This window comes from Engystomops pustulosus, chromosome 1 (assembly GCF_040894005.1).
Source record: "Engystomops pustulosus chromosome 1, aEngPut4.maternal, whole genome shotgun sequence".
Classification (NCBI taxonomy): Eukaryota; Metazoa; Chordata; class Amphibia; order Anura; family Leptodactylidae; genus Engystomops; species Engystomops pustulosus.
In genome coordinates this window covers 191,845,337-191,986,423 of record NC_092411.1, presented here as the reverse complement: position 1 = coordinate 191,986,423, position 141,087 = coordinate 191,845,337, and the positions used below count along the sequence as shown (strand labels likewise).

The 141,087-nt window shown below is 41.7% G+C and overlaps 2 protein-coding genes across 6 annotated transcripts; both read left to right on the top strand.

Annotated features, from left to right (window-relative positions):
* The first annotated feature begins 45,068 nt into the window (after positions 1–45,068).
* AFF1 (ALF transcription elongation factor 1) lies at positions 45,069–131,031 on the top strand. Of its 4 annotated transcripts, none has more exons than XM_072116534.1 (21): positions 45,069–45,373; positions 60,283–60,403; positions 61,908–62,720; positions 94,983–95,024; positions 97,435–97,521; positions 103,704–103,740; positions 104,694–104,745; positions 107,761–107,833; positions 108,505–108,539; positions 111,275–111,428; positions 112,835–113,725; positions 116,860–116,954; positions 117,617–117,854; positions 120,216–120,310; positions 120,402–120,465; positions 123,086–123,222; positions 123,564–123,635; positions 123,756–123,849; positions 123,934–123,977; positions 125,342–125,568; positions 126,375–131,031. In XM_072116534.1, the coding sequence occupies exons 1-21, from the start codon at positions 45,357–45,359 to the stop codon at positions 126,494–126,496; spliced, it is 3,510 nt and encodes a 1,169-aa protein (XP_071972635.1). In that variant the 5' UTR covers positions 45,069–45,356; the 3' UTR covers positions 126,497–131,031. The 4 variants fall into 4 exon arrangements, with proteins under 4 accessions (XP_071972635.1, XP_071972632.1, XP_071972625.1 ...); XM_072116531.1 differs by having other exon boundaries at positions 60,280–60,403; positions 125,345–125,568; XM_072116524.1 differs by having other exon boundaries at positions 60,280–60,403.
* LOC140070194 (uncharacterized) lies at positions 70,869–73,143 on the top strand. 2 transcript variants are annotated; one of them, XM_072116544.1, is made up of 2 exons: positions 70,869–72,497; positions 72,570–73,143. In XM_072116544.1, the coding sequence occupies exons 1-2, from the start codon at positions 70,869–70,871 to the stop codon at positions 72,870–72,872; spliced, it is 1,932 nt and encodes a 643-aa protein (XP_071972645.1). In that variant the 3' UTR covers positions 72,873–73,143. The 2 variants fall into 2 exon arrangements, with proteins under 2 accessions (XP_071972645.1, XP_071972649.1); XM_072116548.1 differs by having other exon boundaries at positions 70,869–72,115; positions 72,365–73,140.
* Positions 131,032–141,087: the final 10,056 nt, after the last annotated feature.

Below are 141,087 nucleotides of genomic sequence, written 5' to 3'. Positions count from 1 at the left end.
GTTTGAGCACCGCCTGCTGTCGCTTAGCGACGGCACTGCTGCTGTGCCTAGAGCTACCGACTGATGGCGCCATGCCCACGGATGGTCGTTCGGAGGAGGAGGTGGAGGAGGGGTGGGAGGAGGAGGAGGCATAGTAGGCCTGAAAGACCTGGACCGAGGTAGGCCCCGCAATCCTCGGCTTCGGCAGTATATGACCAGCCGCAGGGTCAGACTCGGTCCCAGCCTCCACCAAGTTAACCCAATGTGCCGTCAGCGATATATAGTGGCCCTGCCCGGCAGCACTTGTCCACGTGTCCGTGGTCAGGTGGACCTTGTCAGAAACGGCGTTGGTCAGGGCACGGATTATGTTGTCTGACACGTGCTGGTGCAGGGCTGGGACGGCACATCGGGAAAAGTAGTGGCGGCTGGGGACCGAATACCGAGGGGCGGCCGCCGCCATGAGGCTGCGAAAGGCCTCGGTCTCTACTAGCCTATAGGGCAGCATCTCCAGGCTTAGCAATCTGGAGATGTGCACATTAAGGGCTTGGGCGTGCGGGTGGGTTGCACTATATTTGCGTTTCCGCTCCAGCGTCTGGGGTATGGAGAGCTGAACGCTGGTGGATGCTGTGGAGGATCGTGGAGGCGACAATGGGGTTTTTGTGGCAGGGTCCTGGGCAGGGGGCTGACTATCAGCTGACACAGGGGAAGGAGCAGTGGTGTGCACGGCCGGAGGTGAACGCGCTTGTTGCCACTGAGTGGGGTGTTTAGCATTCATATGCCTGCGCATACTGGTGGTAGTTAAGCTATTAGTGGTGGAACCCCTGCTGATCCTGGTTTGGCAAATGTGGCACACCACAGTCCGTCGGTCATCCGGTGTTTCCTTAAAGAACCTCCAGACTTCTGAAAATCTAGCCCTCGCCGCAGGAGCCCTCGCCACGGGAGCTTCACTAGTTGACACATTTGGCGCTGATGCACCAGCTCTGGCCCTGCCTCTCCGTCTGGCCCCACCACTGCCTCTTCCAACCTGTTCTGGTCGAGGACTCTCCTCCGTCTCAGAAGCACTGTGTTCACCCGGCCTCTCAACCCAGCTTGGGTCTGTCACCTCATCATCCTCCGATCCCTCAGTCTGCTCCCCCCTCGGACTTCCTGCCCTGACAACAACTTCCCCACTGTCTGACAACCGTGTCTCCTCATCGTCGGACACCTCTTTACACACTTCTTCCAGTACGTCAACAAGGTCATCATCACCCACAGACTGCGACTGGTGGAAAACCTGGGCATCGGAAAATTGCTCATCAGCAACCGGACAAGTGGTTTGTGACTGTGGGAAGGGTCCAGAAAACAGTTCCTCAGAGTATGCCGGTTCAAATGGCAAATTTTGCTGGGAGGGGGCAGACTGGGGGGGAGGAGGCTGAGGTGCAGGAGCTGGAGGAGTGCCGATTTCGGTGACATGGGTGGACTGCGTGGAAGACTGACTGGTGGACAAATTGCTCGAAGCATTGTCGGCAATCCACGACATCACCTGTTCGCACTGTTCTGGCCTCAACAGTGCTCTACCACGAGTCCCAGTAACTTCAGACATGAACCTAGGGAGTGTAGCTCTGCAGCGTTCCCCTGCTCCCTCATAAGCAGGTGGTGTCTCACCCCGCCCAGGACCACGGCCTCTGACCCCTGCAGTAGTTGGACGCCCACGTCCCCGCCCTCGTCCTCTACCCCTAGCCCTCGGGTTAAACGTTTTGAAAATGAGAGTTATAACTTTAATTTTTTTTTTTACTTTTTTTTGTGTTTTTTTTTTTTTTGTGTGTTTTTTAGTTTTTAAAACCAAACGATGCTATCCTATTGCTATGGCTATTTTCTAGCCAAGTATGAAAGCACACTGCTATGCCAGATGAGATGACGCTGAGTTATTAAAAAAATAAACGTAAAATAAAAAAGGAAATGGCAGACTGTGCCTAATTGAAATCCAACCCCGGGCCCTAATAAATTTTCCCACTTCGGTCTTTGCGATGGATATGTGCGTCACTAAGCGCAAAACACAGTGGTCGCAAGTCTCACTCCAAATTGCTCACAATTTGCTAGTAGATGCACTGCAGCAACTACAGCCACCAGCAGATCAACCAGAAATCAAATATATATAACGCTACTGTAGGCGTAAGTAAGCCGTTTGGATTCTCCTATGGCTATTTTCTAGCCAAGTATTAAAGCACACTACTATGCCAGATGAGATGACGCTGAGTTATGAAAAAAATAAATGTAAAATAAAAAAGGAAATGGCAGACTGTGCCTAATTGAAATCCAACCCCGGGCCCTAATAAATTTTCCCACTTCGGTCTTTGCGATGGATATGTGCGTCACTAAGCGCAAAACACAGTGGTCGCAAGTCTCACTCCAAATTGCTCACAATTTGCTAGTAGATGCACTGCAGCAACTACAGCCACCAGCAGATCAACCAGAAATCAAATATATATAACGCTACTGTAGGCGTAAGTAAGCCGTTTGGATTCTCCTATGGCTATTTTCTAGCCAAGTATTAAAGCACACTACTATGCCAGATGAGATGACGCTGAGTTATGAAAAAAATAAACGTAAAATAAAAAAGGAAATGGCAGACTGTGCCTAATTGAAATCCAACCTCGGGCCCTAATAAATTTTCCCACTTCGGTCTTTGCGATGGATATGTGCGTCACTAAGCGCAAAACACAGTGGTCGCAAGTCTCACTCCAAATTGCTCACAATTTGCTAGTAGATGCACTGCAGCAACTACAGCCACCAGCAGATCAACCAGAAATCAAATATATATAACGCTACTGTAGGCGTAAGTAAGCCGTTTGGATTCTCCTATGGCTATTTTCTAGCCAAGTATTAAAGCACACTACTATGCAAGATGAGATGACGCTGAGTTATTAAAAAAATAAACGTAAAATAAAAAGAAACTGGCAGACTGTGCCTAATTGAAATCAAACCCCTAATAAATTTTCCCACTTTGGTGTTTGAGGTGGATATGTGTGTCACTAAGAGCTAAACACAACGGTAGCAAGTCCCCCTGCTAATTCCTCACAATATGGTACTAGCTGCACTACTAGTGCCAGCAAGCCCAGCCACAAGCAAATTAAAAAAAAAAGTATAACGTTATTGTAGCCCTAAGAAGGGCTGTTGGGTTGTTGTAGAATCACTCCTGCCTAACAGTAAGCTGATAGAACACCCTAACGCTTTCCCTGACCAGCAGCAGCTCTCTCCCTAGCGGCATCCAGACAGAGAATGATCCGAGCAGCGCGGGCAGCGGCTAGTCTATCCCAGGGTCACCTGATCTGGCCAGCCAACCACTGCTATCAACGTGTAAGGGTACCACGTCATGCTGGGTGGAGTGCAGAGTCTCCTGGCTTGTGATTGGCTCTGTTTCTGGCCGCCAAAAAGCAAAACGGCGGGAGCTGCCATTTTCTCGAGCGGGCGAAATACTCGTCCGAGCAACGAGCAGTTACGAGTACGCTAATGCTCGATCGAGCATCAAGCTCGGACGAGTATGTTCGCTCATCTCTAATTATGACCTTTTTTATTTTTTACAAACTTCATCAAAACTCACTACATTTCCACTTTTATATCCAGCCTTGTATTCTCCTTGGTCACCCGTTAAATGCTCTTCAGCATTTCCAGTTTTTAGATATAATAGCTATTTAATTGCTTGGAGCTCTTTATCTACAGCTGTTGTGTTCTAGCTTGCTGGGTATCTGGTTACTCTATCGTATTCTTTCCTTTGCCTCTCTCCATTTCTCTTATTTGTATACTATGATTAAAGTTAAAACCTGGCTACTGTTACATATCCTTAATGAAAGAGATATTGCCTTAGAGAGAGAGAGAGTCCCTAAGGTTTCACAATGACTTTAGTTGTGGCACCTGTATCATATCACAAGATTGCCGTGTCTTAGGTGTGTTCTGCAACATCTTGAAGCTTCTGTGCCACAAAGCAAAATCTGTGCTGAGTCTTTCACACTATAGTATTACATTAATAGTACTGGTCTCTTCAGAAGGGAACCTTTATAAACCCCTATGGCTTCTGCAACCTTTGTCCCTGGTGTCACTGTGCTACTGACACATGACATAAAATTTCTGACGAAAAGGTAAGATGATTATTTTTGTACACATGGAAGGGTTTTATCAAGGCTTGTACTGGCATACAAGTCTTGATAAAATTGCTATTTCTTCCTCCCCAAGTACAATACCTCCAGGTGGCAGTCTAAAACCATCAGCGCATAGGTGATGCCATATTGGCTTAGATCCTCGCTCCCTGTGACGTCATTGGGGAGTGACAATCTGTTTCCATGACAGCCTCGGGCCTTTAGAAGACCCGAGATTCTGTAATTTCATTAGATCTGTTACAATGTGCGGGTGCCACATTGTAACAGATGATGTATAAAATGCCTATATACTGCCATTCTGTAGTATGGCAGTATATGGTAGGATAAATCAGACAACCTAGAGTTAAAGTAGGTTTGAAAAACAGTAAAAATAAAGTTAAAAAATATTAAAAAAACACCCTAAAAGTTCAAATCGCCCCCTCTATCTAGAACTGATCTAAAAATAAACAAATTAAATCATAAACATGTTAGGTATCGCCATAAAATGTCCGTGGTCAAATATTGGTCAAATATTGGTCAAAAGTCCAAAACTACATTTTTTTGCAACGTACAAACAATTTGTTGAAAACTGATCGAAAGGTTGTATAGTTGCCAAAATGATGGCAAAGAAAATGTCAGCATGTTCCCCCCAAAATTATACCTTACATGGTTCCGTACACCAAAGTATGAAAAAGTTATTAGCACCATAAGGGTTTAATTTTATGGTGATCCTACCGTATATACTTGTATATACTCGTATTTAAAAATGTGCTGAAAAACTCCCCCTCGGCTTATACACAAGTCAATAATAAAATAAACTGAAATACTCACCTTCCGTCGCTTCCGATGCTCGGTGCGGCGCTCCGTGGCTCCTCCTCATTTTGCTGTATTAGCAAGCAGAGACGCATGCTGTTACAGCAGGGAGAAGAAAGAAGGGGAGCCACTGGAACGGGAGCATCGGGGACCGCCTGAAGGTGAGTATGTAAGTTTATTTTTTTATGTGCTTTGCAAACTGGCAGCTGGCTGGTTTTATACTACACGGGGCTGGCTATATACTACACGGAGGCTGTCTATATATTATATGGGGACTGGCTGGCTATATACTAAAGGGGGCTGGCTGTATACTAAAGGGGGCTGGCTGGCTGTATACTAAAGGGGGCTGGCTATATATTACAGGGGGCTGGCTATATACTAAAGGTGGTGGGCTATATACTACACAGGACTGACTGACTGGCTATATATTAGAGGGGGCTGGCTGGCTATATACTACAGGGGGCTGGCTATATACTACTGGGGGCTGGCTGGCCATATACTACTGGCTTATACTCGAGTCAATAGGTTTTCCCAGTTTTTGGTGGTAAAATTAGGGGCCTCGGCTTATACTCGAGTATATATGGTATATAAATTTGGTATCCTTGTGATTGTAACAACCCAAAGTATAAAGGAGGCATGTCATTTGGGATGCACAGTGAAAGGCGTAAAAACCGGGCCCACAAAAAAATGGAGCAAATGTGTTTTTTCACCAATTTCACTGCATTTAGAATTTTCCCAGTTCATGGCATGGAATATTAAATACCATCACTTTGACGTGCAATTTTTTTACGCACAAAACAAGCCCAAACACAACTCTGCATATTGAAAAATAAAATAAAGTTCTGGATTTTTGAAGATGGGGAGTGAAAAGTGGAAACACACACAAAAAAAGGGCCAACTCACTAAGGGGTTAATTGGAGTATTACTGCAGCTGTCCAGACTGACTCAACGGCCCATTGCATAGGGGAATATGGACTGACACATGGAGATGGGTGAGCTGTATGGAGCATTATTTTGTTTCAATTGTTTGATATTGATAGTATTGTGGTCTTACCAACTGCAGTTGGTGAGTTGCTACTTGACCATAGCCACTGTGAAGCACTACCATTATAGAAGACACCATTACCATCACATCCACTACTAACAATAAATGATGTCAGAACTCTCTTTACTGAGCAAGTCTTCCAACTCTACATAGACCTCAATGAGCTATTGTTGCCTATGACCATGAGGCTGCAGTAGGGCATATTACTAAATGCTGGTGGCAGGTAAATGGTAACTCCATACACATGGACAGAAAATAGTCGTTTTCCATATACAAACAAAAAACGCATTATAAAAAAGTGATTTTTTTTTCATTGTTTACATTTAAAAAGTAAAAAAATAATTTAGTGATACATTCCCTTAAAATCACATCATCCGGCTGCTTTGAAGTTCCTATGCATAATTTGCTTCTTTACTTGCATAACTGTTTGTCTAGAAGTAGCCTGAAGTGGTGAAACACCATCTTGGGAGTATATATCCTCCAGCATTTTAAGTTATTTATGATAGCACTTTTCCATTTTCTATATGCGACTATAATAAACACATTTAACCCCTTCCCGTCGTGCACCGTACTAGTACGGCACACACCGGGTCCCGTTGTATGGAGAGGGCTTGCGGGCCGAGCCCTCTCCATAGCTGGTAAGTCTTTGCTGCATATTGCAGCAAAGGCTTACCGGTAACACCCATGATCGGTGTTAGCAATGCTGCCGGCGGCTTCAAAAAGATGGCGGCGCATGGGCACCGCCATCTTGCCGCGGATCGCCGCTCCCCGTGTTCCGAATACCCGAGGCTACTTCGTTTTAACCCATGCATTACAATGTGCTAATATGGTATACAGTAGTATTGCAGTATATGATAGGATGAATCAGACTACCTAGGGTTAGTGTACCCTAGGGAGTCTGAAAAATAATAAAAGTAAAAATAAAAAAAAATTTAAAAAAAATTCTAAAAAAAATCCTAAAAATTCAAATCACCCCCGTTTCCCTAGAACTGATATAAATATAAATAAACAGTAAAAATCATAAACACATTAGGTATCACCGCGTCCGAAAATGTCTGATCTATCAAATTATAATAACGGTTTTTCACTTCGTTTAACCCCGTAACGGAAAATAGCGTCCAAAGTCGAAAATGGCATTTTTTGCCATTTTGAAAAGTATAAAAAAATTTATAAAAAGTGATTAAAAGGGCACACATTCCCAAAAATTATAGCAATGAAAACGCCATCAAAATTCACAAAAAAAATGACATGCTCTGTACACCAAAGTATGAAAAGTTATTGGCGCCAGAAGATGGCAAAATAAAAAAAAAAAAAATATTTTGTACAGGAGGTTTTAATTTTTTTAAATGTATGAAAACATTATAAAACCTATACAAATTTGGTATCCACGTGATCATACCGACCCAAAGGATAAAGTAGACATGTAATTTGGGACGCAGAGTGAAAGCTGTAAAATCCAAGCCCACAAGAAAACGTCCCAAATGTGGTTTTTCACCATTTTCACTGCATTTGGAATTTTTTTCCCGCTTCCCAGTACACGCCATGGAATATTAAATACCGTCACTATGAAGTGCAATTTGTTACGCAGAAAATAAGCCATCACACAGCTCTTTATGTGGAAAAACAAAAAGGTTATAGATTTTTGAAGTTGGTGAGTGAAAAACGGAAGTGAAAAAACTAAAAAAGGCCAAGTCGTTAAGGGGTTAAACCAATCTATCTGCTCCTATGATTTCCTCTATGGGTATGCTCTCATTTCATATTGGCTTGTATTTGTGGTCACTGGGAGGATCAACAAGATCAAAGATCTGCATGGTGTTGCCTCCTCCGACCCCCCTACTACTCACTGCGGCTACGCACAGCAGCAAGACGGGCACCGCAGAGGTGATTGGAAGGAGCAGCTGACGTGGTAGAAGTGCTGTGGGGGCATGATGGTAGGGCTCTGGTAACGCACTCCAGATCACTTCAGCTATATTTACATATATATAACTTTCTGGTGGTGCTTTGTAGATATTGAATTGAGGGTGTGATCACACATGGCGCTTGCATTGCATTTACAAACACAATGCAAGTTCCCAGGGGCAGAGTGCATATAGTTTTCCATGGAAACCCAAGCAGCTGTTAACCATCAATCTGAGTCTTGCATTTATACAATCCAAAACACTGGGTGCTGGTTACCAATCGATGGCATTTCCATGGAAACACATATGTTATCGGGATTTGTGTTGCATTACAAAAGTGACGTGTGGCTGAACCCTATGTGCTAGATTTCCTTTAATAATTGTTGTTTCTAGTGATCATTACTCACATGTTGCTGTAAGTATTACCATTATATTTCATATTGTAGTTAAAGCTTTCATGTTATTCAATACAAACTGCAAGCTGTAAGGCCCCGAATGATATAACTGGAGGTCTGCCAGGTTTCATTCTACATATGGAATTTCAAGCCAGAGGAAAGGAGTATCCTTTCCACTTCTGACATCTATGCTTGACTTGTGTTATAAATGATCACTTAGTATACATCATAGTGGTAATTAAAGCATGTCTCATCATGTGCTTTTAGTTATATGGGAGACAGCTTTTTACCATATCTGTCAGATTATTTGCCTCAAACATTCTGTTGACAGATGCTGTATGTATTCACATGAATACAGGGATGCAATGTCGTTATCTATATAAAGAACTATAGAAGTTGGGGTCAAAATATCTGCAAATATTAGTAAAATCCCATTTAAAGGGGTTGTCCAATGGAATAAAAGAGTTAGTGTCACCAATACAAATGATATTTTTCCCATCATTGTCGCAACACACAGGAGGAGTCACAAAATGCTCACTCCTCCAGCCACAGACTAAGGCACGTCAATGACAGAGAGGGCACATAATTTAGTTACATACAGTGGGTAGCAAAAGTATTTATACCCCTTGACTTTTCCTCATTTTTAAAGCAAACCTGTCACCAGGAATGTGATTATTAGCTGGTGACAGGTTCCAATAGCCTATGCTATGCTTATTTTAAAAATGCCTTTGTCAGCATTCTGATTAATTTCAGTAGTTTATAATAGTTTATTTTATGTTACCTGACTTTCTGTGGTAAGTACCGGGGAAGGGTGACAGCTGCAGCCTTTGTGTGCCTGTGTCAGTTTCTTCTCCTCCACACTCAAGCAGCTCTCTCAACCCTCCCCACTTCATGTCATGTACATTAGTGATGGGAAGTCCAGCTCTTCTTAGTGAGGTGGCTCATTAGGCTATGCTCACTAAGAAGAGCTGGCTATTCTGACTCCTGAACGGCTCCCTATTACATGTATAATAGGCAGTCTCAATCCAGCCAGTCAACCCATTCCACACCACTTTTTACCCGTGGTAAGCCATTTAGGGGCAGGGTTTAGTGATCCCTCAGCTCGATGCGGGGAGCCAACTCCCGTCATTCACATGAATGAGCTGGCTCTTTGTGCCGGGTCATCCCGAACAACCCATCATTAATGTGCAATGAGCACACCTGTGCCCCTCTCCGTGGTGCTGCGCCGGCACTCACCTCTCTACTTTCCTGCTCCTGTACCGGCTAGGGTGCACGCGCTTACCCGCTCCCTTTGGCGTGCTGGCACTCGAATATTTAAAGGGCCAGTGCACCGCTGATTGGCACTTCTGGGTTTCCCATAACGATCGGTGGCTCCCATCAATCCCCGCTGGATCTTTGAGCTCATTAGCCTAAGAGAAAGCTTCCTGTTCCCTGCGATTGTTCCCTGTTCCGTTCTGCCTTGAATTCCTGTTGTGACCTCGAACCTGACTTGTGACCTTGTATCTCTGCCGCCAGCCCTGACTACGTGACTGTCCTTGACCTCAAGCCTGGATCTTGATTCCGTACCTCGACCTTGGTTGCCACCGCGGGCTAGTCGCACCTGTGGTACGACATGGTGGTGCCCTTCTGCAGCAAGGCCATCCCGCTTTGTGGCGGGCTCTGGTGAAGCCAGGTGCCACTTAGATTCCGGTCCCAGGTGTCGGCCAGTACCATCTCCCACAGTGGTCCAGGGGATTCACTGACACGAGCCCTGACATAGGGGAAGTAGGGGGATGGTGTGGAGGAGAGAAAGCATGAGGAGACACAGGCACAACCAGACTACGGCTGCTTCCCTCTCCACAGTAACTCACCACATTTTGCTGGCAGGGAGCCAGGTAATGTAAGATAAACTATTATAAACTGCTGAAATCATCACAGCTACAAATTCAAATGTATTCTATTAATACATGCATATTTTTATCCCATGTACTTTGATACCCCTAAATAAAATGTAGTGTGTCCAATTGCATTTCGAAGTCACCTAATTAGTATTTAGAGTACATCTGTATACAAATTTATTCTCAATATAAATACAGCTGTTTGTAAAGGTCTCAAAGGCTTGTTAAAGAACATTAGTGAACAAACAGCAACTCGAAAACCAGGGAACACTCCAGATAGCTGAGGAATAAAGTTGTTGCAAAGTCCATTGCAGGGCTAGGTTTTTAAAAACAGCCAAAGCTCTGAGGATCTCAATGAGCACTTTCAATCTATCTATCTACAGCTAACCTAAGAAGACATGGCCATCCACCTTAACTGAAAGTGAGACACTGTGCTGCACTCTGAATCACTACGCAACTTCCCATTCCTTCAGTCCGTCCTAATGGCAGCCTCCAGTGTGTGTTTTTTTTCTCTCAGTCCCTCTCACTAAACGAAACATGGAGAGGGGAGGGGGAGCAGGATGAGTTATCATCTCCTGCTGGAGGCCTCTCCTATTTATCAGTGTAGGATCTTTGTTTACACATCTATGCAGAGTGCACAGAGAGTCTGCACATAGCACTAAAGGAAGCATCTGGGATGATGAATCTGGTGAACATTCAGGGAATATTATTAAGACAGTAAAGATCCATGGGCAATTTATGTTAGAGTGGCCAACCCCTTTAAATGTGCATGCCACAAATATGACCTTTATCAAAGAGTTGCAAGAAAAATAAGTTCTTTGGTGATGGCAGCATCATGCTGTGGGGATGCTTTGCTTCAGCAGGGACAGGACATCTGGTCACAATTGATGGATGGAGCAAAATACAGGGCAATCCTAAAGGACTAGGAACCCCAAGGACATGAATAACAGAGCTGATCTTATGTAACTCTATTTGAAATTACTGTATTATTGCTATTTTTAATATGTGAAAATATGTGTTTATCATTCTGAATATGTGCCATTTGCTCTCTCTTTCCTTTGCTTCCATGACATTATACTATATATGTGAACTACCATCAGAACATTAATCTATTTAAAATTGAACTATTGCACTAAAGTTCTTGTGTATTTTTATTCAGTATGTAGTTGCATATGCACCATTTTCCATCTTCTCTCCTAAATGCTTATCCTATCTATTGTGTGTATCACAATTTAGTTATTTAGGTTATATATTATCACATAACTATGGCATTGTCATCTATTATTTGTTGTGCTTATATTGTTTAGGTACCTTCTCTTTCATTCCCATTTACAGTGGGCATGAAAAGTATTCAGATCCCTTTAATTGTTTTACTCTTTGTTTCATTGCAACCAATTGGTAAGATCAAAAATGTTCTTTTTTTGAATTAAACAAATAGAACTGAAATATCACATGGTCATAAGTATTCCTTTTCTGTGACACTCATATTTGACTGGCCATTTCCTTCTGATGCTCCTTGACATGGGAGTCCAACTGTGTGTAATTAAAGGACACCTGTCATCAGGTCTGTGTCACTTGTCCTGTCACTACTACCTGTTGGAGCAGCTCACAAGGATCCCATCCCAGCCTTTATCTAGTTATTTCATACATTATTTATTGTAAAATCATCTATTCTTTATCATGTAAATGAGGCTGGTCACATGGTCAGAGGCAGTGATGTCACCCCTGCCCCCCCTCCCCTCTCCTCCCCCTGCTCATGTCTGTGTGTAATGTATAGTAAAGCATTGCTAGTGTGTGTGCTGCATCTGCTGACATGCTGCATCCTCCTAATATACAGGTGAGAGACACAGACATCAGCTACACATGAATCTGACATGTTCTGCTGTAACATGGCTGCCTGGAGCTGTTGTATCTCTCCTATATATATACACACACACATGCACACACAGGCTGCAGGGGGCGTGGCCACCAGCACCAGGAAGCACATCATTATACAGCCTCACTCCATTACACAGGCTGTCAGTCATGCACTGGGGGTGTGGCTGTGCCTCCCACTCATGAATAGAGTGGACAGCTTGAATATGCTAATGCTTCATTGGACATTTCACAGGTCATTTGCATACAGCTTTAGGACCTCATTGCTTAGGTTTACAGGCATGTAGAGGGACAATGAAGGGATAGAGGCAATGCTCTCTAATGGCAGTTTATGAAAATATATTTAGTTTAGGGGGGTTATTTTGCATGACGGGTTCTCTTTAAACTGATTGGACTTGATTAGAAAAGTAAAACACCTGTCTAAATAAGAAATTATACAAAATCATTTGATTACAGTGAAACAAAGAGTGAAAAATTTAAAGGGGTCTGAATACTTTCCATACCCACTGTATGTGCCCATTTATTAATTTATCTCTGTGTCCACTTTAACTCAATTGTGCATGTTTTGTTCCATCCATAGGGATAGGCAGAGCCTGCACGAAGCAACTCACTTGTAGTTTGCAAGTCTCCCTTAGCACTGATTTTACAGCAGGAAGTGCTCAGTGCAAAGTTGTGAAAAAGCAGAGGGGAGGATGAGACATTGTAACAGCCTGTAAAGCCAGATCACAGAGGGAATAGGGTCGCTGTGTGCCGAGTGCAGCGCTCCGCTATCTCCTTCAGTGCCACAGAGATGAATGGCGCAATCATTGCAGACTACAACGGTTCTCGTGATCCGTGGGGGTCTAACACTGAGACCCCACCAATCAGCAAGTTAGCCCTTATCCTGTGGATAGGTGCTAACTAGAGATGAGCGAACATGCTCGTCCGAGCTTGATGCTCGGTCGAGCATTAGGGTACTCGAAACTGCTCGTTGCTCGGACGAATACTTCGCCCGCTCGAGAAAATGGCAGCTCCCGCCGTTTTGCTTTTTGGCGGCCAGAAACAGAGCCAATCACAAGCCAGGAGACTCTGCACTCCACCCAGCATGACGTGGTACCCTTACACGTCGATAGCAGTGGTTGGCTGGCCAGATCAGGTGACCCTGGGATAGACTAGCCGCTGCCCGCGCTGCTCGGATCATTCTGTGTCTGGATGCCGCTAGGGAGAGAGCTGCTGCTGGTCAGGGAAAGCGTTAGGGTGTTCTATTAGCTTACTGTTAGGCAGGAGTGATTCTCAAAGAACCCAACAGCCCTTCTTAGGGCTACAATAACGTTCTACTTTTTTTATTTTAATTTGCATCTAGTACCATTTTGTGAGGAATTAGCAGGGGGACTTGCTACCGTTGTGTTTAGCTCTTAGTGGCACACATATCCATAGCAAAGACCGAAGTGGGAAAATTTAGTAGGGGTTGGATTTCAATTAGGCACTAACTCAGTGTCATCTCATCTGACAGTAGTGTGCTTTGATACTTGGCTAGAAAATAGCCATAGGAGAATACAAAGAGCTTACTTACGCATACAGTAGCGTTCTATATATTTGATTTCTGGTTGATCTGCTGGTGGCTGTACTTTCTGCAGTGCATGTACTAGCCAATTCTGAGCAATTTGTAGTGAGACTTGCGACCGCTGTGTTCTGCGCTTAGTGACGCACATATCCATAGCAAAGACCGAAGTGGGAAAATTTAGTAGGGGTTGGATTTCAATTAGGCACTAACTCAGTGTCATCTCATCTGACAGTAGTGTGCTTTGATACTTGGCTAGAAAATAGCCATAGGAGAATACAAAGAGCTTACTTACGCATACAGTAGCGTTCTATATATTTGATTTCTGGTTGATCTGCTGGTGGCTGTACTTTCTGCAGTGCATGTACTAGCCAATTCTGAGCAATTTGTAGTGAGACTTGCGACCGCTGTGTTCTGCGCTTAGTGACGCACATATCCATAGCAAAGACCGAAGTGGGAAAATTTAGTAGGGGTTGGATTTCAATTAGGCACTAACTCAGTGTCATCTGATCTGACAGTAGTGTGCTTTGATACTTGGCTAGAAAATAGCCATAGGAGAATACAAAGAGCTTACTTACGCATACAGTAGCGTTCTATATATTTGATTTCTGGTTGATCTGCTGGTGGCTGTACTTTCTGCAGTGCATGTACTAGCCAATTCTGAGCAATTTGTAGTGAGACTTGCGACCGCTGTGTTCTGCGCTTAGTGACGCACATATCCATAGCAAAGACCGAAGTGGGAAAATTTAGTAGGGGTTGGATTTCAATTAGGCACTAACTCAGTGTCATCTCATCTGACAGTAGTGTGCTTTGATACTTGGCTAGAAAATAGCCATAGGAGAATACAAAGAGCTTACTTACGCATACAGTAGCGTTCTATATATTTGATTTCTGGTTGATCTGCTGGTGGCTGTACTTTCTGCAGTGCATGTACTAGCCAATTCTGAGCAATTTGTAGTGAGACTTGCGACCGCTGTGTTCTGCGCTTAGTGACGCACATATCCATAGCAAAGACCGAAGTGGGAAAATTTAGTAGGGGTTGGATTTCAATTAGGCACTAACTCAGTGTCATCTCATCTGACAGTAGTGTGCTTTGATACTTGGCTAGAAAATAGCCATAGGAGAATACAAAGAGCTTACTTACGCATACAGTAGCGTTCTATATATTTGATTTCTGGTTGATCTGCTGGTGGCTGTACTTTCTGCAGTGCATGTACTAGCCAATTCTGAGCAATTTGTAGTGAGACTTGCGACCGCTGTGTTCTGCGCTTAGTGACGCACATATCCATAGCAAAGACCGAAGTGGGAAAATTTAGTAGGGGTTGGATTTCAATTAGGCACTAACTCAGTGTCATCTCATCTGACAGTAGTGTGCTTTGATACTTGGCTAGAAAATAGCCATAGGAGAATACAAAGAGCTTACTTACGCATACAGTAGCGTTCTATATATTTGATTTCTGGTTGATCTGCTGGTGGCTGTACTTTCTGCAGTGCATGTACTAGCCAATTCTGAGCAATTTGTAGTGAGACTTGCGACCGCTGTGTTCTGCGCTTAGTGACGCACATATCCATAGCAAAGACCGAAGTGGGAAAATTTAGTAGGGGTTGGATTTCAATTAGGCACTAACTCAGTGTCATCTCATCTGACAGTAGTGTGCTTTGATACTTGGCTAGAAAATAGCCATAGGAGAATACAAAGAGCTTACTTACGCATACAGTAGCGTTCTATATATTTGATTTCTGGTTGATCTGCTGGTGGCTGTACTTTCTGCAGTGCATGTACTAGCCAATTCTGAGCAATTTGTAGTGAGACTTGCGACCGCTGTGTTCTGCGCTTAGTGACGCACATATCCATAGCAAAGACCGAAGTGGGAAAATTTAGTAGGGGTTGGATTTCAATTAGGCACTAACTCAGTGTCATCTCATCTGACAGTAGTGTGCTTTGATACTTGGCTAGAAAATAGCCATAGGAGAATACAAAGAGCTTACTTACGCATACAGTAGCGTTCTATATATTTGATTTCTGGTTGATCTGCTGGTGGCTGTACTTTCTGCAGTGCATGTACTAGCCAATTCTGAGCAATTTGTAGTGAGACTTGCGACCGCTGTGTTCTGCGCTTAGTGACGCACATATCCATAGCAAAGACCGAAGTGGGAAAATTTAGTAGGGGTTGGATTTCAATTAGGCACTAACTCAGTGTCATCTCATCTGACAGTAGTGTGCTTTGATACTTGGCTAGAAAATAGCCATAGGAGAATACAAAGAGCTTACTTACGCATACAGTAGCGTTCTATATATTTGATTTCTGGTTGATCTGCTGGTGGCTGTACTTTCTGCAGTGCATGTACTAGCCAATTCTGAGCAATTTGTAGTGAGACTTGCGACCGCTGTGTTCTGCGCTTAGTGACGCACATATCCATAGCAAAGACCGAAGTGGGAAAATTTAGTAGGGGTTGGATTTCAATTAGGCACTAACTCAGTGTCATCTCATCTGGCATAGTAGTGTGCTTTGATACTTGGCTAGAAAATAGCCATAGCAATAGGATAGCATTGTTTGGTTTTAAAAACTCAAAAAAAAACAAAAAACACAAAAAAAAAAAAAACACACAAAAAAAAACAAAAAAAAGTAAAAAAAAAAAAAAAGTTATAACTCTCATTTTAAAAATGTTTAACCCGAGGGCTAGGGGTAGAGGACGAGGGCGGGGACGTGGGCGTCCAACTACTGCAGGGGTCAGAGGCCGTGGTCCTGGGCGGGGTGAGACACCACCTGCTGATGAGGGAGCAGGGGAACGCCGCAGAGCTACACTCCCTAGGTTCATGTCTGAAGTTACTGGGACTCGTGGTAGAGCACTGTTGAGGCCAGAACAGTGCGAACAGGTGATGTCGTGGATTGCTGACAATGCTTCGAGCAATTTGTCCACCACCAGTCAGTCTTCCACGCAGTCCACCCATGTCACCGAAATCGCCACTCCTCCAGCTCCTGCACCTCAGCCTCCTCCCCCCCAGTCTGCCCCCTCCCAGGAAAATTTGGCATTTGAACCGGCATACTCTGAGGAACTGTTTTCTGGACCCTTCCCACAGTCACAAACCACTTGTCCGGTTGCTGCTGAGCAATTTTCCGATGCCCAGGTTTTCCAACAGTCACAGTCTGTGGGTGATGATGACCTTCTTGACGTAGTGGAAGTGTGTAAAGAGGTGTCCGACGATGAGGAGACACGGTTGTCAGACAGTGGGGAAGTTGTTGTCAGGGCAGGAAGTCCGAGGGGGGAGCAGACTGAGGGATCGGAGGATGATGAGGTGACAGACCCAAGCTGGGTTGAGAGGCCGGGTGAACACAGTGCTTCTGAGACGGAGGAGAGTCCTCGACCAGAACAGGTTGGAAGAGGCAGTGGTGGGGCCAGACGGAGAGGCAGGGCCAGAGCTGGTGCATCAGCGCCAAATGTGTCAACTAGTGAAGCTCCCGTGGCGAGGGCTCCTGCGGCGAGGGCTAGATCTTCAGAAGTCTGGAGGTTCTTTAAGGAAACACCGGATGACCGACGGACTGTGGTGTGCAACATTTGCCAAACCAGGCTCAGCAGGGGTTCCACCACTACTAGCTTAACTACCACCAGTATGCGCAGGCATATGAATGCTAAACACCCCACTCAGTGGCAACAAGCCCGTTCACCTCCGGCCGTGCACACCACTGCTCCTTCCCCTGTGTCAGCTGCTAGTCAGCCCCCTGCCCAGGACCCTGCCACAAAAACCCCATCGTCGCCTCCACGATCCTCCACAGCATCCACCAGCGTTCAGCTCTCCATACCCCAGACGCTGGAGCGGAAACGCAAATATAGTGCAACCCACCCGCACGCCCAAGCCCTTAATGTGCACATCTCCAGATTGCTTAGCCTGGAGATGCTGCCCTATAGGCTAGTAGAGACCGAGGCCTTTCGCAACCTCATGGCGGCGGCCGCCCCTCGGTATTCGGTCCCCAGCCGCCACTACTTTTCCCGATGTGCCGTCCCAGCCCTGCACCAGCACGTGTCAGACAACATCATCCGTGCCCTGACCAACGCCGTTTCTGACAAGGTCCACCTGACCACGGACACGTGGACGAGTGCTGCCGGGCAGGGCCACTATATATCGCTGACGGCACATTGGGTTAACTTGGTGGAGGCTGGGACCGAGCCTGACACTGGGGCTGCTCATATACTGCCGACGCCGAGGATTGCGGGGCCTACCTCGGTCCAGGTGTTTCAGGCCTACTATGCCTCCTCCTCCTCCCACCCCTCCTCCACCTCCTCCTCCGAACTACCATCCGTGGGCACGGCGCCATCAGTCGGTAGCTCTAGGCACAGCAGCAGTGCCGTCGCTAAGCGACAGCAGGCGGTGCTCAAACTGCTGAGCCTAGGCGACAAAAGGCACACCGCCCAAGAGCTATTACAGGGCATCACGGCGCAGACTGATCTGTGGCTGGCACCGCTGAACCTCAAGCCGGGAATGGTTGTGTGTGACAACGGCCGTAACCTGGTGGCGGCTCTGCAACTCGGCAGACTGACACATGTGCCATGCCTGGCCCATGTGTTAAATCTGATAGTTCAGCGTTTCCTCAAGACATACCCCAATCTGTCTGATTTGCTCACGAAGGTGCGCCGCATCTGTGCGCATTTCAGGAAGTCCAGCCCAGATGCTGCCACTCTCAGGGCAGCGCAGCGCCGCCTCCAACTGCCCGCTCACCGACTGTTGTGCGACGTGCCCACGAGGTGGAATTCAACACTGACCATGTTATCCAGAGTTTACCAGCAGCGCAGAGCGATTGTAGACTGCCAGATGTCAACTTCCACCAGAACTGGTAGTCAGGTCAGTCAGCTTCCTCAAGTCTACAATGAGGAGTGGACGTGGATGTCTGATATCTGTCAGGTGCTGAGTAACTTTGAGGAGTCAACACAGATGGTCAGTGGCGATGCCGCCATCATCAGCCTCACCATCCCGCTGCTTGGCCTGTTGAAAAACTCTCTGGTCAGCATGAAGTCGGAAGCTTTGCGCTCGTCACAAGAGACAGGGGAAGAATATTCCCTTGTTGATAGCCAAAGCACCCTCAGGTCTGTTTCTCAGCGCATATCGGAGGAGGTGGAGGTGGAGGAGGATGAGGAGGAAGAGGAGGAGAATGTTGGTGAGACACAAGAGGGGACCATTGTTGAGTCCTTTACTGTTCAGCGTGTATGGGCAGAAGAAGAGGAGTTGGAGGAGTTGGAGGAGGAGGAAATGGACAGTCAGGCCAGTGAGGGGAGTGAATTCTTACGCGTTGGTACTCTGGCGCATATGGCAGATTTCATGCTAGGCTGCCTATCCCGTGACCCTCGCGTTCAAAGAATTTATTCCAGCACCGATTACTGGGTGTTCACTCTCCTGGACCCACGGTACAAGCAAAATCTTTCCACTCTCATCCCTGCAGAGGAAAGGAGTGTGAGAATGCATGAATACCAGCAGGCCCTGGTGCACAAGCTGAAACAGTATTTCCCTTCTGACAGCGCTAGCGGCAGAGTGCGTAGTTCTGCGGGACAAGTAGCGAGGGAGAGTAGGCGAGCAGGCAGCTTGTCCAGCACTGGCAAGGGTACGCTTTACAAGGCTTTTGCCAGCTTTATGTCACCCCAGCAAGACACTGTCACCTGTCCCCAGTCTCGGCAGAGTAGGGCTGATCTTTACAGAAAGATGGTGAGGGAGTACGTAGCTGACCATACCATCGTCCTAAATGATCACACAGCTCCCTACAACTACTGGGTTTCAAAGCTGGACATGTGGCACGAACTGGCGCTGTACGCCTTGGAGGTTCTTGCCTGCCCTGCCGCTAGCGTCTTGTCCGAGCGGGTTTTCAGTGCAGCTGGTGGCATCATCACCGATAAGCGTACACGCCTGTCGACTGACAGCGCTGACAGGCTGACGCTTATTAAAATGAATAAAGGCTGGATTTCTCAGAATTTCCAATCTCCACCAGGTGAAGGAAGCTCAACCTGAATAATTGATCCACTCCTCCTCCTCCTCATTTTCCTCCTTCTCCTCCTCTTTGTACAGTAAAGCAGAGGAAAATGGCTATTTTTTGACAGGGCCCACTGGCTCTTGCTATAGTACTTCATGCATTTAATTTTTCTGGAGGGCCACCTACCCGGTCCTCTGTTTGAAACAATTTTTGTGAGTGCCACATACAGGCACTCAATCTATTCCATTTTACTGCAGGGCCACCTACCTGCTCCTCTGGTTTGAAACATTTTTGGGACTGCCACATACAGGCACTCAATCTATTCCATTTTACTGGAGGGCCACCTACCTGCTCCTCTGGTTTGAAAAATTTTTGGGACTGCCACATACAGGCACTCAATCTATTCCATTTTACTGCAGGGCCACCTACCTGCTCCTCTGGTTTGAAACATTTTTGGGACTGCCACATACAGGCACTCAATCTATTCCATTTTACTGGAGGGCCACCTACCTGCTCCTCTGTTTGAAAAATTTTTGGGACTGCCACATACAGGCACTCAATCTATTCCATTTTACTGCAGGGCCACCTACCTGCTCCTCTGGTTTGAAACATTTTTGGGACTGCCACATACAGGCACTCAATCTATTCCATTTTACTGCAGGGCCACCTACCTGCTCCTCTGGTTTGAAACATTTTTGGGACTGCCACATACAGGCACTCAATCTATTCCATTTTACTGCAGGGCCACCTACCTGCTCCTCTGGTTTGAAACATTTTTGGGACTGCCACATACAGGCACTCAATCTATTCCATTTTACTGGAGGGCCACCTACCTGCTCCTCTGGTTTGAAAAATTTTTGGGACTGCCACATACAGGCACTCAATCTATTCCATTTTACTGCAGGGCCACCTACCTGCTCCTCTGGTTTGAAACATTTTTGGGACTGCCACATACAGGCACTCAATCTATTCCATTTTACTGGAGGGCCACCTACCTGCTCCTCTGGTTTGAAAAATGTTTGGGACTGCCACATACAGGCACTATCCAAATTAAATTGTCTCCATAGCAGCCTCCACACGTTGTCTCCATTGCTACCTCCAAAAGTCGTCCATATAGCTGCCTCCATACATCGTCCCTTTATCAAACGAGGTGTGTCAGGCAGAAATTTGGGTTGTTTTCATGGATTACACATCAAAGTTGTTAACTTTGTCGCCACCCTGCTGTGTTATCCACAAAATATACTGGCAAACTTTTACCATTTAGGGATATTATTTCAGCGCTTCTTGCGCATCTGTTTACATTCCCCTCACCCGCCATATCCTAAACTTATAAGAACGCTACTACACTTGATCTTATACAAAAGGTTCTTAGAAGTGCTGTTTGGGGAGTAGCCTAGAGACAGGGGCTTGAATTGGCGAAAGCTCGCCTGGCAGCGGAGCGCCAGCTCCATGCGCATCATGCGCTTCTTGCGCATCTGTTTACATTCCCCTCACCCGCCATATCCCAAACTTATAAGAACGCTACTACACTTAACTTGGTGCAGGCTGGGACCGAGTCTGACCCTGGGGCTGGTCATATACTGCCGACGCAGAGAATTGCGGGGCCTACCTCGGTCCAGGTCTCAAAGGCCTACTATACCTCCTCCCACCCCTCCTCCACCTCCTCCTCCTCCGAATTACCATCCGTGGGCATGGCGCCATCAGTCGGTAGCTCTAGGCACAGCAGCAGTGCCGTCGCTAAGCGACAGCAGGCGGTGCTGAAACTGCTGAGCCTAGGCGATAAAAGGCACACCGCCCAAGAGCTATTACAGGGCATTCCACATCAAAGTTGTTAACTTTGTCGCCACCCTGCTGTGTAATCCACAAAATATACTTGCAAACTTTTACCATTTAGGGATATTATTTCAGCGCTTCTTGCGCATCTGTTTACATTCCCCTCACCCGCCATATCCTAAACTTATAAGAACGCTACTACACTTGATCTTATACAAAAGGTTCTTAGAAGTGCTGTTTGGGGAGTAGCCTAGAGACAGGGGCTTGGATTGGCAAAAGCTCGCCTGGCTGCAGAGCGCCAGCTCCATCCCAAGATCCAACTAACATAGTTGCAGCACCTTTAATCTACTACTAGTTCACTGCCTCCATAATAATAATAATAATAATCTTTATTTATATAGCGCCATCATATTCCGTAGCGCTTTACAAATCATAGGAAACAAATACAAATGTATTGTAACAGAGCACAACATTTGTATGGAACAACAGGAGTGAGGTCCCTGCTCGCCAGAGCTTACGGTTTATGAAGATGATGGGGTAACACGAGGTAAAAGAATATTTAACGGTCAAGCCATTCTTCTTAGGGAATAGAACAAAATATAATAAATGGAATTGCTGTCGCTTGAACCACTCAGCCGTCATCTTATATACCAGGTCCAGGGTGAATGGGACTGCAGAGAAGTCTGGTGCCTGTTGGTTGCTGGATAACAGATGGGAGGACGACACAGGACGGGTTAGTAGAAGAGTTAAAACTTCATGCAGTTAATGAGTGTTATAGGCTTGCCTAAAGAAATGGGTTTTAAGAGCACGTTTGAAACTTTGGAGGTTAGGTATTAGTCTGATAGTCCAGGGCAGAGCATTCCATAGAATTGGTGCAGCTCTAGAGAAGTCTTGGAGACGCGAGTGGGAGGTCCGCACTAGGGTAGAGGTTAATCTAAGATCACTGGCGGATCTAAGAGCACGGGTTGGGCGATAGACTGAGATAAGAGAGGAGAGGTAGGGGGGTGCAGCATTATACAGAGCTTTATGGATGAGGGTTATTATTATTTTAAACTGTATTCGAAAGGAGACTGGCAGCCAGTGCAGCGACTGGCATGAACTGTAAGCATACATGGTCCCCTTATCAAACGAGCTGTGTCAGGCAGAATTTTGGGTTGTTTTCATGGCTTCCATGTTAACTTTGTCGCCACCCTGCTGTGTAATCCACAAAATATACTGGCAAACTTTTATCATGTACCGATATTATTTGAGCGCTTCTTGCTCACCTCCTTTGGTTCCTCTCTGACACCCATTGGTTTGAAGCCTGAGTCCAATTAGGGTATGTCGCCATGCCACTCTCTAGCCTGCTGCCGCTGCCTCTGCCTCTGCATGCCGTCCCCTATAGTGTCAGGGTCAATTATTGGATGTTTTACATGCTATCTAGCTTCATTCTGTCACTCTGTCATGGCCATGCTGTTGCCCATAATTTCGGCATAATGGTGCGATTAAGCAGCCTCAGAGGCATCCATGCATGCTGCCCCTGCTGTTTCCTGTCCATTTCCGTGGTGTTTCCATCCTTTTCTGAGGTTCCCAGGTGTTTGGCCAAGCTTCCCTGTGCAGAGCCTTGGTCCCCTTGAAAAATGCTCGAGTCTCCCATTGACTTCAATGGGGTTCGTTATTCGAGACGAGCACTCGAGCATCGGGAAAAGTTCGTCTCGAATAACGAGTACCCGAGCATTTTAGTGTTCGCTCATCTCTAGTGCTAACCTTTATGTCATTGGAGAACCTCTTTTAGTCCACTATAATCATGAGGATCATGATTATAAACTCATAATTCTATAGATTTAAAAATGTTTCATATATAAGTTTCAATATGACTGCTTCCCCATCTCCTCTCTCAGGATCCCTTCGTTTCTTAATCCCCATAAAGGTGAGCTATCATAATCCTCTCTTGTTTATCTTATTTTATATAACCACGTGTAAATAGGGTCATAGTCATTCAGACTAATATAAAATTCACATTGCTGACATAGGGTTAGCTGGCAGGGTTACATGTGGATTAATAGAAGCTTTGGGATAGTTAATCATCCGCTATATGCCAACAGGATATCTCATATTCTGGTCTAAAAGGATAAAGTGATCAGTCTGAAAAATCTGGACTGAAGCGAGTGCTTGCTTTGTAGATGGGTGCTGTACTGCCAGCTGAATGCCAGTAGCATGTGTTAATTTCAGGAAAAAAAGCTGACAGCCTGTGCTGCAGTATTTAGAGTTGCTGAGTTAGCTGATACACAAGTCCAAATTGGCAGCTAAAGAGAAAGGGAGGCGTTAGTATTGGATTTAAACATGCAGAGCTATTATTTCAAACTGGTTTTATTGTTCCAGAGACAAGAGCTGAACCTTCCCTCTCTCATCACCACTCACATCTGTCAGTTCTCCCAGTGCTTCTTATATGTACTAGAAAAGTTGCACTTTATTTTTTCCAAAGTATTAACACATAACAAATGCACAAACAAAAGAACATAGATACATAGGCCCACATTTATTAAAAGCCTTGCACCAGTTTTTTGTCTAACTTTGCACACTTTTTACAATGCAAACTGCTTGCACATGTATTTCACAAGTGTTCGCGACATATTTGTGTTGTGGCTGCGCAATACCTAATGCAACACAAAATTCTGCACTGAAAGGGGCATTATGTCCCCAATCGATTCCCTGCACCACATTTATCATGCAGTGTCCGACGGAAATGTGTTGCACGCCTTATGGTAAAGGTGCACCAAAAAAATTGGTGCACTCTGTCGAGACGCCAGATTCATGAAGAACGGGTACCACAATTCATGCATCTGGCGCACATTGCACACTACACTGTTGTTGTTAATGTGGGCCATAATCTTACCATGCACCAAAAACAAAGAGCTTTAAGAAAAATAATAATTGTACTTTATTAAGATATCAAAATTATACACATAAACAACTTCCAATAGGAGTTCCTGCAAGTATAAACATAAGGGGAATCAAGGTGTCCCTTATGGAAATGGGACTGACACAGAGTACCTGTGACCTCCCCCTCCTCCACATGCCCCAAAGTCCAGAATGTGCCAAAAAAATTTTTTCAAATGAGTATTATATCCAAAAGTAGGACTAATAAAGGGAAGATAGACCCAAATGCAATTAAATCGCCACAATCGACCGGAGGTACCATCCGGTAATAGTAAATGTCAGCAGTGCAGGTCACACTTACCCAAAGGCATTGTAAAGATAAGCAAGGAGGCGGTCAGAGGGAAGGCCAAAGAGTACACCATGTATTCTTACCATGTTATGGCTCTAGATGAGAATAGATTATATGCTGTTGCCATTTTATCCAGCAATGCTATGTCATTAATTATCTGTAGCTCATATCCCACCCATGATTTCTTTATGGGCTTGTGGGCTTTTTTCATTGCACAAGTTTGGGTGTTTTGTTCTACAGACATACAAGAAGCTGCCCTGCAGGTTTTGAACAGGAGAGTACATGTCTTATATGACTATCATCTTTACTGGCTTCATGATCTATTACTATATATGCTAAACATGACTAATAACAGCTACTTGATGTACCTCATACACTGCTGATTTTTTGTGACTAAAGACCTAAACATTCAACATGTAAAACTTTTAAAGGTCATTTTTATTTATGAAGTTTTTAGCGTCAGAACTGTTAAAAATAGATGGATATTCCAGTATTTTAGTTGGACTGGGAGCACTGCTGAAGTGTCCATATGCTGCTGTGCTGTGAGATTTCTGCAATAATCTGTCCAATAGCCCTTCCCCTCTGCTCTTAGTACAAGCTGTAGCTGTCTTCTGGTTGAATGCTATAGCAGTCACTCAGAGCAGAGGGCACGGTCTATGGAGCAGTATACTAAACCAATCTAATATAGTAGTACTTCAAGTACAGCTACATTCCTGAAATGTAAATGCATTTTTCCACGGCTGCTACACTCTTTGCATAATCAAAACTGCTGACAGATTCCCTTTAACCTTTATGCATACCACACTGGTATATGACATTGTGATGCAGTAAGAGCTGTATGGAGCCATACAGACTGATTTGACATGGTTTGTGCAGCGCTGCGTAATCTGTGTGCGCTATATAAATAAAGAATTATTATTATTATTATTATTATACAGAGCAGGTATCAGTTGTATTATACAGTTGACACCTGCTGCGATAAGTGCTGACATAGATCCTGTCATTTAAAGTGTTAAGTGCTATGATCGAACCCGACCAAACCACCTAAACATTGGCGGCAGCCTGTCATGTAACCTAATCTGTAATGGTCTGTACAAGCAATCAAACCCCCTCAAATAACATGATAAAAATAAATATAAAAATTTAAATCACCCCCTTTCCCTTTAAAGGGGGTTTCCCATGAACTCAAGTTAGGCTCTATTCATGGGATAGGGCCTAACTTGCTAATCAGTGGGGGTCTCAGTGCTCCATCAGACTAATGGAGCAGACGGCTGCGCATGACCATTCTGCTCCATTAATCTCGATGGAGCTGACAGAGATCGGTCTTGCACGGCCGTCTGCTCCATTTTTCACTATCGCGATCTGTGCAGGTCTCAGCAGTGAGACCCCCACTGTTCAGCAAGTTAGGCCTTATCCTATGAATAGGGTCTAACATTAGTTTGTGGGAAAAACCCTTTTACACAAAAATAAAAATCATGAACATGTTAGATATCACTGCGTTACAAAATGCAGAACTATCAAAATATATAAACAATTATCCGATGTTTTGAATGCCGTAATGAAAAAACATCCAAATGTTTGAATCAGGTTTGGCTCCAGGTTTCAGTAGGCCCCTGGGCGGCAGAGCCTCAGTAGGCCCCTTTAACATGAACTCACATGGCAGCATTTAAAATTCAGAAACTGAAATAGTCTCCTGTTCCCTAAAATATTCCCTAGTTTATCATACCAAACAGCCCCTCATGGTTATTTTATATAAAGCCCCCCCTACCCCCCATTGATTCATTAGATCCAGCCCCCTTCAGATTCCATATGTATAGCCTTATGTGGGCCCCCACAACAGCTTTGGGCCCCGGCACTTGCACAGGTATGTCCAGTACTGGCGCTGGCCCTAGTCCGAATTGCCACTTTTTCACTAATTTGCAACCCATAAATATTTGAATAAAAAGTGATCCAGAGGCTGTATAGGTCCCTCAATGGTATAAATGAAAATGTCATCTCATCCTGCAAAAAATAACACCTCGCCCAGTTCCATGCACCAAGTATGGCATTACAGGAAATTTTTGTTTTAGCAGGGTATTAATACATAAAAAAAATCTTCATATATTTGGTATCTTCATGATAGAAAGAATAAAGAGGACTGGTCACTTTGATCGCAAAAATAAACCCCATGGCCTCAACAAACAGGACTCCATTGCTGAATAAAAAGCATGTTCATGCACATCTAAAGCTTGCTCAACGACATTCTGACATGTCTATGAAATACTGGAACAGTATAGTCTGAAAAGATGAAATCAAAATTTTACTCTTTGGATGACATGACAAACACCATATTTGGAGGTCAAAAGCACCAGAAAGTTAGGACAAAATTCTGTTGGGTCAGGAGTATTTTTGGCGCATACACCTATTTGGCGCCAGGCCATGCCCCTTAGGCCACGTCCTTTTTTGGCTAGTTGTAGGAGAGCCAGAAAACTGTCTAAAAATTTATAAATGTGGCACAGACACTTTTTTGGTGCAAACTATGACAGAATTATGTCATATACAGATTAATAAATCTCCCCCATTGTTGATTTTTAAAACATTGCCACAATCTACTTTATTAGGATGATGAAGGTAAAACATGGGTGGACATTTCAGTATGAAAATGATCCCAAACACAGCCAAGGAAAGAAAGTAAAGGATATAAAGAGAGTTTAATTGGAGTTATAGACCAAAATCTCACCAACGCAATACATGCTCTCCATACCAGAGGCTTCTTGAAGCTATTGTGAGAGACATATTCCTCTACAGGCGCCATTTTGGACCAAGTGGACGCCATTTTCGTCTTAGCCGGGTGAAATGCTGACCACTGTCATGATTCAAACTTTATTTTGTGTGAACTGTTTAGAAATTACTGTGTCTTCGCTATTGCTACCTTATCTTTTCTGCAGCTCCTCTGCTTGAAGGCCATGTTGTGACGTATACACAGTTAACACAAGGACAATTAGTTTAAGCATTCTGTTTATATGAGAACAAGGCCTCTGGAAGAAATGATACATACTTCGACATTTTGGAAGAATGTCTTAGAGGGGATGTTCTGGTATATTCAGCTTGCCCATAGCATTGCAGTATTTGATCACCTTTGATCCAGTATTTGATCCCGGTACCAGTCTAAAAAGGTTTAATTCGAAAGTCATCTTACAACTGCAGGGCATTTTAAGCCCTAGATAAAGATCTTTTACATTGGGCGGGCTACTTTACTTACTGTTGGGTGCAGGGCACTTTTCAGGCTTAGTACTCACTGTTGAGACTACAGGACTCTGGGTTCCATCTGTGCAGCTGCCTTCGCCACCCTGTCAGCCACTTACTTGCGCTTGGCTTGTGGGGTTACCCAATTGTGTATGCCATTACTTTTATTATTCTCACCTCATGAGCTCTTTAATCAGCGTGCCATACTTGAAGGGGGTCCCTGCAGAGGTGAGGAAATCTCTAGCCTTCCATATGGGTTCATAGGTGTGTTTAGACCCCAGAACTATACCTTGAGTATAGATGTTTGCCCTTTTACCTTTCGACAGCTTTAGTGCTTCCTTGAGTGCCTTCAACTCCACCTCCTGCGCTGACCTGTGTGGAGGAAGTTGTTCTGCTTTTAATACCTCATGTGTGACACTGACAACTGCATATCCAGTGTAGAACCGTCTGTCTTCTCCTGCAGACCTGGAGCCATCTACGACAAAAAAAACTCAACTTAGAGGGGATGTTCTGCTATATTCAGCTTGCCTATAGCATTGCAGTATTTTATCACCTCTTCACGCCCTATACAGATGATTTTCTGTGTTTTATATATGTGGCTGCTTGTTAATAAAAGTTGGTTATTCTGCATTTTCTAAGAGACTGGTGTGTTTTGGTTTCTGCTGTCATCCCGGTACCGGTCTAAATAGGGTTCATGTAGAAGTCATCTTAGAACTGCAGGGCAGTTTAAGCCCTAGATAAAGATCTTTTACACTATCATCAACAACAAAAAGCTTTTGTATAAAGTATTTAATACATTTCAGTGTGTTCAATACATTTTCTGTGTCATTTCTAATTATAAAAATAATGTACAGTATGGACATTTATGGTTTGATTTCTTTGCCAGTGTGGATAGAATGGGTTGTTACCTACATCTGATGAGAATTTCAAGTCAATAGCACCTTTAGGAATATATTTACCTTAAAATTAGTGTTGTGTTCAATACCTATTTTACCCACTGTATAAAAGACAAGGGGGGCACTGTCTCCATCTGGAGAAAAAAAAGGTTTAAGCTCCAGAGGGGACAAGGCTTCTTTACTGTGAGAATTGTGAATCTGTGGAATAGCCTGCCTCAGGAGCTGATGCCTTTCTGATCAAAATAACATTGAAGGTTATGATAAAACACAGAATTTCCGTACATGCCTTACCTTACTTAGTTCCATAGAACTTGATGGACATATGTCTTTTTTCAACCGTACTATGTATATAGCTAAGATAAGAAAAACAGGATGTTTTCTGCATATTACAGCAAACACCCATGTCTAACAACTGCGATTGGTATACACACGCTGCCATCTTGGCAAGGGTGGAGGCATCATCTGTGTGTGTGGGGGGGGGGGGGGGGGCGGGGAGGGGGGTTTCAAGAGTCTCCAGGACCTTTCATTTCCTCAGAATGAGACAGATGATGAGCAAAGATAACATATACTGCAATTCTCCTGTTTTGCAGTATAAGCGATCAAACCCTAGGGGGGCCTTAAATTATAATTTTTTTTTAAATTATATAAAAGTTCAAATCACCCCTCTTTCCCTGTAGTGGAAAATAAAACTAAACAAGCATAATCATAAACATGACTCTCAAGCCCTGATCTATCAAAATAACTATGATTCAAATATAACAACGATTATGATTATTCCTGTTGGTAAACCCCATAATGGAAAATACCTCCCCAATCTACAAATAGACACTTTATTTGTTATAAAAACGTTATATTAAATTATGAAAAGATTGTACAGTCCTTAAAATGGTTGCACTGAAAACATCCGCTTGTCTCATAAAAATGACACCTTACGCGTCCGTACAGCATAGTATGAAAAAGTTATTGGCATCAGAATATAACAAAATGGTGAAATTATTATTATGCACAAAAGGTTATAATTTGTAAAAATCTTTTAATACATAATGAAACCTATATAAATTTGCCATGATGGACGCTCATCCTATATACTATTTTGTATTTATTTGTTTACTTTTTTAAATTGTTTGGTTTTAAATCTGGTTTGCAAAGTGAGGCTGTTGGGAACTGCTGCTGGGATAGTCGATGATTAGTTTAGTTAGTGAGTCAAGGTCTGCACATTTTTAGTTTTAGTGATTTAGTTTATATAGTTAGGTGTCTCTATTAACACCTTTGGGAACTTTTGCTTTTCTATTTGTTTTTGCTGCCATAATCTGTCTGATATTTGTGGTTGTGTGCTTGTATGCTTGTATTCCCCTCCACACTCTCTCTATGTCTTCAATCAACAATATTGCACCTATTAAGGTAATAAGTTGGAATGTATGGAGCCTTAATTCCAAGTTTAAGCTCGTTATGGCACTTAACTTTGCAAAAAGTTATGGTCCCCATATTATTTGTCTCCAAAAGACACATTTAACTGGTCAGAAGATTCTGGCCCTTAAGCGTACATAGATTGCTAGGGGACCTTGATTTGAGTAATGCAGCTACAGCACTGGCAGGTGCACTCATGGGTTCCTATGAAAGTCTTGCAAATATTCTGTATAGGTTTCAGCCCTCCTGTAATGCCCCTGTTTCTATATGTACGGTGGCCAGGGTTTGGAAGCTTGCACATCTGCTTCTCGCTCAGGGACAGGTTCCTGCATACGCTCTCCGAGCTCCTCTTTGGGCTAATCCCCAATTTACACACTTGCAATCCCTTTCTTGTGCTAATATGTGGGCAAGAGCTTGGGTTAAGTTTTTGGGACAGTTATGTGTAACTGTTTATGGTATGTTGTCCCTGTCTGATTTTGGTGAACAATTTGAGGTCCCAAGGAGGGTGCAGTTTTCCTATTTACAGTTGCGTCTTGCTGTACATGCTCAATTTAACTCCCTTCCCCACTGGAATTCTCCAAGATTAAGGGGCTCCTCTGGGCTCTGGAGCTTCCCAAGCCCCTAATGCAGGTCTATGACTTACTCCAGTCTTCTTCTTTCAGGCCATTTGATAGAACCTGCAGGTGGTGTACTTATATCCCAGACCTGTCGTGGGAGGACTGGAAAGAAGTGAAACATTCTTACTTTGATTCAGAATATGAAAGAGGTTGTTTTCAAACCCGCCGACAAGGGGAGCAACATGGTGGTGTGGCCAATTGAAATGTATGTAGCTGAGACTTTCAGACAATTGAAACAGCAGGAATGCTATAAACAACTGGCAGGTAACCCCATTTTAGTATGGAACTAGCACACATACTGGATGTTTCACTTGAAAATCATATTATACTAGCCAGAGTAAGAAAAGGCTTGGAGGTGGTATTCCCTATCATACTGACCCTATACCTTCTCCTGAAGGTACATAAGGACGCCAAAGTACCCCACGGTAATTCAATTGTATTGGGTTGTGGAAGCTTGTGTGAACCAACATGTCGGTTTGCAGACTTTTATTTACGTCCATGTGTAGAAGAATTACCTTCATACATTCGAGACTCTACTGATGTTTTGAAGCGTCTTGAGGATGTCGTGCTAGAGTCGATTATGTTCCTGGTTTCATGTGATGTCGAAGGGTTGTACACATGTATTGGACATGATCTGGGCATCACAGCAGCAAAATTCTTTTTGGGTGTCATAATCTAGATGAGGATCTGGTGGAATTTCTTCTGATACAGATGAGATCGTAATTTATATTAGATCATAATTATGATAACATCCACAGGACAATAAGGTAAGAAATTATTACACCGTAGAATTCCCAATGGAAGGAAATGAACAAAATATTTGAACGGTTTTGGACAATTCTCCTATCGGATCCTGAAATAAGGAAACATATTGCAAATGTTCCACAGATATTTCCAAGCGAGCCAACACCATTGGCAATACTCTTGTCAGGAGTCGCTGTGCACCTCCTAAACCCAAAAATGACATCTTTGGTTCAAAAGGTCCGTATTGGAAATCTTTTCCGTGTGGACATTGCTCCGTATACCCCCAGATTGTGAGAATTAAAACGTTTCAAGACTTCATTCTGATACCTGGGTATCCAAGTCTCTCCAAGTGTGAGTGACTTTGAGGAGCTTAATTTGTCCCCCTTACTTCAGAAACTAAAGACCAAATTGGTCGATTGAACCTAATTAAAATGAGGCTGATGCCGCAGTTGCTATATGCACTATACAATTCCCCTGTATGGCTCCCACTTGCCAGATTACATAAGATTAATGCCCTGTTCCAGGACCTGATCTTGGTAAAAGGGCACTTGGAGCCCCTGCAGCACCATAAAATAAACGGCGGCTTGGCATTACCAAACTGGTAGTTATACTACTTGGCAAAGTAAACAAGCCCTTATTCAGCTCCTTTCATGCAAAAAATGGAAATGAAAAATGAAAAAGGCCATTGTCGGGAAGGGATAGTCATATTTAAAATAAATGTATAATTCTAAACTGACCAGTAAATTCTAAAACAAGACTCTGTGACGTCATAGCTCCTCCCATTCTGTGACGAAGGGAAGTGATGTCATAGCCCCTCCCACTCTGTGACGTCATAGCTCATCCCATTCTGTGACGGATGGAAGTGACATCATAGGCTCCTCCCACTCCGTGACGTCATAGCCCCTCCCACTCATTGACGGAGGGAAGTCCTCAGCCTATCAGCTTTCTGATTGCATATGGGGGAGGGCAGCATCAATTTTAAAAGTGGGAGAGCACCAGATTGTGGCGCCCATGCCACTACATCTAGCCACCATACTAGTATACTTGTATTATACGTGCCACTGCTCATTTTTGATTCATTTTCACCCCTTGATGTGGAGCTTTTGCAGCCATACTTAGCATCAAGACTGCATAGTCCACTACATTACTTTATTCCCCTGATGAGTGCGTCACACGATGTATGAAACGCGTAGGGATTACATATTAGGGACTAACAGTGTCTGTAAGGGACAGTACTGGGACCGTCCTTATAAGGGTGGGAGCAATATTGCGGGGTCAAGATACAAACTGATTGTAGGGCTTAATAAGTCCTGTATCTCCGGTCCAGTACCGCTCGACCAGGAGAGGGCGCATCGGAGACTGGTGCGATCCACCCTATTATTCCTTACTGTCCGGATTAATTTTGGTCCATGGTGTTGAGATGATGCACCGTGTAATTTGCTATACAGGAATGCACTAAGGCACGGTGAGGTATTAATGGGAACCGTGTCAGACGAGACTTATTGGAGGTCTGAACGAGCTCCCTTTCTGATGTGTTTTTGCTGACTAGATGGTTGATGTGCATACTATTGTGGTTCACTGAGAACTTATTTTATCAGTAATTATTAAAAGTTACGTTTTACTTATGGTACTAGTACATTCTGCTGGATTTCTTAAACTGACCATTACATCAACTAAGCAGGTTAAATGAAGTCAAACACGACCATGGCACCTAACTTACCTTTACATGGGTGCCGCTATCATCAAATAGTAATCGGTTGCCATGGCAGCCTATAGTCAAATTGAAACCCGTAGGCTTACCATGCGTAATGATCTCTAATAGCCAGCAGATGAAACTGCTTGTTGCTTGGACCAATATTTTGCCAGCTCGAGAAAATGGCATCTCAGTCTGCCGAGTTGCAGAGCCGCCACCAGGTTACGGCCGTTGTCACACACAACCATGCCTGGCTTCAGGTTCAGTGGTGCCAGCCACAGATCGGTCTGCGCCGTGATGCCCTGTAATAGCTCTTGGGCGGTATGCCTTTTATCGCCTAGGCTCAGCAGTTCGAGCACCGCCTGCCGTTGCTAAGCAACGGCACTGCTGCTGCGCCAGGAGCTACCGACTGATGGCGCCATGCCCACGGATGGTAATTCGGAGGAGGTGGAGGAGGGGTGGGAGAAGGAGGAGGCATAGTAGGCCTGAGAGACAGTGACCGAGGTAGGCCCTGCAATCCTTGGCGTCGGCAGTATATGAGCAGTCCCAGGGTCAGACTCGGTCCCAGCCTCCACCAAGTTAACCCAAAGTGCCGTCAGCGACATATAGTGGCCCTGCCTGGCAGCACCCGTCCACGTGTCCATGGTCAGGTGGACCTTGTCAGAAACGGCATTGGTCAGGGAACAGATGATGTTGTCTGACACGTGCTGGTGCAGGGCTGGGACGGCACATCGGGAAAAGTAGTGGCGGCTGGGGACCAAATACCGAGGGGCGGCCGCCACCATGAGGTGCGAAAGGCCTCGGTCTCTACCAGCCTATAGAGCAGCATCTCAAGGCTCAGTAATTTGGAGATGTGGACGTTGAGGGCTTGGGCATGTGGGTGGTTGGGACTGTATTTCCTCTTGCGCTCGAGCGTCTGGGGTATAGACAGCTGAACGCTGCGCATGGAGACATTGGAGGATGCTGTGGAGGATCATAGAGGCGAAGTTGTGTTTTTTGAGCGAGAGGTGTTTGTGCCGGGGTCCTGGGCAGGGGGCTGACTAGCAGAGGCAGCAAATGACACAGGGGAAGGAGCAGTGATGTGCCCGGCTGGAGGTGAACGGCCTTGGTTCCATTGAGTGGGGTGTTTAGCACTCATATGCCTGCACATACTGGTGGTGGTTAAGCTAGTAGTGGTGGAACCCCTGCTGATCCTGGTGTGGCACAGGTTGCACACCACAGTCCGTCGGTCATCCGGTGTTTCTTTAAAGAACCTCCAGACTTGAGAAAATCTAGCCCTCGCCACGGGAGCTTCACTACGTGAAACATTTGGAGCTGATGCACCAGCTCTGGCCCTGCCTCTCCGTCTGGTCACATGCCTCCACACATCATCTCCATAGCTGCCTCCACACGTCGTCCCCTTAGCAAACAAGCTGTGTCCAGCAAAATTTTGGGTTGTTTTAACGGCTTCCACATCAAACTTTTTAACTTTGTCTCCACCATGCTATGTTATCCACAAAATATACCGCCAAACTTTTATCTATGAAAGATATTATTTCAGCGCTACTTGCACATCTCTTTACGTTCCGCTCTTCCGCCATAACCAGGCCAAATACTTATAAGAACAGCGTCACGGGTGCTCCCGCGATCCCTGTCTTGGATCGAAGTCGCACCCGTGTTCCTACTAGTGCTCCCGTGGCCCCCACTTCCCCGGACTCACCTATCCCGGCTCCTGGTCTCCGTTGGACTGCTGTGCGCGCGCTGCCCCGCCTCCTAGGGCTCGCGCACGCGCTGGTTGCAGCAAATTTAAAGGGCCAGCGCACCGCTGATTGGTGCGTTGGCTGAACACTTCCACTTTATAATCCGGCACCTCCCTTCCTGCCTTGCCGGATCTTTGAGCCTTACAGCCTGAGAGAAAGCTTCCCTGCAATTATTCCTGCGTTCCTGTATACTCCTGTGTGTTCCTGCTCCCAAGTTCTTCCGTGTTGCTGTGCTACCCACGTTCCTCTGTGTTGCTGACCTCGGATTTGGACTTGACCTTGCACCTCTGCCCTGACCTTGAGCCTGGACCTAACCTCGAGTCTTCTGCTAAGGTACCTCAACCTCGCGGGCTAGTCGCACCTGTGGAACGACCTGGTGGTATCCTGCCGCAGCAAGTCCAACCCGCTTTGCGGGAGGGTCTGGTGAAAACCAGGTTCCACTTAGATTCCGGTCCCAGGTGTCGGCTTGTACCATCTCCCGTGGTGGTCCAGAGGATCCACATATTCTGACAAACAGTGCTACACTTGATCGTACATAAAAGGTATTTAGAAATGCTGTTTGTAGCCGGAGTACACTCTGGTTATGTCGCCTGGACAATCGCCAGCCTGAGACGGCTGCTGCCTCCACATGTCGTCCACATAGCAGTCTCCATACATCGTCCCCTTAGCAAACAAGCTGTGTCAGGCAGAATTTTCGGGTGTTTCAACATCCGTCGCCACTATGCTGGAGACCTGAAGTTTCAATCATAGCAGCGCAATATGGATGCCCCATACCGTCGCTCTTAATCATGGAACCATTTCCAAAAAAAAAAATAGAACTGCAATGCTATTCCATTACTCGTAGATGTAGTATTCAAACGACCCCACCTGCTTTGAAAATGATAATTTTTTCAAAGTAAACGCTTCGGGCCCCCAGGTCCATTTTGGGTGAAAAGGATCTGAGAGGCAGGGCCTTGGACAGGCAAAAGCTCGCCTGGCAGCGGACCGCCAGCTCCATTCCAACTAACATCGTTTTAACTGCAGCAACTTTAATCTACTACTATAACCTTTTACCTCTAAAATCTATCTTTTCACTCCTCTTTTCTTACCTCCTTACGTTCACCTTGGGTGCCATAACCGTCCCCACTGCCTCTACACATCGTCTACATAGCAGCCTCCACACGTTGTCTCGATAGCTGCCATCACGCGTCGTCTGGATAGCTGCCTCCACACGTCATCCCCTTAGCAACGAGCTGTGTCAGGCTATATTTTCGGGTGTTTTACTGGCTGTGATTTTCTGGTGTTTTATATGGGTCACTCATTTTGACAATGGATGCAACGCTGTATGACTGAGTGCGCGCCCCCCCCCCCACATGCCTCCACACATCGTCTTCATAGCAGCCTCCACACGTCGTCTTAATAGCTGCCTCCACACGTCATCTCCATAGCAGCCTCCAGACGCCGTCTCCATAGCAGCCTCCACACGCCGTCTCCATAGCAGTCTCCACATGTCGTCTCCATAGCTGCCTCCACACGTTGTCTCCATAGCTGCCACCACACGTCTCCATAGCAGCCTTCACATGTCATCCCCTTAGCAAACGAGCTGTGTCAGGCAAATTTTTCAGGTGTTTCACCAGATACATTGTAGAACTTGGTCACTCTGTCGCCGCCACGCTGTGTTATCGACTAAATATACCGTCAACCTTTTGTTCACATAGGAAATAATTTCAGTGCTTCTTGCTCACCTCCTTTGGTTCCTCTCTGCCGCCAAAACCAGGCCAAATACTAATACGTACAGTGCTACACGTTATCCTCGCCAAAAGGAATTTTTTAAATTGGTTTGAAGCTTGAGTCCATTTGGGGTATGTCGCCATGCCACTCCCCAGCCTGCCGCTGCTGCCGCTGCCTCCGCATGCCATTGCCTATAGTGTCAGGGTCAATTATTGGGTGTTTTAGATGCTATCTCGTCTCACTCGGTCACTGTGTCATCGCCATGCTGTTGCCCATAATTTTGGCATAATGGTGCGATTAGGCAGCCTCAGAGACATCCATGCATGCTGCCCCTGCTGTTTCCTGTCCATTTACGTGGTGTTTCCATCATTTTCTGAGGTTTCCAGGTTTTTGGCCAAGCTTCCCTGTGCAGAGCCTTGGTCCCCTTGAAAAATGCTCGAATCTCCCATTGTCTGCAATGGGGTTCGTTATTCGAAACGAGCACTCGAGCATCGGGAAAAGTTTAACTTGAATAACGAGCACTCGAGCATTTTAGTGCTCGCTCATCTCTAATCATCAGCAACATTTCTATAAACTACTATACAGTAGTATTGCAGTATATAGTATTAGCAATCGGACCCTAAAGTGTTAAAGTACCCTGGAGGGTCTGAAATAATGATAACATTTAAAAAAAAAATGTAAGAAAAAGTTTTTTAAAAAATTTAAAAAATAGTAAAAAAAAGGTAAAAGTTTATGATTTTTTCCCCGGCGTTTAACCCCATAACGGAAAATAGCGCCTAAAGTCGAAAGTGAAATTTTTTTGCCATTTTGAAAAAAATAAAAAATTCTATAAAAAGTGATCAAAAGGCCATATAATCCTTAACATGGTAGCATTAAAAATGTCATAGAAAGTTGCAAAAAATGACATCACATACAGTACTGTACACTGAAATATGAAAAAGTTATTAGTGCCAGAACATGGCAAAATGAAATTTTTTTTGGACAGGTTTTAATTTTTGTAAATGTATGAAAACATTCTAAATTTGGTATCCCCGTGATCGTACCGACCCAAAGAATAAGCTAGTCATGTCCTTTGGGGCCCACAAGAATATGGCGCAAATGTGTTTTTTCATCATTTTCACTGCATTCAGAATTTTTTTCCCGCTTCCCAGTACACAGCATGAAATAATAAAAACCATCACTATGAAGTGCAATTTGTTACGCAGAAAACAAGTCCATACACAGGTCTTTACATGGAAAAAATAAAAAAGTTATAGATTTTTGAAGGTGGGGAGAGAAAAACAAAAGGTCGTTAAGGGGTTAAGAGTACAATGGCTTCCATTTTCATTAAATGGAGGAAGTTTGAAATGACCACAACTCTTTCTCAATCTCGTTGAGATAGGTAAAGAAGAACCCCAAGATCACTGCGGTTGAGCTACAGGAGACCACTCTGGGCTTTATGGCAGAGTCTGTCAATGGAGGCCTCTCCACAGTGAAAGACATATGAAAGCCTGCAGTGGCGTAACTACCGCCGTAGCAGCCGTAGCGGTTGCTACGGGGCCCGGGGATGCACGCTCTCTCTAGCAGTGCTTTGCCACGGCCTGGGGTAAGTGGTCCGGGGCTGCAATGCCGGGTGCCTGCCGGATCGTGCCCCCGGGGCCCTCCCTCTCTGTGCATCTACACATCTCTCCTGGCCCACCCACCTCTTTCCGGGATCGCCTGCCTGCTCATTACCTTGACCCGCCCCCCAGCCACCTCTCTGACCCGTCGCTCATCACCCTGGCCGTAAGAACGACCATGCGGGTCTATTCTCTATGGAGAGAGGAGGGGTGAGCCGCGCTCACCTCCCCTCCTCTCCAGCGCGCCCGACGTGTGCCCGCCATATATATTTTAAGGGAAAGGGGGGCCCAATGCAGAAATCTGCTATGGGGCCCAGTCTCTCCTAGTTACGCTCCTGAAAGCCTGCATACAGTGTGCAAAAAACACATGAAGGACTGCCAGACTATGAGCAATAACATTCTGGTCTGATGAGAAAAAGGTTATACTTTTGGTGTTAATTCTAAGCTGTATGTGTGGAGAAAACCAGGCACTGCTCTTCACCTGCCAAATACAATTCTAACAGTGAAACATGGGGGCGACAGCATCATGCTATGGGGGCAGGGACAACACAACTGGTTGCAATTGAAGGAAAGATAAATGTGGCCAAGTACAGAGATATCCTGGATGAAAACCTCTTCCAGAGTGCTCTGGACCTCAGCCTGGGCCGAAGGTTCACCTTCCAACGCGGCAATGACACTAAGCACACAACTAAAATAACAAAGGAGTGGCTTCAGAACAACTCTGTGACCATTGCTGATGCCAGAGCCCTGACCTAAACCCAATTGAGAATCTCTGGAAAGACTTTAAAATGGCTGCCTACCAAGCATTAATTTTTGAAAGTCAGATGAACACTGATCAGTTGATTGCTTCCATAGCAGTGGTATACATAAGCATGCAGATAACAGTAAAAATCGCAGCAGCGAGCGTACATATATCTGAATGGGAATCTCATTGCTGGAGAAGGATAAAGTAGTTCAAGGGGAAAACTAATATCCTGTTGAACTATATTCTGTATTGCTCTAATGTTGTTCATGTTGGAGGAAGCCTGCACAGACGGGCAGAACGTGTGGGGACTGCTTTCTGCCCCTACTATCCCCAAGCTGGATGTTTTAGATACTGAGGTAATTATGACTATCTTGGAGACTATACACTGATTACCCTCTCTAGCACTCTTTATAGTTATTTGTGATTATCCCTGATATAGTCTAAGTGATTTATGCTGCTATGCTATTTATATCTTCTTATTACACATCTAGCGGATTTACTCATTATCTGGATAGTGGGGCTTGTTTAGCACTCGGTTGTGCTTTTTAAATGTTTTTAAACAATTTTTGTGATTAAATAAAGATGTAATTCTCATTTTTGAAAATATAGTGGACATCTGTCTTCCTAAAATTTAGTTAGGGGATACGATCCATAGTTTGTAGCAGTGTCCCATGGCACTTTGATAACAATAAACATGGGCAGCCTACCATAAGAGTCATGTTGAGTTAAGTTGCAAAGGTTTATTATACCAAGAGTACCACAATCACTTTTACATCTATAAGAGAGGCATTAAGATACCATTATACCCTCTATAATCACCAACAGTTAAAGACAGTGGATTATGCATTTCTACACTCTGAAATGTCCCGCTGGACAGGTCATTACTAAAGGTAACTACAGTTAGTCTCCTGGTTGGCTGGAGGGAGTTTGGCCAGCTTCCCTATGCTACCTTTAGGCATCCTACCTTTTTAATTCTTTGCAACAGTTATCCTTTGCTGCCACCTACTGCCAGAATGTAGTAATGACAGCTAAAGTATAGTATGCCTAATTTTTAAGGGTTAACATGTAATGTTTTGCTATGTTTAAACATTTGTAATCTTTTCCTGCAGAATCCAAGCTAGTGATTGGTTGGCGTTTATAAATTCTCTGTCTGGATTTATGGTGGTCTTTCTGCTAGGTCTTTCTCTGAACTCCTCTTGTCTGGAGATAGGACTAAGGCCCTACACTACGGTTGTGGGGACGTGTATTCAGCTGTAAGCTTGCAGCCATGTATACGTCCCCATAGATAGCAATAGGTTACCGGCAGTGCCACGCGTGTGGCATGTTCTATCTTTCACCATCTTACACCATGAATCCCTATGGAGAGGGGAGGGAGAGGGGAGCAGTGCTCACCCCTCCTCCTCTCCAGCGCGCTTTACTGGCGAGCATACGGTAATGCAAATGACCTCCACGTTTACTTAAATCACCCAGCTAGCCCTGACCAACGTGGACAAGGCCACCCTATTCTGGGCCACAACTACAGCCATTCTGCTCCCTGAGAATCGAGCTGCCCCCCACTGAGGTCAGGCCCATGTGGGGTAACGTTGCACAGTCTCTGGTATGCAACCAGGTACAACAACACTCAATTAACCAACTTGAATGAGTCAGAGTGGGAATTATTAGGGCTATAGTCTTCATCTGTGTTTTGTGGCTATTTGCTACGTGGTAAGGACTAAAAGTTGAGAATAATAGTATCGCCTGTGACATTACTGTTGCCAAAAGCTTTGCTTGTTGTTCCATAATAATACAAGTAATATGTTCCATAGCATGCAGTACCAGGAGACATCCAGTGTGTTTATGTGCTACAAAATGTGTTGTCTGGATGTGAACTTCCCAAAGTAACCTCTCCTCATCTACAGAGCCATTATCAAAACTAAAGCATGTCATTTACAAAACCTCAGTGCTCAACATCAATTCAACAGCCTTGTTCTACAGTTTAAAAGGATGTGGCCAAAGATTGTAAATGCTTTTTTAAGCGCATATTGTGCCCTTCTATTTTATTTAGGAACATATTCCACAATACCTGCCCTTGTGAGTAGCATTGCACAAAATGAACAATTCATGTATCATGAAAACTGCCCCGCATATAATGCCCCTTTCATGTAGTTGCTCTGCTTATAATGCCCAATTCCCTCAGCCCCCCATAATGGCCCATTGTGACATCACAATACCCTATACCAGTGATGGCGAACCTATGGCACGCGTGCCAGAGAGGGCACGCAGAGCCCTCACTGCTGGCACGCGCCCGATCCTCCTAACCACTGCCAGGTGCGGACAACCACTGTCCACACCTGGTTGTCATGGCTGCTAGCAGTATCGGAGCTGCGCTCCGCTACTGCTAACAGCCATGACAGAGCAGGGTGCTGACACTTCCTGCTCTGTCACTCCGATCACAGCAGCGCACAGGACGGTAAGCGTCCCAGCGCTGGCAGCGAAATGATGTCATTACGCTGCCAGCGCTGGGCACCTTACTCTGTGTGCGCTGCAGTGATCAGCCGGAGGAACACCGAGTCTGAGGTGAGGTTTTTTTTTTTTTAACTCAGTGCTTCCACGGGGCATAGTAGATCAGCAGGAGGCTGATTTCCTGCCCGCTCCCGCCCCTCCCCTCCCCTAAGCAACCGGCCCGAAACTCACTGCCCCGCTACCACAAGCCCCCGCACCCGAACCCCAGCCCGCTATCGCAAAAAAAACTCCGCCCACTACTGCAATTTGCCTGCCCGAACTCCCGCTGCTCTCACTACCCCCCTCCCCCCAACTCCGGTCACTGCCCCGCATCACCCCCTCCCCTGGAACTCATGCCTCATAACCCCATTGCCCCGAACTCCAGATGCTGCATTACCCCCCCCCCCAAGCCCTAACTCTGGCCGCCCACCCCCTGCCCATCTACCCTACTGACCCCCCCGGAACAACAGACACCTAAACTTCTGCCCGCCAGCATGGCCGCCACCTTGGACAACTAAAGAGTAAGTAACATATGTATTTCTATGTATGTATTTATGTATATGCATATTATATTATATATTTATATGTGCATTTATATATACCTGCATGAGGGCTTATTTTTTGCGTAACATATTTTACTTATTTATTATTATTCCATGTCGTGTACTGGGAAGCTGTAGATTTTAATACTTTCGCTGTGCGCTCCAAATCATTTGTCTCCTTTATTCTTTGGTTTGTAGATTTGTAGGTTTTATTGTGTTTTAATACTTTTTCAATAATTAAAACAGTGTATGAAAAAGAAAATAGTTTCGCCATCTTGTGACGCTAATAACTTTAGTGCACGGAGCTGGGGAGGTGTGGTTTTTTTGCTTAATGAGCCGTTGTTTTCATTGCTATCATTTTGAGGACTGCGTGACCTTTTGATAACTTTTTATTACTCTTTTATGTGATGTAAAATGGTGTAAAAGTGGCGTTTCAGTGTGTATAGGACTGCTGGAATCCGAGCTCAGACAGTCCTGTGTAAATTGATTCTAAACTAAACCGTCAGTTTTATGGTTAAATTGCCGTACTGGCACTTTGCGATAAGTAATTAGGTTTTGGGTTGCAGTTTGGGTACTCGGTCTCTAAAAGGTTCGCCATCACTGCCCTATACCCTATTCTGGGGGCCAGATCTTAGGCGTTGGGTGATTCGGGCGGTTGCATGACCGCATGACCGCCCAAATCACCTACAATGTATTTGGGTCCAGGCTCCCTGCGCCGTGTCCTGAAGATTTGCTCCAACTTCAGTCTATGGCAGAGCGAGGGAACTATAAGTTCCCTGCTCTGTCATAGATGATCGGCAGAGGTATACAAAGATGGGTCGGCACCCTGCTGCTGGCGGCGCAGCATGTGACTTCACTGTTCCGCAAAGTCACGGCGCCACCTTTGCCAGGTCATCGCCATCTTGGTACAACTCCGATATCCACTACCCTGACACATCGAGGGAAGGGAAGGAGGTCGGTGTGCATCGGGGGAACGATGGAAGGTGAGTACAATTTTATTATTTTACCTAGGACTGTATATATTTATAATAGGAGTCTGTATATAGATAGTTATTAAAGGGGGTGTATAGTGGTTGCTACGGGGCTGTATATAGTGATATGCTAGGGGGCTGTATACAGTGATTGCGGGGGGTGACTGTATACAGTGATTGCTGGGGAGGTGTATATAATGATTAATGGGAGCTGTATACAGTGATTTCTGGGAAGCTGTATACAGTGATTTCTGGGGGGCTGTATACAGTGATTTCTGGGGGGCTGTATACAGTGATTTCTGGGGGAGCTGTATATAGTGATTTCTGGGGGGCTGTATACAGTGATTGCTGGGGGAGCTGTATACAGTGATTGCTGTGGGGCTGTATATAGTGATTACTGGCAGGTTGTATATAGCGATTGCTGGGGAACTGTATATTATTATTGCTGGGGGGGGGGCTGTATATAGTGATTGCTGGGGGAGCTGTATATAGTGATTCCTGGGGAGGCTGGATACAGCGATTGCTATACCCTGGCTGGACTACATTCAAAAGGGGCCCCCACTAGATTTTGCACCCAGGGGTGCAACCTTAAAAAAGAGGGGGACAATAAGAAGGGGAGTTGCTAAATGGGCAAAATTAGAGGGGGTCCTACAAAATAATAGGGGAATCTGCTTGGGGGCACAATAAGAGGAGGAGCTGCTGGAGGAAACAATAAGAGGGTGAGCTGCTGGGGGCAGTATAAGAGGGGGAGCTGCTGGGGTAGACACAAAAAGAGGGGGGACTGCTGGAGGAAATAATAAGAGGGGGAGCTGATGGGAGGTACAATTAAATGGGAAGCTGCTGGGGGGCACAATAAAAGGGGGAGCTAGTGGGGGGCACAATAAAAGCGAGAGCTAGTGAGGGGCACAAGTAAATGGGAGCTAGTGGGGGGAGCACAATGAGAGGAGGAACTAGTGGGGGCGCCAATAAGCGGCGGAGCTGATGGGTGCACAATAAAAGTGGGAGCTGATGGGTGCACAATAAGGGGAGCTGGTGGGGGCACAATAACGGGGAGCTGATGGGGGCACAATAGGAGGGGTGCTGCTGGGGTGGCACAATAAGAGAAGGAGCTGCTTTGGTGGGAGGGGGAACTGCTCGGGGCACATTAATATGAGTACCAGGGCGCACAATATCAGAGGAAGTATAATGTGTAACAGGGAGCTGGAGGGAGATAATGTGAGCGGGAGATGGCAGGCCCTATAGAGGAAATTATACTGTGTGGGGGTGGAGAAAGGGGCAGAGCAAAAGGCGTGGCTTAGGCCAAATAAAATGCCATATATCCCCTGAGGAAGCTGTGACGGAACAGCGATACACGTGGAGTCTCTACCTCCATCAACCACATGGACTTTAGTGATATGCATTTAAACTTTATTCATTTTTGATATATTATATCTTACAAGGGATTGTTTGCTGTTGCAATTTGTTTGATATTGTTTACATTCCCATGGGTTGTGTGTTTTTAAATATGTTTTAATTTTACTCTAAGAAATGATTACAGTGGTTTTCTTGACACCAGCCTGGTTATAATTGAAAGCATCTGATTTCTGTTGTTTACCCATGTATTTGGGGCCAATTGATGGTTAACATACCATATTAGTGATAAAATGCCATTGTTTAGTCCCTTTCTCTCTGAACGAAAGTTGGGAGCTATTCTTACAACATCGCTATAATATTTTATCAGAAGAAAATAGATTAAATAATATTTTAAAATATTTATTTTCAAATTTTAAACCCCAAAATATTTTGATCTAAAAGACTTGATTGACTCAACAGGTCACTGTATGGTGACACGAGACTCTCCCTGTCCTGCAGAGCACAGGCTCTGGGCCCCAGTGTGTAATCAGCAGCAGCTCAGAGCCGTACAATTAGCGGCACATAGTGGGCGCCTGGCAACCTCCCCGCTCAACTCTCCAGTGCATTCCCCTCCAGTGCAGCTACTCCCCAGTCACGCCCTCACCAGCTGAGAACTATGCTCCCCTGTCATTGGTTGGGATCGCATTCCGTGCCTGCCCCTCATCAACCATCCCGTCCAATCACCGCACGACTTCATTGACAAGTGTGCACTATACGGTACCGAACTCACTCTGTGAGAATATCACTGAAATACGCTATAACTTACGCTTCAACTTCCCGCTGCTATCTTTTCCAATTACCTATGAGAGACCCCGCGAAAAACCCCGCATGTGGTTCACTCAAAACAAGCGGACGGTCTCCGCCAGTCCCTCGTAGCCACGCCCCTTCGCGTGTGGGCGTGTCGGGACGCGTTTGGTGGGCGGAGTTGGAGGGGACGAGCGCTGCAGCAGGGAGAGACGTGCAAGTACTCGGAGGCTGGGGCAGCGCTGGACTCCTGTACAGATAGCAGAATGTGACTGACCGGAGGAGTGCTGCGAGCGGCCACCAGTTGTGGTAGCCATCGCTTGTGAGGGACATAGACGACACCTCATGGACACTGGACGCCTGGTGTGAGAAACTTCGCTATGGCTGCCCAGTCCAGGTATGGGGCTAGGGCTGTGTGCGGTGTCAGCTTGTCTGGGGTCAGGCTGCCTACGTCACAAGACGCCTGTAATAAGGGACCGTTCTCACTGCGTTATTTATACGGTCCGGGGTTGCGCATCTGATAACCGGGGGAGGTTGCGGCTGAAGAGGCGATTAACTCTTGTGTGGAAGAGTTGTCCTGACGTATGACAAGTGGTGGCCTCCCAGACAGGTGTGCCTGGGGGGCTATTATACATAAAGGGGGGCACTACGTAATACTCCCCGAGTGCTGGCCCTAGAGTTAGGAGGATATAGTTTAGCTCAGCTTGTATAGTGTATGGCCATGCTAAGTATCGCCTATGTGCTTGAATGCTAGTTACATATTAGTGATCTATATCTCACTATTTTCCATCTGGCCCATGTGAGAGCCATATTGCTCAGGATTGAGAACACCCTGACCATTTGTCCAGAGGTGGAGGATCACTCTCTGCCAGCCCATCCTGTATCCAAAAAAGTGTTACAAGCTAGAGACTAGAGAAACTTTAGACAGTTTGGGCTTAGGAGTATTAGATTTGTAAAACATATTGGAAATCAGCATAACCTATTGTATACCACTATACAGGCGGTCCCCTACTTAAGGACACCCGACTTACAGACAACCCATAGTTACAGACGGACCCCTCCGCCCACTGTGACCTCTGGTAAAGCTCTCTGGATGCTTTACTATAGTCCCAGACTGCAATGATCAGCTGTAAGGTGTCTGTAATGAAGCTTTATTGATAATCCTTGGTCCAATTACAGCAAAAATTTTGAAACTTCAATTGTCACTGGGACAAAAGAAAAAAATGTGTCTAGAACTTCAATTATAAAATATACAGTTTCGACTTACATACAAATTCAACTTAAGAACAAACCTCCAGACCCTATCTTGTACGTAACCCGGGGACTGCCTGTACATACAATATATATATATATCTGTAAGTTAAAGCCCCCATGACAGCTGGAGCGGTGGGCTCCTGACTTCATATTTCCAGGCTGTGGTGACTGAGAGCTTTGCTGAACCAGCAATTATCTATTTGCTGCCTTTTATAGTGCGAGCAGCTCTCGGCCTTTTCTAATGTCACTATTGACCTCCCCTCCCCCTTTTCAGTGACCTAGAAACTTTAATGGCCATTTGAGGTTACCAGAAAAGTTAGACAGATGGCACATTACCTTTGTCAGTCATGGGACTTGGGCCTATCAGTCAGTGACATAAAGTACTAGAAGGCCTAAGCAGACCGTGGTTATAGTTTGCTTTGCGATGCAATACCCATATATGTTGTTAGTTAAAATATTTATGTACAAGTTTAGGATCCTTTTCAGCTGATCAATCTGATTCTTAAATGAAATACCAAAACTTTAATCCCTATTGAGCATGTGGAATCTACACTGGTACATTTAAATTGGAGGGATGAGGGGGTCTGTAAAACATTTAGTGAAAATCTCTACAGTTTTTCAGTGGAAAGCTGTATCTGTTTGACTAGAACTTCTCAGAAGTAGCTGAAGTGGACCTGATTTCCGCTGTGCACTGCACTCCTCCTCCCTCTCCCAATAGTCCTTTCTAAATGATTATCAGGTCACACCTATATACTATTGACTCATTTACTCAGGGGTTTTGGGCACCCCTGTTTCTATAAGCAATGGGTGGCTTTGGCATTGTGCTCCAGTGATCAAACACTTATCCCTATTGATTATATTTAAATGTAGTTAGTGGAAAACATAGGACAAAAATCACACTTATTTGCATTGGCAGCATACTGGATGGAATTCAGGTAAATCCCATCCACACGCTGTGATGAATGAAACTCTCCGTATGATTAGAATCTGCAGTATGTTAATTCTAACTCTGTGTCCAGAATTCAACCTTTACAATGCAAAAGTTGAGCTCTACCCTCTTGCCGCAGCAAAATTGCTCTTTAAAAAAAACATCCAAAACTGTGATGTAAAGGGAGGAGAGGAAGCCACTATAGGTGTCTGGCAGCTGCTTATTGAAACAAGCATGTGTATGGGGATTGGGAGTATTCATTTATTGAATGGGCATCTTTTAACATCATATGAGGGTAATATTTATATATAGCAAATTTTTACAAATTATAGGGGACATACACAAATAAAATTCTAGATTAGAGTACAAAGAGCTATATGGGACAATAGGAGTAAGAGGCCCTGCTCATAAAAGCTTAGTCTATGAGGATGAGGGGGGTGACACAAGGTATAACAGCTTGTATAATGATCCAGCCATTCTTTATAAGGAAGCAAAAGAATATAATTTAATAAATAAAAATGCTGCAGCTTGAACCAGCCTTCAGCCGCCATCTTATATACAAAGTGCAATGCCAATGGGACTGCAGAGAAGCCTGGAGCTTGTCGGATATCAGATGGGAGGAGTACACATGATGGATTAGTAAAGAGAGTTGAAATTTCATGCAGTCAGCGATTGTGATAACACAAAGATAAATGATATCCGGCTCTATCACAAGGAACACTCGATTCCAGGAGCATGGACCCTCACTCCAGTCGGAGTCATTGATGACTAAGGACGCAGTTGAGTCCAAAACGCGTTGGATGTTAATGATGTCCATACTTTTAAAATGCTGAAAAAAATGAAGATTTTACTGAATATAACGCCTTGGTTGGATTAAGCTTGATCGTGTGATAGAATTGCATAAAGAAATCTGTTTTAAGAGCACGTTGGAAACTTTGGAGGTTGGGTAGTAGTCTGATAGTCTAGTAAAGGGCATTCGAGAGAATTGGTGAAGGAGAAGTCCTGGACAAGTCCTTGGCAGATGCTGTATGAATATAGAAAGTTGTATTTGCAACATTCACTTTCAAGAAGTGCTGCCGCTTAATTCTATTTGGTACTGTGTTAAGGAGATTGTATTCTATCCATAATCCATTAAATGCTTGCATTTGTGCCCCACTTGTGGAACCCACTTTCTTGTGTAAATATATTGAAATAAATTAGAAAAGAGCAGCCCCCTTATAGGCAATGCAATGTGTTAACCACCATACCTGGCACGACCAATCTGGCCTGGCAGTATTGTTCAAGCAATAGTTAGACTCGGGGGTCATACACGTGACTTCTGTATATTTGGCGCATACACAAGTAGCTCGCTCACTACTGAGTTGTAACTGCAAATGCACTTCAAATTAGAATATAATTTCTTACTGATAGGGTTCAGTTATTAAACTCTATGAAACCATTGGGCTACTTGTTGCACAAATATATATAGTAAGATTCTGTTTATAAATGCATTTTTTGTTAAACATAAGATGCAAGTATTTCCAATCAAAAAACACATTCAAAGGCACAAAAGAGATGACTTAGTCATGTTTCATGCATTAATCTTACCTAGCAATCTTATGGTTTATTTCAGCTCAGTATGTGGAGCTTCTTATAAGATTCCAGCTCCTCTATATAGGATGCAATCTCATAAATGTTGCCTAACCTACAAAATGTTGGCCTTCACCATATTAATCTATCTTGCAATCTAAATTTGCAAAAGCTTGATATTTGGCAGGTGATCCTGATACTGCTCCTGGTTAGGGTCCTTTGACAAGCTGATCACCCTTTCCTAACATATGATGCTAGAAAGATAGTAGGATAGTAGTAAAAGAAGTCTGACCTAAAGCACAAGCAGTTTTCCCACCTGGGAAATACAATTTTGGCTTGAAATTGGGCATCTTATTGTCAACTAAAACTTTTCTCGATCACAGTTTGTCACCTGTCATAAACAGGGAAAATTCCAGCCAAATATGTATATTACATAGAAGACTCCTGAGCACTGGCTTATAGTGGACACCTTATGTTTATATGCCCTGAAAGAAACTGCCTCAAGTTGCCTCAATAGAATAACTTTTTCTATAACGCAGACGTGGTACAGATGTTGGGCCTAGTGAACCTCCGTTCAATGCTGTTGTGCCAGATGTCGTTGATGGGAACACTCATTTGTCAGGATTGAAGAATATTAGTTTGTCTCGGTTTGGCCTGTGATGTTTAATAAACTTATACATAAACATGCATTAATTTAATACAAGCACTATAATAAATTCTATGTAAAGACTATTACTAGGTTTTTTTTTCCTTTAAAGGACATCCACCACCAGGATAAAAGACTGTATGCAAGTGAGACTGAGGGGCTCCAGGCTCCATTAACACCTATGGAGCCTGGAGACCTTCAGGCTTCTGTGCATACAGTCCTTCATCCTGGTAGTAGATGCCCTTTAAATGAAATCCAGAGTATCTGGTGAAAACCCACGCAAATGCTAGGAGAACATACAAGCTTAAGCAGCTGTTTCCCTTGGCTGGATTAGATCTCAGAATAGATGGTAAATCCACCTTTTAGTGTTAATTTATATAAATCACACTGACCTGTTTTCAAACATTGAACAGAAACAAAAGTATAGCAGAAAACAAGTAGGACTAAGTTTGTTTTTAGGAGAAGACTCCCTTACATTTTATTTCTGCCTGTGGTCAGAGATATGGTGGCCAAATCCGGCAATATTGTACCAAAACTACAAACCACATGAACTTCCTGTTGCAAGACCTTGGCAGACATCCTTGTATATACAACTATGATTAAAGTTTGTGGTTTAGCTTTATTAAAGGGCCTAATGTAAATCATTTTAGTAATCTATTGAAGAAGAGTCTTTCATAGATCCTGTGGGCCATGTTAAGTGTCCAGAAAAAGGTCTGGCTTATAGATTTTTGAGATTATCTTAAAACCTTTTATATTTTCATGGAGTGTTTTCTACACTGGCTTTGTGTTCTGCAAACTTGTGTTGAATAATACAAAGTTTAATAAGTTGACACAACAGACACTTTCCCCTTTTTTTCCTGTTTTCAAAATGTCAACAAAATCTAATGCTTAATGGCTCATTTGAAGAGGCGTGTGACAGTACAAAAAAATCTCTGGTGTGACAGCAGTGTGAGCGTGTTAGCAGTTCTGGAAGGGACGAAGGGCAGAGGATTGATATGTGATACAACCATAACTACTTCTAAGTTGAGCAAGTGAACAGTCAGTTCTTGATGTTTTTAAAGCAGGAAAAATAGGCAAGTATAAGGATCTAAACAACTTCAGTATAACAAAGGCCAAAGTGTAATGGTTAGATCACACATGTTGACACAAGGCCCTTGGGAAAAAATGTTGTCCACCAACTCATTTAATGTGGCCCATGAGGTCCACGCCTGGTAAAAACCTGATTTGGCTTTTAAATTGCCACAGCAGCTGAATGGCTGAATATTCTGCTCCTCCAGGGCCACAATTGACCCAAGCACATGAACTGATGTTTTGTCTTTAAAGGTCAGCTAGACACGACCACCCCTCCCTAGTTCTTGAGAATGTTATATTTTTATATATCAAGTATAATCGGCTCCTTAAATAAAACTATTGGGTTGATGTGGCCCTTAGAGTAAACGTGTTTGACGCCTTTGGGGTTGAACATTTTTCTTGTTTGAGAGATGTGACAATTGGTTCAAATGCAGACTTTCATTTCACAGACCCTAATCTAAGGGAACAACAGTGGGCTATGCTTGAAAAACAAGTTTGATCAATAGAGGCCCCACCTTGAAAGTTAAGGATCTGCTGCTAACGTCTTGGTGTCAAATACAACAGCAAAGCTTCATAGTTCTTGTTGAATCCACACAGATGGGACAGATCCTTTTAGTGATTTGGATGATATTTACTGTAGTAAGCAGGTGGAATTGATGTTGTGACCAATTTAATGTATGTGGTGGTGCATGTTGAATCCTATCTAATGCTAAAAGTAGACAGATGAAACAAATTACCCATCTACTATTTCTTCCCATTCCCTCGACCATGTGCACAATTGGCTCCGACCATAGATAATAGATGTATGGCTGAACTTGCCAGATTCAGCAGGTATTGAGTCATTTTCATCCAATGTCTTGAGGTTTGTTGTCTTTATATAAGGTTGTTTATCGCTTATTAACTCTTGCACACAGCCGTGTGCCCAACATGTCCACTGTAAAAGCTCATAGCTCTATAGAAACCTGAGAGATCCAGCAGACTATGTGAAGTTTTCTATATTTTGAGACCCATCCTCCAAGCTTGCTCATAGTGTCGTAGACCTCTATTGTGGCCGAAATTACAGTCTTGTGCATGGGGCCTTTAAAATATATATATTATGGGGGTGTGTGTGTGTATATGTATGTTATGAGCCATGGACTCCTGCACTCGTAACCTGTTTTTGGTGGCCACCATAAGCTCCGTATTTCACAGATCAAATACTCCTGGTTGTTTAGCTGTGTGTTTCTATGAACCATTGTTTGTTTGCTACAGTTGTTGATTTGATCACGTTGTGTTCTACTTTGTTGGCAGTTTAACCCCTTAAGGACGCAGCCATTTTACAGCTTAAAGGGGTATGTGAAGGAATATGAACTTCTGACACAAAAACCCAGAATGATATAAATAAGTGAATACAACAATACTCAGTGTCATTAGTCACAAAACAGTGCTTAAATAATTTGATTTTATGATTTACAAAATGTATGGCCTCTCTAAAGTAGGTGGAGTTATCACCAAGATGGCCACCACTGGAAACTACCAGATTCTTCCATGATCCTTTAGTTCTCTGTAACTCCTCCTCCCTCTTATGCTCTGTGCTGCCAGTGATGATATAACAGACTTTCTTGCTCTGTTACCATAGTAATGATGTGTTACTGCCATCCCTGCACATCACCGCAACACTGGTCATACTGGATGCACTGCAAGCAACCGACTACAGCCAAACGTAGTGGTGATCACATGACCTGCCCAGGCAGGTGCAGGACATGTGATGTGGACATGTGACCAGCGACCATCTTCTGTCCTATGTCTGCTCCGCAACGGACCGCACGGAGGAAATTAACGGACTGATTAAAGGGCCAGTAGCATTTTCATTCTCCATCACACTGTATGTGCACAGCATTTTCTGCTAAAGGGAGCAAAATGTTAAATAAGAACCAATTACACATTGGCTTATATTTTGAGTACCCATTTTTATATAAATTATGCTTATTCCTGGAATACCCCTTTAAGGCTCAGCCCCATTTTTTGTATTCTGACATGCGTCACTTTATATGGTTATAACTTTTGAACACTGTTACTTTGCCAAGGGATTCTGAGACTTGTACTTAATTTTAGTGGTAAATTTTGTCTAAGTTTTGCGTTTCTTTACAAAAAAAAAATGAATTTTTTGAAAAATTGGGCATTTTTGAAATTCAAAATCATTACGTTTTCAGGCAGATAGATTTACCACCTAAATAAGTTGCTGAATAACATTTCCCATATGTCTACTTTACATTTTCATAATTTTTGAAATGTCTGGATAATTTATTTTGATGTCACGCGGCTTACAAAAAGATTATCGATTTTTCATATTTTCAGAATGGACTATTTTGGGGATAATTATGGTTTTGAATGAAATTTTAAATATTTAGCATTAAAACCACCCTACATAGTCAACCTATTTTCAAATCTGCCTCCCCTTTTAGCTTTTAGGCTCCATTCACACGAACGTATGGACACATATATACGGCCGACGTATATACGGCCGATATACGTCCCCCATACACTTCTATGGGCGCACGGCACCCTACGGGAGCGGTACGGTGCAGCACACGTGCGGCACCGTACCGTTCCGTACCCGGGAAAAAGATAGGACCTGTCCTATCTTTTCCCGTAGTACGGCGCCGTGCCCCATGTATCCCTATGGAGAGGGGCGGGGGTGAGCTGCGCTCACCTCCTCCTCCTCTCCCCGTACACTGCCGTTGCCCGGTACGCTACGGTACGGGCGGGCAACGGCAGTGTGAATATAGCCTTAGGAAGATTGTTAAGCTAATAATTGAATCAAAATGGAGGTGAAATTTATAATGGTCAAATTTTGTCTGTTATACGTTCATTTAGCCCTGCAATTTATCCCGATTACAGAAACCCCCCACACGTGGCCATTACTTGATTTATGGGCGCACAGTGAGGCGCAGAAGGGAAGGAGCGCCCTGCAGCTGCCAGGATTTTACTTTCCTCATTGGCCCCTTTTGTAGGCTATAAAATTTTCGCTTTTTCATTATTGGGGTCATGTGACGGAATTTTTTTTTTTGCGGGACGAGATGCTTTTCCAGTGTTACCATTTTGGGGTTGGTATCCCCAATTGTTGAAAATTTAGGAACTTTCTTTTGAGGGTATGAGCAGAAAAGCATCAATTCCGTACTGGATTTTTTACTTCTGGAGTACAGAAGTTGATCTTTTTGTTGCATTTTTTTGTGGGATTAAATAGGTAAAAATCATAATTTTGGCAGGTTTTTTAAAGGTGCAACCCGGGGATGATAGTGGTAGATGACCTCTGACATCCCGCGACCCCGCACACTCAGTGCCGTACTGGTACTGCGCTAATCGCGGTGCAGAGCGCTATGGGGTTAAAGAAAGAGGTGTGACAGGTGCAGTTCTCTGTGTTAGTAGAAATGGGGAATTCATTTTTTTTTTTTTTTTTTTTTTAACTGTTACAGCTGTTTATTATAGCCTAGGGCTAAAATACAGTAAATTACCAACATCCAGAGGTCCGTTTGTAACTTGGGGTTGTCTGTAGGTCGGGTATTCTTAAGTAGAGGACCACCTGTATACAGTTCTCTGTATGCAGGCAATGGGGTTTTCTCGGGCTGGCATCAGTCATATTTCTGTAGTCTATTCATTGATCCAAATTCCTATCACTTCCAAGTTAACTTTTGATCCAGTATTCTCCAATATCCTTGATGTTTTGTTTTGTTTTTTTTTAAACTTTTTTTTAATTTTTTTCATAAACATACATATAATATTCCAACATAAAAATTTGTACATTGGGATTCTTGCCTTAGCCAAAGCAGGTTATTTTAATTTTATTTACAGTCTTGAGTCTTGTTGCTAGATTTCTCTCTGCTTTGGTACAGGTTTAGTTTGCATATATATGTTCTGTATGTTAAAGCTGGCATTAATAATACAATCTAATATTATACTGCTTATCATTCAAAGGCTTATTGGACATAGGTTAACATGTAAACCGTTGTAAACACAAAAACTGTAACCATAACAACAGTGACCTGAGAACTCAAAATTTACTCTTGGTGGTAAGGGTTCACTATCCATAAGTCCCAATCTTTTTTTTGGTATTTGTTTTCTTCGAGATGTATGTACAGGCGGTCCCCTACTTAAGAACACCTGACTTACATACGACCCGTAGTTACAAACGGACCTCTGGATTTTGGTAATTTACTGTACTTTAGTCCTAGGCTACAATAAACAGCTGTAACAGTTATCACAGGTGCCTGTAATTAAGATTTATAGTTCATCCTGGTTCTGATGACAATCCAACATTTTTAAAATCCAATTGCCACTTAGACCAAAAAGATTTTGACTGGGGTTACAATAATAAAGTATACGGTTCCGACTTACATACAAACTCAACTTAAGAACAAACCTACAGACCCTATCTTGTATGTAACCCGGGGACTGCCTGTATTTTTCATAAATGCAGCTGGTGTTTATTTGGTTCACTACTTCACATATGTTGGGGCGGGGAATTCATTTTGGACCGTAGACTGTATCTAAGCTGCATCTTATACTATTAAAAAGAAAAAGGTGTGAAATGTCCAATGCATTGGGGTAGAACATCTATCTTGCTTGAGGGACATGTGACATATGCTTCTTGTATATAATATATATATATATATATATATATATATATATATATATATATATATATATATATATATATATATATATATATATATATATATATATATCCCCCCTTTTTTATGATGAAACAAATTGTGTATTGATGTGTCATGAGGAATTTCTTAGTCCTACAAGTCTATTGCCATTTATCATGCAGTACATACAGTCTTCACGAGAAAAGCCTGACTGTAAACATATCTCTGCCATAAGACTGCATACTGAAAGTGCAGAAGTATCTAGCAATGGCATGGAAAATTACTATTCTTTCCAATAGAACACTGCTTAACTTGGCTAGCTCAGCTAAAGTAAAATACAGGGCATAAAAAGTGCTTGTACTGTGTGTGCTCGGTGGCATCACATGATTGCATGACAGGCTTGGGGACGTCATCGGTGGCTGGGCATCTTGTACCACGATGGCCTTTCAGGCATTGACATTATGCCTGGGTAATGTTAATCGAGTGACTGCCAGTTTATTGCTGGTTGTTTGCTCAGCAGATAACTCCTTGTTGGACTAAGAAAACTACATAACAGTGTATTGTGCATTGTAGGCTGAGGATTTCTATAGGAGATAAGGTGTAATCAAATATTTGAGTATTATGGAATAACAGCCCTCAAAGCCTTCATAATATATTGCCTTGTATAGACAGATGGTGGTCAAATGTGTAATAAAATCTTTGTTGAAGGTCTTGATCCATGCTATCTGCAAGACGTTAATTGACTAGTCTTGTCCTTTGAGATAAGGGCACAAGTAGTTAAGTATAGAGACCAATCCATACCCTTTCTTATTTAACCATTGATTCCCCTCACTAATATTTACAAAATGTTGCTGTTCAGAGATATTTGTTTCTGTGGTACAGAATCTGGGCAACATCTGCAAGGAGCTTGTGTTTTTGCCCAAGTTATTGTTTTCTCCTACACTCCAAAACTGGCAAGGTGATTTATCATTTAGATTGAGAGCCCCAGTGGAGAAAGGGACTGATATTTTTCTCAGTACAGCATTGTGTGCTGTGACACTATGTACATGAATACCTTTCCACAAAAAGTTGAAAACAACCATTTTGGAGCAGTTTTACAGATGTATATCAGACTTCAAAGGTTTATAAGTTTAGGGTTCCACACTTACAGCAGGTGTTTTTGCTTATATTTTTACATTATGTTGGTTTCCCAATTGCATTATGGTGTGTGTTTTTTAATTGCTGATTTTTTTCCCCACTCTTGGGAATGTGTTTTAGTAACATCTGTTGCTTACATAGCAGCACTGCTATATTAAGATCTGTCCTTGAGGGAAAGGAAACCTGTCCTTGTAAATGAAGCTTGTTTTCTATAAAAACCTGCAAAAGCTGTAGCTATGGGTTCATGTGGTGGTTTTTTTCAGGGGTTTGTGTATTTTTATAGATGTGGCTTCTTATAAGATACTACAGGAGAGGGCAGGGGCTGGGGAGCGATGTGAATGAATAGTTTGAATGCAATTTGAGGAGACTCCATCAGATCCTACAAGTCCAGCTACAATCCAGGAATATAAATGCACTTTATATTTATATTCCAGGATTATACCCAGTCCTGCTGGTATTAAAAACCCACACAAATGTACAAAGCCCCCCCCCCCCCCCCAAACACTGTCTACAGTTTTGTATGGTCCAAACTGCAGTTAGATTCCCTATCAAGGATATGTTCACATTGCTGTTGGTTTATAGATTTTTTTTATTAGAATTACAGAACAGTGAAAATAACAAGTGCCAGGTGTTGTTGTATGACCTATTACAAGTGTTGCTTGACAGGCCCTAGTGACTGTAATGGACTGAGGTCACACAAATTATTTTTCAAATGGAGAGAAGGAAATTGGTCACCATCGCTTTGAAATATTGAGAAATTGAAATCCAACACGCCCAGTCCCTATTTTCTTCAACATTTTCTGTTAGGATATAGAAGTAACCCACCCCCCACACATTTCATTGCAGCCCAATTTCACCACAATTGTTAGGATTTAACAACTACTGTATATACTGGCGTATAAGACTACTTTTTAACCCCTTAAAATAATGGCTACAGTGGGGGGTCGTCTTATACGCCGGATATACGGGGGCCGCACTGTGTGAGGTGGTTTTTTTCCCCGTCAGCGCGCAGAGAGCCGCTTCCAGTCCGCCTCTCACAGTCATTAGAAGAGGCTTAGTACGCGCTGACGGGGCGGCGCGCTGTATGCTAATGCAGCCGCCTTGTCACAGCGGTCGGCGTCACAGAGCTGGGGGTTACAGACGGCACTTACAGAAGCATGTCGGATCTTCATTATTATCGCAGCTTACAGTTATGATCACCAGGCACTTGCTCTCTTGTTTGTTTTGCAAAGTTTTAAGCAGACTTTTTTTCATTTGGGAGAGGGGTAGTCTTATACAGTGAGTATATACCAAATTCTATATTTTTAGGGCAGAAGTTGGGGGTCGTCTTATACGCCCAGTCGTCTTATACGCCGGCATATACGGTATTTTTTTCATATGTCGACAGCAGTTTTTAGGATCACAATCCTCCTATTGAAACTCTGAGCAACAATGTGTTGACATCCTGTAATTATTTTCCAAAAGCAAGTGACTAATCTCTGTACAAATAATCCAAAATATGTCACTAACCACTTACCAATTTACCTAACCTTTATATAGGTCTTGCGAAAGACCTGGTTAGACCTGCAGTTACTACTTGATGATATAGGAAAGGAATGAGAGCTGTACTATTTATGAATGCCACCTGAAACCTGTAAGGGAATCCGTCAGGTCATTTGTCCACTGATGGACAGTAGAATTTTGCAGGATAATATACATCGGAAATACATATTCATAGAATTGTGTTTTCCACAGTAATCTGGGTATTAAATAGACCTTAAACACATCTGGAATACTCTAAATACACATACATTTTAAAATGAGCTGAATGAAAAAGTTGCTCAGTCGACTTCACTATGTATCATCACAGAACTTCTGTTGGCATTTGTGTTGTGCAAGAATTCGGAGCTGTAAATCTGGTCATATTGGATGCACAGACTTGTCTTTTCTTTTGGCTGAGGGATTTTTTTTTTTACAAGCGCCTGTGACGTTTGACCAGTCCATGTGATTAATGACGAGTCAGCTGTACTCCATACAAGCCTCTCCAAGTGGTTGCCATGGCAGTATCAAGCCGCATGGAAGTCCAAGGCATGACTAACCAAAGACTGCTGCTGCTAACTCATATCTGACCGAAGAGCTAATTCAGCATGCATGAAAAGTTAGTGGTGGTAGAGAGTCCTATCATTGAGACCATTTAAGGCAAATTAGATCAAAGTATTGATATGACATATCACTGATGATCTTGTGGAAGTGTATGTAGAGCAGTGGGTCCTTTAGAGTCAATTGGAATGTTCCTGAAGCTTTAAATGTAACAAAAAGCAGCATTGGCAGCTATGGGCATTGGATAGCAATAAACATAAGAGAGACCCCTGTTGCTGTGGACCTGTAGATCTTTAAGGATGCCATATATGATGCTCTTCTTTGACAAGTCTAAACATTCTATGTAGCTTTAAACATACAGCTGCCTATGACTTGTACATATTGTAGCTACTCAGCTCTTATCTCGGCACAGCAGATTAACTGTACCCAGCACTTGTATTTTTGATAAGTCTCAGAAGCTGATGTTGCAAATTTTTAGGAAAAAAGAAGCTGGTGAAGCAGGTTACTGCCCTCATGTCCATTGCTGTAATTTGTGGATTTTGAATTTTATCACAAACTTCACTACGGTTTTTGGTTACTTTTATGTGACTTTAAACACAATTGGACACAATCTGCTGTAATTCACTTTGCCTAAAATAATCTCCCCTGCCTTTCAATCCAGTGTTAGTGGCCAGGTGCCTGCTACTGAAATTCTTGTTTTGCAAGAATTTCACACAATCTTTGGAGCAGATCCCTTTTACAGCCTCATCACTGACTGACCCATCTTAAAACTTGTTGTGCAAGTTCTCCTGAGTATGGAGACCCCCAACATGTGGACTGTTACTTGTTGTATGGGTGCGCAGCAAGGTGCAAAAGGGCAAGATGGTAATGCAACAGTTAGCTTTGCCCTGTAGGATTTAATGGTTTTTAGATGGTTCATGGGTGCACATTTGTGAGATGTAAATTATTTGTTTTTCTGTTAAAGGGGTTCTCCAGCAACATACAAGATGGCCCACATCCATAGCTCAAACTATGACAGGGGTACAACAGACCCCATTATCCTGATGCATGGGGGTCCCATCGCTGAGACCCGCAACGATAAGCAAGTTGACCCCTATCCTGTGGATAGGGGTTTACTTGTATGTTTCTTTAGAACCCCTTTAATGTTGCCAAGCAAGGGCTTATTTTTTGTGGAATGAAATGTATTTTTCATTGTTCCTATTATGGAGTGTTTTATGCCCTATTTCTATAGTTTATGGCAATTTATGCGGGACAAGATAGGTAAAAAATATTTTTGTGCCGTTCATTGTGCAGGTTTATTAATTTTTATTGAACAGGTCATTAAGGATGTGGCGACGCCATAGATGTGGGGTTCTTTTATAGGGAGTTTCACATTTCTGTTATATGTACATTTTATATGTATAGGGGCTTTTAAAAAAAACTTTTTTACATTTTTTTTACTTGAACAAGCAGTCATTCGTTTGCATAGGCTGACACTGCCTGTAAATTCCATTTACTATAGACAGCCCTGTTAAACTTTCCATTGCACTTTTTTCCCTCTTTACGATGAGTTCTAATTAAATTAACAATATTCTGAAATCTTTGTGTCCAAACCAGGATTTGTAGCTTGTATCCTTGGTTTTTAGTTTGCATTTCAATACTGGGATATTCTTAAGGCAAGCCTGTATTCGGCAAGGAATTCCCCAGTTTTCACACTTCCTCACATAACTGACCACGTTGACTGTAGACGTGCCTTTTCATGTATTAACAGATGGGGGGAAGCAGAAAATACCAGTGTGGTAACACTGACAGACACCATTTCTGTCCATGTTTCTTCAGCTGTGTTAGTGATGCTTTAGTATATAGATGGTGCATTTCATTTCAGTTTGTTATGGAAGGTGGAAATGTAAAATGAGCACATGGAACATGTACAGCACATTTTTATTAATTCTGTCTGCATAGACTTTGTGTGTTCTCGATAAATTTGCATTTTGTTATTATTTTCTTAGCAGCTTATACAATGAAGACAGAAATTTACTCCGCATTAGAGAACGGGAGAGACGGAATCAGGAAATTCTTCAAGAAAGAGATCCTTTCATTGACAATGCTCCACTTTTTCCACAACCTTATAAGGTATATTCATAAAGCATAATGGTCATTGTATATCTAAAGCAGGTCCATAACCACCTACAGAGGCATAAGTGATTTGATGATTAAGAGAAATGAACTAAACCATATTTACCTCCATAGTTGCTTAGCAGAGCAGCTGCAGTTAAGCTTGCTGTGAAGTGAAATAGATGGGTTTGTAAGTTCACTTGGGAAATAAGAGGCTCCAAGGGGTTGGCAAATAAGGGGAAGCTGCTATTGGAAAGATCACACCAAATCTTGAATTCACTTAGCAATTTCTTTCATGTGTCTGCTTCTCTGAAGAGGTATGTACAGGGCATACATTTTTTTTGTATCTTTTCTTATATGTTGACCATGCAATGGAAATGTTTGTTGGTTTATGCAGCCTTTTACTCTTTATTAATCTATTTGCATACATCTCGTGCCTTTCTGCAGAACACAACACATTTGCCCACAGGATTGGATTGAAGTGCATATACACATCCAACGGAGAGGCCGGTGGATAAAACATGAACTACCTGCCCAATTATTAAGGGAGGAATGGTCTATGGTAGCAGCGGAAACACCAGACACTTATGACCTGGATACACACAGTAAAGATTTCAGACCTTTGTAACTTAAAAGGATATTCCTAGCTGGGCATTCACATTTTATATTATTCATCTGTCCTATTTAATTTCTTCATTTACAGGTCACAAAAAAAATTTAACCAGTGTCAAGATAATTTCCCATAAATTTTAGTCATGTTCCTTAAAAACAAGATAGCTGTCCTTGGATATGACCAGCTCTGCATTCAGTATCTCCTGGTCATTTCATATGCAAAAACAATTTGTTTATTTGCAGTTGCCGTATATACTAGTGTATAAGCTGAGTTTTTCAGCACAAAAAATGTGCTGTAAAACCTCCCCTCGGCTTATACACATGTCAATGAAAAACAAAAAACTTCCATACTCTCCCTCCGGAGCCCGATGGTCCGCGTGGCTCCCGCGTGATATTGTGTGCCTGCGGGCAGATCGCGTGGACGCGTATCTGCCGGCTGATACAACACAGAGAAGACTGGAGACTGGCCGCGGGGAACGGAGCATCAGGGAGCCGCCTGTAGGTGAGTATGGAAGTTTTTTTTTTTTTTTTTTCAATGTGCTTGGCGAACGGGGCTGGCTGGCTGTATACTTCAAGGGGGCTGGCCAGCTATGTACTGGGAGCCTGAGACCAATGCAGTCAATGGGTTTTCCCAGTTTTTGGTGGTAAAATTAGGGGCCTTGGCTTATACTCGGTTCGGCTTATACTCGAGTATATACGGTACTCTAGCAGTGGTGGTCCTTCATTTCTAAGGGCTATTCTTTCTTACTAGGGATAAACGTGTGGACATTTCATAGTAGTTTGAACGTCCTAGAGCATGATGGAATCAAATGACGGGTTCCCTTCTAAATTCTACAGCATTTCTTTAAAAGTGATACTTTGTTGGAAAAAAAATGTTTTGCATTTATTTATCATTTATTTTTTTTTTTAGACAAGCAAAGGTGACGAGTTATCTAGTCGTATACAGAGCATGCTTGGTAATTACGAAGACGTAAAGGAGCTCATTGGTGCAAAATCACATCAGGACCTTATTGGCATCCCAGTTGCTTCACAGGGAAGACCTGATAAACACCCCTCTTCCCACAATAACAGCAGTCAGTTTATGGGGCCTCCAAAATCATCTAGTATGCCTATGGGGCATAGAAATAGGCCTCGTACAGCTCCTGTGTTGTCCACTGGTGAACCCGTGAAATCTCATGTCCAAAATCATAATCTTCAGAATAATAGAAAACAGGAGCAACAATCAAGAACCATGTCTGTAGAAAGAGGTGGAATACAAGCTCAAGATCAACGCTCTGCAGTACAGTCTTCTTCACCAGCATCGATCTTGGCTCTTTCACCTCTGTTGTCATCAATGTCTCCTCCTGTTGAGCCATTGTCCCCATTACATTCCACCCATCAAATTGATTCCAAGCCGCGCAGTGGTCAAAGCCATGAAAAATCTTATACCCATACCACCAAATCCCCAATTATCACAGATCCAGCTTCCACCACTGTTGCCAACTTAGTGCCTTCATCACAAACCTTCCCAACTTACTTAACTTCAAAAATACATACATTGCCTCCAAAGCCCACAGCTTATGTACGTCCTATGGATGGTCAAGATCAGGCTCCCACTCTTTCACCAGATCTAAAGCCACTGCAAGAGGACTATCATGAGGAGATTCATGAAACTCATGCTGATCTTAAACCGAACGCCAGGGACAAACTTTCCAGATTGGAAATCGCTTCAGAACATTTGGAGGTAAGTTATTTTAAATTTGCTTCATTTTACACTTTTCTTATGGATGCAGTTTTGCAAATTATAATGGTCCAAACAAAGTAATGAGTTTTAATTTGGCTAATAAGTAAGAGCCCTATTTCAAATGATTACTTGTTTCAGCTCCGTTTCCTATCTGTCTCCTTGAATATGTGTGGTTGAGTTAAATTTAGGTATTTTAAAGACTTCTCAATATGCTCTATTAGCTTTGTCTTCTGTTTAATGGGATGTCAAAATCTGCAATCAAGGTAGAATCAGGAGTCCCCCTCCTCCGTACATATAAGAAAGTGGGTTAAGCTGACAGACCACTAGTGTTTACTGTTGCCTTGGGGTTCTATACAAGTGGAAGGCTTACAAGACAATATGATGCATGATGGAAGAATCATTTACTTACCCTTTATGTTGTTAGAGGGGTATTCCCTCAAATAAAAGATTCTTAAATATACTCAGGATAACAAAATGACACATTCTGTAATTCACTTAAACAAAAATACAGCACTTCACAGATAATAATATATTTCAGCCTCTATTAGTCCTGGTGTTTACAGTTTTGGTTGTCCCTGGATACGACCGCAAGTCTTCTGACTATGATTGGATTCTTTTCATGAATAGCTTCTCTTACTTCTCTGCTCTCTGCCTTCTACCTCTCCCTCCTGCATTAAGACCAGCTCAGACGCAAGCACTTTCTGCCAGCCAGCAGCATTGTGCAAAGACTTACTATGAAAGCTACAGACAGAAAAGGTCTTTATAGCTGAGCTGGCGGTGTGTGTTATAGGTGAGTTAGCAAAGCTAAGCGTGTCATTGTATTTTATATCCATCTCATGGATCTCTTAAGCTTTCATCTCTGATGTCTTTTTCTGTGTCAGATGCTAGTAGAATATTCAGAAGCTAAATAAGTGTAGATAAACCTGTACCTTGATAATCTAAACCCTTTGCATATGTGTTATGTTCTTCTCCACTAAAATAATGAAAGTATTTGCCTCTTAATCTTGCATTGTAATTCAACAATGTGTAAAAACTGACCCGGCCTTGGTGTAGCCCTTGTAATGTGCTGGGGGATCTGTTGACTGGCTGCTCCGGTCATCTCTGGGAGCGATCTATGGAAGTATGGTAGGATCAATCCGGCAATCTATGGTTAGTACCCTAGAGAGTCTGAAAAATAGTAGAAGTAAAAATTTTTAAAAAAGTTAAAAAAAAAGAAAAAAAATTATAATAAACCCCCTAAAAAGTCAAATCACCCTCCCTTTCCCTGGAACTGATATAAATATAAAAAACTGTGAAAATTTCAAACACAGGTATCGCCGCATCTGAAAATGCCGATCTATCAAAATATAATAACGGTATTTCACTGCATTTAACCAAGCAACGGAAAATGGTGCCAAAATTTGAAAATGGCAATTTTATGCTATTTTGTAAAAAAAAGTTTTATTAGCGCCAGAAGATGGCAAAATTAAAAACGTGTAGATTTTTTTTTCTATTATTTCTGTAAATGTATGAAAACATTATAAAACCTCTACAAATTTGGTATTCCAGTGATGGCACCGACCCAAAGAATAAAGTAGACATGTCATCTGTGGCGCAAAGTGAAAGCCGTAAATTCCAAGCCCAAAAAACGCTGCAAATGCGTTTTTTTTACCAATTTCACTGCATTTTGAATTTTTTTCCCAGTACACGGCATGGAATATTAAATACCGGCCCAATGAAGTGCAGTCTGTAACACAGAAAACAAGCTGTCACAGAGCTCTTTAAGTGTTAAAAAAAAGTTATAGATTTTTGATTGTGGGGAGTGAAAATAAAAATGAAAAAACAAAAAGGTTGAGGTCCTTAAAGGGTTAAATAAATTTGTTATGTCTGTTGATATGTAATCCCTGTTTGAGGGGTATTTCATGTTTGGTAAAAAAACATTCCATGCTTTACCAGTCACTTACTACGCAACCAACAATACTTTACAGAATGGAGGAAAAATGCATACTCCTAATCGTTTAATACATATATTGCATTGAAAAATTATTAAAAAATGTAATTCATGTACTAAGTCCAACCTGTCTCCAGCCCTGAGATACACAATTTCAGTTGCCCCTAGACACGACCCTGTAACTCCTGATTTGGGGTTAGGGAAGCCATCTTGGAATTCTGTTTGATGCCCGTGAAGCTGAGTTTCTCTCTGCTCCCTGCAATCTGCCCCCTCCCCCCTTGACGGCAGAAGCGTGAGGAGAAATACAAGTCACAGGCATATACCGTATATATTCCGGCGTATAAGACAACTTTTGAAGACAGAAAAATCTTCTGTCTTCTCTGGGGTCGTCTTATACGCCGGTAATCCCGCCCGCCCGCCGTGTATTCACGGTGGCGGTCGGGTCCCGGTGCATGGAGAGGGCTCACGGGCGGGCTGAGCCCTCTCCATAGCCGGTAAGTCTTTGCTGCATATATAAGGGTTAAAAATTATCTTTATTGTGTTAACATCACTAGGGGGATTGATATTTGAGAATTTTCTTTCATGGGAAAACCCCTTTAAGGCCTTATACTTGCCCTGTTAAGATTTGATTTAAGTGACTAACCCCATTAAGGACTAATCTGTTCCAATAAAATAAACTGAACACAGATGTGTAGAGACTTGTGGTAGTGCGATGAAATGGGCTCTTCAGCTCACGACCCTTGGGCTACCTGCACTGGAGATTTTTTTCCCCCCTGATTCATAATATTCAAACAGGGTTCTGACATGCTTTTTAACAGATGGGTCTCAGTCTGGTTTTACTAATGGCCGTGGGCACTGAGTGCCTCAGTGCCAATAGGGCATCTTAACTTAAAACCAAAGACAAAATCTTTCAAAAGAAAGCTAATAAAACATGGCTTAAACTGCTGACATATTGCAATTTTTTGCATTAAATGACTCAAAATTAGTATTTTTTTTTTCCAGCCGAAGGCTACATACACACTGCCGTTGCCTGCTGTACCGTAGCACAGCGGGGAGAGGAGGAGAAGGTGAGCGCAGCTCACCCCTGCCCCTCTCCATGGGAACATATGGCGCACGGCGCCGTACTACGGAGAAAGATAGGACATGTCCTGGTGTATACAATTTCTGTTTCCCTGGGATCTGACTGTAAATGAAAAGTCTAGGTTCAGGCAGGACAGATTGTTCTCCTGTCTGACGCTGCAGTTAGCTCCTCTCTGCATTGACCTCCTCCCTTTGCATTCTAAGATTAGCTCTCCCACAAACGCACAGACTTCCTGCCAAAGGTACAGGCAGATTGTCATTATCCAGGGGAGGGAGGCACAGCAGAGCTGAAAGTGTAAGTTATGGCTGAGACGGCAGAACTGGAAATGTCATTGTTATATGCATCTCATGGATCTCATCTCTCTTTTCCTATGTGTCAAATACCAGTAGACGGTTCAGAAGCTAAATAAAAAGGTATATAAACCTGTATTCTGATAATCTTTCATTGTCAGCACACACCGCTCTGGTATTTTGCACTCATCAGCCTAGGGAGTGAGTAAAATTGTAAAGTAAGGGGTTAAAAATGATTTTTTGATCACTAAACATCACTTGGAGGATTGAAATTTAAAAATTTTCTGTCATGGGTAAATCCCTTTACTGGTTACAATTATGCGTTTCCTGTGGGTTTTTTGCCATGGAAACTATGCCCTTTAGTCAGTGGTAGAATTCGTTCTAGCAATTGGGAAATATTTTAAGGCTACGTGGAACATTTTGAGTTTTATCAGGTACACAGTTGTCACCTTGGTTAGATGGAAGTATTACAGGTGATGATTTTCCCAGTGCAGCGAAAACCCGCTTACTAAGATTTGTATCTCACAGGTAACAGAGCCTTAACATATTCCTAGAAATAAGAGGGTACCAGTAGTGTGTTCCTTATACATTGTCCTTGATATTACTGCATAGGGCTATTACCACAATGAAGCAATGGCTCATAGTGATAATACTGTACATGAATCGCACACCAGATCAGTATAGCACCCAGAGATTCTAGTTTGGAAGTAATAAATTATAAATACTGTACATATGCTAATCTAAACTATATATTCCGCCATTCACAAACTGGTTAAGCATTGTTAAAGGAATAGGCATGCTGTATTTGTTTTATTTGGATAATCCTTGGTTTCTGCAGGCCTTAGGCCATATTCACACTGCTGTATGGGGGACATATATACGGCGGATATATGCCCCCCATAGACGTGCGGCACCGTATTCTCTGTACCTCGTGAAAAGATTGGACATGTTCTACCTTTTCACTGCATACGGCGCCGTGCCCCATCTATCCCTATGGAGAGGGACGGGGTGAGCAGCGCTCGCCTCCTCCTCTCCCCGCGCACTGCAGTGTGCCCGCCATATTACAGTACGACAGTGTGAATCCAGCCTTAGGGTGAGGTCACACAGTGTGTTCTTGGCCCATTCCTGGGCTGTTCTGAAAACACATGCATTTTTGCATGTTTACCATGCGTTTGGCTGGTTTGAATGAGTTTTTCTTCATTTAAGTGTAAGCAGCTGTATAAACCCCTTGATGACCGCCGTATCGGCTTTCTACTGCGGTCATTAAGGGTACTTCTTCTGATGCAACGGCTTTCTACGGCGGCGCGTCAGAAGATGATTTCAGACCCGGCACTAACAACCGGGATCGGGAAAACTCCGATCCCGGGTGTTTAACCCCTTACACACCGCGGTCAAGCATGACCGCAGCGTGCAAGTGTGTCCCCCGTGGATCGGACCCCCCCCCCCCCCTCAGTGTGCCCTCCTGCCGCTGCCCCGGGTCCCGACAAGTGACCCGAGGCTGTCGGCTCCTCTCTGTGCCGGGTTTCGCCTCCTGGCAGGACTCGGCTGTGTGTAACTGAGCATGCGCGGCATGCTCAGTTACTTACACTATACACTGCAATACAAGTGTATTGCAGTGTAAAGGCTTGAATAAGCGATCGGATGATTGCTTATTCAAGCCAAAAAGTATAAAATGTAAAAAAGTTTTTAAAAATTTTTTATCTTTTTATAATATAATTAAATAAAATAAAGTCCCATAATATCCCCAGTAACACATAAAATGTAAATAAAACACAAAAACACGTACATATTTGGTATCACCGCGTCCGTATTAATCTGTACAATAAATCTAAATCCATATTGAACCCGCTCGGTGAACTACGTAAAAAAAAAAAACTCCAAAAACTTCCCATAATATACAATTTTCCATAACGTCCCCCATGACGGCCCACTAGGAGGATGACCCTTGACCTCTGTAGGGACAGGAAGCAGAGAGGTTAAAAGCCTCCCCCCCACATCCTCCCGCCAGTGTCTTCCTGTCCCTACAGGGGTCAGGTCAAGAGAGGGTCTCTCTCCTCCTAGGGGGGGGGGGGGACGTTTTTAAAAAAAAAAAAAAAAAACGGAGAAGGATCTCCATACTTACCAACCTTACCTGGGGTTACGCCGACTGCGGTCCAAGTTCCCCTCCGGACAGATCCTCGGTTAGCCCGGCGGCTGCGGGCTCTCCCTGGACGGTAACATCGTTCCGGCTGGCGTCCTCTCCGGCGGGCTGGTCCACCAGACTCTCGCGCGGACGCAGGGAACTACGTTTCCCAGAATTCCCCCTGTTCGATGACGACTTCCGGTCGCGACCGGAAGTGACCGCGGACCGGGCGCGGGACGCAGTGGAGGCCACCGGCAGGGGGATGGGCTCCCCATGAAGGTATTTAAATCCTCAAAAGCGGGTAGTCAGTTGGTCTGAGGTCTATGACTTGTTTCTTCTTGGCTGGCCGTCCCAGACATCGTAATGGCTGATGAGGCAGACTTGGGCCTACTCCACCCCCCGGTGCACGTGAGTGGTGCTGTATGGCAACATATACAATTGTTTTTTGTTGTGAGCTCCAAGTCATTGTCTCCTTGCCTTCCTTCCCTAGGAGCAAGTTTCTAAGGGGAAAGGCAAGGAAGAGAAATCAGGAAAGTCTGAAAAGAGTAGAGAAAAGCCTGAAAAAAGCAGGATTCCTGTTAAAAAATGCAGTATGTGCTTCCGTACACTACTAGAAGGCTATAAGAAACCGATCTGCAAACCCTGTATCGATGAATTCATGCGGGAGGAGAAAACGTCTTTTATGGACGAGCTTAAGTCCTTTATAGACGAGAAAGTGGTTTCTTCAGTGGCGGCGGCTACGCAGGGAGCCCCCCCACGTAAGAAAGCTCGGATAGTATCGGCTTCCTCCTCAGAGGAAGAAGAGGGATGCATTTCAGACTCTCCTTCCTGCTCTCTGGCGGGAGACCAGGATCATCAGGATCGTGAGCAGGCAACATGCTCCCGCTACTTATTCCAAAATGAGGATCTGGATGATCTTCTGAAAGCTATGCGAGATACATTGAACCTCGAGGACGAGGAACCCCCTCTTTCTCGCGAAGATGAACTATTTGGGGGACTCAAAGCCAGGAAACAGCGTGTTTTTCCCCTCAACGATACCCTTAGGGGTCTAATTAGTCAGGAATGGAGAGACCCTGAGAGAAAAATCGCGGTCTCTAAGAATTTCAGGAAACGCTTAGTCTTCGACCCTGAAGAGTCAAAGGATTGGGACTCATTCCCCAAAGTTGATGTACAGGTTTCCAAGGTCTCTAGGAAGATGGACCTGCCCTTTGAAGATTCGGCTCAGCTAAGAGACCCGATGGACAGGAAATCTGAAGCCCTTTTAAAGAAAGCGTGGGAAACTTCCATGCTAAGCCTAAAGTCAAACTTAGGAGCCACTTCGGTGGCAAGAACACTATATTTCTGGCTGGGGAAATTAGAGTCCCATATCCGGGAGGGTACTCCCAGAGAAGACTTACTGGAAAGCATACCATTGCTAAGATCAGCTACTGCCTTCCTTGCTGACGCATCTGCTGAAGGAATAAGGTTTGCTGCAAAAGAAGGAGCTCTTACCAATGCCACCAGGAGGGCCTTATGGCTGAAACAGTGGAGCGGGGACATCCGCTCTAAATCCAAATTGTGCAGCATTCCTTTTTCCGGGGACTTTGTGTTCGGACCCGAATTGGACGCTATACTCGAAAAGGCGTCTGACAGAAAAAGGGGATTTCCAGAGTCCAAAACAATACCCAAGAAATCTTCCTTTCGTCCTTTTAGGAACACCGGAGAGACTTACCGTGGCAAAGGTAAGCAAGGACGGTGGAGTTATCCCAAAGGAGGAAGGGGAAGGGGTTTCCTTTTCTCTAACCTCCCAGAGGGTCCAGGAAACAAGAAACAATGACGCCAGAGTGGGGGGGCGTCTCCTGGGATTCCTATCCCAGTGGACAAAGGTCACCTCGAATCCCTGGGTACTGTCTATCTTGGAATCAGGCTACAGGATAGAATTTTCATCACCCCCCCCTTCTCCAAGGTTTGTCGCTCCCTTACCATCTCTCTCTCACTCTACACATTCCTTCATTTGGCAGGAAGTATTTCATCTAATCCACATGGGAGTGGTGGTGCCGGTCCCTCAAGAACAAGAAAAATTGGGATTCTACTCCCCGTTGTTCCTTGTCAAAAAACCAGATGGATCAAATCGCCTAATTATCAACTTGAAAGAGCTAAACCGCTTCATCGTTTACAGAAGATTTCGCATGGAGTCGGTAAGAACAGCTACCCAACTTATTCACACAGACTCCTATATGTGCACTTTAGATCTAAAAGATGCATACTATCATGTACCTATTCACCCCTCATCTCAGAGATTCCTAAGATTCTCGGTTCTCTCTCCCGAGGGCTCTGTCTTACACTTTCAATTCCGTGCACTTCCATTCGGTATCTCATCGGCTCCAAGGGTCTTTACCAAGATCATGGTGGAGGTGGTAGCCTTTTTAAGACTACAAGACATATCAATCATCCCTTACCTAGACGACTTGCTAATTATAGGGAAAGACAAACAAAAACTAATCTTGGCAAGAGAGTCTTCCCTAAGAATTTTAACAGAGTTGGGGTGGTTAATCAACCTGAAAAAATCAAGTTTAGTACCCTCCACTCGAAAGACCTTTCTAGGGATCATTCTAGACTCAACTCACCAAATGTCTTTTCTTCCTCAGGAGAAAATATCCAACATAAAGCATCAGATTCGTTCATTCAGACGAAAGGACTCTGTACCAGTCAGACAGGCGATGAAGATCCTGGGGCTCCTCACAGCATGCCTACCTGCGGTCGCCTGGAGTCAGAGCCATACTCGGATCCTTCAGAATTGGATCCTAACTTTCTGGAACAGGAAGTCTTCAGGTCTAGACAAGAAGATCCGGATTCCTTCCTTTGTAAAGAGGGACCTGCTGTGGTGGATGGAATTAAGGAACCTAGAGAAAGGGGTATGTTGGCACCACCTCCCAACCATCACCATAGTGACAGACGCAAGCAGCTCAGGCTGGGGAGCAATCCTTCCTTCCCACTACGAGCAAGGGTCCTGGACTCTAGCCCAAGCAAAAAGCAGCTCAAACTACAGGGAGTTAAGAGCGGTCTGGGAAGCGCTAAGATCGAACACAGCCTATCTGAGGGATCATCATATCCACATTCTCTCGGACAACGTCTCGACAGTGTCCTATTTAAGGAGACAAGGGGGTACAAGATCCCCAGTATTATCGAGTCTGGCTCGTACCATCTTCCAGTGGGCGGAAGAAAACATCCTTTCCATCTCTGCCACTCATTTGAAGGGATCCCTAAACAGAGAAGCGGATTATCTCAGCAGGAGAGAGATCCTACCGAACGAATGGTGTCTCAACCAGGAGATCTTCCTACATCTAACCAGCGTCTGGGGCATGCCCCAAATAGACCTATTCGCCACGAGGGAGAATTCAAAATGCCAACAATACTTCTCTCTGGAGGCCGGCGAGTCCAGAGATCACTTGGACGCGTTCAGCCATCGTTGGAGCGGAAGTCTCATGTATGCCTTTCCCCCAATTCCCCTAATTGCGAGAGTACTCAGGAAAATCTTGCTCGACCGGTCAAGGGTGATCCTGATCTGCCCAAACTGGCCAAAAAGAAGCTGGTACCCACTGTTGAGGTCCCTATCTGTCCAGCAACCTTTTATTCTACCGATTCAGAAGGACCTTCTATACCAAGGTCCGATTTTCCATCCCGATCCAGGAAGACTCCGTCTGGCGGCTTGGATCCTGAGTTCGAGTTCCTAAGGTCCCAAGGTCTCTCTCGGGCTGTAATAACTACGTTGAAGGCAAGTAGGAAAAAGGTTACTTTCGCCATATATCATAAGATATGGAAAAAGTTTGTGACCTTTTGTGGGGCTAATCCCCCCTCTCAGTCTAACCCAAATATTTTACAGGTACTAGACTTCCTGCAAAAAGGACTAGAAATTGGTCTTTCTACTAGCACTCTGAAAGTCCAAATTTCGGCTCTGAGCGCATTCTTCGACCATCCCCTGGCGGACCACAGGTGGGTCAAAAGATTTATTGCTGCTGCAAATAGAATTAGGCCTCAGATTCTGAAGCGGGTTCCCTCCTGGGATCTCTCCCTGGTTCTGGATGCTCTCTCCAGACCTCCCTTTGAGCCTTTAAAGGACGCTAGTATAAAAAACTTAACTTTAAAGACTTCCTTATTAGTAGCTGTGACTTCAGCTAGAAGGCTGGGGGAACTCCAAGCCATTTCTATTAGAGAACCCTATATGTGTATTCTCCCTGACAGGATAACTCTGACTCTGGATCCAAGCTTTGTTCCCAAAGTGGCGTCCAGGTTTCACAAAGATCAAGAAATAATTCTTCCATCATTCTACGGGAATCCTTCTTCAAGCAAGGAATTGGAGTGGCATTCCCTGGATGTAAGGCGCTCGGTCTTAGAGTACTTAAAAGCTACAAAACCCTGGCGCAAGGATCACAATCTCTTTGTTCAGTTTCAGGGGAAGAACAAAGGGGTAAAGGCATCCAAAACCACGATCGCCAGATGGTTAAAGACTGCCATAGCCTCTTGTTACACAGAACAGGGGAAGGAAGTTCCTCCTAACCTTAAAGCCCATTCCACCAGAGCCATATCCGCCTCCTGGGCAGAGAAGAGGGGTGCTTCTCTTGAACAAATCTGCAGAGCTGCCACCTGGGTTTCTTCATCCACCTTCGCAAAACACTATCGGCTGGACTTACCCAACTCACAGGATCTCGCCTTCGGTCAGAAAGTTCTCCAGGCTGTGGTCCCACCCTAACTCTACTAATTTTGTAGATCTCCTAGTGGGCCGTCATGGGGGACGTTATGGAAATTGTGAATTAGACTCACCGGTAATTCGGTTTCCATCTAGTCCTCCATGACGGCCTATATATTTTTCCCTCCCATGCTTCTTTCACTTTATTGAAAATTCTGTATGTGATTCAAACAAGACAGAATAAAAATATGTTGTATCTTCCACCGGTGTAGTTATTTGGTAGACACTGGCGGGAGGATGTGGGGGGGAGGCTTTTAACCTCTCTGCTTCCTGTCCCTACAGAGGTCAAGGGTCATCCTCCTAGTGGGCCGTCATGGAGGACTAGATGGAAACCGAATTACCGGTGAGTCTAATTCACAATTTTCATCAAACACCATCACAAAAAATGTTCTAAAGAGTGATCAAAAAAAGTTACGTTCCCTAATATGATACGACTGAAAAGAACTGTTTTCGCAAAAAATAAGCCCTCAACCAGATCTGACAACAGAAAAATACAGTAGTTATGGCCCTAAAAATTTGTAAATAGTAAAAACAATGCGATTTTCTCGCAAAACAATGCGATTTGCTCAGGAAAATTAAGCAAAAATAACTAAAAAAACTATATAAATGAGGTAACACCGCAATCGTAGTGAACCAGAGAATAAAGATAAAATATTATTTTTACATTACGGTGAGTGGGGGAAAAAAAAATGCTAACAATCCAAAATAAAAATTGATGATTTTGTTTGTGTCACCCGTGAAATAGTTAATAAAATCTTGTGAATAAGCTTTAGACTCCCAAAATAAATTATCTATACATTGTATCTCATCCCATAAAAAATAAGCCTCATATGTTCGCATTACCAAAAAAAATAAAAATGTATAGGTAGTACAATGTGACAATACAAATCTGCTGTGAATGGCGCCTCCATTCATTCTATACTCGGCCGTGTGCCCGTACAGCAGTCACCACCACATATGTGGTATCAGTACACTCGGGAGGAATTGGGCATCAAGCGTTGCAGTGCGTTTCATCATTTAATTTATTCTGAAAATGTCAGTTTTGGCCTAAATGAATGTATTTTCCAAAAAAATTCTATAGTTTCTAAATCGCAGGTCCATATTTTTTAACCCATGTGAAACACTTAAAGGGTTAATAGACTTAATAGAAGTTGTTTTACATATGTTGAGGGGTGAAGTTTCTATAGTGGGGTAATTTATGGGGTTTTACTATTATTTAGGCCTCTTGAAGTCACTTGAAAGCTGAGTTGTCCCTCAAAATGTGAGTTTTGGCAATTTTCATGAAAATGAGAAAAATCGCACCTACAGTTCTGCGCCTCATAACATCCTAGAAAAATGACCGGAAGCATAAAATATCATCCCAACATAAATCAGATATTCTGTAAATGTTAATTATCAAACTTTTTGGGTAGTTTTACATCTTGTCTAGAAACCAGAACATTTCAAACTTGGAAAATGAAGAATTTTTACAAACTTTTGCCAAATTTTCACTTTTTTTCAGAATGAAATGCAAAACTTATCACTTAAATTTTATAACTAACATGAAGTACAATGTGTCACGAGAAAACATTCTCAAAATCACCCAGATGTGTTAAAGCGTTCCGAAGTTATAACCAATTATCGTGAGACATGTCAGATTTGAAAAATCGAGTCTGGTCACCGAGCTGAAAGCTAGTGTCTGTGATAAGGGGTTAACATTTTCATAGCTACTTAAGCTTCCACAAATGAATAAAAAACGATTCAAACTAGCCAAACGCATGGTAAACATGCAAAAATGCACTGAGAACGCAGCGTGTGACAGCGCCCTCAAAGTCCAAAACTGGCTGTCACCCTTGTGCTTCTGCTTGGTCACTAAAATGATCCATCTCCTATTCCTATCTTTTGTTCTTGCTGACTGTTTAGTGCAGTGCAGTGCTCTTTTAGTGTTTGGATGTTGTGAGTCACATTTGGCAACACATAATACGTCTAATAAAAATTCCCAGGAACGCTTTAAGTATGATGATGTTGTTGTTGTGTGGTTTTTCTAACTTTTTCAGTAATTTTCTTCTGCTTCACTTGATTTCCTTTACTGTAGACACTGCTGGTGTATTGAAATTTCCACATAAATGCTGCTGAGGAAAAAGGAAGGAACCTGGGGACTGGATATTGCACATTTGTGGTTGTTTGTGTTGCTTTATGCTATGTAGCTTTTTGCTCTTCGAGTCCTGGAATTTTTGTGTAGGTAGAGAATGTTCTTTGAGTGTTTCATTGAGGACATGTAAAACAATCGACTTCCTTAACACCGACTAGTTCACTGACTATTTTTCTGTTGCTGAGAAAATTAAAGGGGTATTCCCATTTCAGCAAATTAATGTTATTGTTTGTATAATGATAAATTATACAGTTTTCCAATATACTTTCTGTATCAATTCCTCATGGTTCTCTAGATCTCTGCTTGCTTTTGTTTACTTCCAGTGGACAGAAATCTGACCCATGGTCACACAGCTGTACACCTGTGTGACATCACATGACCATGAACAGATTTCGGCCCCCTAGAAGTAAACCATGAAGCATCCTACGAAATGACAGCAAGCAGAGATCTAAAAACCTGTGACAAATTGATACAGAAAGTATATTGGAAAATTGTATAACTTTTAATTATTCAAACCATCGCATTTATTTGCCGAAATGGGAACACACCTTTAAATGTATTCTGCAGGATGAGTAGAGCAGATTGACATAGTTTTGTGAGAAGATTTTGTGTTTTTATATTTTGGCTAAACACCTTGTCTATCTGTACTTGGGAGTCCAGTGGGTAGTGCTGTTCTATTCCGATCTATCGGAATGTGCATACACTAATGCACTAGAAATTAAATGCTTAAAATACAATATTTTATTGGATATGCTTTCAAATATATAGAAAACCTGGGTCTTGGGCATGTTCTTGCCCCAATAAGTAGACAAACAAAGATAGACCTCGCTCCGCAGGTCTACCTGGTGTCGGCTGCCTGCATATGCTGCAGCGATAGTATGGTGCATATGCTGCAGCGATAGTATGGTTCTAACCATACTATCGCTGCAGCATATGCAGGCAGCCGACACCAGGCAGACCTGCGGAGCGAGGCGTCACCATCACCCGCTCCTTCTATATATACCCCAGCATGACTCGCTTAACTATGGGCATCTCATTTTTATTTAATGCATCCGCTCTAAAATTTGCTACCTTCTGAAGAATCCGATGCCAGGAGGAAACACGTCCGGGTGGAGGGGTGCGGGGTGTGAATAGGTGTCAGCACTGGGTACTGCCCTTGTAAGGGCTGGAGTCATATAACGAAGGGGAGTAGGGACAGGTAACTCAACCGATGGAAGGAAGGTCTGGACCTTCACTTTTGCTGTACAGCCACATCCCTGTGAGTATGTAACCGACTGCCCACCCAACTGCACTTACTGTCGACCAGGAGTGGAAAGACGCAATCTTCTCTACTGTATATATATGTTTTGTGGATAGCGTTACTCCTGTTGGATATTTCGTCTATTTTTGTCTACTTATTGGGGCAAGAACATGCCCAAGACCCAGGTTTTCTATATATTTTAAAGCGTATCCAATAAAATATTGTATTTTAAGCATTTAATTTCTGTTGCAAACTCTCCGGTTTTCTGCTGTGATATATGAGAGTATAAAGGGTTGGTATATAACCCACTAAGGTGGCCACGGCGTGGCAATTAACCATATTTGCTGTTTATATACACTTATGCACTGTCCACTCCACTGTGAGAAAGACACAATCTATGAGCTGCTTATCTATAAGCTGTTTTGAGAACACTGGAGAGAGTAATGCACACTGGAAAGAGCAAGAGAAAAGACTGAAAAATAGGAAATGGGAGTGTGGGGGGGGGGGGAGCTGCTCTCTTGAACTATAATTTAGAATTTCTCAGTTCTGCTTCTTAAGTCCTTAAAGAACATCTACCCCCTTTAAATGAAGGATTTGAAACCAAGCGCACTGACATAATGGTGTGCGCTACTTGTGGTAGGATCCAATCCGCAGCGCTGTTGGAAAGAGTTATCGGAGGTTTCTGATAACGCTATCATTGTAACCCTGCTTTGTTTGTTTTAGCACTAGGAGCTGCTACCTCAGGATCATTTGCATAATTTTAAAAGCCCCTTTTCGTAAAAACCAGGGCATTAGAAGCTAAAAGAAGTGTGGATCCTACCAGAGGGGGTACACAGCAGTATGTCAGTGTGCTTGGTTTACAATACTTGATCCTGGTGGTAGATGTCTTCAATGGCTTGGTCCTTTTTTTTTTTTTTTTTTTTTTTTTTTGTGTTTCCATTATTCAACTTCAAAAATCCATAATTTTTTTTTATTTTTCTGTGTACAGAGCAGTATAAGGGCTTGTTTTCTGCATAACATCCTGGTGACATTATGTAACCATTTACTTATCAGGGTTCTTTTCAATTTTTGGAAACCCTAGAAAGGCCAAATAATGCAGTCTTCTAATAATACAGACCGTCATGTAGTCCTTTGTTTAGTCAGGAGTTTGTGTTCTCAATCAATAATATAGACTAAAATAAGAAAACAGATGCATGCAATTAATATTGACCCAAAACCCAGACAACGCAATAAATACTGCAGACCCAGGGCATACAATAAATGAAGCCGGGCAGGACCAGGTAATATAGATAAAAAGATGACCTCAGACTAGATAATGCAGCAGACTTGGGACCTAACAATACATAATTATAGAAACTAAACTCTCTTGGGGAGGGTGCTCCAAGCTCTGCAGTCCTCTCCTGTTCCCTGTGCGCACTTGGTGGGATTGAACTGGGGTGCGACTAATACTCTTCCCACATACTTGCTGCTACATCATAAATATTCCACTTCCTCTGATTTCTGCATTCACATCTAAATGCATTGTGAAAGAAGCCCCAAGTACAGGCAGATGAATTTTGGAATGTTTCACCCGTAGTCCAACTATGTAAAGTATTCATGTGCTGCAGTGCTGGAAGCCACGTATGTGTTTGAGCTCTCTCCTCACTTGTTGCATTCCTTGTCTGTGACAGTTTTTTATCCCTTGTCCTCATTTCTTCCACCATGTCCATCCATTTAACCTCCTGCTGCTTTAATGACATCAAGCTAAAGAGATTTCCTCTTGCTCATAGCTCTTCACTAATTACATTTCCAGGGCCTATATGTCACCTGCAGCTGCCATATCATTGTTGGCAGCTCCTATGCTTGGCTGCAGTCTCGTGCTCAGCCTTGTCTCTGGACTAGCCCAGCACCCCTGCAGCAGAATGGAATAGTCCACAATGGATGGCTGTGCAGTGACTCACGTGGACTGGGCAGGTAGAGCAGCTCTTCACCAGCAGAATATTGCACAAGCCAGATTGAAAACTTTTATATTTTAGTACTGGTATCGGAGTTTACAGTGTAGTCTGCTTAGGTTCCATGTCCTATTACTACCTAACCTACTATGAACTTTTGCTATCTGTATTCGTGCAATTTCTTGCTGGGTAAAACTGAAAGTGTCTTATTTCTGGCTTCAAGCACAGTTCTCACAGATTGAAGCCATCCATATACGTATTCTCCACGTATAAGTTGTATTTTGTTATGTTGCTGTATTAATACACTTTGGAGGGATGAACTTCTCCTATGTATTACAAAGAGCAGCTACGACCGCCATTGGTGCGTACAAGTCTGTCAAGTCTGTAATACATCCAGTCTGTGGTTAGTAAGCCGCAGCTCTTGGGTTTCCTATTCTGGGGTCATCTTATCATTACAGCTGACTGGTGGGATAGACGTGGCACTGTCAAGGACCGTGCTTACAATTTATGCAGATGTTTGTCTGTGGAGACGCTATGGATTTATACCTGTATGTGTCTACCCAGGGCCGGCTCCAGGTTTTAGTGGGCCCCTGGGCGACAGAGCCCTAGTGGGCCCCTTTATGGGCCGCCCTCCAGTAGTCACACTGCCCCCCCCCATCCCCGTGTACACATTCCTCCCCTCCCCCTGTATACACACTGCCCCATCCTGTATACACACTGCCCCCCCTCCTGTATACACACTGCCCCCCCTCCTGTATACACACTGCCCCCCCTCCTGTATACACACTGCCCCCCCTCCTGTATACACACTGCCCCCCCCTCCTGTATACACACTGCCCCCCCCTCCTGTATACACACTGCCCCCCCCTCCTGTATACACACTGACCCCCTCCTGTATACACACTGACCCTCTCCTGTATACACACTGCCCCCCTCCTGTATACACACTGCCCCCCTTCCTGTATACACACTGCCCCCCCTCCTGTATACACACTGCCCCCCCTCCTGTATACACACTGCCCCCTCCTGTATACACACTGACCCTCTCCTGTATACACACTGACCCTCTCCTGTATACACACTGACCCCCTCCTGTATACACACTGACCCCCTCCTGTATACACACTGACCCCCTCCTGTATACACACTGACCCCCTCCTGTATACACACTGACCCTCTCCTGTATACACACTGACCCCCTCCTGTATACACACTGCCCCCTCCTGTATACACACTGACCCCCCTCCTGTATACACACTGACCCCCCTCCTGTATACACACTGACCCCCCTCCTGTATACACACTGCCCCCTCCTGTATACACACTGCCCCCTCCTGTATACACACTGACCCTGTCCTGTATACACACTGACCCTGTCCTGTATACACACTGACCCTGTCCTGTATACACACTGACCCCCTCCTGTATACACACTGACCCCCTCCTGTATACACACTGACCCCCTCCTGTATACACACTGACCCTGTCCTGTATACACACTGACCCCCTCCTGTATACACACTGACCCCGTCCTGTATACACACTGACCCCCTCCTGTATACACACTGACCCCCTCCTGTATACACACTGACCCCCTCCTGTATACACACTGACCCCCTCCTGTATACACACTGACCCCCTCCTGTATACACACTGACCCCTTCTGTATACACACTGACCCCCTCCCTGGCCCCTGTCATGTCTCCCCCTCACCTGATGCAGCTCTCTCTCTCCGTGTTGTTACTGCTTTCCCCGGCATGTCATGTGACCATGACATCATCAAAGGTCCTTCAGCCTTCAGCAGTGAGTGCAAATGCTCTCATTGCGATCTGTGTCCGGAGGACACAGATCGCAATGAGAGAGGAAAGGAATCTCCCGGGCAGCGGGGCAGATGTCCTGCTGACCCGGGGAGATCCGTGGGCCCCTCCAGTACCCCGGGGCCCCGGCACTTGCCCGGGTTAGCCGGGTGCTGGCGCCGGGCCTGTGTCTACCGTTTTGTGATGGATTCTAGTTAATTACTTGTCACTATGAAAAGCACTTTATGTAGGGACAGATCATAACTCCAAGGTTGTCTATTCATTCATAATTATACTTCAGAATATGCAATCTAGATAATTGACAAATAATGCCCTAGTCTTCAGATATGTGACAGGTTTTGTGGCTGAGTTGTAGAAGACTAAGTTCAGTATCTGTCATGTGTTGAATGACAGCTGTGGCTGCTCTGCCTGTTGCATATATAGTATATTCTAGGTAACCTAGGTCATTCTGCCTGCTGGAGAAGGCTGACATGTGTGAGATTACACTGACATCTCTGGCTGATCAGTGTGCTGTTCCCATGGCTTCCTGGAAGCTCGGTGTCAGGTCATTGCTAAAACAATAAATTATTCTGTTGGATGGAGGCACTGAGGAGGAGGTGTTATGTGAGTAACGCATAGACAGGAACATCCTCCAGTATTTCTTGAGATATAGACAAAATGAGGGGTTGGCGTTATAAATGCCAGTCTTAGAGGGGTTGGCCACTTTGTCTTATGTTTTTTTTGTAATGAGTAGGGGGGGCAGGATATTGGGTGATTTTTCAATATTAATCTATTAATAGTTCTACTCTGCTTTCTTGATATGTAAAGTGAAGCCTCCTGTCTTTTACCTCATCAGCCAGACATTCCTGATCATAAAATGGCCGCAGAAGGGTCATGTGATCTCTAACTGTCCATGAACAATCACCAGTTAGAGATCACATGACCCACCATCTGGTGCCATTTTATGGAGAGGAATACGGTATTGGTCAACAACCTTATATGCTGCCCATACCTCATGTTTTTTGTAATGTGTTTGTAAGTGGCCATTTTTAAAGTCTCCCCATACAGCTGCCTCACCCCCATTAATACATCTACATAAAGCCACCTCACTCCCAGTAAAATGGCTACATACAACCACCTCACCTCCATTAAGGCATCTAAACTTGCATGCCGCCACACCCCTTCCCATGATATCGCACCTTACAGAAGCGAGTGCAATGTAGAAGATTTCTTAGTAACAGTGGTCAGAGACTGTCCTCTGGTGGGGGCCCCCGGAACCCCGGCTATAATTCGACCCTGGCTATAGTCTTAGCTGGTTTTCCGGCAAATACTAAAGTAAATACAGCAGGCTGGAGCATTCCTAGTGGAGAAGGCACAGTAAATCCCAAATGGGGCAGGGATGGTAAATCTCCCCCAATGTAACTTTATATATTTTTGAGTGTTCTAGTAAAACCTGGTCATTGGGTCCTAAAGTTTTCATTTACCCCTATGCGCACTTGGCCAGCGAATGCCACTCAGACATGTGATGCTCTCTACCTGCATAAAATACAAGTCCTATTGCAGTGCTGGTCTTTATGTAACAAATTACCAAGTTGTATAAAATGCACTGTCACTGTTACATTGTAGTCAACCCTGTAACAAGGCAGGAAGTGTATAATATAATGTTGCTTTTTAACGCATTTTCCAGCCATGCCATATTTTTAAAAATTGTTCAACTTGCATTTAGAAAATGTTGCTTTACCTCCTTGCCAAGCCTATATCTACATGTTTTCCTGTTCATGATAGTTTCCACATGAGTTTCTATAATGTGGGGGAATTAGTGAATTGAATTAGTGGGGGAAAATATTCCCATACAGTTTTAAGTAGGATGTGAAGACACCATATATTTACGAGAATGTCTTGACCATTTGGACCGTCCAATATTTGCACAATGGAACTATTGTCTTGATCATACACTGGCGTGCCCTGTTTGGTTTTCTGCTTGGCTTCCAAGTGACAGAGTGCGTATAGCCAGCACCTTCAGTAAACAGACTGTACTACCACAACAGCTGACATATAGTGCCCTATGTATACAGTTGCATCAGGACTGGTTCTGCTCCTGCAGTGGAAGCAAACTGATAACACTTGAGTGTATGCCAATAAATACACAAGGTAATCTTCGGTTATTGATCTTCATGAAAAAACAATGTGAAATATACATCCCCTTTGCATGATGGGGAAGGCTTTTTGAGATGAGAGACAGAAATCCACCAGTAATATCTTCTAACTTGTCCCAATATCCTTATAAACCTTCCTTTTTAAGCAAAGGATGATGGAGATGGCAAACATTTTAGAGCTTAAAATCCACTTACAGAATTTATTGCAAAGTGCCAACACAGCAATTTAACTTGACTACTGAGGTGTTTATTGCCCCCCAACGCTTTCACCTTTACATGTCCCCAGATGAGTGATGCGTCTAAAGTCCAGCGCAAGTGACCCGATGAAGTGACGTCCTCAGAGTTGCAGATGTCCTGTATATAGTTAGTAGTGTGGAAGAGCAGGGAGCTCAGCAATAAGATGCCTTTTACTGTGGATGTCCACAAGAACAACATGTTGTGCACTGCTGAAGGTAGGACTGAACCATCTGCTGTTTCAGTCCCATAAATAGCGAGTGGAGCAAGAAAGTGCTAAAGACTAGAGATTGAGACCCCTGTAATTTTAATTGTTGTTGATCCTCTTGGTCAGACCCCCACTGATCATATGGTTAAACTTTGTTCCTTTTTGAAATAAACACCTATTCCTTACATTTTTGATACTACCATAGAAGTTGTCTAAAGTGAAACTGTCATTTCCTATATAAAATGTTTGACCACCTTCCCCTGGCAAACCGGGACCCCTGAAGTGGACGTGCACAATAAGCACTGATCACTTTGTGGGATGCCAGACCCTGTAAATTAATGATCTGTAGACACTTTACATATAGTGTAACACGTAGTATGTTTGTCACATATTCTGACTCTGAACAAGATTAGTGGGGAGACAGCATCCAAATTATATCACCGTAAACTTTCAGCATTTTCTGTTACCCAAAAGGTAAAGGTATATGAACCATCATATATGTGACCCAGGGCTTTGTGTGGTTTTTATATGTTTGTATTCAGCCACTTGCACCACAAAACCCACAGACCACTGTCATTTCATAGCTCTCTAATTCTCACAGTATTGTTGTAAAAACTCACTACAGGGAAATTGTATATTTTTAGACAGAAAATATACAACTAGTTGTGTAAACATGTGACCTCCTCATGTAGAGGATTATGCTGCGGAAAATGAATAAAATGTCTTTGCTGCTATTGTAGTGTCCTATGTTATCACATACTTGATGGTTTGTTTCTCCTTCTCATTGTTTGGCTTGAAGTAGGCAGGTGTTTTCTTGCTGCTCTGTGCAGTTACTAAGGAGGTCCCATGGGCACTCCAGCTTTCATCACCTTCTGCCCCTCCCCGACTGAGCGATAACTCGCTGAATAAAATCTAAAGAAGCAGCTAGCTTCCTAGCTGACCTTGGGGGCATTTCAGAAAATGGGTGTGTTTAGGTGTGCATTCTGCACGCTCACCATGTCGTCTTCATACTAGTCAGCGAGCTGCCAGAGGGACAGATGTTGCCAATTTCACATAGAGGCAAATATTGCTAAGCAACCATTTACTTGAGAGAGCATTTTTAGGAGCGCAGCCAAGGGAGTTATGCCTGGGAGCTCAGCGAGCCTTCTCATGGCCCTGCCTGTGCAAGGGAAGAGATTAAAAGTTCTTTCCTGTGAAAGCTACCGTGGAGCCGCCAGGAGAAAGGCTAACCTGTGGACTCTCATTAGGACTGACAAGTGGGCTGCTGTGGAGACACAGAAAGCTTTTGGCCATGTAGGAGGGAAGTGAGACATGTTCACAGAGGTAAGGTCTTCTTTTTGGCTGATCAGCTGTCAGTGGTACACACAAGGTGCTTGCCTTTAACACAGGGAGCTCGAGGTTCCTGTAAATAGAGACGTCTGTCGCTTTTGCCTCTGTCGGTAAAACATATGGCAAAGAAACGGCCCATTAGGCGGGTTTACAAACAAATAGTGCACTTTTGATGCGTAACCTGTCACTCCTCCAATGAACAGTGATTACTGGTAACCAACTCATTGGGTGTTTTATTACATTTGGTGGGGGAGCACAGACAAAGGGTCACGTGTAAATTTACACCTTAGTCATACAGTCTGTAGGGATTATAACTTTTGTCTGTATGGGCTACTGCCTGCACCCTTTGTATGCAGGGTTAGATTGTTGTTTGTGCGTGAATGGTGTTGGTGCAGTGTGTCTGCATATGTATATTTATATCTTATATGACATATCTGCATTTTGTAAGAAATCTCTGCAGAGAATACGCAAAGTCCCTCTTATAGTAATCTCCAGAGTAGCATCGGGGACAATTAGCAACATGTGCTTTCACTTGCTATTGAACTGTGATACCTGTCTTATAGTGTCTCCAGATTCTTTGTAATGACAATGAACTGGACAGTATACCTTTACTATACTCAAGGGTGTCACAATTTTCTGCTGAATAATGATTTTCTAACTTGTGTTTTATTATATGAATGGATCTTGAGAATTGTGTGTTACATAAACGGGTTAAAAAAAAAATTTACATTTTTGCTTTTCATGGCAAATGTGGAAATAAAGCGATAAATTCTCCTTAAATTAGAACCAGGGCTTATTGGGGGTTGTAGTAGTTGGACTCTGAGGTAACTATACTGTAATATCAATTGAGACATTTGAACAGGACTGTGATGTATTTGCTGATTTGTTATAATATTTATATGGTAAGTAGTGTCTTTTAATGGATAAGTATGGGTTTTTAACAAACAAGTTGCTTAGAGTTGTCTTTTTCTATGCAGTAAATATTTCTTACAACCACACAATTCTTGTGTTGTGTATTTAGGTGTATATACACATAATAACTTCAACAGCAACGTGTGGGGGTTCACCGTAAAATGGTTAAATAATAAGTCTTTTGTGAGTTGGAAGAACTCTGAAACTCTGCCATATTGTACTTTTACATGGTGTGCGGTCTGTAATTCTCTTTAGCAAGGATTTTACAAGGATATATTTTAGGTGTGTGTCATGAATATGAAAAATCGTCAATTTTTAGTGGAGGCAGCCTTTTCATATTTCTTCATAAATCCATGTTGTGGATGTTTGAGGCTTATGAAGCATGCATCAAATCTACACATTTTGTTTACCGGTTTGTAAATAGTCACAGCCTGTGAGATGCTTGTAACTTGAACACACCTCCATTTAACCCACATTTTAACAGTGGCATAACATGGATGTGTTTCCATGGGAAATACCCAATGGACTTGCTAATACCCCTGGGACAACTACAACAGCTATGTTGAGAATGTTTTACAATTAGGTTGTCAAAAGAAAATGGGGAAAATAACACCTACTAACATTTACCCTTCAATGTTCTTATTGGATTTAAGAAGGAGCAGTTGGACTAAGACATTTGGAAACCTATGTATTTATATTGAAATCTGCTAAATGGCTTTGTTTCCTCCAAGGCTAAGTGGAATACATGTACTATATGCATAGAAATCGAACATGACAGATTTAAGGAGGCTAGTCCCAGCATACCTAGTGCAAGTGCACTGCTCAACGATAAGACCTCAATGGAGAAACTTTCTCCTGAGGTCTGACTAGCACACAAAATAAACTTAATCTTCTATTCCTATTATATTACCCTTTATGACTGCATCTGATGTCCCATAAACTTGACATTTATGAAATGTTGTTTGGGTTCAGAATTTTTTTTTTTCACTACCTGCCTCAGGTGGTATAAAAATAAAGAACCTTAACTTAGTTCTTGCAGTGCCTGCTGTCATGCTGGTCTATATTGGTATACAGGGACTCAATGGTGACATTGCATTGGCAGAGCCATCCCACTCCAGCCTCTTGGTACGGCTTGTTTTAGGCTGTAGCCGGTGTGCATGGACCTGGGTATTTTTTTAACCAGAAGAGCTTTCTTTTCTGTCCATTACTTCAGAGCCTTCTCCTCTGCTCTAAGTGACTGCTTTAGTATTCACACAGAACTCTACAGAGGGGACGCCTGCAAAAGGTTGAAGGCTCTTCAGGCTACAGATAATGGTACTCTTGCAGGAGCTACAGACCTGGATTCAAAATTTCCTTTAATCATAAGTTTGTGGTTAAAGCGAAAATGCTCTACAGGACTGCTGCTGAACACTGTCTGCAGTTTTGCATGGTCACAAATTTCCTTTTAAAGGGATTTAGGGATAAATGGCTGATTGCAGGGAAACGGACTGCCAAGATTCTGTAATTCCCAGAATGACTGCAAGTTGCCGATCTGCTTCATGCCAAAGGGAATTCTGGGTCTAAGCTGCCATCGACATATGGGATTTCTGGAATCTTTTTACATAATGAAGAAAGTCCTAAAGAAATGAGCAAAGATATCAGGAAAAGCATTGTAGACTTGCACAGGTCTGGTTCAACCTTGGGGGCAATTTCCAGATACATAATGGTGCCTCGTTTATATCTGTACAGGCAATTATATGCAGATATAAACACGTTGGGAATGCCTAGCTATCTTGCCTCTCAAGAAGGGGTCTTTTCAGAGTAGAAGATATGAATGTGCCTTGGTCTGAAATGTGTATTTCAACCCAAGAACAAAAGCAAAAGACCTTGTAAATATTCTGGCTGAGATGAGTGAGTCATTATCCACAGTGTAACAAGCCGAGATGGCAGGCAGGCCACTCTGCCAGGAAGGTCCAGATTAATGTCTGCAAATGCAAATAGGATCAATTCTTCATTTTTGGAGACTTGTCCTGTTGTCAGACGAAACTAAAATTGAACTGTTTGTCCATAATTACCACAGTTAGGTTTGGATGAAAAAGGGAGAAGCACAATCACAATTGAGAAAGTCTGACATCATTGATAATGATAATTCTTTTATGTAGCGCACACAGATTCTGCAGTGCCGCACAAAGCTTGCCAAATCGGTCCTTGTCCCCATGGGCCTCGCAATCTAATCAACTTACCCGTATGTTTTTGGAGTGTGGGAAGAAACCGGAGGAAACTCGCGCAAACACCGAGAGAACATACAAACTTTTTTCAGATGTTGACCTGTATGGCACTTGAACCAAGGACCACTGAGCCACTGTGATGACACCATCAGGATTCCTACATCAGACAGAGTTAATGGGCATGCAAGGAAGATGCCATGTGTATCCTCTGCATGTCTGTGTATACAGATCACCAGTTACAGTGATTTAATGGGTTTCCATTCGATCACTGTCTCTTGTGATCTGTATATAAAAATAGCAGGAAACTCTTGTATAATGTCCTCCCTGAAAGCTTCTGCCCCAGTTGCAAATTTAAAGTAATGCATAAAAAAAGTAAATGTAAAAAGAAAAAATTACAAAACAACCACATCTGAATCCCCCACAGTAAGGAAAAAAAGGGCCTGCGTTCACCACTTGGAGCTTACATAAAAAGCCATCCACCACCATTTTAAACTCCTATGGAGTGTATGTATTAGTGGAAATATCATAATCCATCCTCTTCCAAAAACATAAGAAGCTTTAAATGAATCCAAAAAAATTACGTTTTTGGTTAGGTGTGTCACTTCCTATTCCTCCGTTATAAGTATATGTCTGGTGGATTCTCAACATATCCTTTAAACTGAGGACTAAGATTTTTCTCACTGTATGCACATACAGTGTAATGCATCTACCTGTTCAACCAAATAAATGGCAGAAGTGAAAACTTCTGAAATTTTTTATTTATTTATTTTTTTTTAACGTGAACCTGTGAGCAGAAATTGACTTCAAAATCAGCCAAGTCAAGCAGCTGAACACCTTCCAGATTGTTACTTTTATGACCTAGTGTGGTAGCATTACCCAGAAAATCAACTTTGAAGTAAGATGTAAACTGGTTGTATAAAATCCGAGGCAGAGATTTTTAACACTGAAGTCAAGCTCTCACAGAGAGCCCTTTTCACTGCAATTGACGGTAATGGTGATCCTGCATCCTCCAGAGAGATCACTAACCATATCTCCTGAAGTATGATGCATGATGTCAATCACAGAAGAGGAGGCGTTCAGAGCTCCCCATCTTGACTTCGGTGTTTAAACTCTCCGCCTACTTGACTTAATACAACCAATTTGCATTGCACTTCAAAGTTTATATTGTGTTTGATACCATCACACTGGACCATGAAAGAAAAACTAGGAGGTATTACAATGTTTTACAATATACTGGTAGTTGTTTATTAGGTCAATTGCTGATGACAAGTTCCATAAATATAACACGTCCTTGCAAGTGGTTACAGAACCGTTACCATATGAACACATTCCACACCTGCAAAAAATTACATTAAGAACTCATGCTGGCAAATGTTTTACTACGGCCGTGTGCTACTCGTACCGTTTTTTATATTCTGGTAGCATACGCTGCATTCACTTCAGTGGTCAATAAGGCCATTCCTTTAAATGGCTGTATTGCTCACCAAACCGTACTGTCGACGGAAAAAAGATGGAGCATGCTCTATCTTTTGCCTTATGTACGGCCTGGCTGCACGGCTCCTCACCCCTCCCCTTCTACAGCCGGGATCCCAGCCGAAAGCATACAATCATATGTAAGGAGCCTAAATTATGATTCAATCAAGTTTATTGAGCATAACAATTGGGAAATCAAACAAACAATAACATAAAATAAATGCATTTACATAAGACAAATGAGAATCGAGAATCATGTTCGAATATACAAACAAGGTAAAGAAGGTTCCATACTGAACTATATAGATTAAAGTCATAGTGATCAAGGTCTCCTCTAAATGTACATATACAAATGTATCACATTCCAGGGGAGGTCAATCCAAGGGGAGGGAGTTAAGTATCAAGACAAATATAAACAATAATAAACAAATGTATAAAAGAAGGAATAGGATAGTAAAGTAGAGACAAAGAGGAAGGGAGAGCGGAGAGAGAGGTGGATGAAGAAAAAGAGAAGAGTTAGAAAGTACAGGTAAAACATGGGAGGGCCATAGGTCTAGGGGGGTGTGGAGAGTGACAAGACATGAAATGATGTAACGGGACATGTAGCTCCACTACTCCGGCCCACGGGCATCTGCCAACAGGTTCCTGAAAGATGGGTAGCCCTAGCCAGGCCCATAGCGCCCCCCCCCCCCCCAATAACACAGCTTCCAGTGTGTGAATCATTTGCACTGTGTCACTTTATGGAACAGCCTAATGCTTGGCAAATATTTCAAGGACAGATCTATGTCTGATAACACACTATAGAGATAGGATTCTGTCCTGGTGATAAGAACTTTCTAGTCCTTTCTTGAACTTAAATAAGTCAATAGTACTTAATCTACTTATTTTGGCAGATACCTTCTCTTTTCACTTGCACAACCAGTCACTCTTACTTTTTAACCCTTACTAAGGCAGTCTACTGAAGCAAAAAAAAAAAAATCTAATACTACACCCCCATAAAGGTCTACATTTTTTTTTTCACAATGGAAATGTAAACGCAACCTTGTATATTATGGAAACAGCCCAAAAAAGATCAATTTGCACTTTGCCCTGAAGGCGAATCAACAAGAACTTGGAACAAAACAAACTGGTTTCTCGCCTCTGCTTCAGTATTTAACATCTTAAAGGGCCAAACACTTGCTCTCTTGACAGCTGTTACTTTTTTTTTGGAAACCTATTTTTATTTATTTTATTATTCTTTTTAAGTACATCTTTGTTTACAAAGGTAGCAGGGGGTGGAGCTGTACTGCAGTTTATTTGAATCGCACCTGGATACATGGGGGGAACTTATCACTTCTTCTACACCAATTTTCTGGTGTAGAGGCAGTGAAATAATTGCAAATTCTTTCACACTGCAAGAATCTGCAGTTATTATGTGACTACACCATCTCCACACCATATGGGCGTAGACAGGTGCGGACACCAGCATTCCTGCCCTGTGCCTGCATACTTTTTAAAAACTATGCCAGGCCCAGCGCACAAAAAAATCCCCCCATAGTGCTGTACACACCCCTCATACAGATGTATTACAGATGTGTTAGAACTAGTATGACTAGGAAAAGCTTTCTTATGCCTGTTAAAGGGAATTATCAAACATGCTAGTATTATCCATATCTGCAAAATTAAATTTACTATTACTTTTACTGTACCATTAAAGGACATCTATCACCAGGATGAATGGTTGGAAATCAAGCACACTTGCATGCTGGTGTGCCCCCCCTCTGACAGGATCTGCTCTTCAAGATTCATGTGCCCTTGTTCTTAAGGAAAAGAGGCTCTAAATATTATGCAAATAAAAATTAACACCTCATTTGCATTATTGTAAAAGCCCCCTTTTTTTTTTTTCTTAACCCCTTTCTGACATTTGATGTTTTAGTGACTTGCCGAAATGAGACATACTACTAAGTCCAGCTTTGGGCACTAAACAGAGCCAAAAGCAGCGGTTGTCAGCTGCTTCTAACTCCTGGTCGCGGTTGTTAACCCCTTACATGGCGTAGCCATGCATGACCCGCCCCCCAGTATAGCATTGTCTTAGATGAAGTGCTAGCCTGTAAGAAAAAAGATTGAGACGTTTTTCAATAAAAATAAAATAAAATTGGACCCGCAAAATACCTGAAAAAATGTCAATTTTCCCTAAAATGCCTTCACAAAATTTTTCAAAAACTGATCAATAAATTTGTGCGCCAAAATGATACAACTGAAAAGAACAACTCGACATGCAAAATATAAGCTCTTAACCAGCTCTGTCAACAAAAAAATATTAGTTATGTAAATGTATGGGGAAAACTGAGCAGGTACAGGCAGTCCCCGGGTTACATACAAGATAGGGTCTGGAGGTTTGTTCTTAAGTTGAATTTGTATGTAAGTCGAAACTGTATATTTTATAATGGAAGTTTTAGACAATTTTTTTTCTTTTGCCCCAGTGACAATTGGAGTTTCAAAATTTTTGGTGTAATTGGACCAAGAATTATCAAAGCTTCATTACAGACATCTTACAGCTGATCATTGCAGTCTGGGACTATAGTAAAGCATACAGAGAGCTTCACCAGAGGTCACATGTGGCAGAGAAGTCCGTCTGTAACCTTGGGTTGTCTGTAAGTCGGGTGTCCTTAAGTAGGGGACCGCCTGTACCTCAAAAGTCTGATTTTGCATTTTTTGAAAAATCACATCCAAAGTTCTAAGCCTCATAACATTCTACAAAAAAAAGATGCAAAAAAACCCATGTCAACATAAAGCAGACATTCAGTGAATGTTCGTTATCAAGTAATTTTGCTGTTATAACTTTGTGTATAAAAAAAAAAGTAGAACATTTTGAATTTCAAAATTTTTTTTAACATTTTTGCAATTTTTTTTCATTAACGCAAAATATATCACCAAATTTTTCTACTAAAATAAAGTACAAATTGTCATGACAAGAGTTTCAAAATTGCATAGATATGTTAAAGTGTTTCAAAGTTATAAACACTTATAGTGACACATGTCAGATCTGAAAAGATGGGCCATGTCAGGAAGGTGAAAAGTGGCTTTGGCGCCAAGGGGTTAAAAACTAGGGCATAAGAAGATAAAAGAGCAGATCCTGCCACAGGGGACATACACCAGCAGGTTTACTGTCCCTTACCCTGCTGATGGCTGTCCTTTTAAAGGGAACCGGTCATCAGAAATTGGCCTAATAAACCACTAGTAGTGTGTTATCAAGCAGCTGAGCAGATTCTAGATGTTTCTTTCATGGCCTGGTGTGGTGGAATCATCCCGAAAATCAACTTTTGATGTTAATGTAAAATGGTTTTATGAAGTCAAGGAGGCAGAGAGTTTAACACTGAAGTCAAGTTTTTCCTGCATTATAATTTCCCCTTTACTGTAATTATGGTCCTGCATCCAGGGACATCATTGGATCAGATCTCCTGAAGTCCTGCAGATGTCGTCAATCACATGGTAGGTGTTCAGAGGCAGGGAGAGTTTTACTTTATACATCTTGACTTTTTATACATCTATCTTCAAAGCTGATTTTCTAGACGCTGGGTCATGAAAGAAACATCTAGAAGCTGTTAAACTGCTTGACAACATACTGGTAGCGGTTTATTGTGCCAATTTCTGATGACCGGTTCCCTTTTACGGTTCAATAGATAAAGGCCAGCTAGTTTTGAAGTTGCATATTTTTAAAGGAAATATGTAACCAGCTTTTAAACTACTAAACTAACATCACTTTCAGGCACAGTATGAAATATGTTTTCTGGAATTACCCCCTGGACTTTCTGGCAGCTAGCACCAAAGTTTGTGTCATTTTATCTCCTATTTCATACTGCATCATGATTGTGGTTCTGCGTGCTATAGGGCCTAACTATAGCTTTTAACTGATATTCTCATCAGACATCCAGTTGAAGAAATGTAGCTATATATAAAATGCATTTAATTGTCAGTGCGCAGACGAAACACAATCAAGATGCATAATGAAAGAAATTCAATTTTTACAACACCACTATGAATCTAACTGCTATAGAACCAAAGGTAAAAGTGTCTGAAGAGGCTCCTCTTTGGTAAATAGTACATAATTCATTTATGTAAATATATATGGCCCATACTAAAAATTTGTTAAAAAGTTATTACATGTGAAGTCACTAAAGACACGGGGGAACTGTCTGGGAAAAAAGGTTTACTCTCCAGAGGTGAAAAGGCTGGTCTGATCATAGCAGAGAACTAACATTGATGGTTATATGTATAGAATTTTGTGGCCTGCCCCCTGTCCTTCAACCGATTTTTAGTGTAACTATTAAAAAAAAAACAGTGACTCATTTGCATATGATGTAGAGGCTATATTTCTAGGTAAACGGGTGAGGGGTTTATTCTCAAAATTACTTTTCTACCAGAACCCTACCTGAGGGTTCTTGTAGTTATAGGAAATCTACCATCAAAATGAAGCATGATAAACCAGTGGCACTTACTCACAGATCCAGGCACTGTGATGGTGGTAATCTTCTTAGTCGTTAGCCATGACCTCCTTCTAAAATTAACTTTTAAAGTTATGCATATGAGTTTGAGGGGCACTTCACAAGTGCTGAGGGAGCAGAGGGGAAGGGTGAGAGAGTGCAACAGTCTGTAAAGACAGATTACACAGGGCCTTGGGTAGCCCCTTGGGTTCATTTGTATCATTTTAAAAGTTGATTTTAGAAGGAATTAAGCCATGGATAACAAATATAAGAAGATAACCACAATAACAGTGCCTGGATCTATGAGTTTATTTTATTTCTTATTATTCTTTTTTTTTTTTTTTTTTTTGATGGTAGATTTACTATGCACTAATTGCACAATTTTATATCATGGGAAGTGCACTAACATGTACTGTACTACGCAGCTATTGGCATCGCTGTTTTTGTGTTTAAAAGTGCCAAGTGAACAACTATTATGATGTATGTAAAATTGCGATTGGGGGCGGTGGGGGGGCAGTTAACCTGTTATGCACACTTGTTATATACTGTTCTCACACTCCTTCATCTCCTTTTCCTACCTACATCCTTTTTTATCTGTTTAAACGGATTGGATGAGAAATGGAGTAAACCACGAGTAATTACATGCAATTAACTGCAGATGTTCACTATATGCCCATGGGGTTCGTTCCAGGTTGAAAACATTGACTTGCAGAATTATGTGCACATCCCCTCCATAGCAGAACGGTGACTTACATGGCCTAATGCTTTGTGCTTTTAACAAACACTGCTAGGATCCTTAGTAGTTCCTTTTATTTGCACAGCATTACTGCAACATTTCAACTATCCAAGTCTACTATTGAGATTTGATAAAGACTCGGAGTCAGTAATATACCAGGTTAATAAGAGGCCATTTTCTGAAGTGCGGTCTCCTATATTTGAATTATGGAATTGTATCCGTATCATAGGCTACATGTACCCTCCCCCTTCCTCCCCACTATTCGGCACAGAGTGGTTCTGATTTTTTTCAGAAGCGGCAAATTAATGGGGAGATGCGCGGGGGGACAGGGCTGGGGAGATGCGCGGGGGGACAGGGCTGCTTAGGAAATGTATAGATTACAACTGAGAATTGGCTTTTTGATTAAAAAAAAGAGAAGTGAGAATTTTGACCCAAAACTTAATGTCTGTTAGGTTTGGGTTTGGCTGCGCGACCCGTACAAAATGCCGAATTGGCGGGCAAACATCGGATCCAGCAAATTAATGCCATCAAGTCCGCTGATCTCTAATGATGGAATTATAATCCCTGCGAAACAGTGGGTAGAGGAGTTCAGCTAAGCCACCATAGGACCTGAATATGAGCGATCAGCACACAGCCACTTGACTTATTAACATCGAGAATTTAAATGAAAAGCTCCCATCAAAATCAGGCATGATAAACCTGAAACACAAACTCGTAGATCCAGGCACTGTGACAATGGTTATCTCGTTATTTTTTATCCATGGCCTCATTCCTTCTAAAATCAAGTTTTAAAATGATCTTAATCTTTTTTTTTTTTTTTTTCCCCAGAGGCCCTGTAGCTTCGCAGACTGTTAAAATGAGCAGAGCATGTCTCCTTCTCCCCCTCCACTCACTTATAAATCTGCTTACTTCCCCAAAATAATGTTTGTGTCTGTTACCATCTACAATGTAGATAATGGTGTACCCTTTTGGACACTGCGGCTCTAAACGTCATGGTAGATTGGCACAAAATGTGGTTTGTTGCTGAGATTACCTCAGGAAATAAAAGCCGCTGGGCAGATGCCACAGAAGCTGTTAATGCAGATGGCATTGTTCACATCACTAAACTTTGTAAATATCTCAGCCAGGAACCATGAGGCTCTTTCGAGGCTGCTGCTTAATACTTCATGTTTATTCTTAACCAAGTTTCCTTTTTGTAAAAGGTATTACTGAACACAGTTTCTTTCCTTTTCTTTTTATTCTTTCTTTTGCTCGTGTTTGTTCTGATTTGATTTTTTTAATTTTTTCTTTGTTTCAGACCTTCACTAATGAAGCCCATTGTGTTGAAGACATCCTGAAGGTTTGTAACTTACATATACTTGATTACTGTGTAGAAGGGGTCATTGTGACTGGAAACTGCATGTCATAGTAAGAGAAGGCTAATGCTAGAAACATATACGGTTATTATTAGAATTGTTTCCTTCTATTCCAAATTTTCCCGTCTAGACTATTTGACATATCCATAGAATTTGTCATTAATAGATGATCCGCAACTATCTCGGGAGCTGAGGTGAGGTAACTTCCTTCCCACAGTCAGGTAGGACAGAGAGTGTGCTGCCCATGTAGAGGTCTCATGAATAGTCTAGATGGGAAAACCCCTGTAAGGGGAATAGTGTTTATTTTAACCTCTGCGTTACATTATTTTCTGAGATAAATCTGTGAAACACCTGGGGTGGGGGGTTAAAATATACTAAATAAATTCCTTCAAGGTCTACAAAATTTTGTCACATCTCATGGTATTTGCCTATACTGAAATCTCAGAGGCTCTATTAACCACTTCCATACTGCTATATATACGACTATATATACGTTGTACAGCATTAAGGGGAGTATGGAGAGGGCTCACGGGCTGAGCCATCTCCATACATGGCACGTTTCACCTGTATTACCCGCAGCGGTTAACCAGTTAGGTGCCGTGGTCAAAGCCGACAGCGGCACCCAACAGTGCTTCCCATGGGCACTACCATCTTGGATTGCCGATCGGTGCCCTTTGTGACATCATCGGAGGGCGCCGATTGGTTGCTATGACAGCTTGGAGCCCGCCTAAGGCTAACATTCGTTGATCTGTATTAGTCTGTCTCTGAGCAGTATATTCACTGTATGAGTGATCAGACACTCTAGTGTTTAATTGCACTAGGAGGTCTGAAATAGTAAAAGAAAAAGAAAAAAAAGTTTAAAAAACTATTAAAATTTAAAAATGAAAATCTCCCCCCTTTCTGTAGAACGCCTATAAAAATAAATTAGGGAAATCCTAAACCTGTTAGGTATCGCCATGTCAAATGCATCATAATATAAAAACGATGATTCCCGACGGTCAACCCCTTGATTGAAAATGGTGCCCAAATGCCTAGGTCGCCATTTTTTTCCCATTTTGTAACACATAAAAATTTAAAGTGATCAAAAGGCCAAACAGTCTCCAAAATGCAACCGTCAGCTACTAAAGCTTACAAAAAAAATTAATTGTAAATTAATTAAAATTGTAGTCAATTATTGCAATATTGCAATAGAAAAGAAATATAGTAAAAAAAAAACTCATAAAAAAATTAATGTAGTCAAAATCATATCAAGTTAGTCTCATGTGTTATGAAAAAAAGACAAATTAAAAATTGTTATGATATGTAAAGAGTTTCAAAAGATAGCATCATTTAAAGGACATCTAGCACCATGATAAAAAGACTGTATGTAAATGAGCCTGAGGGGCTCTAGGCTCCATTAACACCTATGGAGCATAGAGCCCCTCAGGCTCATTTGCATAAAGGCCTTCATCCTGGAGCTAGATGCCCTTTAAAGTGCATAGCAGAACATCAAACATTAACCTGGACATTCGGGCACTAATGACCTTTGGATAAGGAGGGTACTGACCCATTGCCTCTCTGCCTGCTTTTAAGTAAAGAAGTATCCATAGGATGCCAGCACTGTTTATATCCATGCTATGCCCTTTGCCATTTATGGGGTCCCAAGGACACTTATGTTTGGAAATTCCCACTATTTCACAGCTCTAATTCAGTCACTCTTCTGTGCTGTTAATGTACTGTGGGGAGACATAGAATGGTTTTTAACTTCTACCTAACTCATTCAAATGTATTTGGGATATCCTGGAAAAACAAGTCTGATCCATTAATCCATTACTCTTCACAAACTGCAAAACTTAAAAATCTACTGCTATACATACACTTCTGTGTGAAACATAATTGTTACCCTATGCAGGGTCATCTCCAAGTTTCAGTGGGCCCCTTTGCAGTAAACTTGGGTGTTGGCATTAAAATTTCAGAAACTAAAACAGTCTACTGTTCTCTAAAATATTCCCTAGTTTATCAACCCAAATAGCCCTGATGGTTATTTTATACAAAGCACCCCTCACCCCTTATGGATTCATTAGATACCGCCCCTTTCACCCCCATGGATTCCTTATATACAGCCTAATTTGCCCCTCCCCAGCAGATCTTGCCCATGTATGCCCCGTGCTGGTGCCGGCCCGGACCCTATAGGTGAGTTACAATGCCCTCAAATGATGTGACCAGGAATATTATCATAACGGTATTATTTGTAATAACGCAGACTCCATCCTATGCCCACATTTTGCACCTTCTTGTGGCCAGTAGCAGTGACTACTTGTTATTGATGTGAGAATGTTCTTCAATTATCTGTACAACCTTTATGAGTTGACGACATTCAAAAAAGAGTTGAGATTTTTTTTTATTGCCTTGTAGGAAATGACACATTCATGGCCACCGCCATTAACAGGTATCCATACACCCAGCACTGCTGAGCCCTCCAAATTTGCATTTCCCAATAAGGTTTGTCTATCTTTTAGTTACAACATTGTAATTGTTATATAAAATGTATATTTGTTATAAAAATCTTGTCATCGATGTATGATTACTGTTGATTCCTCGAAATGCATGAGCTGCTGCCCACTTGCTGCTCCCCCTTAAGTACAGTATTGGGAAATAGCTTTAGTTGGTTACTCAAGCAGTCGAGTACCAGGTGTGAGTGGCTGTGGGGGACCCAACTGAAAGGACGTAGATTTCCCTTGTGCAAAGAAGCCTTGAAAATAAACTAAATTTAAAGGGGTATGTAAAGACTCGAATAGGCCCATCCATATAGTTTGTACCCTGGTAAATTTTGGGTACAGCTGCCAGGAGCCTGCAGGGCTTGAAATGCAGCCATTGTTGAATGTATGTCCCCTCCGTCTTAACCACTCACATATCTATGGTTGTAGGGGCATTGGGACATCATTGGCACGCCCCTACAACCACTGTTATGGGTCTGGTTATTATGGAGTTAGTCTGCAATGCCTGAACTGCTGGAATACAGCAAGACATGGAGCCTTACAGGAGGCATTCCTGGCTGCTTTACAGTGATCTTGGAGTCTTGTACTTGCCATCGTAAAGCTTTGTTATAGTGGGTAACTCCTTTACATTCCTAATTGTCTTTCATGACCACTGTAAAAAAAAAAAAAAAAAAAAAAAAATACACAAAAGTCCATTCTCAAAAGTTTTTCATAAATTTTATTAGATAATTAGACTAAAAATTGTAATGCAATATATTTTGGTATACATCTTTATTATGACCAGCCTACAAATGTAAAAGTCGTAAAAAATGTTTTTCAAAGACTTTGTTTTTTAAATTTTTTTTTTTTCTTTTTAACGAATTGAGTATAAAAATGTCATTGTCACAATAGGTGTTGAATGTAATAGATCTGAAAGTAGTTTTTGTGTACAAATACTGTATATACTCGAGTATAAGCTGACCTGAATATAAGCCGAGGCACCTTATAATACCACAAAAGCCGAGGGTATGAAATGCATTGGTCACAGGCTCCCTAAGTAATTAAATGCATTAGTTAATGCAGCATTGATGGTAGTAATAGTGTATTGCTCACAACACATTAAAAGCAGAATTCTATTAACAGCTTCCACACCCTTCCATGTAGGTTTACTACACCACTTTAAGCCACAGTTTGTTTAGACGTTAATGTGCAGATGTAACAGTCCTTGTATACACACATGTTAGGAGCACAGACAGAGTGAGTGTCAGGACCAGTGGCGTAACTAGGAGAGGCAGGGCCCCATAGCAGGCTTCTGAATGGGGCCCCACTTCAAAAATATACTTATTTATATATTCGTGTTCGTTACACACCATACAGCATATATACATCACATATATGTACAATGTGCAGCATAATATGTATATAATGGTGCACATCCTCCACTTTTTTAGTTTGTCAGATGATGGGGCCCCTGACACTGTGGGCCCCATAGCAGCTGTTATGGCTGCTACCACTGTAGTTACGCACCTGGTCAGGACTACACTTATTCTACTTAAGCAGTCAGTTTATTATGTACTGCAAGATGGTGAGCAGTGCTCAGCAGAGAGTAGTGTATCTAGTGTACAAGATTTGTATAATAGTAAGTAAAGTTGAAAGTGCAGCTACACACATCAGGTACCTGCAGAATCAGCTCCTCTGCTGTACTTGTCTTTTGGCTGCACACATACATCTGCTGTAGCTAGGACTGCTCTTCCTCTCTGCAGACACAGTCTCCTGTGTTTACACTGCAGTCTCACTGTTGACCTGACCTGGCGACCGCCTGTCTGCTTGATCCTCCGTATGCAATGCTTCTAAGGATGCCGAAAAGGTGCTTGAGCTCCGTCCTTGTGATCAGCAGCTAGTGCCTTCCTCCCCTGCTCTGCCTATCATCCAGCCTTCTATCCTGGGTGATTTAGCTTCCAACACCCTGCCCGGCTCCCTCACACATTCTGTATCAGTTGTGCTTTTTGTACTAACTTGAGTATAAGCCGAGCAGGGCTTTTTTCAGCACATAAATTGTGCTGAAAAACTCTGCTTATACTCGAGTATATACAGTATTACTATAACAATTAACATATTTTACAGACCAATATAGAGGTGCTTCTCAATAAATTGAATGTCAGCAAAAAGTTATTTTTATTTAAAGTAATTCAATTGTAAAAGGGAAACTCGTATATTATACAAAGAGTGAACTTTTTCAAGTGTTTATTTGTTAACCCCTTCCCAACATTTGACGTACTATTACTGCATGGTGGGAGGTGCGTTCCCGCAAAATGCAGTAATAGTACATCAAGCTTCTGGAGCTGCGGGTGTCGGCTATATATTATAGCCGACACCTGCCTCTAACACCCGCGATCGGAGATTTCTCCGATCGCGGGTGTTAACCCCTAACACGCGGCGTGTCAGGGGCATTTTCGCTGGAATCGGATCTGTAATACACTGTATTAGGTGAAGAATAGCTTGAACAAGTGATCAATGGATCACTTGTTCAAGCTAACCTGTAAAAGTAAAGAAAAAAGGTAAAAAACACTAATAACACACTTTTGAATAAAAATAATTAATTAAATAAAGTTAAAGTCCCCCTAAACACAAACATTCCCTATACACATCTAATAAAGTGAAAAAACCTGAAAATTTCCAAAATACCCCACATATTTGGTATCACCGCGTCCGTAACAATCTGTACAATAAGTCAGAAACATTATTGGACCCGTACGGTGAACGCCGTAATAACAAAACGCGAAAAACTCGACAAAAATGTAAATTTTCATAAAATCCCTTCACAAAATAGTTATGTGCACCAAAATGGTACCACTGAAAAGGACAACTCAACACGTAAAAAATAAGCCCTAAACTAGCACTGTCAACAAAAAAATATTAAAGTTATATCTCCGAAAAGATGGCGATGCAAAAACAAAGGAGATTTTCTTTATATTTGTTTTTTTCCTGTAAAATATATAAAAAACTATATAAATGAGGTATCACCGTAATCGTAGTGATCTAGAGAATAAAAATATTATAGTATTTTTAGTGTATGGTGTACGACCCCCAAAATATACAAAAAAAAGGAACCCAAAATTGACAATTTTCTTTTCCTCCATACATTAAAGAGTTAATAAAATCTCATCAAAAAGCTACAGACCCACTAAAATGAAGTATTTGTAAAGTTCATCTCGTGTCGCAAAAAATAAGCCCTTATATGTCCAAATTGCCAAAAAAATAAAGATTGTATAGCCATTATAAAGTGACAATGCATAATCTGCTCTGAATGGCGCAGCTCCCCTTCGATGCCCTGGCGTGTGCCCATACAGCAGGTTACCACCACATATGGGGTATTACTATACACGGGAGAGATTGGGTATCAAATTTTGTGGAGCGTTTTGGTATTTTATCCACTGAGAATTTGTACATTTTATGAAAAACACATTAATTTAGTAAAAAAAAAAATTTCAAAATTGCATCCGATTTTTGTTTCAACTCCTGTAAACCAATTAAAGGGTTAACAAACTTCATAAAAGTTGTTTTACGTACGTTGAGGGGTGTAGTTTCTATAATGGGGTAATTTATGGGGTTTTACTTTTATTTAGGCCTCTCAAAGTGACTTCAAACCTGAGCAGGTCCCTCAATAGCAGGATTTTGCTTTTTTTATGAAAATGTGAAAAATCGCAACTAACGTTCAAAGCCCCATAACATCCTACAAAAATGAGAGTATGTATAAAAAACCACGGAGACAAGTAGACATTTGGTGAATGTTAGTTATTATGTTTTCTGGTGTTATGACTCATGTGTGGAAAAAGTAGAACATTTTGAATTTCGAAAATTGAGAATTTTCCCAAATTTTCACCAAATATCTGATTTTCTCATAAATAAATGCAAAACATACAACCAAAATTTTGTAACTAACATGAAGTACAATGTGTCACGAGAAAGCAATTTCAAAATCACTTGGATATGTTAAAGCGTTTCGAAGTTATAACCACTTATAGTGACGCAGGGCAGATTTGAAAAAATGGGCCGTGTCAGGAAGGTGAAAAGTGGCTTCAGCGTTAAGGGGTTATTGTTGATCATTGCTTACAGGTAATAAAAACCCAAAAGTCATTATCTCCAAAAATTAAACTATAAGACCAACTGTATAACATTTTTGAGCACAGAAATGTTGGCCACATGAAAATTATGTACAGTAATTGCACTTGGTACCTACTCAGGGCTCCTTTTTCATGACTTCATCAATGTGGTGTGGCATGGGGACGATCAGCTGATGGCACTGCAAAGGTGTTATGGAAGCCCAGGTTGTGTGATAGAAGCCATCAGCTCGTCTGCATTGTTGGGTCTGGTGTCTCTGGTTAAGGTTAGTTGAGTTTGCTGGCTAGTCAAGCATAGTGGTACTGTGGTTATTTAACCAGGTATCGTTACATTTGTCAGTGTGGACAGGTGCAAAGTCCTGCTGGAAAATGAAAATTCCATTTCCAAATAGCTTAATGGCAGAGGGAAGCATGATGTGCTCTAAAATGTCTTGGTATACATGTGCGCTGAATGGCTCAAACCATCACTGATTGTGGAAACGTCACACTAGACTTCAAGCAGCTTGGATTGTGCCTGTCCAGACCTCGGGACATTGATCTCTAAATGAAATGCAAAATTAATTTTATGTAAAAAAAAAAAAAAAAAAAGCCTTGGACCACTGAGCTTCAGTTCTTTTTCTCCTTGGCCCAGGTAAGAAGATTGACACATGAGAAGCAATAATTGCAGCACATGTCCTGCATACATTTGTGTGTTGTGGCTCTTGAAGCACCGACTCCAGCAGAAGTCCACTCCTTGTAAATCTCCCCCAATTTTTGAATGGCATGTTCTGAACAATCCTATCAAGGCTGCGGTTATCCCAGTTCCTTGTGCACCTTTTCTACCACACTTTTTCCTCCCACTAAAATTTCCATTAATATGTTTTGATACAGCACTCTGAGAACTAGCGTCCTAAGAAATTACCTTTTGTGTCTTTTGGAGCGTGTCAATGTATCACCGACTGAACCAGACTAAGGGACCTTTTAACGAGCTTAGGAAGATGTTTTGGGTTAATTATTCTTATTTTCTGAGAAAAAGACTTTTGCGTTTCCCTTGGCTTTAAAGGACACCTGTCATCTCATCAGGTCTGTGTCACTTGTCCTGTCACTACTACCTGTTGGAGCAGATCACAAGGATCCCATCCCAGCCTTTATCTAGTTATTTCATACATTATTCATTGTAAAATCATCTATTTTGTATCATGTAAATGAGGCTGGTCACATGGTCAGAAGCAGTGATGTCACCCCTGTTACCCCTCCCCTCCCCCTGCTCATGTCTGTGTGTAATGTATAGTAAAGCATGGCTGGTGTGAGTGCTGCATCTGTTGACATGCTGCATCCTCCTAATACACATGTGAGAGACACAGACATCAGCTACACATGAATCTGACATGTTCTGCTGTAACATGGCTGCATGGAGCTGTTGTATCTCTCCTAAACACACACACACACATGCACACACAGGCTGCAGGGGGCGTGGCCACCAGCACCAGGAAGCACATAATTATACAGCCTCACATCATTATACAGGCTGTCAGTCATGCACTGGGGGTGTGGCTGTGCCTCCCACTCATGAATAGAGTGGACAGCTTGAATATGCTAATGCTTCATTGGACATTTCACAGGTCATTTGCATACAGCTTTAGGACCTTATTGCTTAGGTTTACAGGCATGTAGAGAGACAATGAAGGGATAGAGGCAATGCTCTCTAATGGCAGTTTATGAAAATATATTTAGTTTAGGGGGTTATTTTGCATGACGGGTTCTCTTTAATGTAGAATCATTAACAGAAACATTAACATAAACACTTGAAAAGGTTTAATCTGTTTGTAATGACTCTATATAATAATATAGGTGTCAGCGGGAGATGTATCGCCATAAATTGTAACGACACTTCGGGAGCAAGGTGTCAACATAGCCCTAATTGCCAAAAATACCATTTCAGAATGATGTTTCTTCATTCCTATGAGAGCATCCAGTCTTATTTAATTATACAGATGAATTATTGATCCATGCTATATTTTTTTCCTTAGGTCTTAAGTTTTGTATATTTTTTGTTGTTTTCTAACTAATAAAACACAAATTTTTTTTCTTCTTGTTCCTGCTTTAGGAAAGTCAGCACGTTCCATCTGTCAAAGTGAATGAAAGTGAGTCATATATTAAGATGTGTATAAATGACTGGGTGAGAATAGATGATATTGATATCCATGTTTATGGGTCACATCTATTTTGTCACTACAATCTCGGATGCATAGCTATTTGGCATACCAGCAGCATTTAAATAAAGTGAGTGTGCCTGAGAGTTGATCTCTAGTGCCCTCCTTCATTTGGATAGAGTCCTTACATTTTCTCTAGGAAATTTTGAAGCAACTAAGAATTTTTGTACAATTGGCAATGCTCTAGGTAAATGTCAAATGGAGATCATTTGTGTAACTATTCTACAATCCCAGAATAAATACTGTTCCACTTAAAGTGGTGCCCACCCAATTACTTAATACATGGTTTCTCTGTGAATTATTTTATATATGGCCCCCTTTAATGAATTAACCTATTTAATTTCCCTTTCTAATTCTTTTGTAGGAGGACTGTATAAAAATAATCTGTTTATAAACACTGCTGCCCTGTGAATTTTATTTAATGGGCCCCCATAATTTTACATACTGCGCCCCCATGAAAATTATTTAAACTGCCCCCCTTACATAGCTCCATACATACCCTTGGTATTTACCCACATTGCCATGGGGTAACGCTGGCCCTGCTGTAGGTATACAAATATTCTTGACATCATGCTGTTAATCTCTGTACCCATGTAGATTGGCAGTGTTAAGGACTCTGGGCTGGGGCTAATACTATAAAATTTAACATTGGTTTAGCACAACAGCAACCAATGGTCTTTGCCTGGTCTATAGTGAAGGCTGAATTTGGTTATTTTGTCGGTTACTATACTCATATCTAAGTTTTCTAAATATTATGTGTACTGAGCGACAGCTTATGGTTATACAGTGTTTTGCAAAAGTACCGTACATAATGAAATTTAAAAGATTTTTAATGTGTATTTAATTGCCTACTGAAATAATTAATTTTCTCATTTTTCTTGCAGGACATTATGACAGCTATTCAAAAGTTTTTCCAAGCCCACAAGAAAGATCTTCGTAAGTCACTATGAATTGTATGTGTGTGTGGTATATATTTAAAAAATGACAGGCAGCAGTTTAAAAAAAGTTAATTTTAATCCATCTCATGTGAGCGACGTTTCTCCTTTTTTTCGAATTATTACATTATATGATCTAATTTTTTTTTCTAGAAAAATCAGTCTTTGCGTGTGCAAGTGTGATAGGCCTGCCTAAATAAATGGGTTTTAAGAGCATGTTTAAAGGTTTGGAATATGGGTATAAGTCTCAAAGTCCAGGGAAGGACATTCCAGATAATTTGTGCAGCTTGGAAAACATCCTGGAGAAGTGAGTGAGTGGTTCAAATTAAGGAAGAGAATAATCTAAGATCACTGGTGGATGGAAGGGAACACAGGTTTGGCAATAGACTCAGATACGAGAGGAGAGGTAGGTAGGTTAAGCTTTATGAAGATCTTTTTTGGAAGAGGGTGATTAATTTAAACTGTATTCGAAAAAAAAAAAGGGAAACTAGTGCAGTAAATGGCATAGACTTGAGGAATCTGTTGCCTTTGATCTGAAAAAAAAAGCCTGGCTGCTGCGTTGAGAGTGGAGAGAATTTAATTTAGTAAGTGGAAGACCGATTAGGAGGGAGTTACAGTAGTCTAGACGAAAGTGAATTTGAGCGACAGTTAGTGTTTTAGAGGTTTCAATTGTAAGAAATGGTGGATTCTAGAAATGTTTTTAAGGTGCATCTGGCAAAAGCGATCAACAGATTGGATATACGGTGAAAAGGAGAGGTCCAAGTCCAAGACAACCCCCCAGAGAGCGCGCCTGGTGCCTTGGTGTTATGGTGACATCACAGACAGAAATGAAGAGATCAGGGTTAGGTCAATTATTAGACAATGGAAAGAAGAAGTTCAGTTTTGGAAAGGTTAGGTTATTCAAGAAGATAGGGGACAATTAAAAGTCTTCCTGCAGTGCAGTGCCCTGTCTGACAGCAGGTTACTGCTAGACCAATCGCAGGCCTCAGCTATTACCTTTACAGAGATGGCACAGATGGTTCACAGCTTCACAATGTAACTGCCAGAGCTGCATAAGTAGTTACTGACCAGTCTGTTGGGAAATGGCTTGGTATGTGGAACATTAAAATGTCTCCCGGGATATTCCTGCTGTGTGTTAGGGTTCTGTATCATGTCTGTGATCAAAATCAGAGGGCAGCTCCTAACATTACAGTGGAAAGTTCCTTTTTGTATGTTAGATGGTAGCTCCTGATCACAATATTCCTCCGGTTTGGGTGTTGCCTGTAGCACAGAAAAGGAGGGTCTGGGAATACAGGCGGTCCCCTACTTAAGAACACTCGACTTACATACGACCCCTAGTTATAAACGGACCTCTGGATATTGGTAATTTATTGTACTTTAGTCCTAGGCTACAATAAACATCTGTAATTGTTATCAAATGTGTCTGTAATAAAGCTTTAGTGTTAATATTGATTCTTATGACAACCCAACATTTTTAAAATCCAATTGTCACAGAGACCAAAAAAGTTCTGGCTGGGATTACAATGATAAAATATACAGTTCCGACTTACATACAAACTCAACTTAAGAACAAACCTACAGACCCTATCTTGTATGTAACCCGGGGACTGCCTGTATTGTCTTTAGGTAGTACACCAAGGGTTTGATGTGGCAAACCGAGACACAGTGTTGCATTTAAAGGAAATCTACCACCAGGATTAAGGATTGTAAACCAAGCACACTTGCATGTTGGTGTGTGCCCCCTCTGGCAGGATTTTCGGCTCTTTTATCTTCTTATGTCTTTTGTCTTAAAAAAAAAAAAAAAAAAACAGTTCAAAAATTATACAAATGAGCCTGAGAGGCTTCAGGCTCTATTAACTTCTATGAAGCCTGGATCCCCTCAGGATCATTTGTATATTTTTAAGTCTTGGTTTTGTAAAAATAAGGGTTAAATGAAGAGCAGATCCTGCCACATGGGACAACATCAGCTTGTAATTGTTCTTGCTTTACAAGTGTTGATCCTGATGGTAGATGCCCTTTTAAGAAGCAATGGGTCATTTTTATTAATTTGCACCAAAAACTGTCTGCCATATTTATGAAGGGTTTTGGACAGTTTGCAGGAACTACTACAACTAGTGCAACAAAAGGGGCATGGCCTATGAAAGGGAGCGTAGCTTTGCCCCAAAAAGTCTGTGCACTAAAAAAATGTGTCCCAGTTTTCTGGCGTAAAATAAACTTACTAATAGGATGTGGAAAGTACGACTAGAAAGTCTTAAAGGTAACCTGTTGCCACATTTTCACAAATACAACTATCGACAAGTTCCCATAGAGCCCTATTAACTTGTTGACACCCTGCTTTTCGCTAAAAATTATTGCGTCTCCCCTCTCCATAGGAAGAAGTGCAGCATTCCTGTATTTACAGGAGAAGGTGGAGTACTCCCTTTTTTTTTTTTCCACCGGTATGGAAAGGGACGGTGGGCAATAAGTCTATCAAAATGGATGGACATATTACCCATTGTAAGGCATGGGAACGTATGCAACCCACAAAGCTTTTTTTAAAAAAAAATATGCTGCAATGTGCTTCATTGGGACAACACACTTAATGTAGGAAACAGATTTGGTAAGCAGAGCTAGTCTAAAGTCAATTGACGTTTTGCTCTGAGTGAAGGGTACAATCATTTGTTTGTTTGTTCAAGCAATGTGACCCTATGATTTAGTGAGATGGAGGAGCTCTACTGATGACATTGTTTCTATTTCTAATCTCCAGGCTACGACTAGGTCTCTATAAAGCCCCTTATTATTGCCAACTCTAGGGATTAGTGAGGGCAGATACCGAACTAATTGATCATTTTGATGATGTTGACTGGTTTAATTTATGAAAGTGCTCTTCAAAGCATAAATCCCAAATCAATCAGACCCTCATTCTTCGAACTTTCTTGGGTACAACTGATACTATTATATGAATGTGAATAGTGCAGTGATGGGATGTGTTTGTTACACTGACTTTCTAATCTACATAATTTTTTCCTTGATTTAGTATGTTGGAAGATGACCTCCAGATCAGCGACAGTGAAGTCAGTGGTGATAATGATGACGAGGAAGAAGAGGAGGTAAGTCTAAAGGAAATTTATAGAAACTTGCTACTTTTTTTTTTTTTTTTTTTTAAGGAATATGAAAGATTGTGATGAAGATGGCATTTTCCAGAAGTTATATTGTGGCTAGTTTAAAGGTTATGTAAACCTATATCCTTTTCTGTAGCATCACTTGTACATCATGTAGGGCAGTGATGGCGAACCTTTTAGAGATCGAGTGCCCAAAATGAGACTCAAAACACACTAACTTTTCCCAAAGTGCCAACACGGCAATTTAGGCATTAACAAACTTATTACTACCAGAATCTTTGAGCACCAATCCGGCCCTCTCCACACCTCCTCACTCTTCAGACAGGCCAAGCAGCACAGGATGGGTCACTACTTGGACTGCCTGAGACAGCAGGAAGGTGTCATGTCAAGCAAACTCTGTGCCTGGGAGACAGCCCGTGTGCCCAAAGAGAGGTCTCCGAGTGCCATCTCTGGCACCAGTGCCATAGGTTCGCCACCACTGATGTAGGGTCTTGCCCACATCCATGTGAAACCTGTGGTTAGTATTCCTTCTGACCACATACATTAGTGCTGGCAGAAAAATAAATTTAATTACGGTAATGTGTGTGAAAATGAATTTAGGTGGAGAACTATTTTAGACTATCTGTGCTTCTTACTAATTTGATGTTTTTTCCCTGCAGATCACAGAAAAGCCACTTTCTTCTGCTCCGTCAAGGTAATGCATGTTTATGTATACAATAAGTTTTTATTTCTTATAGCTTTTTTTGAGTTGTAACTTTCTGCAATATTTTTTTTTCTTGTGTTTGTCTGGGGCTTCTTGTTAACCAATGCTTTTTTGTGATGCCAACATCATATTGCCAATCACTGTGTAATGTCACTGCCCTAATCTACACCGTGTTATCAGTCCTGTGTTTTTCATGAGGCTGATCTAGTATTGGACTTGTGCTCAGTAACCTTCAACTCAAGGCAGACTCTGCTTGGTATTCGGATGAGAAAATAAAAGGGAAATGTTTAGCTCACCACATGATGGTAACTACTGTATAAGTGCCATATTGGGCCAGGTGCATGCTCACTTCCATTTATACCCAAGCTCAGGTTCTGTAGCGCCAATATGCTATTGAAACATGTGTTGTAGAGTTTCAGGCATGGCAGACAGTGTTACCCATGGGAGAAAAATTACAATTATGATATTTCAATAAAAAATTGTGATTTTGAATTGAAGTTTGTAGAATTGGAAGTGAACCAGTCACAATGAAAAAAATTTGCAATCACTAGGGAATATCTTGAAGAAAGAGAGAACAGGTGTGCAATCTGATATTGTTTTGTGGGAAAACATTTAGTATTTTCAGTCCAGAGGGTGCTCCCGATCAGTAGGCACCTCTTTTTTTTCTCTTTTTAGTCAGTAAACCTTTAAATAAAAAATATGATTAATCAATTAAACTGTTTAATTTTAATGGCTCTGATAGTATCAATTTGCACTACTTCTGTCAGGCATCTGTCATTTGAGCAGAAAATCGGATGGGGTCTGCAGTGCTTTTTTTTTTTTTTTTTTTTTTTTAACCCCTCAAGTAACGCAAAGACAAATTAATAGATCCATTAGGGTGATGCCACGAGTGGCATTTTTGGTCCGTTTTTAAGCATACGTTTTCAGTCAGTTTAAAAATGCATGTGTTTTACAAACCGCTTTTTCCTAATGTGATGACCATCACATACATGTATGTTGGGTTTCTTCAATTAAGTACATTCTCCAGTAGACATATAGTTAAGGGGTCTTATGGTGTTTTTTGTATCAACTGGAAAATAGTTTAGTGCAGTGAATCCTAAACCCAATTGAAGACATGCAGTTCTTCCTTTCCTTTCCTTCACCTTTTCTTTTTCTTTCATCAGAATGTATAATTGCGAATTCTTTAGGTTCCTTGTTTTTAGATTTGATAGGGGTTAAAACATAACAATAAAGTTGGACAAACTTCTCTGTACAATCTTTCACACGTGTATAATGTGAGAATGATGTCAGTGACTTCATCTTTCTATTTGGCTCCTTGGCTGTATGGAAATAAGATACATTTTAGCATGCTGTACCAGGCAGAGATTGTGGCATTGCTGGGAGTAGTTTATCCAGTATGAAATGCTTAGTTGTAGCAGATGTTCACATTATACTAGTCTGAATGAGACTTTTAGTCGATAACATGATTTAGGGTTAAAGGTTTAGAGGGGAACTAATAATGACTTTCAAGCATGATCTTATTTTGGCGTAAAAGGCAAAGAAATGTAATTTCTGGTGCACAGACAATGACACTATTTTGAAAATTGGGTAGGAAAGCACAGTATACTGGAGCAAAGATATAACTGGAATCTTCACTAGGCTGGACCTGGCATAGATTTGATTTAGGTGCATGACTTCTTAGTATTTCTGCCGAGTTACACACCAACGCAGGGATTCTTAAAGAGAACCCGTCATGCAAAATAACCCCCCTAAACTAAATATATTTTCATAAACTGCCATTAGAGAGCATTGCCTCTTTCCCTTCATTGTCCCTCTACATGCCTGTAAACCTAAGCAATGAGGTCCTAAAGCTGTATGCAAATGACCTGTGAAATGTCCAATGAAGCATTAGCATATTCAAGCTGTCCACTCTATTCATGAGTGGGAGGCACAGCCACACCCCCAGTGCATGACTGACAGCCTGTATAACGATATGAGGCTGTATAATGATGTGCTTCCTGGTGCTGGTGGCCACGCCCCCTGCAGCCTGTGTGTGCATGTGTGTGTGTGTGTAAGAGAGATACAGCAGCTCCAGGCAGCCATGTTACAGCAGAACATGTCAGATTCATGTGTAGCTGATGTCTGTATCTCTCACCTTTATATTAGGAGGATGCAGCATGTCAGCAGATGCAGCACACACTAGCCATGCTTTACTATACTTTACACACAGACATGAGCAGGGAGAGGAGAGAGGATGGGTAACAGGGGTGACATCACTGCCTCTGACCATGTGACCAGCCTCATTTACATAATAAAGAATAGATGATTTTACAATGATTAATGTATGAAATAACTAGATAAAGGCTGTGATGGGATCCTTGTGAGCTGCTCCAACAGGTAGAGGTGACAGAACAAGTGACACAGACCTGATGACAGGTGTCCTTTAAGACTCTTGCGCGATGCTTCATTCTTAATTCAACTTCTTCATTGAGAACTTGAATTATTTTTAAATGTATATGGTCAAGGTGAAATGTACAGGACCATACGTATTGGCAACAAGTGATATGTCTCCTACAAGGGGTTGCCATTTGTCCTGTGATGGGATTTGCCCAAATCTACAGGATAAATTGCTGTTATATTAGTAAGTTTTCTTGTTTGGAACCATAAGGTGGCAATGGACCTTTTATTTTAAGCAAAGCATTTTTATCAAAATAGATTATTTTAAAATGTGTATAATTCTTATCCAGTGTTGTGCAATCTCACGTGGACAGTGTGGCATCAGCACATTACAGCAGCATGGAAACAGAAGGAAGTGAGACTGACAGCTCCTCAGACTCAGAAAGTGACAGCGGTTCAAGTGACAGTGAGGTGCCACCACCACGGAGGTCTCCTAGTCCAGTGGTAATACTGTTTACTAATTATTTTTTTAGGGTTTTCATGATGAATTGATAAGTAAAGCACTTTTTTAAAAGAAGTGTTTTGTCCATGAATTTCGCTACCAAGGCAACAGGAAAATATCACTTATATGTTTTACATATATTGTACAAATTGATGCTCCTCTGAAAAAGTAGGGAGAAAAATGTAGAAGCGGGGTCTAAATCATCTTCAGATTGTTTAGGAAACAAAATTATGTACCCTTAGCACTGACTTAAATTGATTCTATTTGTGGACTTTTTGTTCATTTACCCCCTACCATAATAAAAAATAAAATTCAATCAATGATCATAGCATATAATGTAAACTATAATAATTCACTCAGCAACAAATCAAGCCCTAATAAAGTTATTAGATAAAAAAGATCAAGCTTATTATTTTCAAGGAAAGCTACCATCAGAAATCTACTAGCTGCGGTATTCCTAATTCTTCTAAATCCTACACTGTCTTTATCCCATGAGCAATAATTTCTGGCACTTCAGAGGCTACAGGTACATTGAGCAGCCTTTGCTCCTGGCCCTCGACTTGCCAAATCCACTTTACATAAAATAAAGTTAGTTTTTATTTGGATAGGGCAAAAAGATTAGATAAAGACAGTGTAGAGCTTAGAACATAGAAAGGAAAAGTAGTTGCACTATATAAATAAAGCATTATTACTATATAAATTAAAGCATTAGCAGTAGTAAAACACAAAAACTGTTTGTAAATTTATTGCAGAACCATTTAGAATTTGACAGTGATGTGCAATGGTGACACACAGTGAATATTATTTTAGATAAAAAAGGCAGAATTGTTTTTTCTACCCATTGTGATTAAAAATTACTTTGTACATTGAATAGACTTCAAAATAATTCCATTAAAAAAAATTACATTCTCATACCAAAATGAAGCCCCCCCATATGGCTGTTCAAACATTAGAGCCAACAAGTCAAGGCTACTGGAAACTGTAGATAGTATTGTACCTGGAAATTCATCATAAAATAAGACACACAGGCATCTCTTTTCTTCTCAAACTTGGAGAAAATGCTGCAAACTGGTAAATAGTCTTGTGGTTATAAAAGGGGTTTATCCACTACTGATCGCTATAACTTTGGCTGGGGGACAGACTGAGAAAGTAGTGACTAGCCACAAGGCTTAGCAATCTTTGAGGAACATCACTATTTCAAACTAATAGTAAACAATTGGTGCATCAGGCAGATTTCTGCTACAGTTAGGTCTCTTAAAACCAGGCACATAACACTAGTGAGAAGAGGGCCACTTGTCAGATTGTGCTGGAACATTTAGGTGCAACATAGTCTTTCTTCTCAAAGGATAAGATGGGTTATTTAAAATTTACACTTGTAATACAACTTTTTTTTTTTTTTTTTTTGCAGCACGACACGTCATCTACTGGCATTTGGCAGTTGGGAAACTTTCTGGTCAAACCTGCACCTCAAGCTGAGAACCATAATAATGTTGCAGATCATGAACACGAAAGCCATTGGGAGGCTAAAGATCATAACTGTCTTTCACCTTCTTCCCATGAATCTCCAAAGACTGAACCTCAACATGAAAATGCTCTATGGACTTCTCAGGAAGACCTCCAGAACAAACCTATCTTTCCGGACTCCCCTATAGCCAATGAAACTGTTACTCCCAGGCAGACTGTCGGTATAAAACATCCCAGAAGGCCTGTCAAGGCCTCCTTTCAAGAGGAGCCAAAGGGTGGTCTTACTGTGGAAAGTGAACCTGCACCTTACAGGCCAAGAGACCAGCCCTCCAAAGAAAAGCCAACTGTGAAAACGAAAATTAAACCCAAAAAGCATGAACACAAGGAACCAAATGCAAGAACTGCACATCCAAATGAGAAAAAGAAGCACAGGAGCTCTCACCACACTAGCAGCACCAAAAAGTGTCCTGAACCAGACAAACATCAGAGTGCTCCTTCTCATCTACAAACCCTCCCTAGTCCAAAGGTGCACATCGAAAGCAAATCTAACCACAGGACTAATACATCTCACCCTGCTGTTGTTGTGCGTGAAGACTTTCACAGAGACAAAGTGTTATTACCCATAGGGGACAATAGATTGCACCCACCAGTGAAGAGCAGTCTTAAACATATAGCTCTTATTGTCAAAATAGAATTGTCACTGCTTTCTAAGATCCCAGGAACATCTGACAAAATAAGTGCGTCAAAGAGCAAGAAGGTGAGCAGTCACAGTACCCACCACAAGGACAAGTCAGAGAAGACCCGCAGTCACAGCAAAGAGCATACAAAGAGAAAGGTAATGAGGTCACATACGCATAGCACCTATACTCTAATGTTGAGCAGTATTACCTGTACTACCTGAAATCATAGTATCATAGTATATAAGGCCTGAAAAAGACGCAAGTCCATCAAGTCCAACCTTTAAGAATTAAATAAATGTTTTATCCCCATATTTTTGCTTTCCAAAGTCATCCAGGCCTCTCTTGAACTTGTACATAGAGTCCGCCATAACAACCTCCTGAAGCAGAGAGTTCCATAGTCTCACTGCTCGTACAGTAAAGAACCTTTGTCTATGTTGATGGTAGAATCGCCTCTCCTCTAGGCGTAGAGGATGCCCCCTTGTCCTGGTCACAGGCCTAGGTATAAAAAGATCTTTGGAGAGATCCTTGTACTGCCCGTTCAGGTATTTATACATTGTAATGAGGTCTCCCCTCAGTCGTCTTTTTTTAAACTGAATAATCCAAAATTTTGTAATAATTGTATTCCCATAATAATCTTGGTTGCTTTCCTTTGCACCCGTTCCAGCTCTACTATATCCTTTTTATACACTGGTGCCCAAAACTGTACACAATATTCCATGTGTGGTCTGACCAGGGATTTGTATAAGGGCAAAACTATGTCTTTATCCTGAGACTTTATTCCTCTCTTGATACATCCCATAATTTTATCTGCTTTAGCAGCAGCCGCCTTGCTCTGGTCACTAAAATTAAGTTAACCATCCACCAATACCCCAAGTCCTTTTCAGCTCCAGTTTTACCAAGTAATTGACTGTTTAGAACATAATTATACTTTTTGTTTCCACGGCCCAAGTGCATAACTTTACATTTATCTACATTAAACCTCATCAACCATTCCACTGCCCACTCTTCAAGCTTCCACAAATCCCTCTGTAATGCTAAACTATCGACCTCAGTATTTATTACTTTACACTGCTTAAGATCATCTGAAAATATTGAAACTAGACTGTGTAAACCCACTACAAGGTCATTAATAAAAATATTAAAAAGAAGTGGCCCCAATACTGACCCCTGTGGCACTCCACTGGTAACGTCAACCCAAACTGAGAATGTACCATTAATGATGACCCTCTGTTTTCTATCACTAAGCCAATTACTTACCCAAATACACAGATTTTCCCTTATTCCCAGCAGTCTCATTTTATATACCAACCTTTTATGCAGCACAGTGTCAAATGCCTTTGCAAAGTCCAGATATACAACATCCACAGCTTCCCCCAGATCCACTCTTGAACTTACCTCCTCGTAGAAACCAATCAGATTAGTCTGACAGGACCGATCTCTCATAAAACCATGCTGACACTGGGTTATAAGGTTATGCACAGTGAGATACTCCAGGATAGCATCTCTAGCAAACACATAATTAACAAATATTTTCCTCACCACAGAAGTTAGACTCACGGGTCTGTAGTTTCCAGGATCGCTTTTTGATCCTTTTTTGTATATTGGTACCACATTTGCTAAGCGCCAGTCCTGTGGAACATAACCAGTTCTCAGTGAATCTTAAAATATTAAAAATAACGGTCTGTCTAAATAGAGCAGTCCATTGTGAATGTGACCTGTGCTACAATGAAATGTGAAAATGCTTTATTCCATTCTTCCCATGTATCTTGTTTTCTAACCTATTTGTCATTGTTTGCATGTTTGGGAATTGTTATTGTTTCTATTTAATTTTACAGGGGGGCAATTGAAATTTGGGTGTTATGAGGGAGTTTTGGTTCTAACAACTTGTGATATGTTGAAATTTCTCAAACATTTTGTGTATTAGACACTCAATTGTTCCATCTGGACTAATGCTTTACATGTTGCTTCTTGTTCATCTAATTGTTTGGACTTTAATATACGGTATAAAGCTCTTTGAAGGGAAATTGCTTGATCCTGCAGGTCCCATGCCACAGGCCACATCTAAATCCTGAAAATAGATGTAGTTATATATATAGACCAGTAGTTGGTCTTAATTACCATATCTTGAGGTAGATGCAAGAAAAGTGGAACTTAAAGTGATTGTCCAAGATGGACGAATATGTGCCCAATAACAGAAGGACGTAAAATAGAAATAATATCCTATAATCTTCTGTTCTTCATCCATGTTGATAGCACATCAACACTGCAGCCCTGAACACTGCCGATTCTTATAACGATTTATGGGAGAATATTCAGGTCATTCTGCTTGAGTTTTATGCCTTTGTTTCCTCCCCCATGGTATGTTAAATCAGGAAGGGAAACCTGATGTTTGATAATTGCTCTACTGTTGCATCAAAAAGATGGTGACTGCTCAGGAGTTTAAAGAATGTCAGCTTTATTATTCCGTTATATGGGTTGTACCGAGTATTATTGTTATCCTCTAGCCACTGAGGATAGTTCACTGGACAGTCCCACTGAATGATACGTATCTTCTCTTTATGAGTCTGCACACAGAGATGGCACAAGAAAGCTTTATAATGTATGTGAGGTCTCCTGATTCTCCCCAACAAACAATATCAGACATATTGAATTTGTAATACGAGAACCTTTTGTTCACATATTGCAGACGTTCAAACCCTCTGGTATCTGGTCCCCAATACACACCAGCATATGTACATGATGTTGTCTTCTATGTTGGGCTGTACTTTTTTTAATGTGTTTAATGTGTATTGCTGTATCCATATAATAAGTCACTCTTTCTTCTGTGGTATATTTGCCACCTGGATGCAGCACTCCTCATTGGAGTGAAGGATTGTAGCTGGACATTGCCGTGTGCATCTGCCTAAGATTGTAGTGTGTACAATCACCCATCAACTGTTAATGTAATGTATAACTAAACATTTAAACACATTGTTTCTTTAGAAATCAATACTGCAGTAGACCATAGTTTTACCCCCTTCAGAGTGATGAAAAGTAATTAAAAACCCATGTCTGCTGAGACCAGTGATTGGGCTGTAGTTGTTGCAACCTAATTTTATTACTAGACACTTTTTGACAGATTTAGAGACTCTGTGGGGAGAGGTCTAGGGTTTGTCCAAGTTACACCACCATTCAACAGACAATTATTTTAACGCAATTTACATAAGTTATTACCATGTTATTGTATAATAAATCACTTTTTATTATATCCGGTACATAAAGGTCATGGTTTTTTGTTTTTTATCCCCAGGTTGAAGATATTGAGAAACATGAAACACACAAAAAGTTAAAACTATCAAATGATAACAAGCCTTCTACTACCCACAAAGACTCCTCCATGAAAAAGTGAGTTGGAATTGGGTATAAACCACTACTCCTGGTGAATATTGCATTTTAAAAACATCCCATGTCATCATGGGAAAAAGCAAACATTACTTGTGAGCTTTCCATAAAGACTGCTTCACTTTTACTTCTATCCATAGTTTTAGTTGCATTTTACTTTTAGCATATAGGAGTAGGTCATAACATAAAAGCCTTGTAAACCTTGTGTGAAGCAGAATCTCTTGATGTGTTTGCTCTCTGAACAGTAGCTCCATGTAAATGGTGTCCCGCATCTGCTAAAGTGTCAGTCTCTGAATTGTGGCTTATTCATTCATTGCATTTTTGGTGCAAAAATGGCATCTTTTATTTTGGACTTTTTACATAACTGCTCCAAAGAGAACAATCGTTTTTTAAATATATCTAGAAAAGTGGCCCTGGTTTTAAGGAAAGGGACAGAAAATGCATCATTGTGGACCTCATTGCTCTAAAACTGTGAATTAAATATTTGCTACATTTCAGTCTGAAGGTTATATAAAGCTCCACAAAAGGTGTCAAATGAGGCATCCAATATATTTTTATTCTTGCAGTGCCACATTTGTTTTGAACTTAATAGACTTTAATATTTAAAAACTATCCAATTTTGTCATTATCTTGTCCGTTTTGCTGAAAATCTGTTGTTTTCACAGGGTGCCTAAAACCTCTTCTGAGGTCATCCGTAAGGAACATCCGCAACAGAAAACCTCATCTCCTACACACCACACACATAAGAAACCGGAGAAAATGCCACAGAAAAGAAGACCTAGTGAAAGCAGCACTTGTAGCCAGCACTCCACCACTAGCAGCAGTAAAAGTAGTAAAGAACCTTCTACTCCAAAACAAAGGAAGGTGGAGGGAAAGAATACTGAACTTTTAAAGAGCAATAAGGTATGCTTAACCCCTTCCATTTTTGCAATTTGATTAAGTTCTTTTTTTTTTTCAACTAAAAATGTGAAAGGAAATATTTTTTTTCTGCCAGTTTTTCCCATCACATTAAAACTATTAATAATAAGTGGTAAGACTGTAAAAACACATGCATTCTCTGCCTCTGATTTATACAAAGTGTCTTCTATAGCTCCTTCTGCATTCTACCTTCAGCTGTCAGGCTGGGGGGGGTTCACTTCAAACAATTATATCTCCCGGACCGTGGTTTAGAAACACAATTTGTGTGTCATATCACAGAGATATCCACTGTTAAAGTTACACTTGGGATTTGAGATCTATATTTAAAAATAACATTTTATACTGTAACAGTTGATATCTCTGGTTCTGTTTCAGCTAGAAACACAATCCTATATACAGGACACTACTTAAGGACACCCGACTTACAAACAACCCATAGTTATAGTAAGACCACTCTGACCTCTGGTGAAGCTTTCTGAATGCTTTACTATAGTCCCAGATTGCAATAATCAGCTGTAAAGTGTCTGTAATGAGGCTTTATTGATAATCCTTGGTCCCATAACAGCAAAAAATGTTAAACTCCAATTGTCTCTGGGGCCAAAAATTTTTTTTGTCTGGATCTACAATTATAAAAAATACAGTTTCGACTTACATACAAAATCTGTCTGTATTATATTAATCCCTTAACAATGCAGGACATAGTAGTACTGCTTAGGTAACTCCATCCATATGCTTCTGAAAAGATGGCGATTCTAAAACACGATTTTTTTTCTATATTAGTTTTTCATGTGTAAAATTGTAAAAATATATAGAATCTATATAAATGAGGTTTTTCCATAATCATAGTTATCAATGCAATAAAGACATTATTTTTATGGTACCGTGAATGGCCCAAAAATACAAAAAAATCTGAAACCAGATTTGATAATTTTCTTTTCCTCCATTCCTTCAAGAGTGAATAAAATCTCATCAATAATCTAAAGACCCACTAATGTAGTATTTGTAAAGTGCATCTAATTTCACTGAAAATAAGCCCTTGTCAAAATTGCCAAAAAAAGATTTTATTGAAAGTGAATGCAAATTCTGCTGTAAATGGCACATCTTTCAGTCAATGCTATGGTTTGTACCCATACAGCAGTTTACACCAAATATTGTTTTTTTTGTTACGCAAATAAAAACAATGCACATCTTCCAAATTTTTTAACTAGCATGAAGTTCAATGAGTCACAAGAAAACAATGCCAAAGCATTCCAAAGTTAGAACCACTTCTACTGACACAAAAAATGGCGTGTGTCAGATGCCAGGATGCCAAAATTGTGTTGCTAGTTACCAGGGTTCAGGAGATATAACCATTTAAAGTTTGATACTGTCATGAGGTGTATATACGTGTCATCTTCATAGGGTATGTGCAAATTGGACCTTTATAGCCATATGGCTGTTGTGACTGGGCTAATGGCTGAAATCCCAGCCAATGTGGCACTCTTCAGCAGCAACCACCATCGGCTACATCTGCTGATGTTTGCAGCCGTTAATGCACATATGCCAAGCAGAAAGCAGCTTGCTCCGGCGGACTCTATAAATGTTTTAGAATTGGTTGATTTGTTAAGTTCTACATACTTAAAGTACCTAAAGGTAGTTTTGATTTAAAAAAAATTAGAAGTGGACATAGTCATACATTTACAAATGAACCCTCAATCATAATTTTTAAATGGCCTCTATTTATAAATTCATTTACACCTGTTTTTGTTGTAATCAGCATCCCAAATAGTTAGTTGTTAGCTTTGCACAAAGTCACTTTTTGGCCAAAGCTCACCAAGTGTAAAAAAGTTGACTTGGTAACTGAGATGCTTACAGACAACTATGTTTTGGCAAATCTATGAACATAGAAGTACATGTAATACAAAAAGTACTACTTGTAGTACACCTACTCTATATCACAGACCATATGAATGAATGCTAAAGTATAACTACATAGGCAATTCTAGAACATTGAAGGCCTCACCAGCAATCACATTGTTTGCCTCTCCTCTGTCTTTATTGAATTTCTGATGACAGAAAAGTCAATTGTCAATGCCCATTAAATTTGAAGACTGTGGGTTTGGGTGTTATGATAATATGGATATTGGAAGTTGATATTATACTTTTTAACTGTTGTTTAGTGGTATATCCGATAATAAAAGCTTTCTTAGTTGCTCCTGTTCACAAAAACCTTGATTATATATATATATATATATGTATTATTATTATATTATATTGTAAGACTAGTATTGGAAATCTTGTTTTGCACTTTATATTGATAATTTTAATAGAACAGTTATGGACTAATATTTTGTAAATGCATTGCAGGTTTCTTCAGAAAATAACACAAACCCTTTCCCAGTGCCGCCTTTGCCAAATGGTAATGCCAAGCCATCAAGACCTCTGCTGAAGTTTGAGGAAAAGTAAGTGTTGTAATTTTTACTTGGTTTCCTGGAAGCTTTATATTGTATTGTGTATTTCTTAAAATGTCTTCTGTTCACTGACTTTCTTTAGGCTACATTCACCAGAACATTATATGAAGGAGGCTAAAAAACTGAAGCATAAAGCAGATGCCATGGTAAGTTTCCTTCAAGGAGTTAATTCACAGGGTAATTTGAACACAAGGATGCTCCCACAACAACTCAAGAAAATGTCAATATAAAAGGATCACACAAGAAGTCAATTTGGTTTAAAAGTCACTCTCACCTCTCCAGCAAAGTCTGAAATAGACGACCTCCAGTAACCCTTCATGCACTTGTAGACCCCATGTGAAGTTTTCACTGCCGCCAACAATCCCCCTCCGTGTCTTTTGGCTGTCGTTGGTCCCAGACGCAAATGGGGCAACTAAATGGTTCAGAGTATGGTGACGAGTATAGAAATAAAAGTTCTTTTATTGGTCATGCTCACTCACAAAATTAAAAATGTGCGTGTATGCACCTCTTCAGTCTTGATGTCCCGGAAGAAGCCTGAAAAGGTGAAACCTTGCGATTGCATGCACATTTTTAAATTTGTTTGAGTATGACCAATAAGAGAACTTTTATTTCTATACTTGTGTGATCTGCATCATTTGCTTGCCTTCTGCATGGAGGACCCAAGACGGGCACGTAGGTGGATCGTTGCCGGCAGTGGAAACTTCACACAGGGACTACAAGTGCATGATGGGTTACTGGAGGTCGTCTATTACTGGAGCAGTGAGAGTGACTTTTAAATTAAATTTGCTACTCGTTTGATAATGAGTTGAGCATTGTTTTATATTGCCCTGTTAAGTTTGTTATATTGACTGGTGCGAAGCCTCTGCATGTGAGATTACTAAAGATTTCAGATAGTTATATCACACCAACTTTGCCACAAAGCCGTGTATATTCTGAATTTTTTTTATATTTATTCCACATCTCATTCTGTATTATAAGCTTTCTATCTAAAATGTTAGTAGAAACAAAGCATATGGAAATGCTCTTAAGACATTCTGCTGGTCCTTTAATTTATGGCTCTTAGTGAAAATCTTGTGGGCCATTGGCACTCCTGAATATGGTCTCTCTGCCAGTCATAAATATAAGCAATTCAATGACTGTTATTTACTTATTTTCACTGGGTGAAATATGTATAACTTGTGCAAAATTTAAGTGGAGCATATTAGGCTTTAACTAACATCGAGGAATGTCTGGGTTTAGATCTACAGAGATCCTTCTTCTGGGGGCAAACGGATCCAGGTAGTATAGAAAGGAGAGCTATTCCCAGCAGTCAATGTGATTGTAGTAATATCCCTCGCATCCTACTAGATATTAGATATAAGTAACCACTACAAACCCACACATTCCCACACAGCAGCATGGTTACAAGCATTCAGGTTGTTTATACATATCAATGAGTCCCTTTTAATTGAAAAGCTTATTTGACTGAGCACTCCATTCAAATGGAAGATCAATCAACTCTGGGAAACTCCTGTGAAATATGGACCTTTTAGAATAGTCCTTTAATGAGTGGCTTGCATCCTTTTTATTTTGGATGATTTTCTGTATAAATCTAGGGTCTTGTTAAGAGCTTGTTTTTGCGGATAAAATCCTATCTCAATATTTTGATCAAGGTTGTGATTGTAGCCACGTGTTATGGGGGCAGGACAACAAAGTCTATATGAGTAAAGCCGGAACAACTTTTTAGAGAAATAACCAGTAGGTTTCAAACATTGATCATCTAGAGGTAGAGGACCTCCCTAGTTGTTTTCTAGTCGGTTGTTTGTCATTTCCAGTACAATTAAGAATCCCAAACAGAACAATACACCTTAACAAGTAGTTTGATTGACAGACCATAGAATGTTTACATCTATACTCAGCGATATATCAATCTTGGAGACCATAGTTTTTAGGAAATTTCCACATGATTTATATATGCAGAGCAGGTTTTTATTTCACTAGAAGATGTCATAAACTACTATACAAGGAGTTTGGCTAATTTTATTCTTAAAATGTCCACATACTGTAGCTTTACTAGATGTATCCTGCACTCTATACACTCCACACACATTGGGTGTTTTTAAAGTTTGAAGCTGGAGGTTTCTTTCATGACTAATGCAGGGAGAATGTCCCCCTGAGGAACTGCTTGTCTGCTATAGGTACTGTTTGCCATATGTTTCCTGGCAGCTTGCCCATTTTACTGTTTACATTCCTGTGAGAAAGAATAGCCAATCCCCTCAACTGTACAAGAGCAGAGCCAAATTCCCATTAACTACTTCATAGACTTGCAGAATATGTGCTCCTGTTATGTATGGGAACTATAGCATGACCACAAGCCCCAAATAGAACTTGGAAATCTAAATGCTTCTTTCAACCGCAGAGTATTTTTTTTTTACCATAAAGTGGCTTTTCGTGAAAACATTTTATGTTCATAATTGCATATTTTGACCCTGATGTATTGTGGAAGGCTGAGCTGCATGGGCATGTGCCAAGATGTTTTGCACTTTCTCTGTACGTATTGAATAAATATTTAATCCGAGTCCCATAGGCATCCTAATAGTCTGATAAGTGATTTCCAGTTAAAGACCTTTATTGCTCTATCTCTTTACAACCCACAAATAATGTGCATAGCTTCAAGCCACGCTATACTGATGGCACAACTTGTTTTCTATGGCATAGTCTGGAATTAGCAATTTTTTATCCATTTGTGTCACAAGTATTAAAAAAAAACCTCATTTGTTATTGTAGTCGGACAAGATTGGAAAATCTTTCAACTACCTAGATGCTGCCATGTTTTTCATTGAGTGTGGTATTGCCATGGAAGCAGATGTACAGGCGCCAAAGTCTGCCTACACCATGTTTGCCGAAACCGTTGATCTCATAAAGTAAGTCAATTTAGAACTAATAAATAATAGTTGCGTCTGTTATGTGCCTAATTGTTTTGTGCTACGTGAAGGTAACTGTCCAGTATGACGTTCTTTGGATAAAATGGAGTCTTTTGTGAATGGAGGCTACTGCCATCTTGTAACGGTTGTATGGGACAGGTGGTATCTAAGACTCTGCATGCACATGTAATGTATGTGAAGTCTATAAGTAGAGTTGGTACATAAAAGGCTAAGCATATATTCAATCTGGTTCCAGGAAATCTGGTAATTAACCTAAATATTTTTAACTGTATCTACAATGCTTTGCAAGTTAAAAATTTGCCATCTTTCTTATCCCATAGGTTCATTATGAAGTTGAAGAACTTTGCTGATAGTTTAGCCCCGGCACATGAAAAATCCATTGCAGTTTTATGGTATGTCATATAATGTCTGGTGACTGCAGTCCTTGTTTTTCCTGCATTTATACCAATAATTTAATTTTCGCTTTCTATGTAATAATAATTCTTTAATAATTCTTTCTATGTCAAATTTAGCATGCGTTGCCAGTCCGTTCTCTACATGGCAATGTTTCGCTACAAGAAAGACACTGCATTAAAGTATTCCCGCACTCTTGGGGAACACTTCAAGGTAAGATTCTTTCAAGAAAACTTTTCTTTTTGCTACCTGATTTATTTATTTATTTTTTTTTCATCATTTTTTAATTTATCCTAGAGTTCATCCAGAGCCGCTCAGGCACCTTCCCCATGTGTTGCTAGGTAAGTAGAACTGTGCTGAATTTTGCTGTTTTTGTGTTATATTTCTATCTGCAAGAGTTGTGGTGGGTAAAGGACATTTGGTTCACAGTCCTATGTATAAACCTTATGGCCCTTAGAACCATCGACCATAGCAATAAATACTGCATGTAAAATAATAATGCCAGTGTAACATTTTTTTTTTGTTTTGTTACAATGACTGAAACGCTGTCGCTACCAAATTTATATTTTACATCTAACATCTAAATAAAATACATTTATTGATGGAATTGGTAAGTATCTGTATATCATATACCCACATTTCTGTATAATTTAATCAGAAAGTGCAGTAATTCAGTTGTGAATTGCCCCTTGGTGACTGATATTGTGTTCATATCATTATAAATACACATTGGGGCAGATTTATCAAGCTGACAGAATATTTCGAGTTGCCCATGGCAACCAATCACAGCTCTACTTTAAAATATTCATGAGCACTGGTAAAATGAAAGCTGAGCTGTAATTGGTTGCCATGGGCAACTAGGAATATTCTGTCAGCTTAATAAATCTGCCCCATTGTATTGGATGGCAAAGGCCTTCAACTGTTCCGATGTTTTACTGTTGCATAGGACTCATGGGACTAGAGTTATCGGGGCTTGTACACCTGAAATCCCAAAAACAAGACTTAAATGTGGCCCAATTCCTGGTGCACACTTACAATTACATTTCTTTCCCCCTTTAAGCCACCTCCAGGCATGATGGTGGGGTGGGCCAGCACAGGACGTTCCCAGGACCTGGTGTAGGACTGCCTTCCCAGCAGAGGAGCCTCCTTTGAATCTGTTGGTGCCGGGGATAACATCATATGTTGGCACTCGTATAGTGCCAGTGTATGATAAATCTCTCCCATAGAGTGTATTTTATGCCAGAATATGTGGTGTAAATCCAAACTATTCATTACTAACAGTGTAAGATTATACAGTAAATGACATTGCTATTTTGACAATTGGCACTGGCTATATGGTTGTTAGGTAAATGCATGCGTTTCCCATCCAGGACACATTTGATTGTACACAGGAAAATATTTAATTTGATACATAATTGACCTATAGTTTTATGAAAAACGTGGGGATATCTTTTTATACACTGATGAATTTATTGACCGATTTTATTGAGATTTTTTAATATATGAATTTGTTAGTGTCAGCTTTTCAAACACTGAATTGTATAATAGATACCTTACAATTTCTTTTAGTCTGTGCAATCTAGATTGCTGATTAAATATTATAGAAATTATGCAATAAGTGTTTATGTTCACAATTAGATCCTCTGCCTACAATTATTTTATGTTTTAATGTAGTTCGTTGATAACCCCCTTTTTTTTCCCCTAGTAGAAGTACTGGTACACCTTCCCCCATGTCACCGACGCCTTCACCTGCTAGCTCTGGAGGATCTCAACCAGGCTCCATTGCCAGTAACAGTGGAGGACAAAATACTTCAGTCACTATCCCGCAGATGATCCACCAGATTGCGTCATCGTATGTCAATATCACTTCATACATCCTCTATGCCTATGACATATGGGAACAAGCTGATGTACTTGCCAAGAAAAATAAAGGTATGATCTAGTATTTTCTCATCTGAGCTGATCTTTACCCCTTTAATGCCAAGCTCAAATATAGAAGTACCTAGCCCCCTATACACAAGGTGATCTGTGATGGTCCCACTGCTGAGACCCCACCGATCACAAAAACGGGGGTCTCTTTCTTATTCATGGGTGGAGTGAACTCCAGAAATACAAGTCAGTGTTAATGAGAGTGATGGAAATTGCTGAGCAAAGCACTTGACTATTTCCATCACTCTGATTGTACTGAATGGAGCTTGATAGCCCTGTCACTCCTCCCATTAGTGAGAATAGGACCCCTTATTCTCCAAATTGCATGGGTCACGTTCTTGTGATTGGTGTCCTAGCAGTCAGTCACACTGATCACCTTGGTCCCTCTGGATAAAAGATATCACCTCCAACTTTTAGCAACCCCTTTTAATGCCAGTTTACAAGGGTTAATATAGTGCAGTAGACGAATAATCTAATGTAAACCTTTTTTGCCATAGCTTAAGTTATACCATTTCTATGCATATTCTGAATGATATTATAAACCTAGTTGCTATTGTTGTAGCCATATCTGTGCTAAAACTAAGCCATTAAACTAACTATTTACTTAACGGGAGAGTGACTTATCATTTTAAAAAGATACATTTTCCCTTTGCCTATAGAGAGTAAAGCTTGTGCCTCTCCCAGTTTACATAAATCCGTGTAAACATTTACTTTCTCACACACCCTTGGTATAAAGCTTTAATCAGATTGTGTGTATACTGTGTAGCTGCATGTATGCATCTTCTCACACGGTCTTCTTTGTACTTCAGATTTCTTTGCAGATCTCAGTTCTATGGTCTGTCCTCTAGCCCTAAACAGCACTATGACTGAACTGGTCCACTACACTAGACAGGGTTTACAGTGGCTGAGGCTGGAATTAAACATGACTTAAAATGTGCTGGAGGGCACTTACCCTCTGAACTTTTTTGCACTTTGAAAATCCTGGAGTTTGCAATTGGATTCATGAATTCTAGGAATATAAAAATAATATATATATATATAAATACATAGATCTATATGGCTCCTGGGTTTTGGTATGACTGGAAGCCTGCTGAACACTGCCTGAGATGACAGCATCAAATGAAGTGTAAAGATGGAGAAGACAATGAGAATATAATACATTTTATATTTTTGATGACAAAACAGAGTGCAATGTGGTGTTGAAAAGGACAGATATGTCAGTGGTCATTTAACATTTCTTAAGAAAACCAGAATGGGAAGAGAAGTCTTCTGGAAGATCTTTATCCTCCACGTTTTAAGAAGTGGTGTGAGTCGACAGCAGGCCTACACAGGACAACTGGAACTTGCCAAACAAGCTGGATCCCCCTGCCCCCTGACTAGATGAATACGGAAGTGGTTGCACCCTTTATATGTACAGAATATATTGATATAAGGCAGGGAATGAAATATGACAGTGCATATCCTGCATTTCTAAATTCAAAGCTTTGTGCCTTTAATCCAAAGTGTCCTACTGGTTCTGTCATACCTTATTCTCAAGCTGAAAACTAAACTGCACATTCTTGCACATAATTTACCTCCGCTGGTTCTAGCACTATAATCTATCAGGACTATGAATGAAATTATTGAACAGCAGTCATTAGTTCTATATTTTTTAACATGCTTTTCCATAGAGGATGATTATTTTCCAGTCTTTTCGTCTTTGTAATGTCCTGTTAAAGGGGAAGTGGGTGGCCCAAGTGCATCTACTTGGTGGCCAATTGCAGGCCAATGCATTATATAGCCTCCCTTTTTCCTTACAAATACAGAAAAGAACATGAAAGTTTTTTTTTTGTTTTCAAACATTGTCACTTGCCAAATCAGACTGTTATCACCTATTCACTATTCCAAAATATGGAGCTAGAAGTCGGTGTACCACAAACCCTCTTACACCCACAAGTTACGCTTTGACAGTACATGTCCTTTTATCTGCCTAGAGACTAGATTAGGACTGTTTTATATTTAATCTACATGATCCCTAAAGGAGGCTTCACACATATGTGTTTGGTCGGTGACACATGAGCCATATTGATCGCTGCTCTGGTGTCGGGACTCCATGAATCATAGTTATATATGATGTGTGTAGTCCCTGCTTACCTGTAGGATAACAGCAATGCAGTTTTATTACAGGAATAAAGGGGCTCTTACATCATATATAACTTAAATACTTGGTGTCCCTTCCGCAGGGCTGTGTTCAGTAAGTGTTTCATAGACTTTACACTTTTTGTGTGATCCATAACAAAGTAAATATTTACATGTTACTTTTTACGTTGGAGTAAATTTCTCTACAGTCAAACTGTCCTTATAGACTGCAAGTCGGACATCTTGGGGGAAAGTTATCACTGCTTCTACACCAGTTTAATGGCATAGAGGCAGTGAAATAATCACAAATTCTTGCTCCAGGTCAGACCTGGGATAGTTTTGAATGGTGGCTGTGCCGCCTGCCCGATACATCAAGAGGCCCACGCCTCTTGATGTATCTGGCACAACAAGGGCCCCTTGTGTCTAAGGGCAGCTTTAGTTTTATAGTGCTGAATGAATGATGCATCTACCTAGAATACAGCCTTGTCACTTCATCAATAAGGTTTCTACATAAAAATCAGTGAAATTCCCTTTATATGGCTTTTTGCATGGTGTTGCTGGTTCCGGCTACAATATAAAGAACACTAACATTTCTAAGTACGACAAGATCCCTGTATACATTTGTTGTTCTTTTACATGAAATCTGCATCCCTTCAGTTGATAAACTATGTCTCATACACAGAGCACTCAAGCACATGACGTGACACAGCACCTTTATCACAATGGGGATTCCTCACTGTGATATAGCATCTGCAGTATGACCATTCTAAGAGCAGCAGGATAGCGCTTTTAGGGTAAGCAATGCTACCATGAAAGACAAATGTCTGAGGTTTGCTTTATTCTGCAGTGTAAAGTTATTAGATGTATTAGATTCTGGAAGTAGTTATGTGTGAATTGATTAAATGACTGAGAAAGGTTCATACCCTTTAGTTTTGTGTATGGACACACCACTGTGACAATGTGAAATTGTCATTCTATGCATGGACATCCACCCCCATGATGCCACACAGTTGTATTTAGGTAGGGATCACACAATGCAGAATTATAAGAATATTTCTCAAGTACCATAGTACTGCGATAGCCACATGACGATAGAATATAGTCCCACTCACCCATAGGAGCAATATATTGCTAATAATCCACATTCTACAGCACTTAAGAGGTTACTCTCCGATATCCTGATGGTGCGTGCAGCGCCTCTACCCCGCTGCACTCTTGAATTGCTCTTGGAGTGCTGCTTCACGGGAACAAAACAACATTCCTATTAAAAAGACAACCTTGTGTTTAGACTCTGGAACATTTCCAAGTGTCGTTCAGATTCATCAGGGCAAACCCTAATTAGACACTTAATACATAACTGTTCATTAAAGGGCTCTTGGAGGGAATGCTTCATTTGTTAACCTCTTGTGTGCCAGCTTATGTGGCCAGTATTTGTCAGGCATCTGCACTGTACTAGAGGACATTATAGATTGTAGTTATTGACTGTGACAACTGTAGCTCCGTTCCATCTGGAAACACAACTACCTAAAATCTGCTCTAAAAATAGTTTCCTTGCTTAGTGGTAAAATGAAATGTGGACATCTGCTACCTTCCACATCCTCCCACCCCTTTTACAGCAGTGAAAAATATGATTTGTCCACTGTCCTGCAAAGAGAATATGTAAATGGCACAATTCTCATAAGACTACTTACTGTTAGTTCTGCAAAGGTTACAAGGACTGGTAGTGCGTTCATGTGAGACGTGAAAGCATATCGTATGACTCTGCTGTGTATATGAGGAAACTTAATAACCTATGTTATAGTCACCATGTGGACTATATGGGGCCAGTTTCAACCGGTGTCTGCAAGCATATTGTTCTACTTATTACAGGCTTTAACTGTAATTCCACCCTTTAAACTCCTGGATTAGCCTGGAATATAATCTCTCACTGATATGTGATCTGCACTTTAGTTTTTGGAAAGTTGCAGTGCAAAGCACCATCCCATTATATTTCCACGCTGTTTGTATTTGAACTATAGTAGTTCTTCTAATATTTCTGACAGTGGTAATATAATATTTGTCAATGTGCGGCAGCATCTGCTGAAACTCTACATTCATATACAAAGCTGAGCTCTGATTGGTTACTATGGGCAACAGTTCTGCTCTGCTACTTCTGATAACTCTTCCCCCAAAGAATTCACATGCAAGATACTTAAGTTTTCTCAAGCTGCAATGTCTGTTTATTATTGTTAGACATTCATGCATATTTTTGTAGAAACTTTATTGGTGAACATCCTATTGAACAAAAGACATATTTCTTATGTGAGTGTTTCCATATTTGGCTTGTATGTTCTGAGAGCTCTTCCTCTGTGATGCATCATTCATTCTTTTTCCCCCTCATGTGTAATATATTTAGCATCCAGCTGGTGGCACTGTTGTCCTGTTTGTGGAACATCCAGATATCAGACAGGTTTGTTGCAACAGTGACATCTGCTGATAAAAAGGGAATACTGCACCTCACAAAATGACTGAAGGCTAGCATACCAATGAGAATTATAGGAATGATTTCCTTCAGATATCTGGGACCACAGACACAATGTCGTATTATAGACTGTGAAATCTCCATGCCGCATTTGCAGTGATATCTAGCTTATACTCCTCGGCAGACAATGTAGCTTTAACTGACTTTTTTTTTCTTTTTCTTTTTTTTTTTTGCACGTGCATTCATTACACCATCACCACTGACTTTGGGTACCGACACCATTAACTAATCAGCCTTAATGGACTTGAGTGGCAACTTTCTATATTTCCTAAGGAAATTGTAAAAATAAAATGTAACTAATATCAAGGTTTATTGAAGTTGCTGCAACAAAGTCCTTTAAAATTCCATGCAGAGATCTCTCCTGAAAGCCGGGCATGTTAGCAGAGCTATAGTGCCATACTACACACTACTTTTCTAGATTCCAATATATCTCGGTGGCACCTACTAAGTGATTGCCCCTTACTGAAAGGGGCAAAGTGTACACCAGGAAGATGTGCAGAGAACCATTCATGGAGGTGATTGGTGTATTTTAACTACTTCTGGAATAAATCTGCTTTTTGGGGCTTCTGTGAATACTTTATAGCTGCCTTGTACAGTTCCTTAGAGCAAGAGAGACTGAACAGATCTGTGATTTTGTTTATTATGTTACCTTTTATTTAAAGAAGAAAGTCTATGCGAAATCTCTTTCCAAAGAAGCTGTGCCACTCCTATTTTGTTAATTATATTGATGAGAATAATTTGCTGTAAAGAACAGAGAAAATGATTTATTCTTTCTTTTTGGCAAAAGAGATGTCAGGAATTACGCTGTAAATAAAATATCAAATACATTTTTATGAATGGTGTTTATTTTATTACTAATGATCTAGTTCCCTTATGCAGGGGAATCTACACTTCTTTGAGTAGCCATACTGATCTCTGCTTTTATTTTCTAACCTCCACTGACTTTTGGATGTGGCTCCAAGAAGAACCTTGAAATATGAATCATATTATTACCAAACCAGAGCGGCAATGATAACCACCTAAGACCAGTAAGGAGCTATTGCTCACATGCCTGTACGATTGGCATATATTACTTCCAGGATGTAAATAATATGGTGGAAACTACTATGTATCTTGATGGGGGCTAGCTTAGATCATAAACTGGCGCACAATAAATTCCCCCCTATGTTCATGTCTTTAGAGTCAGAAAAGACTTTAATGATCCTCTACATAAGAAGCAACAAAACACATTGGGGCAGATTTATCAAGCTGTCTGAAAGTCAGAATATTTCTAGTTGCCCATGGCAACCAATTTCTAGTTGCCCATGGCTGGATACGGGAGGGCACCGGGAGGTAAGTACATCTTTATTGTTTTAGTCAGCCCGCTCCCGGCCACATATAATTTTTTTTTTAAACTCGGACAACCCCTTTAAGAACAAACCTACAGACCCTATCTTGTATGTAACCCGGGGACTGCCTGTACATCACTATGAAGCTCTTTATGTGGAAAAATAAAAAAGTTATAGATTTTTGAGTGAAAAACGGAAGTGAAAAAACTAAAAAGGGCCAGGTCCTTTAGGGGTTAATAAGTTGAATGGGTGTGTATGTGTGTGTATATACAGTGCCTTGTGAAAGTATTTGGCCCCTTGAACTTTTCTACCTTTTGCCACATTTCAGGATTCAAACATAAAGTTATAAAATTGTAAGATTTGGGTGAAAAATCAACAAGGGGGACAAAATATTTTAAACTTTTGTAAAAAAAATGATTAGTCCTTTTTTTTGTCCAGTTTTTCCTTTCTTCCATCACTTTTGGTTGGTCCTAACCTCATCATACTGGGAGACCTCCAATACAGGCAGCCCGGATGGTTTGTTCTTAAGTTGAATTTGTAAGTCGAAACTGTATATTTTATAATTGAAGTTCTAGACAATTTTTTTTCGTCCCAGTGACAATTGGAGTTTCAAAATTTTTGCTGTAATTGGACCAAGAATAATCCATAAAGCTTCATTACAGGCATCTTACAGCTGATCATTGCAGCCTGGGACTATAGTAACATCCAGAGAGGTCACCAGAGGTCACAGGGGGCAGAGGGGTCCGGCTGTAACTATGGGTTGTCTGTAAGTCGGGTGTGCTTAAGTGGGGGATCGCCTGTACATCTGCAGGTTTGGAGAATCTCTGACCCACGTCATCTAGAAATGTATCGTCCTGTAATGTGATGTCACTAAAATCTGACACATTTCTGTATATTATGTCCCGATCAGGTTTGTAGCGATAGTTTCAGATTTTCTCCTCCACTGATTTTATCCATTTATTGTCTGTAATTACATAAAAATCTCTTACAGTCCATGGAAACCGAAGGCATCAGAGATCACGTATCATATATATAACTGATAATCCTACTACTAATAACAATAATAACAATATTATATTAATATAACAATAACATTATTCTAAGATCAATTTATAGTCACAACTTTTGTTCTCACACCCCGTGGAAAATATTAAAATATTAAATATTTAATGATTTAATTATCACTTTAATAGCAAATTAGTTAAATTGTTTGCAAAAATGAATCCAATATATCACATTCTCTGATTGTACATTTTTAGTAATACAGGGAAAATTTAGTAGTACAGGATAATACACACAGTGATGTCACAGTACAGGGATAATACACACAGTGATGTCACAGTACAGGGATAATACACACAGTGATGTCACAGTACAGGGATAATACACACAGCGATGTCACAGTACAGGGATAATACACACAGCGATGTCACAGTACAGGGATAATACACACAGCGATGTCACAGTACAGGGATAATACACACAGCGATGTCACAGTACAGGGATAATACACACAGCGATGTCACAGTACAGGGATAATACACACAGCGATGTCACAGTACAGGGATAATACACACAGTGATGTCACAGTACAGGGATAATACACACAGTGATGTCACAGTACAGGAGATAATACACACAGTGATGTCACAGTACAGGGATAATACACACAGTGATGTCACAGTACAGAGATAATACACACAGCGATGTCACAGTACAGGGATAATACACACAGTGATGTCACAGTACAGGTATAATACACACAGTGATGTCACAGTACAGGGATAATACACACAGTGATGTCACAGTACAGGGATAATACACACAGTGATGTCACAGTACAGGGATAATACACACAGTGATGTCACAGTACAGGAGATAATACACACAGCGATGTCACAGTACAGGGATAATACACACAGCGATGTCACAGTATAGGAATAATACACACAGTGATTTCACAGTACAGAGATAATACACACAGTGATGTCACAGTACAGGGATAATACACACAGTGATGTCACAGTACAGGGATAATACACACAGTGATTTCACAGTACAGAGATAATACACACAGTGATGTCACAGTACAGGGATAATACACACAGTGATGTCACAGTACGGAGATAATACACACAGTGATGTCACAGTACGGAGATAATAAACACAGCGATGTCACAGTACAGGGATAATACACACAGCGATGTCACAGTACAGGGATAATACACACAGCGATGTCACAGTACAGGGATAATACACACAGCGATGTCACAGTACAGGGATAACCCCTAAAGGGGTTGTCCAAGAGTTCCAAAAATTAGGAGCCGGGCTGGGGTGGGCTTTTAAAAAAAAATTAACATGTACTGTACTTGCCTCCTCTGCCAGGATCTATATAATCCTTGCCTGTTTACAGGGGCATGGAAGTTGGTAGGATCAATCAGACAACCTAGGGTTAAAGTACCCTAGTCTGAAAAATAGTAAAAAAAAAAAAATATTAAAAAAACATAAAAATTCAAATAACCCCCCCCATTCCCTAAAACTGATATAAACATAAATAAACAGTAAAAATCATAAACACATTAGGTATCGCCGTGTCGGAAAATGCCCGATCTATCAAAATATATAATAACGGTTTTTCACTGCGTTTAATCTCGTAATGGAAAATAGCGTCCGAAATCGCAAATGGCCTTTTCTTTGCCATTTGGAAAATAGAAAAAAATCTATAAAAAGTGATCAAAAGGTCGTAGAGTCCTAAAAATAGAAGCATTTAAAACGTCATCAAAAGTCGCAAAAAATGACACCACCCACAGTATGAAAAAGTTATTAGCGCAAGAAGACGGCAAAATGACGATTTTTTTTTTTTGTAAAAAAAAAAGGAGATTTTCACTTTTGTAAATGTATGAAAACATTATAAAACCTATACAAATTTGGTATCTCCGTGATCGTATTGACCCAATGAATGAAGTAGACCTTTCATTTGGGGCGCACAGTGAAAGCTGTAAAAACCAAGCCCACATGAAATGGCGCATATGTGTTTTTTCATCATTTTCACTGCATTTAGAATTTTTTTCCCGCTTCCCAGTACACGGCATAGAATATTGAACACTACCACTACAAAGTGTTATGCAGAATATAAGCCCACACTCAGCTCTTTATATGGAAAAATAAAAAAGTTAGATTTTTGAATGTGGGGGGTGAAAAATAAAGACGCAAAAACAAAAAGGGGCTGGTCCTTAAGGGGTTAAAAGCCTGTCCCAGCACCTAATTTTTTTGGAATTCTCGGACAACTCAGTTGAATAAATATTTTTTAGCACAACCTTTTGCTACGATTACAGTTGCAAATCACTTGGGGAATGTCTCTATGAGTTTTGCACATCGAGAGACTGAAATTCTTGCCTATTCTTCCTTGGAAAACAGCTTGAGCTCAGTGAGGTTGGATGGAGATCATTTGTGAACAGCAGTTTTCAGCTCTTTCAACAGATTCTTGCTTGGATTCAGGTCTGGACTGATTTGGCCATTCTAACTTCTGGATTTTGCTTCATGTTTTGGATCATTGTCTTGTTGGAAGATAAATCTCCGTCCCAGTCTCAGGAGATTTTCTTCCAGAATGGTCCTGTATTTGGCTCCATCCATCTTCTCATCAATTTTAACCATCTTCCCTGTCCCAGCTAAAGAAAAGCAAGCCCAAACCATTATGCTGCCACCACCATGTGTGACAGTTGGGATGGTGTGTTCATGGTGGTGAGCTGTGTTGCTTTTAGGCCAAACGCCAAAGTTTGGTTTTGGTTTCATCTGACCTTAGCACGTTTGGTAGCTTGTGGCAAACTTTAAAGTCTTTTTATGGATATTTTTGAGAAATGGCTTTCTTCTTGCCACTCTTCCATAAAGGCCAGATTTGTGCAGTGTACAACTGATTGTTGTCCTGTGGACATACTCTTCCACCTCAGCTGTAGATCCCTGCAGTTCATCCAGGGGGATCATGGGCCTCTTGGCTGCATCTCTGATCAATCTTCTACTTGTTTGAGATAAAAGTTTAGAGGGACGGCTAGGTCTTGGTAGATTTGCAGTGGTGTGATACTCTGTCCATTTCAGTAAGATCACGTGCACAGTGCTCCTTGGGATGTTTAACCCCTTAAGGACGCAGCCTGTTTGCAGGTTAAGGCTCGCAACTTTTTTTTTTAAATTTGACCAGTGTCTCTTCCTGTGGTAATAACTTTTCAACGCTTTAAGATATCTCTGTGATTTTGAGATTGTTTTCTCGTGAGACATTGTAGTTTATGTTAGTAGTGTCATTTCGGTGATCCGTTCCTTTTTTGGGGGGTAAAAATTCAAAAATTTAGGAAAAATTTGAAAAAAATGACTATTTTCAAAGTTTCAAATGTTATACTTTTTAGACAAAAAGTGATACCACAAATTTTTTTTGATAGAAACCTTTTGCCATTGGTCTTCTTTTTATATCCATTATTTGTTTTAAGTTTCCATTTTTTTTATGGATGTGAGAAGGTTTGAAGTTTTAGTAGCAACTTCTCAGATTTTCTTGAAATTTGAAAAATGCGAACTTTTTGGTGATCAATTCAGTTTGGAAGTGCTCTATAAAGGCTTATGTACTATATACCCCCACAAGTAACACCATTTTATGAACCTAACATCTCAACCTATTCAAATCAGCATTTAAGAAGTCTGTTAACCCTTTAATTATTTTTCCGGAAGCATATGAAAATGGAGTGGAAATTTTGAAATTTCAATTTTGGATTTCAATCTTTCCAATTTAGCCCTAAAATGGATACATTCAGAAGGAATTTGAGGTAAATATATATTCCTAATTTCTTGCCCTGCTTCTTCCGAGTACGGCGATACCAGACATGTGGATGTCAGCTGCTGTTTCCCCGCACAGTGATGTCCAGAACAGAGTTAGCGATACTGGGAATTTGGAAAGCCAATTTGGCTGCAAATATTTTGTGGTGCCACAGTGTAATTGAAGAGCCCCTGAAGTAAAAGTACAATAGAAAACCCCCCAAAATGTCACCATTTCGGAAACTAGACCCCTCAAAGAATTTATCGGTGGTTGTTGTGAGCATTTTAACCCCCGACACGCTGGTCAAAATTTAATGCAAAGTAAATGGTGCAGAGTAAAAATTGCGTTTTTATCTCAAAAATGTCATTTTAGTGCCTCATATACTGTGCCCAACCCATGCCACTTTAGACAAACACCCCAAAAATCATTCTGCTGGTTGTCCCGAGTACGGCAATACCACACATGTGCCAATAATTTACAGGCTGGGCACACAGAAGGGATGAGAACGGAAGGAGTGAAATTTTGATTTTCCAGCTCCGTTTTCACACGTTTGGATTTGGAGTGCCATGTCATGTTGGCAGGGCCCGTGAGGTGCCAGTGCAATAGAAACCCCCAATAAATGATACCATTACGGAAACTAGACCCCTCAAAGAATTTATCGGTGGTTGTGGTGAGCATTTTAACCCCCGACACGCTGGTCAAAATTTAATGCAAATTAAATGGTGCAGAGTAAAAATTGCGTTTTTATCTCAAAAATGTCATTTTAGTGCCTCATATACTGTGCCCAACCCATGCCACTTCAGACAAACACCCCAAAAATCATTCTGCGGGTTGTCCCGAGTACGGCAATACCACACATGTGCCAATAATTTACAGACTGGGCACACAGAAGGGATGAGAACGGAAGGAGTGAAATTTTGATTTTCCAGCTCCGTTTTCACACGTTTGGATTTGGAGTGCCATGTCATGTTGGCAGGGCCCGTGAGGTGCCAGTGCAATAGAAACCCCCAATAAATGATACCATTACGGAAACTAGACCCCTCAAAGAATTTATCGGTGGTTGTGGTGAGCATTTTAACCCCCGACACACTGGTCAAAATTTAATGCAAAGTAAATGGTGCAGAGTAAAAATTGCGTTTTTATCTCAAAAATGTCATTTTAGTGCCTCATATACTGTGCCCAACCCATGCCACTTCAGACAAACACCCCAAAAATCATTCTGCGGGTTGTCCCGAGTACGGCAATACCACACATGTGCCAATAATTTACAGACTGGGCACACAGAAGGGATGAGAACGGAAGGAGTGAAATTTTGATTTTCCAGCTCCGTTTTCACACGTTTGGATTTGGAGTGCCATGTCATGTTGGCAGGGCCCGTGAGGTGCCAGTGCAATAGAAACCCCCAATAAATGATACCATTACGGAAACTAGACCCCTCAAAGAATTTATCGGTGGTTGTGGTGAGCATTTTAACCCCCGACACGCTGGTCAAAATTGAATGCAGAGTAAATGGTGCAGAGTAAAAATTGCGTTTTTATCTCAAAAATGTCATTTTAGTGCCTCATATACTGTGCCCAACCCATGCCACTTTAGACAAACACCCCAAAAATCATTCTGCGGGTTGTCCCGAGTACAGCAATACCACACATGTGCCAATAATTTACAGACTGGGCACACAGTAGGGATGAGAACGGAAGGAGTGAAATTTTGATTTTCCAGCTCCGTTTTCACACGTTTGGATTTAGAGTGCCATGCCATGTTGGCAGGGCCTGTGAGGTGCCAGTGCAATAGAAACCCCCAATAAATGATACCATTACGGAAACTAGACCCCTCAAAGAATTTATCGGTGGTTGTGGTGAGCATTTTAACCCCCGACACGCTGGTCAAAATTGAATGTAGAGTAAATGGTGCAGAGTAAAAATTGCGTTTTTATCTCAAAAATGTCATTTTAGTGCCTCATATACTGTGCCCAACCCATGCCACTTTAGACAAACACCCCAAAAATCATTCTGCGGGTTGTCCCGAGTACGGAAATACCACACATGTGCCAATAATTTACAGGCTGGGCACACGGCAGGGGTCAGGAAGAAAGAAGCACAATTTAGGTTTTCAAGCTTCGTTTTCACTAGATTGGTAATGGGGGGTACCCCCGAGGTACCAGTACAATAGAAACCCCCAAGTAGTGAACCCATTTTGGAAAGGGCACCCCTCAAAGAATGTATGTAGGCTTGTATGAGCATTTTAACCCCCAACACGCTGGCCAAAATTGAATGCAAAGTAAAGGGTGCAGAGTAAAAATTGTGTTTTTATCTCAAAAATGTCATTTTAGTGCCTCGTGTACTGTGCCCAACCCATGCCACTTTAGACAAACACCCCAAAAATCATTCTGCGGGTTGTCCCAAATACAGCAATACCACACATGTGCCAATAATTTACAGGCTGGGCACACGGCAGGGGTCAGGAAGAAAGAAGCACAATTTTGGTTTTCAAGCTTCGTTTTCACTAGATTGGTAATGGGGGGTACCCCCGAGGTACCAGTACAATAGAAACCCCTAAGTAGTGAACCCATTTTGGAAAGGGCACCCCTCAAAGAATGTATGTAGGCTTGTATGAGCATTTTAACCCCTAACACGCTGGCCAAAATTGAATGCAAAGTAAAGGGTGCAGAGTAAAAATTGTGTTTTTATCTCAAAAATGTCATTTTAGTGCCTCGTGTACTGTGCCCAACCCATGCCACTTTAGACAAACACCCCAAAAATCATTCTGCGGGTTGTCCCAAATACAGCAATACCACACATGTGCCAATAATTTACAGGCTGGGCACACGGCAGGGGTCAGGAAGAAAGAAGCACAATTTAGGTTTTCAAGCTTCGTTTTCACTAGATTGGTAATGGGGGGTACCCCCGAGGTACCAGTACAATAGAAACCCCCAAGTAGTGAACCCATTTTGGAAAGGGCACCCCTCAAAGAATGTATGTAGGCTTGTATGAGCATTTTAACCCCTAAGGTGCTGGCTAAAATTTAATACAAAGTGAGTAGTGCAGAGAAACAATTGTATTGCAATTTATCAAATATGCCATTGAAGTGACAAAAGTATTTTGCCCAACTCATGCCACTGGGGAAAAACACATCAAAAATCATTCTGCGGGTTACCCCGGTTAGGGCAATACCCCATAGGAGGCAATAATCTGTAGGATGGAGACACGGTAGGGCTCAAAAGGGAATAACTTGTTGGAGCACAGACATTGTACATTTTTTTTTTTCTTTTTGGCATCATGAAAGATTTGTAGATGCCAATAGGGGCCAGTACAGTAGAAATCCCTAAGAACTGACCCTATTTTGGAAACTACACCCTTCCATGAATTAATCTAGGGGTATAGTTAGCATTTTAACCCCACAGGTGGACCCCTGAAAAAGTGCATAATGGATAGTGCATAATAAAAAATATCCATTATGTATTTTTGTGCCCAGCTGCTGCCATGGGAGACAAACACCCTAAAAATCATGATGCATGTTTTCCCGGGTAAAGCATACGGGACAGTAATCTACAGGCTGGGCACATGGCAGGGCTTAGAAGGGAAGGTGCGGCATGTGGCATGATGTATAAGCTGTGCGTCAGGGTAACAACAGAGTACTCTAAAAATCCAGGGATGTATGATAAATTCGGAAGCAATCTTTCATACATAACCCTGGTTTTTCTGGGCATGTCTCACAGTGATGAATGGTGTCCTTCCGAATGCCATTTTTGGAGCACACCCTGCACCTCTTCTGTGTCCTTCCCTTGCTGGCTGTTTGGGGAACTACTCCTGGAAAGTGCTGCCCTGGTACAATACGTGATGGGGCCTCACTTCCAGATGTGCTAGCACTCCCCCCTTCCTGGTCTCCAAAAAGAAAGTACTTTATTACCACCTCTTGAAATTCCAGGAAAGTTCCCCTCTGGCCGGCACATCGATGCAGCACATAAGCATTATACAATGCCATCTGCATCATGTGCACGGCCAGCTTCTTGTACCACACCCTCGACTTCCGCATGGCATTGTACGGCTGAAGCACCTGGTCAGACAAGTCCACCCCTCCCATGTATTTGTTATAATCTAAAATACAGTCTGGCTTGGGGGTTTCTGTACTGGCACCTCGTACTGGGACAGGGGTGGTGGTGTGCTCATGTATTGTGGTTAATACAAGGACTTCTCTCTTGTCCTTGTACTTAACACACAATACAGAGTCGCTGCATAGTGCCCTGCTTTCGTGCCTTTTAAGTTTTTGCCCAAGCAGCGACTTAGGGAGACCTCTCTGATTTCTGCGTACAGTGCCGCATGCCGCAGTATTTCTGGAAGTGAGGTACTTGAACAGGGTGGTGCTGGTGTAGAAATTGTCCAGGTAGAGGTGGTAGCCCTGGTCCAGCAGTGGGTGCACTAAATCCCACACTATCTTCCCTGTAACACCCAGGAAGGGGGGGCATTCTGGGGGCACTATAGTGGAGTCCTTCCCTTCATATATCCTGAACTTGTATGTGTACCCTGATGAACTTTCGCACAGCTTATACATCTTCACACCATACCTTGCCCTCTTATTGGGCAGGTACTGGCGGAAGAGAAGTCTCCCTTTGAATTGTACCAGGGACTCGTCTATGCTCACATGTTTGGCGGGAGTATATGCCTGGGCAAACTTGGCACTAAAATGATCTAATATGGGCCTGACCTTAAATAACCGATCATAACTGGGGTCACCTCTGGGTGGGCACTGTGTGTTGTCAGTGT

Excerpts from the sequence above, each read along its gene's own strand:
- AFF1 (XM_072116524.1), top strand. Across the intron at positions 97,522-103,703 it reads AATTTGCATTTCCCAATAAG|GAAAGTCAGCACGTTCCATC; the intron begins GTTTGTCTATCT and ends TTCCTGCTTTAG. Across the intron at positions 116,955-117,616 it reads AAAGACTCCTCCATGAAAAA|GGTGCCTAAAACCTCTTCTG; the intron begins GTGAGTTGGAAT and ends TTGTTTTCACAG.
- LOC140070194 (XM_072116544.1), top strand. The coding sequence starts at position 70,869 with ATGCCTACCTGCGGTCGCCTGGAGTCAGAGCCATACTCGGATCCTTCA. Across the intron at positions 72,498-72,569 it reads TGGAGTGGCATTCCCTGGAT|TTTCAGGGGAAGAACAAAGG; the intron begins GTAAGGCGCTCG and ends CTCTTTGTTCAG.